Source organism: Primulina tabacum, chromosome 13, assembly GCF_025594145.1.
Source record: "Primulina tabacum isolate GXHZ01 chromosome 13, ASM2559414v2, whole genome shotgun sequence".
Lineage (NCBI taxonomy): Eukaryota > Viridiplantae > Streptophyta > Magnoliopsida > Lamiales > Gesneriaceae > Primulina > Primulina tabacum.
Window position 1 is genome coordinate 32064568 of NC_134562.1, and position 143049 is coordinate 32207616.

The 143049-nt window shown below is 33.8% G+C and overlaps 15 protein-coding genes and 1 long non-coding RNA gene across 31 annotated transcripts; 9 read left to right on the plus strand and 7 right to left on the minus strand.

The window, feature by feature from the left end:
- Nucleotides 1-8558: 8558 nt before the first annotated feature.
- Nucleotides 8559-15532, plus strand: LOC142522226 (putative LRR receptor-like serine/threonine-protein kinase At5g10290). Of its 9 annotated transcripts, none has more exons than XM_075625429.1 (12): nucleotides 8559-8941; nucleotides 9821-9907; nucleotides 11323-11452; nucleotides 11616-11687; nucleotides 12090-12233; nucleotides 12313-12384; nucleotides 12535-12600; nucleotides 12701-12765; nucleotides 12917-13063; nucleotides 13278-13619; nucleotides 14353-14747; nucleotides 14975-15532. In XM_075625429.1, exons 2-12 carry the CDS (start codon nucleotides 9841-9843, stop codon nucleotides 15287-15289), a joined length of 1815 nt encoding a protein of 604 aa, XP_075481544.1. In that variant the 5' UTR covers nucleotides 8559-8941; nucleotides 9821-9840; the 3' UTR covers nucleotides 15290-15532. The 9 variants fall into 9 exon arrangements, with proteins under 9 accessions (XP_075481544.1, XP_075481545.1, XP_075481543.1 ...); XM_075625430.1 differs by having other exon boundaries at nucleotides 8559-8934; XM_075625428.1 differs by having other exon boundaries at nucleotides 8559-8852.
- On the plus strand, nucleotides 9914-10809 carry LOC142522229 (uncharacterized). Its single transcript, XR_012814421.1, has 2 exons — nucleotides 9914-10020; nucleotides 10053-10809. It is a non-coding gene; the product is annotated as an uncharacterized LOC142522229 (long non-coding RNA).
- A 1160-nt stretch (nucleotides 15533-16692) lies between the features above and the next one.
- Nucleotides 16693-17977, minus strand: LOC142522228 (zinc finger protein STOP1 homolog). The gene has a single exon (XM_075625436.1). The coding sequence runs from the start codon at nucleotides 17844-17846 to the stop codon at nucleotides 16878-16880; it is 969 nt and encodes a 322-aa protein (XP_075481551.1). The 5' UTR covers nucleotides 17847-17977; the 3' UTR covers nucleotides 16693-16877.
- A 2733-nt stretch (nucleotides 17978-20710) lies between these two features.
- On the minus strand, nucleotides 20711-22039 carry LOC142522227 (tubulin-folding cofactor C). Its single transcript, XM_075625435.1, has one exon. It carries the CDS (start codon nucleotides 22009-22011, stop codon nucleotides 20929-20931), a length of 1083 nt encoding a protein of 360 aa, XP_075481550.1. The 5' UTR covers nucleotides 22012-22039; the 3' UTR covers nucleotides 20711-20928.
- A 440-nt stretch (nucleotides 22040-22479) lies between these two features.
- Nucleotides 22480-25366, minus strand: LOC142522945 (large ribosomal subunit protein uL29c). The gene is made up of 2 exons (XM_075626551.1): nucleotides 24977-25366; nucleotides 22480-22833 (listed from the first exon to the last, which is right to left on the minus strand). Exons 1-2 carry the CDS (start codon nucleotides 25298-25300, stop codon nucleotides 22660-22662), a joined length of 498 nt encoding a protein of 165 aa, XP_075482666.1. The 5' UTR covers nucleotides 25301-25366; the 3' UTR covers nucleotides 22480-22659.
- Nucleotides 25367-26173: 807 nt separating this feature from the next.
- On the minus strand, nucleotides 26174-31269 carry LOC142522643 (putative mitochondrial adenine nucleotide transporter BTL3). The gene is made up of 4 exons (XM_075626164.1): nucleotides 30515-31269; nucleotides 29089-29392; nucleotides 27663-28130; nucleotides 26174-26545 (listed from the first exon to the last, which is right to left on the minus strand). The coding sequence occupies exons 1-4, from the start codon at nucleotides 30949-30951 to the stop codon at nucleotides 26477-26479; spliced, it is 1278 nt and encodes a 425-aa protein (XP_075482279.1). The 5' UTR covers nucleotides 30952-31269; the 3' UTR covers nucleotides 26174-26476.
- Nucleotides 31270-43571: 12302 nt separating this feature from the next.
- LOC142523345 (uncharacterized) lies at nucleotides 43572-47416 on the plus strand. Of its 4 annotated transcripts, none has more exons than XM_075627116.1 (5): nucleotides 43572-43740; nucleotides 45273-45560; nucleotides 45661-45757; nucleotides 46366-46474; nucleotides 47160-47414. In XM_075627116.1, exons 1-5 carry the CDS (start codon nucleotides 43717-43719, stop codon nucleotides 47236-47238), a joined length of 597 nt encoding a protein of 198 aa, XP_075483231.1. In that variant the 5' UTR covers nucleotides 43572-43716; the 3' UTR covers nucleotides 47239-47414. The 4 variants fall into 4 exon arrangements, with proteins under 4 accessions (XP_075483231.1, XP_075483229.1, XP_075483228.1 ...); XM_075627114.1 differs by lacking the exon at nucleotides 43572-43740 and adding an exon at nucleotides 43791-44018 and having other exon boundaries at nucleotides 47160-47416; XM_075627113.1 differs by lacking the exon at nucleotides 43572-43740 and adding an exon at nucleotides 44050-44533 and having other exon boundaries at nucleotides 46381-46474; nucleotides 47160-47416.
- Nucleotides 47417-50181: 2765 nt separating this feature from the next.
- On the plus strand, nucleotides 50182-53714 carry LOC142523105 (BTB/POZ domain-containing protein DOT3). Its single transcript, XM_075626752.1, has 6 exons — nucleotides 50182-50649; nucleotides 50738-50807; nucleotides 51024-51922; nucleotides 52152-52416; nucleotides 52494-52622; nucleotides 52995-53714. The coding sequence occupies exons 1-6, from the start codon at nucleotides 50480-50482 to the stop codon at nucleotides 53370-53372; spliced, it is 1911 nt and encodes a 636-aa protein (XP_075482867.1). The 5' UTR covers nucleotides 50182-50479; the 3' UTR covers nucleotides 53373-53714.
- A 1397-nt stretch (nucleotides 53715-55111) lies between these two features.
- LOC142522742 (succinate dehydrogenase [ubiquinone] iron-sulfur subunit 3, mitochondrial) lies at nucleotides 55112-57349 on the plus strand. Its single transcript, XM_075626276.1, has 4 exons — nucleotides 55112-55418; nucleotides 56416-56654; nucleotides 56743-56952; nucleotides 57027-57349. The coding sequence occupies exons 1-4, from the start codon at nucleotides 55155-55157 to the stop codon at nucleotides 57196-57198; spliced, it is 885 nt and encodes a 294-aa protein (XP_075482391.1). The 5' UTR covers nucleotides 55112-55154; the 3' UTR covers nucleotides 57199-57349.
- Nucleotides 57350-58498: 1149 nt separating this feature from the next.
- LOC142522241 (uncharacterized) lies at nucleotides 58499-76892 on the plus strand. Of its 2 annotated transcripts, none has more exons than XM_075625468.1 (3): nucleotides 58499-59060; nucleotides 74015-74766; nucleotides 76061-76892. In XM_075625468.1, exons 1-3 carry the CDS (start codon nucleotides 58773-58775, stop codon nucleotides 76590-76592), a joined length of 1572 nt encoding a protein of 523 aa, XP_075481583.1. In that variant the 5' UTR covers nucleotides 58499-58772; the 3' UTR covers nucleotides 76593-76892. The 2 variants fall into 2 exon arrangements, with proteins under 2 accessions (XP_075481583.1, XP_075481584.1); XM_075625469.1 differs by lacking the exon at nucleotides 58499-59060 and adding an exon at nucleotides 72933-73333.
- A 996-nt stretch (nucleotides 76893-77888) lies between these two features.
- Nucleotides 77889-92676, minus strand: LOC142522234 (vacuolar fusion protein CCZ1 homolog B-like). The gene is given in 12 exon segments (XM_075625454.1): nucleotides 77889-78236; nucleotides 78645-78874; nucleotides 86664-86819; nucleotides 87813-88118; nucleotides 88120-88272; nucleotides 88471-88566; nucleotides 89732-89841; nucleotides 89940-89978; nucleotides 90079-90262; nucleotides 90986-91079; nucleotides 92133-92351; nucleotides 92500-92676. Coding segments are annotated over 11 exon segments (1581 nt in total). The 5' UTR covers nucleotides 92315-92351; nucleotides 92500-92676; the 3' UTR covers nucleotides 77889-78205.
- A 1179-nt stretch (nucleotides 92677-93855) lies between these two features.
- Nucleotides 93856-96592, minus strand: LOC142522819 (annexin Gh1-like). The gene is made up of 5 exons (XM_075626364.1): nucleotides 96386-96592; nucleotides 95592-95737; nucleotides 95034-95252; nucleotides 94700-94912; nucleotides 93856-94285 (listed from the first exon to the last, which is right to left on the minus strand). The coding sequence occupies exons 1-5, from the start codon at nucleotides 96459-96461 to the stop codon at nucleotides 93986-93988; spliced, it is 954 nt and encodes a 317-aa protein (XP_075482479.1). The 5' UTR covers nucleotides 96462-96592; the 3' UTR covers nucleotides 93856-93985.
- A 4108-nt stretch (nucleotides 96593-100700) lies between these two features.
- LOC142522642 (protein SCO1 homolog 2, mitochondrial) lies at nucleotides 100701-106212 on the plus strand. 3 transcript variants are annotated; one of them, XM_075626161.1, is made up of 8 exons: nucleotides 100701-100992; nucleotides 101757-101870; nucleotides 102281-102395; nucleotides 102484-102562; nucleotides 103813-104013; nucleotides 104098-104187; nucleotides 105569-105701; nucleotides 105816-106212. In XM_075626161.1, the coding sequence occupies exons 1-8, from the start codon at nucleotides 100922-100924 to the stop codon at nucleotides 105922-105924; spliced, it is 912 nt and encodes a 303-aa protein (XP_075482276.1). In that variant the 5' UTR covers nucleotides 100701-100921; the 3' UTR covers nucleotides 105925-106212. The 3 variants fall into 3 exon arrangements, with proteins under 3 accessions (XP_075482276.1, XP_075482277.1, XP_075482278.1); XM_075626162.1 differs by having other exon boundaries at nucleotides 101757-101840; XM_075626163.1 differs by lacking the exon at nucleotides 101757-101870.
- Nucleotides 106213-107475: 1263 nt separating this feature from the next.
- LOC142522724 (inactive TPR repeat-containing thioredoxin TTL3) lies at nucleotides 107476-110388 on the plus strand. Its single transcript, XM_075626260.1, has 5 exons — nucleotides 107476-108583; nucleotides 108798-108993; nucleotides 109410-109582; nucleotides 109779-110112; nucleotides 110203-110388. The coding sequence occupies exons 1-5, from the start codon at nucleotides 107697-107699 to the stop codon at nucleotides 110320-110322; spliced, it is 1710 nt and encodes a 569-aa protein (XP_075482375.1). The 5' UTR covers nucleotides 107476-107696; the 3' UTR covers nucleotides 110323-110388.
- Nucleotides 110389-111623: 1235 nt separating this feature from the next.
- Nucleotides 111624-112503, minus strand: LOC142522958 (PLAT domain-containing protein 3-like). Of its 2 annotated transcripts, none has more exons than XM_075626569.1 (2): nucleotides 112358-112503; nucleotides 111624-112281 (listed from the first exon to the last, which is right to left on the minus strand). In XM_075626569.1, the coding sequence occupies exons 1-2, from the start codon at nucleotides 112431-112433 to the stop codon at nucleotides 111824-111826; spliced, it is 534 nt and encodes a 177-aa protein (XP_075482684.1). In that variant the 5' UTR covers nucleotides 112434-112503; the 3' UTR covers nucleotides 111624-111823. The 2 variants fall into 2 exon arrangements, with proteins under 2 accessions (XP_075482684.1, XP_075482683.1); XM_075626568.1 differs by having other exon boundaries at nucleotides 111624-112291; nucleotides 112362-112501.
- A 25760-nt stretch (nucleotides 112504-138263) lies between these two features.
- LOC142522847 (putative trehalose-phosphate phosphatase J) lies at nucleotides 138264-142059 on the plus strand. The gene is made up of 11 exons (XM_075626407.1): nucleotides 138264-138926; nucleotides 139588-139728; nucleotides 139868-139939; nucleotides 140031-140123; nucleotides 140240-140296; nucleotides 140429-140530; nucleotides 140625-140702; nucleotides 140783-140852; nucleotides 140961-141031; nucleotides 141160-141252; nucleotides 141729-142059. The coding sequence occupies exons 1-11, from the start codon at nucleotides 138651-138653 to the stop codon at nucleotides 141837-141839; spliced, it is 1164 nt and encodes a 387-aa protein (XP_075482522.1). The 5' UTR covers nucleotides 138264-138650; the 3' UTR covers nucleotides 141840-142059.
- Nucleotides 142060-143049: the final 990 nt, after the last annotated feature.

Below are 143049 nucleotides of genomic sequence, written 5' to 3' on the forward strand. Positions count from 1 at the left end.
CTTGTGAGGGGCGGGCCCTGAGGCGGGTAGCCTATCTGGCCTCGCAGGAGGTACGGCCCTAAGTACGAGACATCAAGATATCACGAAATATGACATAGAAATGCAATGATTATATGCACAAATGCAAAGGATGAACATGTGCAAATATCATAATATCAGAAATCAAATTAATATGCTTGAACCGGTCCATACCTCAGTGGACCATTTATGAGTATATAGCTCAACTCTCGATGCCAACAACTATCTAAGTCAGACTTAATCGAGATGTCGAAAATCTCCGCAACATAATATACAATCATATAACAAATTTCAACCTAAATATAAATGGACATCAATGTCAAAGGCTCAATATAATATTTTCAGCTGTATCGATATGTCTAACTAAAATAAAATTTTGTATGAAAAAAAATTATTTTATTTTATTTTTAACATCAATTACCAACTGAATATGTGACTCAATATATAATATCACACAAATCAACAAAATCAGATAAATCATACAGATGATATTCACATATCTTTGTCAGACATCATGAAAATAACCGATATCTATGCACCTCAATCATGATAGTGTTCATATCAGAGGAATCGCAAAAAAGGACAAGTCCTCCATTGAATTGAATAGGGTGGATGAGAAAGGTTAGAAAATTACCGGATCAGACAGGAGAAGGGATAAAAAATCTTCTCTGTTTTTAGTTTGAGGGATCCCTCGTAACGAAGAGGCTCTTCCCGGACTCGTTAGGTCGCTCCTTCCTAGAGGCCACAGAGTCATTGGACCCGAGCCTCAAATTTTTTAAGATATTTCTTAAGGCCCATTTTTTAGGGTTTTTATATATATAGTAATAATAAGTACAACTCTACTTAATTTTTTGGTTGTGGAAAGGTCCACTTATTTTTAAAGATTAAACAATATTCTTTTATTTTGTAAACTTTGCTTCTGGTTTCCACTTAGGGGTTTAAACAAACTAAATTAAGATGAATATGACGAAAATTCGAAACCTCAAATTCGACTCGAATTAATTATATTTGACTTCGACCTCGATTCGAAATTCTAAAATTCTAAAAATTCTGGTTTGAATATGATTCGAATTAAAGCTCGAGTTCGAGTTCAATTTGAAAGATTCGAACATGTTCACGAACTATTCGAACGATTGCTCGAAAATAAGTACTCAAAAGTATCAAAATTCATTTATTCAATATATAATTATATATTCATTACATAAAAAAATTTGTGAAACATGGAGGAAATGATAGAAGATGACTATAATATTCAAATTCTTTGGACAAAATATATTGTTTTGTTGTAATTTGTTCAAAAAACAAAAAAAAAACAAAACAAAAACAAAAGAATAAGATTGGTACTCGGTTAGCTAATGAAGGATACAACGACTGACATGATTTGAGTAATTGTCTTCCAACCCATGAAGGGAGTAAGGAGCATATGGAGTGTACAACCGATTGTCTTGAATTGGAAAAAAACTTTGCAAATGAATCAGACAATTGATGCAACAGCACAAGTACAATTGAACAAAGAAAAAGTGCAAGGAAAAATGTGTTACACTGGGTAATTTCTATTGTGCGAAGATTAGCGAAAAATTAAGTTGGTTTTTGGGGAAAGTTTGAGAAATTTTATGTAAAAAATAATTGTCTCTTTATGAAAACGGTTGAAATGATTGCTGAGTTTGATCCAATAATGAAAGAGTATATTTGGCTTATTAAAGACCAAAAAACCTATACTACATATCTTGGTAGCAAAATTCAAAATGAATTGATACAAATGTTGACAGGTGAGGAAAGAAATAAATTATTTTCAAAATTCAAAAAGACAAACTATTTTTCAATCATCTTATATTTTATTCAAGATATCAGTCATAAAAAACAAATCTCTTGTCATACGATGTTTGGATGAGTCGGAAAATTCAACAAAAAATGAAGAATATTTTATAGAATTTTTAGAGATGGATGTCGCTTCTGTGCATCTTAAGGATTCTTTAATAAATCTTTGGCTTGATATTGATGATATACGAGGTCAACGGTATGGCAACGGCTCTAACATGAAAGTGAAGCACAAAGGACGTAATATGAACTTAACAAGTTTGAATTATTACTTGGTCCAGTAATTTGATATAAGTTGTTATTCGCAATCAACAATGTGAGTAAGTTTCTCTAATCCGAAAATATGGATAGTGATGTTGCTATCAAACTCTTGCAAAGAATTATTGTATTTCTTGGAGGGTATACATAATTTGATTTTGATCAGGCAATTGTTCAAGCTAAAGAAATGGAAAGTGAAATGGACATTGAATATGTATTTCGAGAAGAATGAGACATTCGTAGAAAAAAAACAGTTTGATGAAAGTAATATTACAGAAGTAACATTGTCAGCAGAAGAGTGTTTTAGAGTTAATTACTTTATCTTTATAGTTGATCAAGCTCGTTCATATATAGAGTCTTGATTTGCATGATTTAAAAAATATGAAGAAATATTTGGTTTTTAATTCAAGGTGGAGAGAATACAATGTTCTGATGATAAAAGCTTGTTAAGGTCTTGCAAGAGTCTTGAAAGTTCTCTTGTACATATGTTCTGATATTAATGGAGAATATTTGCTTTCAGAGTTAAAATTTTTGAAGTGCTCTTTATTGGGGGAATCAGAATCAGCTATTGATGAACTAGATTATTTGAAAAATATAGATGATTTTTTTTTCTAAATGCTCGTGTTACTTACAAAATCTTGCTGACAATACCTGATACAATAGCAAGTGTATAAAGAAGTTTCTAAAAGTTCAAGCTCATCAAAATTTTTCTCTGATCGACAATGTCACAAAAAAGATTGAACGGATTGATTATGTTATAAATTGAGAAAAAAAATTTATTGAACAACTTGATTATAATTAATATTTTTTCCACAGAAACTATAAGACAAGTTGTATTTAAATGACCTTTTTCAATATGTTCGGGATTAATATTTATCTATAATAGAAATATTTTGACTAACAACACATTGTATTGTAATGTGTTGTCTTTAGATTTGTTGATATAATAAGTGGTGGAGCCACATTATATAACATCCGAGCTTTAGTTCGGGTGGTCCAATTTTTTTTAAAAAAATTATATGTAAATTTTGGATTAATTTTATATTAGTCCGGTAGATCAATTTAAAATATTAAAAAAATTTTAAAATTATAATGCAAATACAATCATACTCGTGGCGGATATAATTCTAAAAATTGCTATGCAGTATTATGACTTATACAAGGGTCTTTTTTTTATTTTGTCCCACAAGCCGTACTATAAAGAAGTATTAAAGGTTTCAATTTGTTTGGCGAGGTGGGATCCACGCGTTTTTTCTACAAAACCTCACGGATTTTTTTTTTTTTTTTTGATGTTTGGATCTATATATGCTATCGATGTTGTGAGTGTATAATATATTAATACGATCATTTGTTTTTAGAATACATTTCTTGTAATATGATTTCAAATATTTTTATTCGTGAAACGAGTCATTTATGCTCATATTTATGATAAAAAGTAATATTTTTTGCATAAAAAATAATATCTTTTCATGAGTGACTCAAATAAAATATTTATCTAACAAAAATGACCCGTGAAATCGTCTCACATTAATTTTTGTGTTTTTTTATTAACTCGAAGTAGCAAGAATTAAATATGTGGAACTGTGGAAGAGTATTAAGCCTTAATTGTTTAGGAAGCTCATATTTGTCTTGTTTTCAAGCATTGAGATACGTAAAATGATTTACAATGCAAATGGTTTTGTCATTGATTGGATCAATCAATGAACAATATCAAGGACTACAACGTGGACATAGCGGATGGACTGAATATTAAAATATAAATATTCTTTAATATATTTTTTATTAGATTTTATATAAAATGAATACGATAAATTTTAAAAATCAGTATTAATAATAAACTTTTAAATAAATTCACAGAAGAGCAAGTCAAAAAATTGGAAATATATATGAAATTATTCTATTGGGGGTGCAATGATTTTCTCTGTTTGGTAGAGCGATCGAACCGTGATGCTTGATTTGTTATGCGGTTTAAAATATTATAGTTGCATCATTACCACCAGCTATAGTTTTTGATAAAGCAGTAAGCACTTGATCCTACATATTCATTCAAATAATTTAGTTATACAATTTTTTTTACTTTAATAATTATCAATTAATTTATTTATTATTTATATATTTTGGTCAAAATTTTAGTAATAATTAATTTACCTCATTTATACTATTTATCGCAAATAATACACAACTTTTCTTATCGACCACTTATCATTTTTAATATGATTTTCTTACATAAGTTGCCCTTCATTCAATGTTTGATCATCTCACAAGTTTGATTGTGATAGTTTGTTGTCTGCAAGTAACAAAATTTTGAAATAATTGTCGAACTAGGTGGTTATATTTTACGAACTTACATTATGTTATTCAGAATTATTTTCATTTTATAAACAATATTAATCTTATATTTTCTTTGAAAACGCGTATCTTGTCAGATTTTTCTCAAAATGACAATGACATATGTACAATACTCGATTGATTTGAAACAAATTCATCATTTTTCTCATATATAAAAGAATTGTAGCGACAATCATAACATGAATCATTGTACCATTGAACAGAGAACACAAGAAAAGTTAGTATTTTTTAAGTTAATACAAGTAGTAATCTCAATATGATAATTATATGTACATATTTGCATGTGAAGAGTGCTTCATAACAATTTTTTAGGAGATGCATGTCAAAGTAATTTCATTTGTATACTCGTTTCATAATTTTTTTCAAATGGATTCAATTCAAGCATTTATTTTGAAAAATGTTGTTTAGTCCATTTCCCACCGTTTCAAGCAATAAAGCTCATGTTTTGATTAAATATGTTATTAACCTTGCAATTACTAAGGCATATTGATAAATATAATTTCCATTTATACCCTAGCTAAATTTCAATTTTTTGATTAATGAAATAACAAACTTGTAAATTCAAAATTGTCAAATAATAGATTCAATCACACTTTTAGATAGGAAATACATTACTTAATTAATTAATAAATAATAATAATATAAATTGAATCCTATTTAATTTGGAATTGCTCCATTAATGTATTGGAATTTATCTATGTTTCTTGGTGTCAATTATCCTAATTTATATTTAAATGATTACTAATTGATCGATGTATTAAGCATAAATTTACAAATATTATGATCAAAATGCTTTTGTTCATATGAAAATAACAATATTTTAGAACTATTTCATGAAAACATACACCGAATGTGCAATCATAGCTTTTCTTCCTCGACTTAAAAACATGTGACGAGATGAGTGGAAAAGAAAATTTATTAAAACCATAATAATATACAAATGTGTATAAATGTGAACAAGTTACACACATGTTTTCGATAGTTAATTACTTTTAAATATTTTTTCAAGATCGACAAAGTAAATTAATCAGGAAAAGTATATATAATATGCAAAGGAAAATTTCATTTTACAACAAAAATGGTCTAGAATATAAATGCTTTAAGTTGAAGCCATAGAAACTTTTCATGGCAGCTGTTGAAAATTTCGAAAGTTTGCAGCTATGGCTTTCGAAAATTGCGGTGTGAGAAATGCTACGAGTGATGGGCTATTTATAGGTGAGGGGAGGAGGCTAAATTGAGTGCATAAATCATGTCCAAAATTGACCTAAACCCCACCATTTTGACTCCCAAATTCCATTCCATGATTGATTTATTTAGCTACCTAAATTGCGAGATTTATTATGGTGGCTGGGTCAAAGATATTTGTGCAGAAGTTTGATGGTTTATTTCCATTCTTTAATTTTGGTCTCAATATGCATGATTATTTAGCTGCTACTTAGATTTTTATGAATATCCATAGGGTAATTTATCTTTTTTTCCCACGCACCTTGTATAATATTCCAAATCTTGCAAATCTTCCTCCCAAAACGTCGAAAATATGGATGCTTATCCATAAACTAATACCACTTTAATACAATATTGTATTTCCAAAAATGTTCCAAAATACTTCCATCTAAAATATGTACACCAAAAATTTAATAATAATAATCCTAAAATTAGAGTTGCATAAGGGTTTTCACATTAAGCTCATGTTTTGCTGATAAATATATTATTTACCGTATTAATTAGTAAGACATAAGATAAATGTAATTTACATTTATGTCATAGCTAAAATAAAATAATGTTGAATAATAAAAGGATAAACTTGTAAGTTTACAATTTTAAACTATATATTTATTCACAAATTTAGAAAAGAAAAATATTAAGCCCATGTTTTGATGATAAGTATATTATTTACAGTGTAAGTAGTGAGACATAATGATAAGTATAATTTACATTTATATCCTAACTAAAATACAATAATGTTGAACAGTAAAAAGACAAACTTGTAAATTCGCAATTCTAAACTAATAAATTGATTCACACATTTAAATATAAAATAAATAAATAAATAGATAATGTACTTTTAAATATTTTTTTCAGTACAAAGTAAATTGCTCGAGAAAAGTATGTATAATATCAAAAGGCAAAGTTCATTTTGTGATGAAAATGGTCTAGAATATAAATGCTTTAAGTTGAAGGCGTAACAACTTTTCATGGCAGCCAGTCAGATCAATATCAGATATCGAAACTTAGCCAATTCAATTTTCTTACTTGGATTGGTATTAATATTTGTTAGGGCTCTCAAAATGCAACACGATCCGTCAACCCGACACGACTCAACACGAAAAAAATCAGGTTCGGGTTGGGTGGGTTCGGGTTAGTGTCAGGTTAGACGGGTTTCGGGTTGGGTCGCGGGTTGACCCGAAAACTTTTTTTTTTTGAAAATATTACCTATATTTTTATATATTGTATGTTTGAACAAAATTTATTGTTTATTTATATGATAAATTTTCATCATTTAATATTTATTTTCTAAATTTTTTATTTTTTTAATAATTGTTTATTTGATATAGTAAATATATTTTAATTTTTTACAATTAAAATTTCAAATTTAAATCGAAAATTTTGTTATTATGTGTTTAAATTAAAATATTATTATTATTTTTTATTTTTTTGAATTTTTTTCATTAATTTTTTTTAAAAAAATAAATAAAATTCGGGTTAGACGAGTTGAGTCGGGTTAGACGGGTTCGTGTTCGGGTTGGGGGTTTTCGGGTTGCTTCGGGTTCGGTTTGGGTTCGGGTTGAAAAAAAAATGAGAAAATTTTGCGTGTTGACTCGAAACCCGACCCGATTGACACCCCTAATATTTGTAAAAAGTGAGATACTCTTTTCTAAGTTAAAATATGAAAGCATATGTACATTCTTCTTCTACACTTGAAGGGGAAAAAAAGGATAAGAAGTAGATATATTAATCTCATGTTTTGATAATAAATATATCATTTAGCGTATAATTAGTAAGACATAATGATAAGTATAATTAGCATTTATATCATAACTAAATAACAATAATTTTGAATAATAAAATGACAAACTTGTAAATTCACAATTTTAAACTAATAGATTTATTCACATATTTAGATAGGAAATAGAAAATAGATAGATACATTTTACGACGAAAATGGTCTATAATATAAATGCTTTAAGTTGAAGTCATAACAACTTTTCATGGCGACCGATCATATCAATATCAGACATCAGAACTTGGCCAGTCCAATTTCCTCACTTTGATTGATATTAATAATGAACAAAACTTTCTAAGTTGAAATATGAAAGCATGGTAAAACATTTTACACTTGAAGGGAAAAAAGATAAGAAATAGATAGATTAAGCTCATGTTTTGATAACAAATATATTATTTACCTTATAATTAGTAAGACATAATGATGAGTGTAATTTGCATTTATGTCACAACTAAAATAAATAATATTCAATAATAAAAAGGACAAATTTGTAAATTCACAATTCTAAATTTTAAAATAATAGATTTATTTAAACATTTAGATTAGATAGAAAAATAGATATATTATTTATCGTATAATTAGTAAAGTATAATGATAAGTGTAATTTACATTTATGTCATAACTAAAATACAATAATATTGAATAATAAAAGGACAAATTTGTAAATTCACAATTCTTAACGGATAGATTTATTCACACATTTAAGAAAAAAAAAAGATTAAGCTCATGTTTTGATGATAAGTATATTATTTATTATGTAATTAGTGAGACATATTGATAAATGTAATTTATATTTATTATTTAACTAAACTATAATAATATTAATTATAAAAAGACAAAATTATATTGGCAAAAACTTGTATGAGACGATCTCACGTGTCGTATTTTGTGAGATGGATATATTATTTGGGTCATCCATGAAAAAAATATTATTTTCTATGTTAAGAGTATTATTTTTTATTGTGAATATCGGTATGGTTGATCCCATCTCACCGATAAAGATTCGTGAGATCGTCTCACAAGAAACCTACTCAATTATAAATTCATAATTTTAAACTAATTGAAAATAGTTGAAAAAACATGATATTAAAGTCTCAAGTTAGAACTCCGGGAAAGAGCGAAGGCAACGTTTGGATGCATCAACAAATTTTTTTTGGACTTTTGATCTTCTTGCCATAATCACGAGGAACGAAGCCTTATTTTCATCATCATCTTCTTCTTTGTTTTTTTTTCTCCATTAAATAATCCCAATATTCGCGAGGAAAATGCGAGTCTCAGGTCCCACCACATGTTTTCCTTTATCTTTATTGTTTTTTCTTTTGAGAAGGAAAGTGGTCTGGTGTCTGTCTTGGTACTGGTGTTTCACCCGCTAACTGGCATAAGAGGTGGGTCGTGGTCAAAAAAGGTAATACAAAAAGTATTACTTTGAGAAGTCTCAGATTTGATTCAAGTACATAGTAAAACTTATTTCCTTTCAATTCTCTGCGGTATGTGGTAAGACCCATTTCTGATCATTTGTTCAGTTACTCTTCTTGCTGCATATTTAGATTTTTTTTCCTTTTGCTGGGAATTTTTTATGTACGGATTGTTCACAAGCATGTATCTTTCTGCTTGGAAATCTTGGGATATTTTTCTCAAGTTTGTTTCTTGGGAGAATTTTTGTCTCTGTTGTGTTCTTGTATATGATTATTGTACATGATGAGGTGGGATCTGGGATTATTTCTTGTTCTCTACGATTACAATGAATTTTTCTGCTTTATGTGGGGAAAGAGTTGATTTTGCCGTTTGATAGTAATTGGTGTCACAAAAGGGTTGAGGCGAGTGCATAAATGATACATATAGCAATAAGATATTTAAATTATTAACTGAGGAAAGGGTTCGGAGTTCGATGTATTATTTATAAGTAGAGGAAGAAAATCTGGTAGTTGATTGTTTTATTTGTGGTCATCCAGCAGCTAATTATTGCAATTTTGCTAAGATGATGAAGTGACATGAAACAATTTTTTTACAATTATGTTTGTTTGATGGATGTTCAAGCAGGTATGTCATTATTATGATTTGCTAATATAAATGGACAAGTTAGTGCACTGCACAGACAAATCATTTTATTATCGGTAGTTTGTGAGATAATTAGCTTGAATATAGATTTGATTTTGAAATCTTCTAGTTGCAATGTAAAGGATCTTCCAGTAACACGGAACAAAATTTTTCCAGTTTTCAATTCCTTTCTGCTTTTCTTTGTTGGTGCCATTTGCCCCTTTGAATTTGATATTTTCTTGCATCTGTAACAGTCTTTTTCTGGATGCTCATACCTATATATGCAGCGATTATGTTTCAGAGAAAATTCAAATGTGGTTTGTTGTTATCTGTAAGTTGATAGGGTGATATCGGAGATGGACCTGATTATTGGAGTTTTAATGCTGGCAAGCTTGTTTTCTTTTGTCTCCCCTGATGCACAAGGTATTATTCTTATGACATATTCTAAGCTTTGGAGAATGGATTGTGTCAAGCTATCATGCTGAAATCCAGCATTTTGTTATTGTGGATTTCTAATTCTTTGTAGAAATTTTAAGGTGAGGCACTTTTCGTCACCGATTGCAGAGAGAGGACAAAAAACGGGCATTTTATCTCTGTTTATGCACATGCACATGCATTTCTACTTGGTTTTTTTTGGTTTTGGGTGTAGGGGATTTCGCGAAGGTTAACTAGGATACGTCATTCATTTTTTGTTTTCTGTAACTACATACTCTTCTTTAAATACAAGTTGTTTATTCATCACAAAGCAAGCTAACTTTTCAAACTGAGGGGCGAAAACTAATCTGATTATTTACTCAGGGTGAATTTATTTTTTGGTAAATGATTTGTTGTTTCTTTTAAATAGAGAAAAATCATTATTAGCATTAGAAGAGAAGTAATAAGTTACCATACATATAATGATCAGAACTGATGTGAAGAATGGTCTTATACATGGGTGTTTCTCATGTGAGAGATACGGTGGGATCATGTTTTTCCTTTCCACCAGCCTTAGCTGAGTACCAAATGAATCACCATTTACCTCATTCAAATGATGCTTGTTGAACCACCACAGTTGGAAAATCAAAATGTTTCATTGACCCACATGTCATGCTTTTTAACAGAGTATACCACTTTGGTCGTTCTTTGTGTTCATCTTGCTATTTATTTTGGGAGGATAGATAATTTATTCACAAATTTGTTACGTAAATTTCTTCCGTGTCTTTTTACATTCTAGAGGAAGTACAATTGTGAAGATGAGAATAGTAAGACATTGTATATCTGCAGCCTCTTTTATGTTTCAATGGGAATTTATTCAAAATTCTGACTAAATCTAACAGGCATTCATCCTGTAAAAACCGTTGGTTGTCATATCTGATGCCGAACAGAATTTGAATGAAATGGTTGACCAACTACTACCATGTATAACCATTGAATATCCCTTTTGAGCAATTGCTTTAATAGCACAATTTTGTGTTGTGGTTGATGGGGTTCTGAGGCAACTCTCGGCTTTAACCGATTGTGGGTCTTGGACAGATGGGTTCCATAATTTCAGTTCAAAATCACTTAGCAGTAATTGTTTAATGGTTTAGATTTGTCCTTTCCAAGATGTCTTTTCTCTGTTGGATATGAATAATTATCATTGCAATGATAGCAATAACAATAACAAGATGATGGAACGATGATCATGAAATTAAGATGTTTTCAATGAGAAACTTGTAAATTTTTATGAGGAATATTTGACATGATGTACCGAGTTTCTCCACACACTTCTTGTGAGCATGATGAGTTCAATATAACCATCTGGTTAACTGGTGCGTTACAGTTGAGGAAATAACTCAGGTTCTTGGGTACTTTCACAGGAGATGCTCTGATTGCTTTGAAAGATGGGCTTAATGCTTCCAGTGGTCAGCTCAAGGATTGGAATCCGAATCTAGTAAATCCTTGCACTTGGTCCAAAGTTATATGTGACGGTACCATTGTAACGACGGTGTAAGAAATGTTGTAACATCTATTTATGTTCTTTAAAACTTTATATTTGATTGTTGTTTGACTGATGTTTGAATAATATTTAGTTGATGCTTATATTTTAGAAGCATGTTTTCTTTAGAATTTTTATTAAGTTAGAAGTATCACTTGCTTTTATTTCTATCAGGACGTTATCAAACATGGGATTTACTGGAACCTTGTCACCAAAAATAGAGATTCTGAAAATGCTCACGACACTGTAAGTATTGCTACTTGCAGCTGTACAATCAGTGTTTGATTTATGTGTGAATGAACAGTTGTCTTTTTCGATAAACACAAATTATTAAATGCACAATGAAAGGATTTCAACGTCTGTTGTATTCGGTGGCCATTTCTGTCAACTCAACAACATACAAGATGTGGTGTACTATAGCGTATATAAAATCTGATACATAATCCTTTAGAACATTTGTAGCACACATTAGCAATTGTTGAAAGACATCATTGCTCATTAGTTCGCTCGATTGTTAATTTCATTTCTGAAATAGCTGTCTTAAGCTTCAACAAATATTTGGAAACTCGTGTTTTCCCTTGCACTTGGGATTCTGCGTTGCCACAGTATGAGAATTCAGTTGATGTGAATTATCACTCTTTGCTTCAGTCAACTGCAAGGAAATGGCATAACTGGAAAGATACCTGAGGAGTACGGAAATTTGACAAGCTTGACAATGTTGGATCTGGAAAATAATCGTTTAACAGGAGAAATACCATCTTCCTTGGGCAATCTGAAAAAACTTACATTTTTGTAAGCATGCCACTCTTTCAGCAATTCCATTTTATTTTTTTATGTTACTGAATTGAGATGTGCTTTTGTACCTAAACAGGGTTTTGAGTCAAAACAATCTCTCTGGAACAATTCCCGAATCACTTTCTGATCTTACAAACTTGGTTACCATGTAAGTATGCATCTTATGTGATACAGTCTGTTATGGATAAAATGATCTTGAGGTTTCATGTTTTAAGCTCCTCAGCTGGAGTTTAGCATAAGCAAATGTTTGAAAAAATAAATATTCAGGTTATTTGCACTGATGGACCTTCTTTTGCAGCCAGCTCGCATCAAATAATCTTAGTGGGAAAATTCCTGAAAATTTATTTCAGATTTCCCAGTACAAGTATGGATTCTCCTCCTACACACACACGACATTCCCCTATGCACGCTGACACACACCTCAATACCACTTTCATCAGTTAGACTAAAGTTTCTTTTTTCAGTTTTACGGGGAACAACTTGAATTGTGGCATTAATTCTGCCCATCTCTGTGCTCATGGAAGTGAAGGTACGTCAATTGTATATTCCACTTAATTTAGTAATACGGGGTTAGGTTGTTAATCTTTGTGCTCATGGAAGTGAAGGCTGAAATATCTCCCGTCGGTATTTAACATTTGAAGGGTCAAGTAGAAAATAATGTCTTTATTTCTGTCTGGCAGGTGGTACAAGTAAATCAAAGACTGGTATAATAGTGGGGATTATGGTTCCGCTCTTGGTGATTGTTATTCTTGGAGGTTTGCTCCTATTGTTTCTGTGGAAGAGTAGGCGTAAAGGCCATAGGCGAGAAGTTTTCGTTGATGTTGCAGGTTTGTTCTGATTATGGTTAAATACGAGCACTGCAAAACAGCGTTTTATATTTTTTCTTAACTAGTTTCCCTTGTACTTTTTGCTGTTGTCTTTTTAAAATTCATGAACAGCTGTATGCACCATCTTCCAACCCAATTGATTAGAATGCGGAAACTTTAAGATTGATTTTAGTTCTGTTGTTTAGTTCTTGATAATTTAAGATGTATGCATCAGGTGAAGTTGACCGAAGAATTGAATTTGGTCAATTGAAGAGATTTTCTTGGAGAGAATTGCAGCTTGCTACGGATAGTTTCAGTGAGAAAAATGTCCTAGGACAGGGAGGTTTTGGAAAGGTTTATAAAGGAGTGCTTGCCGACAACACCAAAGTTGCGGTTAAACGTTTGACTGATTTTGAGAGTCCTGGAGGAGATACAGCATTCCAGCGCGAAGTCGAGATGATAAGTGTGGCTGTTCACAGAAATCTTTTACGACTGATCGGCTTTTGCACCACCCCAACTGAGCGCCTTTTGGTCTACCCATTTATGCAAAACCTGAGTGTTGCCTCTCGTCTACGAGGTATTATTTTATTTGATTTGATACCCAGCTAAGAGTGATATTCATTGGTATAGATTGTACATCATCTAGTTTTCATAATCATCTGTAATTACGTGTGTAATCAAGAGACTCGACTTTGAAATTGATGACACAGTCTGCATCTTTGTTTTGTGTCAATGGCTCTAGACATGTTTTGAATGCTTTTTATTTTTTCTTTTAAAAAAGGTTTTGACACGCTGATAGTTGATCATAGAGGCGGTGCACAGTAAATAATCTGTATAAATCGTCATGGCAGTAAAAATAAGTGGAAAAAAGGGGTTGGGGGACAAAGTTAGCAAGGTTTGAGGTGTTTTATGAAGCGGGATTTTGTACCTGTAATTCAAATCAAACCTTGTGAAATGAAATATTTTTTGATACACTCCCTTATCCATCATATAATTTGATGGTAGAACTTTGATGATGTAGGAAAGAGAGGAGAAAACAATGGGGACGGGAACAACAGAGGAAACAAAAGGTAGAAGGGGGATAGGGGAGAAAAGGAAAGATGGAAGCAAGAAATTTATAATAAAATCGTAGTCAGATTCTATTATCTAAACGTGATACAAAAGCTACAATTTAGTCTTGTTACATCAATTGAAAAAAAAGATAACTTAATAGTAATATATTAGACGAGCCAACTTAACTTGCAGTCTTATGCTTATTTGTAGAACAGCAATATTCATAATATTGTAGTTTGTTTGGGATCTCGAAACAGATCTTAAACCTGGGGAGCCTGTCTTGGATTGGCCTACTCGAAAACGGGTGGCACTAGGAACTGCACGTGGATTAGAGTACCTCCACGAACACTGTAATCCTAAAATCATTCATAGGGATGTTAAAGCAGCCAATGTGTTGCTGGATGAAGATTTTGAAGCTGTTGTTGGTGATTTTGGCTTGGCAAAATTGGTCGATGTCAGAAAAACGAATGTTACAACTCAGGTTCGTGGCACAATGGGCCACATAGCTCCTGAATACTTGTCCACGGGGAAATCATCAGAAAAGACCGATGTTTTTGGCTACGGGATAATGCTTTTAGAGCTCGTCACTGGCCAACGAGCTATAGACTTCTCGCGCTTGGAAGAAGAAGATGATGTCTTACTGCTTGACCATGTAAGGCACCAACATATAAGTTTTATACTATATATAACCCATAAATTGTGCATGGTCTTGTTTTGAATTTCCAATCGTCACCATTAACACCTTTTAACTCAAAATATTTAACTTTTACACTTGTATGTTTTGCATTCCACCTGTTCAGAACATGCTAGATCTTTTCTTTCTGTATATTTATTACCAATCCCCTTTTAAACCACCGCCCATGTTAATTCCCCTCGTAGGTGAAGAAACTTCAGTTAGAAAGAAGACTGGATGGCATTGTCGACTGCAACTTGGACCAAAACCACAACATTCATGAAGTGGAGATGATGATTCAGGTGGCATTGCTATGTACTCAATCCTCACCAGAAGACCGGCCAGCAATGTCTGAGGTTGTTCGAATGCTTGAAGGAGAAGGGCTCGCGGAGAGGTGGGAAGAATGGCAGCACGTTGAAGTCTCTAGGAGGCAAGAATACGAGAGGTTGCACAGGAGATTTGACTGGGGAGAAGATTCCATTTACAACCAAGACGCAGTTGAATTGTCCGGTGGGCGATAAAGTGATGCGAACCCGCGTCGAAATTCTTGTGGTAAGCACATATATAGATATCATAGCTTTGTTACAATGGCTCCCTTATTTCTTCCAAATTGAAGGTGGGGGGAATGAATGGGTTTTGTCTAGTGTCCATCCTCAAGGTTTTCTTTTTATATATATAACCTTCATGTTGTACGAGGTTCTGCGTTCTGTTCGAAGTTACTGACATGTCACTATTTTCGCCCCAGGATTTTTGGCAATTGTGAATGACTTCTTCTCTTGGAATTTTAGAGATTAATCAGACGACTAGTTTATTTCAAGAATATAATATAAAATATTGATTGTTTGAACTAATTGACTTGAGAGATTAATTAGATGGCTAGTTTTATGCCTAATAATAATAATAATAATAATAATAATTGAAATTTTAACTGTGTAGGTTTTTGTGAGGCGAGTTTTATTCATGAGATATGTTAATTTTGTCTATATTTATATTAAAAAATAATATTTTTTTATGGATGTTCTTAATAAAATATATATGTTTAATAAATTTTAATTTTCACACTTGTGTAGTCCACTGATAAGACTCCACCAGCAGAGTCCCTCCCCATAATTTGATCAGTGATTTTATATAATTATGATACGACAAGACAATGGAAAATTATATTGGTTTTGACTATGTTAAGAGTATATTTTTCTTTTCAAAAACTAAAAAAATTACACAAGCGTGATGTTAAATAAAAAAAATTAAGGTGTGGTATTATGAATATTTGTTTGGCATAAATAACAAGAATTGTCGATAACTGATATGAAGATAATAATATAACTGTTTGTACATTTTTTTTCTGATGATTTCCTTAATTTATATAATAAAACAGATAAACTTATATATTTGTAATGAATAGACAGATCTCTATTAATTAATTTTTAAAAAATATATAATTATTTTTTTATTGGAATAAATAAAAATTAAATATAGCATGAAATTTGTTAGTGCATTTTTTTCCCTTGTATCCAAGAGTGTAGAGTAGATCTTTTGTAAGACGATCTCACGAATCTTTATCTGTGAGACAGATCAATTCTACCGATATTCACAATAAAAAGTAATACTTTTAACATAAAGAATAATATTTTTTCATGAATAACTCAAATAAGATATATGTCTCACAAAATACGATTCGTGAGACCGTCTCACACAAATTTTTGACAAATATGTAATATACGTGAAATATGGTTGTTGAGAAGCTAACATAAAGATAATATTTTGGCATTATACATGAGGTCCAACTTATTTATGAACCCTTTGTTGAGATAAAGGCTGAAAACTCCCAAGAAAATATTGGAAAGAAACTAATCCTTACTTTCAATAATTTGTGAAGCCTTTCTTGAGATCAACTGTGAAAACCATAACATATAATCCAAAAATCTAAATCAAGAAAAGGGCTCGAAGGACCTCAAATTTTATTGCGGTATCAAAACTATTTCTAGAATCAATCAGCAGATAACAAACTTACTATTAGTACAACAAAAAATGCAAGAAATTCATGTACATAAAATAAATTTCTAATAAAAGCCATGAATTCTAAGTACCAAGAAAGTTTTATCATCATCATCAAAAGTTAAAGAACCCCTCTATCCCAGAACCGGTAGTGTTCAAAGAATTAGGAGAATTCAGCACATCTTGAAAGCAATAATCGTCAATGGGATCCAATCCATCAAAAAGACCATTATTATCCTTGAATTCATCATCATCATCATCCACCAATGAGGCAGCTGCACTCTTCCCATTCTCCTGATCGTCCGCCATGGCAGGCATATGGCCCTCGAACAACACTATGTGCCCGAACAACTTATCCTTGCGCGAGAAACTAGTCCCGCAAGAACACCGCCACTTTCTCTCTCCGCAGTGCTTCAAATGGCTCTTCAAATCCGCCACGACCGAGAAACTCTTCTTATTGCACCGATTGCAGGAGTAAACCTTCGGGCAGTGGCTCCTCTTGAAGTGATTCTTCACACAAATGACACTTTTCAGGGGTTTAAACTTCTTGTGCTGCTTGTTTCTGTTACACTCCACGTAAGGGCATGAAAATCTCATCCTCCGCGGGGTCGAAACTCCACCTTTCTCGGGCTTCGACAAAGCTTCCGTGGTCTTGAACTGGTTCCCATGTGCCCTCATATGCATCCGCAGATTGGCGTCGCGCTTGAATCCTTTCCCACATATCTCACAGAAATGAACATGCTCCGCCAACAACTCCACGGCATCCAGCTCAACTATCTCGAAATCATCAAACCCATCGCCCACGTGGATCTGAGCCTCGGGATCTTTAATGGGATCTGGGTTCTCTGGAATTTCTTCCTTCATTTGGTCATGAATCGAGAAAAGTTGAGAGGAGGACAATAGGGCAGCGCCATTGACCATGATTTGTCGGATGGCGGAATTGATCTCGGAAGAAATCATGTTCATCTGGGGTTGACCCAGTAGAGTGCCGGAGTTGACTGAATGGGAGAGGAATTTATGGAGTGCGTCCATACGGGATTGAACTAGAGAAAGGTTGGTGATAGGATCGAGGGAGCTGTCCATCTGAGACTGAGCGGAGCGGGGGTGACGGTGGTGGCGGGCGTATGCGCTGTGGAAAAAAAAGAATGAAAAGATAGGGTTTTGGTACGCTGAACTTGTCCAAGTTTGAATGGGATTATGTTAGTAACCCCACACGTGTCCAACTGCGACACTTTCCCCGCCTGACAAAATGTATTCTCCTGTCACCATTTTTCTTTTTGGGATCGACTCATCCATCTTACAAATTTTGTGTCATCTATATATATACGGATACGGAGTCAAAAAATAAAGATTACAGAGATAAAATAAAATTTAAAAAGTTGAGAGGATACAAAAACAAATATTAAGAAGAAAAATATATTTCGAATCTTTCTTATGTGATTCGTCATGAACCTGTCCAGTGAACATCAAACTTGACTTTCGAGGATACGCCGGTTTAGATCCTTGACTGGTAAATTCGGAAGTTGAGGAAAAGATAAAAAAGAGAAATAAAGATGGTTAAAGTCCTTTGACGAAAACAAGTGGTGGAAAAAGCTACTTAGAAAATGATATGCGTATCCTTATCCCGGATTATTTGGTAAGTTAAATTTCGAGGACAAAATCATTTTAAAGAGAAGAGTGTTATGTTTTCACAGTACGGATATAATTCCGACAGACAAATAGAAACGAGACTAGCATGTAAGCAAGGTTTGAGAATTTTAAAGAATATATGTTTATTATGTGATTTTTTAAAAAACTAATGTATGCTATTTAATTTTTAAAAATATAAGGATGAGAAGTATTTTAAAATATTAAAATTTAAGATTTATGGACCACCTTCCGGTCCGTAGACTTTTCTATTTAATAATTAAGATCCAAGTCAAAATTTTCATTTACCTTAATTTTCAAGTTGTAGTCGCCTCTCCCCCTTTTACCCCTAGGCTTTCGAAAATTTCACCCCCTAGGTTAGGAAGATTATTTTATTGTGGTTCATTCGTTTGAAGGCTAGGATCTTGTTCCCGGAATGTGAATTATTTCATGTCGACGATCACATGCGAGTTTTATTCAATCATTTGAAAGAACTATCCAAGCAATTTTAAATATTTTGATATTGCTTTGTGTATATTAAAGTTAAAATGTTTTCTTGCGGAGAATCTCAATATTTTGAAGGAAACGAGGTATGATGATGTGTACACGTGAAGCGTAAGCCGTTCTCAACGATTTAGAAGCATGGGTTTGGGTTTATGGTTTGACTCTTGATAATAATTTGGCTTGACCAGTCATGTGTCTTATACATTCATTGTCTAAGTACGAAATTGAACTTTTAACATCAACAGTTGTGTTAATTTTCTGCATTCACAAATATGAGTAACTGACACCCAACCTATTTGGGTCCCAAGCAAATTAGTCTATTTGGAACCCACAGTTTTACTACCCTAATAGGTTGTGTCCAATGGGGTGTGCAAATCAGAAAATCTAAAATGATTTCTATTGAAATGCATTATATTATGTTGTTTCCACCTGTTTTACTCATAATTCAGTCTGTATCTCTTCTGAACAAGTCTGTTGTTCTGGTATCGATAGTGTCTGGTCTTCATAGAAACATGTTATCCTATAACTACTCCTCTACTGAATCCAGTTTTCGGGAGACTTGTTTTATCTGGGTGGATATAACCAAGTCCAAAATGCCTTTTTTATTTGAATTACATCCTTAATAACTTGGATTTCAGGTTCCTGATAATTTCAGGTTTGAGATTATCTCCGGGTTGCTTTTGTAACCCCTGCATCTTTTCTAGAAACAGAAGAATTATTCCATGCATTTACAGTAAAATCAATTTCTTATTTTCCATTCACTTTTTCATTCTCAGTGTTCAACTTACTCGAGCCTCAAGATTCTCACAACCACTCTGTTGTAAACAATAAAACATATTGTTTTGTTCAATCACCTTTACTTCTTCGAATGTTGAGAAAGTTTCTTGTAATCTTTTACCATTTCATGCAATGCATAAACAAGATAGTTTCTTGTAAACTCTTCGGAGTTAAAATCAAATACTTTGTCGTATGTTTCATTTTCGGCATTGGCCATCAGGCATGAATTTTTCACTGGATTGAGTATATGAATCAGAGGACTTGGAACTAGATTCAGTTACTCTAATTTTGACTTTAAGACTCTTGTGGAAACAATACACACCTAGCAACATGCGAGAATAATTGCCTATATCTCACTACTTTTGTAATGTGAAACGAATAAAGGTAAATCATATGTATCACACTTGTCACAGAAGGAGTAAATAATCAAAACCGAGAGCAAATACAAAAGGGAGTAATGACAAAGCAGTTCAAACTTACAACTATGGAACTAACCATCCAGTCTCTGGAGTGATAGAACAGAAGCACGCCCACACAATTTGGACCCCGTAATCAAAGTGAAGGAAACCAGCTTGTTAGATTAAAGGAAGTAATTGATCGGTTCAACACCAAGGACTTTGATTAGATGCTGCTGCCTTGTCCAACGGAAGGAGCTCACTCAATCAAAACTACAATCGTCAGTAAATAAGGAAAGCTTGTGGCACATATTTTGAACATTGATGGTCGATTACAGCTCCAAAACCCATTCAGACAGTCAAAGTCAGCAAACACAAAGCTTTATACCAAAAGCACAACATTTGTATGCTTTTGTCAATACAGCTTCATACGGATTCTACAGTTACAAATTTAGAAATAAAAGCAAATCCTTCCCGTTATCACAAATAATGTCTTATGTAAGAAGCTGATGCGGATTGCAAATAAAAGATATTAAAATGAAGAACATGTAGTAGTGCAATCTAATTTTCAAAAAGCTCAGAATTAATCAACAGTAGACACATTTGGTTGCAAATTAATCATAAAAATTTGACCAACAAAAAGAAGAAAGTGGAAAAAGCTAATTTCCATATCGAGATAAATCAACTGGTACAACATAAAAATCATGCAGATTCAAAACACAAACCAACTCCAAGAACGAAAGATTCGATTTTGAACCAAAAAATGAAACCTGAATACCTCCAATTTGGCATATGGTTACAAACTTACAATGAATTCAAACACAACTAAGGAACTTTCCCAAAAAGAGATCGCTACACTGAGCTTACTCCAAGTGTCCCAAATTCGAAACATCAACCACCCCAGTTCGCTCATTTTCTGGCAAGATTGACCAATTCGGAGATTGCACCGCCCTTAACCAGCGAAAATCGTCCACCTTCATCCAATTCCCTGTCTCCTCACCAAGATTAGCCTCCTTCAGATCAGCCTCAATTCCTTCATAATTCAAACAATAGGGTGCAAATCTAACCCCGTGGCTATCCTCAATTATAGGCCTACTCCTCACTCGAAGATAAAAATCACAATTTTTGGCATCATGAATCCGAATCTGGTGTGATGCCAATACAAATACACACCCCTCGACTCCCTCGATCAAAACGGATCCCATCACTGCCCCAACATAAACGTTGCAGTTCATCAGCTTATCAACGAACAAAGACCTTAAACACCCCATCAATCCAACCTTACATTCCCTCAAATCCGATAATGTGAACTCTTCGTTTTTACCCCGCGACTCCTCGGTGATGAATTTCTTCACCAATGTACCTTTTGCAATGCCCTTAAATCCCTGAGCAACCCAGGAATCCGAAAATCTTAACTTTTCCAAATCTATATTCTGCATTTTCTCGGTTTCACAGACGACAGGGCTGTCTACGGTTTTACTGGTGGGCTTATTCTTGAAGGAGAATTTCTTCCTGGGTAAGACGAGGGAGCTGACGTCATCGAGTGTTTGTTTGAGTTGATCGACGGTGTTGAGGCATGCGCGGAGTTCGTAGGGTGGCAGAAAGTAAGAACTCTCAGCAACGAGCTTTTCGAGGGTGGAGATTTCCAAGGAGATGGTGTCGAGGAGGGGTTTGAGAGCCGGGTCGGGTTCTTGACGGATCCGGGAGAGTTGGGAGTCGATGGAAAGCTTGGATTGGGAGAATTGAGTAAGGAAGGATTGAGTGGACTCAAAAGAGGCATTGGTAATGGAGTTCAGCTGCGATTTTTCGGCAAGGCGTGCCTGGTGGCGATTGGATAGGCGCTCCATCATTAACGCGTGCTTTCGATCGAGGGTTTCGGCAGGGGAGGCGGTTGCGACAACCGTCGCCTGTAAAGATGGATCGGAGGGAACTTTGCTTTCTTCCATTTCAGTGAATGACAACTTGTTTCAAAAAAAATTTACAAGGACGTAAAAATTTACCAAAATCATAAATAAATAAAAAAATTATAAAATTTAGTGTTTTTTTTTTTTTTTTACAATAAGTCTAAAATTTGGATTTTTGTACGTATGTATTAATGTTGTATTGATGTGTGATATTTCAGTTTTATATATTTATTTAAATCAATTATAATCATATAATTTTTATTTTTGATCAGTTTTAGTCTTTTTCTCAAAATAATGTAATTAAGTGATCAATATTGTTAATTTTTTGTAAGTGTTTATAAAAATTCCTCGAGATATGCATTGTCCACATGTGTTTGACAACATAATCATAAATTTGAAAAACGATATTAAATATTTAGTTTATATAGTTTGGTTTAGTCATTTGGGTTGATAAATTAAACTAAATTTTATAAAATCTATCGTCCGCATAATAATTCATAAACCAATATATGTTCTTATACCTTTTAATTTCACATAAGAGAGCCACACGGATGCTCTCTAAAGCTTTCACAAAAGAAAATTTTGATTTTTTTTTTGGATGACAAAAGCATGTGCAGCTTCATTGGAAAATTAAAGTAAAACTGGCTCTTAGTATAAAAAATTAATAATAATTTAGCATGAAAAGAATAATCATGCTGATTTCTTTGCTTCTGCAGCAGCTTCCTCCTCTTGTAGTTTCTTGAGAGATGGAGGCGGCCTAGGAACAATGCTTTTCTTCCATTTCCGGTCCAGTTTTCTTGACAACCTCTTGCCTATTCCTTCCTCGATTTCCCTCTCCCTCTTAACCGTCAGCATTCGAGCAACCTATTTTCAAAATGGACACCAGCATGATTTTTTACGTGGACCATAAAATCACAGACATCTAATGCAGAAATTTGTAGACCATATAAGATAACTCTTCTTAACCTGGTCCACATCTCCCAAACACCCAGAATAACTTGATGGTTAACGTTCAACCATGTTTCACTGATTCTGTTATTATGAGAAATTGAGAATGCTTCACATCTACAGTTTTGTTGGTCAACTGATGCACCAAGCAGCAATATAGTACAACTAACAAATCTATTAAAGTACATCTCTATCAGCTAAACTTACCAAAAGAAATTAATATTGAAAAAGGAGCAAATCGATTGAAGCTGAAAATTTATCCAAACAATATCAGGGATGGATAAAGATGCAAAAGGCAAACACTCGACCATAACAAAATCAGAGATGCTGTTGCTAAAACCAACCTTCAAACTTATTTTTCATCTTTACATAACATGCTATCCCCTTATTATAAATTGAATGAAATTGAAATTATCTTAGGATGCTTTAATATGGTATTTAAAAGGGGAAAAAAACTAATTTTGCTACCTAAATTCAAAATTGCAAAATAATCATCTTTTTTCTTTTAGTTTCCAATAACAACTCCATTTACTCAAAACCTCAGCATATGACATGATAGTGTTAGCTATCTGTAATGCAATGTGTTCAAAAGACTAGCATATCATTAAGGGAGTGTATAGTCCACATCTTATGATTCAAGTGATAATCTGATATATTATTCCATATATCCATGGGATTGATACATATATTTTAACATGCGCGAGCGATCCACGTGTATCAACCAATTGAATATATGGAATAACATAATGGAATAAATTTTGACGGAAGGGACCATTTGAAACAAGAGATATGTTAGAACAATTTAAATTTCATATTGCTATTTTTCTTCTTTATTCAAGATTTTGTTTATCATGTTCCCAAAGTACTCTTATATTTTCCTTCTGCCAAAGTACTCTTATATTTTCCTTCTGCCAAAGTAATCTTATATTTTCCTTCTATAGAACAGGCACATGTTTCTCTTACAGTCTTACTTATGATTTTTCTTCAAAACCATCATAAATATAGACTTTATCTCACAAGTGATTCTTTCTATTGAAGAATCTCGTCTCAAGTTAACAAATAATATATAATACGGAAAGAAAGTGATCATATATCCATACACCTTGTAGCTATCAAAATAATATCCTCCTACAGCAAAGAAAAACTCGAGAAAATATCGGAAGCCGAGTAATCAACCCTTTATACGGAGCATCAAATACCTAAAACTAAAAAAGTAGCTGCCTAGACTGATTCCGTAAGTTTCTTCAACATTTTAGATTAACTGCAGCCCCAATGCCCCTGCTGATTATCTTAATTTCCATTTTAAAATGCATTCATTTTTGTTACTGAACTAGAGTCAAGAATGCAATACAAAACACCAATTCATCATTCTAAATGTTAAGAACAACTACAGAATTACAACTTTAGAAATTATATGGACGTAACTTTTTCACTCATTGTGAAGAACAATTATATATTCTCTTGAGGCTCAAGCCGAACACCACAGTCCGACACAAAACACTAGTATATTAAATAGGAAACTCTCTAACATAAGAACCATTGCACATGAGCTCATGTAGTCAAAAGTGGAAGTCACAAAACATGAAAATCCGAATATCTAAGAACCCTAATCTGTAGGACTTTCATTCTTCTATAAAATTCAGTGTTTCAATAACACAACCTATAACATACACATTCATGACTCACCACATTAATCACTGACTTAAAAGGTACCCCGTTGTGATACCCAGTATATTGAAACAACTTGGGGTAATGATTTGTAACAAGTAGTTAATTCGAATTAATCGTTTTACCTGCCCATTTCACAGCAAGCTAGAAAAAATAACTAAATCATTTCTTCAGCCAACCGGACTAGACAATGCTAAAAAAAATCAGTACAATCAAATCAAATTCAGTGCAAGGCCATTTCAGTCCATCAAGACAATTAAATATCATAGCTTATGGTTCCACAATCCACAATAAATAATGATAAACAGAGCATATTTTCAGCAGGGAAAAGAAAAAGGGAAAATCAAAATTTCACTAAAAGTAAGAGGAATTTTGTTCAAAAAAATCTTACCCGTTTATGCATCCTGCGGAACTCACTGGGCTTGTACTCGTTACGAGCAGAGCGTTGAAGGCGCAGCATGAACAACTCCCCTTTGAGGTCTACAATTTCTTCATTCAATTGTTCAGTAGATTTGGTCCTTATTTCCTTCAATTCCTCCTCTCTTTTAGCCATCATCACGACGGTAGGAGAGGGGGAATAAGTAGCCCGGACATAGGATGCGCTGGGCTTGCGGTATGGGCACAAATGCGAAATCCGAATACCATGGAAGGCGGAGGTGGTGGAGGAGGGGACGCAGGTAAAGCTCGAAGAAGCGGCAATGGAGAGGTTAGCCATTTTTGTTGCCTGTCTGGTTTAGCTTCGTTCAAGGATAAGGTTGCTTCCAATATCATTTTAAAGTTATTTATTTACTGTTCTTGCAAGCAGAAAACTGAATACCCAGTAGGTCTCTATTTTTTTTTTTAGATGAGACAAAAGTTGTAATTTTATTAATATATATATTGTTTTGTTACATATTGAATATATATTTTATATATTTCATCGTATCGAATACATGAAAATAATATTCAATAATAATTTATAAAAACAATTATATTATATGTCACGTCAGCACTTTATTTTTTTTCAGATTTTTATAATTGTGGTGATGTTTATTTTACCGGATACTGTTAAGATTGAAACTTGGACCTAACTCAACCTCAAAAACTAGTTCAAGGAGAGAGGATTGTCCAAGACCATATATACAATTCTCGGGTGTTTTATCCAACCGATGTGGGACAATTAATACATCCCCTCACGCCCAAGAATGAACATCTGGAGCGTGAAATTTACAAATGATCCAATTATGGATAGAACGGGTGATCCAACAATAGGCATTCCAACAAATAACGGTGGAACATGAGCTCTAATACCATGTTAAGATTGGAACTTGGATCTAACTCAACCCCAAAAGCTAGCTCAAGGAGGAAGATTGTCCAAGACCATCTTTACAACTCTCGAATATTTTATCCAACCGATGTGAGACAACTAACAGACACCATTCATTTTAGATGTAATTTCTCATGGATCAAGGATTCAAAGTGTGAGAGACAGATTGTTCTAACAAATAATTTTATTTTACATAGTGTACCAAAAGAAATTTAAGATGGAAGAAGCTTTTAGACAAACTCAAGACAATTTATAATTCTGCTACAAACGGAGAGATTGAGAAAACCAAGTCAAATTTTGGTATTATTTTCCATTATTTGCTGTATCCCAACACAAATACACTATTTCAGGGCAATCATGCTAACTTCATTCCAGTTAGTGTTGCTCTAAAAATATGCCATCAACAGCATGAGATGCGTTATTCCAAAATGTCAACCATCACAAGTTTTAGGTTCCATCAAATTTCTATATTATTTAATCTAACTTTGTGTCAGACATTCCGAATAAGATTCATTTCGCAACTAGACCGACTGATGTGAAGCGACCGTGCGCTAGGAATATGCTGTCCAGGTAGAGCGTTCGCTTTTATTCCACTTTAAGAACTATCTTCATGAACTCGTACACCAGGTAACTAATGGCAGCCGATGGTAAAACCTGCAAGGAACAAATTTAAAACGACGACAATATTTTAGAGCACTGGCAGCGTTTATCTTAAATAAGTTTTTCCTAACGATAATGAAATACAAACGAGCCATCAACTATTTATTGATTTTATTCAACCACATTTACTTCACGAGTTATGTATATAACTTACTTAGCTCATCCTCTTCTACAAAAAATCTGTCTACCAAAAAGGTGCTTCCTTCATTCATCTAGGATGCCTTGTGGGTTTTTCATAGTTACATAGCTCCTCCATTGTGGCTGTAGAGGTCGTAATAGTTTTACTTCTAAATTGCCAGCCATAAATTTTCAACAATTTCATAATATTAATGCAAAGCCAGTGCCTTGTTTGGTTTAAATTTCGGTAACTAATTCCTTGTTCCTCAAAATAAAACAAAACACTATCATCGCATTTTCATTCCCTTTTCCAAAAATTTATTCGCCCTCATTCTAAAAACTCGTAAACTAACCATTACCCTTAATTTACCTTCGGATCAGTCACCAAATACAGTCTATTGTTATATTTTATTTTAACATAAACATCAATTCATATACAGTTTAATAATATTTAACAGAGGAATCTAATACATATCATTTGAACTATTCAATCAAAATTCCCATCAAAGATATCGCGTGCTATTTCATCCCACGACATCAATTCTCAACATCATTTCTCCAAAACCTTTTCCTATAATGGAAAAAAAAAGTATCCAAATAATATTTCAAAATTTTCGTTCAAACCAAAAGATAGAACAGATACCTAAAATCATGAAACTAGCTTAAAATCATATAAGATTCAAATTACAGGACTGCCATGCCCCCTGCACAGTGCACTGTCTTTTCACTAATCCTGTTATAATGTTGCTATGGTGATGGTACAAGATCATCTACGAATATATGAGCAAGGGTTCACCAATCTATAGCCATGTAAATCCCAAGAAATTGGTCACTACAATTTCATGTCAAAAGGACAGAGTGTTGCATATCTGCAGACTGCATATCTAGTTCTAGAAAATCCACCTATCCGATAACAACTATAACACTTTTATTATAACCTTTAAATACAAATAAAGGGAATTGTCAATTTAAATATTCCAGTTCGGAGATGTACCTGTAATAAACTTGGGATTAATCCAGCATAAAGTGCTGGAATGCCACCTTGCTCAACTATTTTCACACAAGTTTGCAACGCACTCATCTTTGTTGCCCGAACTTGCATCTGGAGCTGTCTTCTCACGACTTCAAATGGGTATGTAGCAGCTTCCGCACATGCACCAGCTATTGCTCCATATATTAAAGTTCTGGTAGGACCCAACTCAAGTTGTTCCAACGCATTTAATTCATCACCTTTCTGCTTCATATTTTGCAGCCTTCTTTTTCCTTCTGGTGATTGCAAATATGCTGCTTTTAAAATATCATAAACTCCATAAAAAACTGCACCAGAAGGCGCCATGCTAATGATTGAGGGTACTAGACCCTTGTACAGAGAAAAGAATCCTTCGGTTTGGATCATATGACGAAATGCACCCATCAATCCACCCAAGGCTTCTCCCCCTGGAGCTACCATAACAGTTCTGATCTGAAATATCATGTACGAAGAATGCTTCTCTAAGCAGAAGAAATATAACAAACAGGATGACAACGATCCCTTTCAAGTAAAATCCATTTCATATTTTTCTCACAAATGATCTCTAAAAACCAATAACAAACTCTATTAATTGATTCACAATGGACGGCATCAACTGAAAGGCCAGTAGAAAGTTATATTTACTCAAAAGGGTAGAAATTTATTAACTATCATTGAAATAAGCTAGCAGTAAAACACCATCAGAGGATGTACTATTTGGAATCTAGGAAATTATCATTTCAACGCTTGGTATTTAAGCGTTATAAAAGCCTTATAATCAGTAATAGTTATGAAAGACATTCTTACACTAGCTATTTGGTATTTTTTAGGGTTGAGCATCACAATAAAAATGTTCAAATTCAATTGAACCAAGTATGCTCCTCTAGATTTGAACCTAACAGTTACATGATAAAATAAAACTTAAAAGAGATTGAAGGCTGAAAGGAAATAAACAATCATCGAATGAAAAACTTTGTCAAGGTACCCACATCAAATTGAACTAATTGCAACTGAGATTATAAGCATGTGAATAGGATATAAGAGAAATTATAAAAAGTAGATAGCACCAGCTTCTTTCCAGGGGCTGGGGGTGTACAGTAACCTTTTCCTTTTTTTCTTAAAATTCCTGGCAACAACTCCTACTTCAATTAAGGATAAAATGTTGGAACCTCATGGCTAGGGATAAAATAATGGAATTGAAAATGTCGAGACTACGTCCATGAACACAGGAGGCGGAAGAGGGTATCATGAGGTTGCAACCAGGGACATGTAAGGGTAGAATTCAAGTAGTCCTACACTTAAGTTACCCAAAGAAGCCAAAGTGTTAATTAATTGAGTTGTTCTAAAAAATTAGTATGTCTAGTTCATGCGACCATAAAGAGTGTAAATAGAAAAATCAAACATCACTTACAGTGTCCATAGGTATACAGAGCACAGTAGCAGTAATTCCAGCTGCCGCACCAGCAAGAAACCTCTCAAAATTTGTTGTCTCTTTATTGCCAGACAATCTGAGCAATTGTTTACGATAAGTATCATATGCGTAAAAATTGATAGACTTAAATGGTGCTGTTCGCAAAATATTGACGAAGTTTCCTTTCCAAAATCCTCTGAGCCCTTGAGAAACTGCTATTGTCTTAATAAGTTCAAAAAGATTCTTCTGTTCACCACGAACTATATATTCGAGCTTTAATCTCTCCAATGGTGCAACAAAAGTTCTGAGGCAAAAAAGAATTAGGAGATGCAGAAAATTAAACAGATGCAATGTATGATTGCTGCAACAAAAAAAAATCCTATGACTAAATGATATTTCCACATTTGCAAAATATTCCAACTTTGTTCCAGATCCACTTAAAAAAGGCACACAGTAATATAGATATATGCAAGATATTCCAGACTCGCCCAACAAATTATATATTTTTCAGCCACCAATTGTACACTAAACTAGAAATAAACATGTAGCCAGAAGCAGTCAGCAGTGTTATTTGAAGTACATATTTGTTATAGTCCTCCAAGCAGCCTGTTTGATCGCTAATAGTCCTCCATATAAATCATCTGAGCCCGCTAGGTTCTCATGTGATATTCTGCTCCAAAGCTCCACAGATAACGTGAACTATAAACTGAAGAGTCTGCCAAATCTCACCCCATTGAGAAAAAATTTAGCAGACCAGCGTCATCAGGAAATAGAACAGAAAATTATTTCACTCTTAACATCTTTTTTCACGAGTTACCTCATTCAACTGAGTTTATGAAAAGCCTAGGCTTAAGCTCAAAGTGGCCCAAACTCTCGCTTTCTACCTCACATTCAACTTTTAGGCAGTCTGAGTTTTTTGTCAATAGCAAAAGAATATATGCCTAATGCATACCTTTTCAGCCAATGAAAGCGGAGTAGGGAAATGAAAAAACCACAACTGATTTGTAAAGTGATTATCAAATCACCTTCATAACTCAAAAAAAACTGAGAAGTTTCGGGGGTTTTATACAAAAACACTATGCAAGCACCTGCTTGGTCATTACAACCATTCTAATCTTCAAGGGGAAAACATGCTTTCTATCAGCTATGTAAAGCTAAACCATGGTAGCAATTTCGTAACATTCAAAAAGGTGGCACTTCCCTCACACTATAAAGAAAAACACCATAACTCTGTAAGGAATCAAATGCAACACATCGCTGTTGAAATTGAAGCACGCGTAAACTTTCAGTTCTTACTATAATGGAGAATACAGAAATTAATCGATTCACAAAATACTTGCGTATAAATTTATGCGAGACTATTGCGCGATGAGTAGAAAGAACGAATCCTACCAAAAGAAAAAGGGAAAAAGAAAGACTTTCTAACCTTGAAACCATGGCCGCAACAGCACCTGCCCAGAGATGCCTAGCAACGTTCAAAGTCCCCCCGCCACCACTTTTCAGCACCACATCACTCTTGTCTTCCTTAACAATCTCGCAAATCGACACGGCTTCATTCTCTCCCTCATTATTCTCAGTCTCCTCGCTCTTTTCACCAACACTTTCCAAAACACCACTCGCTGTCACCGACGACTCACCATGCTTAATCGACGACGCCGTCACAGACAAAAACTCTACCCGCCGCCTTCCAACGCAGTTCAAATTCCTTCCGCGGCTAATCTTAGAAGGGTGAGAAATCAAAGAAACAAACGAAGCAGGGGCAGATTCATGCAAAAATAATCCTCCCACCGAGTGTAAATTGCCGTATATCATATCATCATAAACTACTATCGATTTCCTCAGGTAATGCTCCAAATTAAGCATTTCAGATTTAAAAAATGCGAAAAAAACAATCGATCACAGAAGGAACGGTTGATGAAATGCGTGTGTGGAACTTATAGGGAATAAACGGGGGATCAAGATTGAAGGATAAGAAGGAATAAAGAACAAACAGGGAATTGATTCGAGAGAGAGAGAGTAATATTCACAGCATTGCTGCCATCGCCGCCGCGAACTAGGTATGATCGATCTCTCCAATGACGTGTGCACCAACCACTCTACCTACAGTTCGCCATTTGTTTAAATACTACATGTATGCGTCGTCCCATGGGTCCGTGTTCCCCAGCGGGCGATCACATCTAAGATCTTATGTTGTTCATCTTCGAGTTTCTTTAATAATTTTTTTTCGACTTTGTCCGATACAAGTCGACTGAAAAATATATCAATTTTTAAAAAAATACAAAAATTTACATAAAAACTTCTGTGAGACAGTCTCACACATCAATTTTATTGATTGAATCTCAAATTTGAGTCATCCATACAAAAATATTAATTTTTATGCTAAGAGTGTTATTTATTATTATGAATATCGGTAGAGTTGACTCATCTCGCAGATAAAGATTTATGACATCGTCTCACAAAAAACTTATTCACGTTATAATAGATGACCACCTAAAAAATCAAAAAGATTGACAATCTCTCAATGTCTATGCATTGCTAGATGAGTAAGTCTCTTGTGAGACTGTCTCACGAATCTTTATCTGCGAGACGGGTCAACCCTATCGATTTTCACAATAAAAAATAATACTCTTAGCATAAAAACTAATATTTTTTCATGGATGACCCAAATAAGATATCTGTATCACAAAATATGACTCGTGAGACCGTCTAACACAAGTTTTTGCCTTACTAGTGAGTGTTGGGTCTTTTAAAACACTAGTGATAATAAAATAAAGATAAAAGACAAATGGTATAGTTTTTTATGTAATTTTAGAATGGTTTATTGATTTTATGAATTAGACAAAAATGGCCCTATCAAATAATAATTAATAAAATGTTCTTAATATAATTAGATAAAAAATTAACTGTCTATAAAGTAATTTAAAATTCGTTTAATTTAATTATATTAAATAAATTTTGTAACAATATTATATTAAACGACAAATAAAAATATATTAGCACTTATAAACATATTTTGTTATAAAATTTTAGTTTCAAAAAAGATTTGCATTATATTTGTGAACAAAACATAAATTTCTGTCCGTATTGCTGTATTTTAAATATATAAATTCAAAAGTAAAAAAACTGACATTTAATTAATCAATCACTTGAAAAAAATTGATTTAAGAAATTAGTGCCTCTCCGTTATGACTTATGATGGAAGACCGCTGCAAAGCCATTTATTATTATTAATGGGCTTAGCCCAAAGCTTACCAGATGGGCCCAGAATACATTCTCAAAACTGAAACAACAAAGAAAAAAATAATCTAAATTAATTTTTTTTAAAAAAAAATTATTTTCATTTTTTTTACATGTTTGTGGTTGAGAATATATAAATGAAAGCAGTATTGGGATGAGCGACATTTTGGAAAATACTCGTATATCAAGCTGTTGACGTTACGTCGCTTGATCTGATTGACTAGGTTGTCGTAAAAAAGTGTCACCAGATCTTCATGAGTAATAGTATTTCTGCTGGGGACATGACGACGGTAAGGATAAGATAAAACTGATCTCTAAGAAATGTGACACAGCACCAGCAGATAGACACACACGTCTCCGAACTTATGGACATGACAGCCCGACTCATTCGCACTCAAGTATGTACACTCAGTGTTGCCACAAATATAAGGAAATAAAGTTGTGTCTTGACTAACCGTTATAGTTTTTTGTCTAGTGGTAAGCGCTCGATCCTAACAATTGGTATCAGAGTAAGGTCACGTGTTCAAGTCTCCCAAAAAGAATATTTATATATTTCTTGGGTGGAGAATGTTGGTTAAGCGTGCATGAGTTATAGTAGTACATGGATGAATGATCTCCAGGGAAGTTCTTGTACGTGAAACTACTGACGTTGTGTCGCTTGATCTGGTTGGCTAGATGGCCGTAAAATAGTGACACCGGATATTAACAAGTAATATTGTCTCTATTGGGGACAGGACCGACGGTAGGGAGATGGTAATTTTGATCTCTAAGGGATGTGAGACAACATCAACAGATAGACACGCATATCCCCGAACTAACGGGCCTAACAGTTCGATCCGTTAGCACCCAAGTAGGTGCACTCTGCACTGTCACACGTATAAAGAAATAAACTTTTGCCTTGACTAACAACTAATGATTTTAGTCTAGTAATAAACACTGGACACTAATACAATTCAAACACAGAAGTTGAACAAATAACTCAAAAAGCTTTCATTTTAATTACTTGCATTTTTTGAAGAGAGGTTGCTCCTTTCCACTGTCCTGTTCAAATGTAAAATCGTTTATGATTTGACATAATTATTAAATGTAGATGATTATCGAGAAATATTTTTGTTAAAGATAAATATCCAAATATATTTTGTTTCCATATTTTTATTTTGCAATCGTTCTCTAAATAAGAATTGTCAGTTATTAATAAAATCGTTTTGAGTTATTATTTGGGTAAATTTGTGAAAAATCTCTCTGGATATTTTTAAATTAAAATTCAGTATCCCACCATAATTTTTTAAGATTTAGTACTTAACAATGATATAATTTTAGTTTTAACTCCTCACAAACCCAAAGTTACAATTTTGTCCTTTTATTATTTAAAAATATATATAATTGTATCCACAAAAATTACACATGTCTTCTTCATCTAAAATATATTTTTTTAAAAAAATTATTTCTCAATTATCATGGAATAAGAGTAAATACTTATTTTGACATACATAGTATCTATTATGGGGTTTCGGATATTTGATTTCGCTCTTTGAATACTCCAAATATATAAGAAAATACTATATTTTCGAGTAATCACCAGAAATTCGGTCATTGTTTGTCTTTTCACGAAAAATGCATTATGATAACTTATTCATGTAATTTTTTTTTAACATAATTCACCTCTCATCATAAAATAAGATTAGATATTTATTTTGACATACAAAGTACATATTTTGGAGTTCCAAATGCTTAATTTGGCTATTTGAATACTCCAATGTGTAGGAAAATATTAGATCTTCAAGGAATCACAATAAATTATGTAATTGTTAGTTTTTGATTGTAACTGTGTTAGGATGACTTATTCATATCATATAATTTTTGAAAAAACACAGTTTCTCACTAATCGTGGAATTAGAAGACTTATTTTGACCGATAAAGTATTTATTTTGGGATCACTAATCGTGGAATTAGAAAAAAGACTTATTTTGACCGGTAAAGTATTTATTTTGGGATTCCAGATATTTGATTTGGCTATCTGAATACTTCAAATGGGTAAGAAAGTAATTGAGTTTAAATAATATTAAGTGACTTTTGATGGTGTCATTTGTGAAGTTAAATGTGATACTTAAATTGGTACAAATAGTATCTAATTAGAGTCTATAAATACATGATTTTACTCCCTAAATACTCATATTCGGTTATTTGTTTATGTCAAAATATATAATTTGAAGTTAATATTGAGTGACGATGATGATGACATTCATGAATTAAAAAATTTGATATCTAAATTAATACAAATAAAACATTTGAGTCCACAAATACTTGATTTTACCCTTTGAATATTCAAATTCTATTATTCGATGATGTCAAAATATATAGTTTAAAGTTAATATTGAGTGACATTTGATGATGAGATTTGTGAATTAAAGATGTGATACCTAAATTGGTATAAAGAGTACCTAATTCGATCATACATATACTTGATTTTACCATTTGAAGACTCAATTTTTGATTATTTTGGCATATAAAAAAATATTTCAAGTAATATTGAGTGATTTTAGATGTGTTATTTGTGAAGTTAAAATGTTATACATAAATTGGTACAGATAGTATCTAATTCGAGTGTACCAATACTTGATTTTACTCCTTCAATACTAAAATTCAATTAATTTTTTATGTCAAAATATATAATTTGAAGGTAATATTGAGTGGTCTTTGATAAATGATATTTGTGAAGTAAAAATGTGATACCTAAATTAATACAAATATTACATAATTCGAGTAACGAAATGCTTGGTTTTATCATTTAGAAACTCAAATTTGATTATTTGATGATGTCAAAAAATATAGTTTGAAGTTACTATTTTTTATGGTGTTGAAGTAAAAATGTGATACATAAATTGGTACAAGGAAAACTTAATTCGAGTTACAAATACTTGATTTTACCTCATAAATACTCATATCCGATTATTTAGGATGTCAAATTAAACATTTTTAACGTCACATTTTTATATATCACATTTATAATTCACGGATGTCATTATAAAATAAGTAATATGTCACATTTTTACTTCACGAATGTAAAAAGAATACAGTTTGAAGTTAATATCTTTTGTTGATGCCATTACCAAAGGTCACTCGATAATATCTATGGAGTCAAATTAGGTACTATTATTATTAAATTAAGTATAACATTTTTACTTCACGAATGTCATTATCAAATGTCACTCAATATTAACTTCAACTCTTCATTTTGAAATGCCCAAATAATTGGATATGCGTATTTAAGGGTAAAATCAAATATTTGTAACTCGAATTAGGTTTTCCGTGTACCAATTCAGATATCACATTTTTACTTCACGAATGACATCATAGAAAATATTAATTTCAAGCTATATTTTTTTGAGCATCATCAAATAATCAAATTTGAGTCTCTAAAGAGTACAATCAAGTATTTTGTGACTCGAATTAGGTATTATCTGTATTAATTTAGGTATCATATTTTTACTTCACGAATACCATCATCAAAGACCACTCAATATTACTTTCAAACTATATATTTTGACATAAAAAAATTAATTGAATTTTAGTATTTAGGGAGTAAAATCAAGTATTGGTACACTCGAATTAGATATTATATGTACCAATTTAGGTATCACATTTTAACTTCACAAATGACACATCAAAAGTCACTCAATATTACTCGAAACTATATTTTTTTATATGCTAAAATAATCAAAATTGAGTCTTAAAGGGTAAAATCAAGTATATGTAAGATCGAATTAGGTAGTATTTGTACCAATTTAGTTACTACATCATTAATTTATAAATCTCATTATCAAAAGACATTCAATATTAACTTCAAATTATATATTTTGACATCATCAAATAATCGAATTTGAGTATTTAAAGGATAAAATTAAGTATGTTGACTCGAATTATGTCTTATTGTGTTAATTTAGGTATCAAATTTTTACTTCATGAATGTCATTATCAAACTACATTTTGACATCCTCAAATAATTGAATATGAGTATTTAGGGAGTAAAATCATGTATTTGTAAATTAAATACTCTTTATACCAATTTAAGTATCATATTTTAACTTCACAAATGACGCCATCAAAAATCACTTAATATTACTTGAAACTCAAGTATTTTCTTACACATTTGAAATATTCAAATAGTAAAATCAAATATTTTGGAATACCAAAATAGGTATTTTACCGGTCAAAAATTAGATGATATGAATAAGTCATCCTAACGCAATTTCAATGAAAAGACTAACAATTATAGAATTTATGGTAATTGCTCGAAGATCCAGTATTTTCTAACACATTTGGATTATTCAATAACCAAATTAAGCATTTGAAACTCCAAAATAGGTACTTTTAGATCAAAATAAATATTTAATCTTATTTCATGATGAGTTGTGAACTATGTTTTTTTTTAAAAAATAAAATGATATGAATAGGTTATTATAATATATTTTTTCATGAAAAGATCAATAATGACCGAATTTACTATGATTCTTCGAAAATATTCTTATTTTATTTTTTACTTTTAGCTTGGTGCGGTCATTTACCAGACATCGTGGGAAACAATGAAGGCGACGCCCATGGAATTGGGCTGGAGGGGTTTTGTAACAGCTGGCACCCGTGACTAGTACTTGCCTTAATTCGACAATTTTTTTTTTAAGTCAACATAAGACTAGTCTGGTAAATGATAGTAACAATCTTTTAAGCTAATTATGTCATTTGTAGTTTGCATAAATATCTTGTGTCATGATACTACGGATGTAAATTGATATGATTCGTACGTGAAGTTAAAAGTGATGTTTTTGACATAAAATATATATATTTAATGGTTTGATTCAGATAGGATATATGTCTCATAAAATTGACTAATTAAACGATATCATGTGATCTAGTCAAGCTTACAAATTTGACATCTCCTTTTCTGGAACACAACTCGTTGTTCTTGTGATCCCTGTGTTGCGATTCACATGTCACAACCAGACAATTCTCCTTTTAGCTCACGAATCCGTTCGACAGACCTAGGCACCTGTAAAGAAAAAGCTTGCATCATGTAGGAGGCAAAGCTTGGATTATATATATGTGTGTTATATATGTATGTGATAATATAAATCGGGAGACAATCATTGAGTTACAATAGCTCGTTTATTGAAATATTGAATATCGATAAATTAAATCGAATTTGGTTTTCAAACCAAGTGGAAGACACTAAAAAATAATCCTTCGTATAAATCGATTAAACATTTTGATAAAATATTTAAAAGATATGTAAGTTGGATGTGTATAAATGTTTTTTGTTAAAGTATTTATCAAACGCTCGATATGCAATATATTGGTATTTGAAATACATACAAAATGCTTTAACAATGTATCTTAATTGAAACTCATAGCACGATTACAAACCACAACCTCACAATCCGCACAATCTTCTCAAATGTGTCAAATCTTTTCAAAATAATATATCCACTTAAATATTGCATTATTTTTATTTTTTTCAAATTAAAAGATGTTTCCTGCTTGTTTTAATTATTTATCACTTATTTTATTATGTTTTCATAAGGGATAAAACTTAATTTATTTCCATTAATCTTAATATTCAATAAAATGCCCAATTAAAAAATAAGGAGCTTATAAATATTAGTATCTTCAGATATAACTTTATTTATCACTCTTATCATTTAAATATATTCATTTAAAAAGGAACTTACATTAAATAACTTTTAAAAATCTGGTGTATATCAACATAAAATAAATAGAATCAAATAATACATTTAATTTACAAAAAAAATATGAATTTAATCACTATATGGTATATTGTATCTTTTGTAGAAATAATATAAAATAATATAAGACCATAATTTTAATTTCAACTTTAAACGTTTAATTCTTACATTTTTCAATCATAAGATTTGATATCTCGTAATTATTAAATATTTTGAATTTAAAAAATTGACCAATAACTTTTATACTCTTGTATTTTTTCGAAATAGTTTAATTATATAGTATGTCTTTTATTATACGATCTCACGTGTTAATATCTTTGATAGACGGATAGATTCGGTTTCTACCTACAATTAAAATGAATAATTTTTTTATGAATCGGTTTGAGTTTGAGATCTTTCTTATAAATCGAATTTTTTTTTTTGTTAATTAACATTTTATAATAAAGGAAAGTAATGGATATTATGATTAAAAAAAAAAAGAAAGTAATTGATGATGGTAATATTGTCAAAAAAATAAATAGAAAAGTCAAGTTAACTACATTTTAACAAAATGTAGAGTGTAAATATTATTCTAGTACATATATACACACAACATACACACAAACTCCAATGACATCGTCGCACAACTCAATTTTATGAGAAAACTATAATATGTGACCCAATCTATGCAAAAATCATGATTTTTTATGCAAAATTATTATTATTTACTTCGAGTATAGATATGATCGACTCATATCACATATACAGAATCGTGAAATTATATTATATCAAACCTACTAATATATATTTATATTATATATTAAAATTAAACCCCTCAGTGACGTATTAATAAAACCTACTATTTGTATTCTCCATAACTTTTTTATTTTCAAATCTCTTTTTCTCTATCTAATTTTCCAATCAATCAACTAATACAAACTATTTAATGCTTAACATAGTTAATAAATATTTTTATATTTACATTTTTTTCTCACTCAAATTAAATTAATTATATATGATTTAAAAAATATAATAAAAGACTTATATATATATAAACATATGCTTACCAACATGTATGTGTGGAAAGCTAGTTATTTATTAAAGTTAAAAATCATTTACTAACTAACTTGTTAACTTTTTTTTATAATTCCTAAGACATCATCTAACCATCCAAATATGTATAAAATAATTTTTTACATATAATTTTTTCTCAATTTCAATTTTAAAAATCAATAACTTTCATATTAAATTTTAAAAAATATTTAATCTTCTAATTTTTCTACTGAACATACACACTGATGTTTTCATGATTCGCTAGTATATATTAAACCCGAGTCTAAAAGATGCAAAATAATGTCATAGTCTGTTTTTTAGCCGTAAAATACCCCTATTCTTATAATAATACCCCAAAAACTCAATATTTATACGATATAATCATCGTAATCATATGCTCATTGTTGAATCAGATAAAATTATCTTTAGAATAAAAACAAAATTCATGATATATGTATAATATTTTCAAAACAAAAAAAAATTTTGGTATAATTTTTTTTATCGATTTAGGTCAGATTGAAGATTCATGATATCATAAAATTCATATATAGACGATCTCACATGTATTTTTATATTAAATTTATTTATACATATATGTTGATTGGACGTTGGATTCTCCGTGATGAATATTGATATATATATTTTGAAGTGCTATTTTCTCCAACAAATTTTTGTTTGAGTTTTATTTTATTATTATACGAAAATGGCAGTTTTAAAAAATACGGGTATATTTAAATTTAAAAAATCAAATATATGAGTATATAATTCTTTTAGTTAATGCCATATTATTAACTATATATAAAATTATTAAAAACTGTAGGGCCGAGTGCTTACCGCTTTACCAAAAGCTATAGCTAGTGGTAATGGTGCAACTCAAATATTTTAAACCGCACAGCAACTCAAGCACCACGGTTCGATCGCTCTACTAAGTAGGGACAATTATTGCACCCAACAATCTCCCTCCCAATAATTGCACTCATTGCAATCAATGGGAATCGAACCCGTGACCTTGGCTCTGATACCAATTGTAGGATCGAGTGCTTATCGCTTTACCAAAAGCTATAGTTAGTGGTAATGGTGCAACTCAAATCTTTTAAACCGCACAGCAGTTCAAGCACCACGGTTCGATCGCTCTATCAAGCAGGGACAATTATTGCACCCAACAGAAACTTTATTAATCAATATAATATTAATAGATATAGTGATATACAGCCGATAAAATTTAAAAAGATTGATTGCTCATCTCGATTTAATATTTTATTAATGGTTCCAGTACATGAAACGACGAGCGTGTCGTACATGCACGTGTTTCCTCATAAATTGTCGAATACATTACCAATATCTTATTTAATACTAGTTATTCTTCTTCGATTATATATATATATATATATATATATAATGGAAGAAAAATATGGTTATGTCCGAGCTAGAATTTTAAACTCTGAAATTTTTTAATATTTTAAATTTATTTACTCGAGTTAATATCATATTATTCTAAATTTATACAAAATTTACCTATACATTTTTTTTTAAAAAAAATTGGTCCAGCCCAAGTAAACAACCATGTGGCTCCACCTATATATACTTGTTTTAAAAAAACTTTTCTGATTATTAATAATTTTATTTTACATAGATTTATTTTTTCAAGGATAAAAAATTAAGTTGGGGGATAAAAAAAAGTGTTTTTGGGATTCTAAAATTTATACCACGACACTGTTTTGTCTCTGTTACATGCCAAATATTAAATAAAATATAAGATGTATACATATGTTCAATTTAAATATTTTTTATTAAAATAAAGTGTGATATTATTTTATAAATACCGTGTGCGTGCAATGGAAGCATAATTTAGTAATTTCACATCTCGAAGTTAAATGAGATTAAGGGTTGTGTTTGTAAAAGAAGATTTCAATCTTTCAAAGCATTTATATATAATAGACCTTGTTTACAAAAATTTATTTTAAGTTCTTTTAAAAGTTTATATAGAAGTCGAGAAAACGTAAAACTATAGCCGATAATAATGATACAGAAACTTGAGTATTTCAAAATGTACAAAATCTCAAATATGATGGTTACTCACCAAAGTTAAAAGTCTTTATTTCAACTACATTCGTCAAATAAAAACATTTAATAACGATAAGGACACTTTAACAAGACTCACCTGCTTCTCTCCGTACATATCCAAAATCATTAACGTGGTGGGTGTAACTTTGTTATGCTTTTAATATTTTTGTTTAGCGCGAATTCTTCAAGTCATGCTGGATCTGAATCATTATCGAGTCGAGTCTGTGAGATGGTCTTGTAGGTTTTTATCCGTGAGACTCGTGTTTACAATAAAAAGTAATAATTTTGACATAAAAGTAATATATTTAGCATGAGTGATCCAAACAGAATATATGTCTTGCAAAATTGAACTGTGAGACTGTTTCATATGATTTTCTGTGATAATTAAATGCTAGAGTTTGCTTAGAGATTTATCCATTAATCATCGAGTAGAACTGTTGTTAGAAGATCTTACGAATCTTTATCTGTGAGACGATTCAACCATTTCGATATTCACAATAAAAAGTAATACTTTTAGTATAAAAAAGTAAAAAAAAATTCATGGATGACCCAAATAAGAGATATGTCTCACAAAATACGACCCGTGAGACCGTCTCACACAAGTTTTTACCTTAATTATCTTTATTATTGCTAGAGTTTCTCTGTCTCACCATTTCAACGGATTTTGAATTCTTCCGGATTGAAATTATTTGAAAATTCATATACCAATTACACCCAGTAAACGCAAAAATTATGTAACTGGAAATTTGAAATATCTAGTTTTGTTAAAATAATTTAAAATTAAAATTGATCGCACTTTTAGTTTATACCAATAACTTCTAATTCAAGTTCCAAAAATTAGATTTATTTAGGAAAAGTATATTAAATTTTTTCCCCATAAATCATTTAATTCGAATGCAGCTATTTAAGTCCAAGGACTGCGCTGTGAGGCTCAAAATAGCTGTCCGAATTTTAAAACACGGGAATATGAAAGTTCGACAAACTTGACCAAGTTGATAAACGAATCCTTTAGTTCATTACTTTGATCCGACTTTTTTTGATAAATAAATAAAAATATTCTTAATTTTTAAATGAAAAGAATATTGGAAATTGTCATTAGTATTCAATATAAATCTCAAAAGAGAAAATAATAATAATAATAAATATAGAAAATGTTGGGTGCAATAATTGTCCCTACTTGGTAGAGCGATCGAACCATGGTACTTGAGCTGCTATGCGGTTTAAAAGATTTGAGTTACACCATTACTACTAACTATAGTTTTTGGTAAAACGGTAAGCGCTCGGTCTTACAATTGGTATCAGAGTCAAGGCCGTGAGTTCGATTCTCATTGATTGCAAGAAGTACAATTATTGGGAGGGAGATTGTTGGATGCAATAATTGTCCCTGTTTGGTAGAGCGATCGAACCATGATGTTTGAGCTGCTGTGCGTTTTAAAAGATTTGAGTTGCACCTTTACTATTAGCTATAGCTTTTGGTAAAGGATACGCGCTCGGTCCTACAGAAAAGTGTGGAATCAGATAATTTTCATATACAAATCAATTTTTAATTCATGGAAACTTGCACATATGCAATAATTTTAAAACAATTAGCAAACTCTCGAATTTAAAACATGCTCGTTTGATGCCAATATATTTTTCAAGTCATGATATTCAAAAATAATAATTATCTTGTGAGACAGATCTTTATCCGTGAAACGAGTCAACTATGTCAATATTTACACTAATAAGTAATATTCTTGACATAAAACGTAATATTTTTTTATGAGTTACCTAAATAGGATATCGATCAACAAAATTGACTCGTGAGATCATTTAACAAAAATGTTGTGATTCTATATTAAAGATATTGATATAAGAGTTTACTGAAATTGTCATATATATTATATTTATTATTCGGAATAAGCCATTTGTAAGTAGGAAAAAAGTTATAAAAATTAAAATATTTTGATTATATTTGGTTGAATTTAATTTTATATCTCTCATTTCACTCTTTCAACAAATAATATAATGTTTTTATATTATGTATAACACGAACGTAATATATTCATATTTTTAAAATATAAAAATACAAATATATCAAAACATTATATATATTTTTTAAATTATTTGATAATCCCTAATCAAAATATTAATTTCATTCGTAAAAAAATATTATTTTTATAATCAATCATATTAATTATATTAAAAAATATTAAATAAATCCGAAATTATATCATGATTTCCAACCGATTATTTTAAGGTGTCGAACTATTAAAAAAATTTATAAAAAAACAAACATTTAAAAAATCATACGAATAAAACAAAAAAAAGAAAAAGCAAAAGTATCTCGAGGCAAGGCATTGGAACGGCATTCCCGAAGGGCATAAATGTCATTATATACCGCTTTCTGGCAATTTGTGCCTCTTTTCTTTACTACTAAATCCCAACCGCTCCATTTCCTAGACTGATACCAATACATCTCAATCGCATTGCGGTTTATGTGATTCCTCAGAGAATGCGGTGGAGAAATTTCGAAACGGAACTCTGACTCGAGAAATCTCTCTTTCTTTTCTATACAATGGCGGTCGATCCAGTTGAAGAGGTCAGGATTCTTTCTGTTTTCATCGTTTGCATTGCCGCTTTTTGTCAAATTTGAGATACATTTTTGTTTTTCTTAAATTATATGGCATCTGCTTAAGTTTTTCAGCTTTCTGATTGTAACGGTTAGCTGATTTACTTGAAGATTTGGCATTAATAATATTTTTTTGTATATGTTGGTACTCAACCGTGGATTACACTGCAGTTGCTCGGTAGGTACTGATGGAATTCGTCTTTTTGATAAATTGCATTTTATTTCGGAGTGCGACAGAACATTTCGTGGTAATTATGTTGGGTGGTAATTTTTTGCTTTGGTGAAATGTGGAATGAGGTACTGGACGAAAAACCTTACTGTATCATATTTGGTTTTTGGCCGGAGTTTAATAAGTCATTGAGATAGTTGATTGGCTAGATTTTTAAGAATCTTTGATGGAGTGCTTAATTTATGGTTACCTAATTGGTTCGGTTACATAATACGTCCGTGACTGGTGCAATTCGTGGCATAGTTTTCTGTCTTGTAGTTTTGGAATCTGGGTCTTTTACGCAGATTACATGTGAGAATCTATCCAACTGCTACTCTGGCGCAACTTGATGTGTCATTTTCTTCTTCGTTGGCAATACAATAATTAACTTGCTTTCCTGTTATGATAATTTGTAAGGTAGAAAATTATATATGGAGAACTACTTTTCCACCTGCAAGACTCCACTTAATTGTAGGATTTGAATTCAGAAATGGATGTTATCCAGGGAAACAGGCCTTCAATTGTAGCGTAATATTATTGAATGCGATCTGTCAAGTAAATGTTTTTGAAAATCTCTTTTGACAAATTGTTTATAGCTCAATTTGAGGTTTCAGTGCTTGAGTTTTCTGCAAGTCTTGTGTTCAATGACCTATAGACTCGTGGCTTAAGATGCGAGAATATATGTTCCTAAAATACAAGCTAACTAATATTGATTTGCTATTTAAAATATAAATGAGGAGTTTTTCCGGCTGAGATATCTAGAAAACTAAATTTTCACACTTGAGACTGGGATACTTTTTCCTGCGATAGGCTTGACAGTAATTGTTAGGTTGTAGCCTTTGTTTGTGCTCTAGTAGTTGAAAGTCTCTACGAGCAGTAATAATTATCTCTAGGTATTCCCCTAACTTCTGTCGTGCGTTTATGTTGCATTGAGCAACAGTAGGTGATTCTCAGAGTAATACGGTGTTATTGAACGTAAAAGTTAATTCAAAACTGCAATTTGTTACACACGACTATTTTCGTTTGTCCCGTCTTCCTTTAGAGTTTCACATGCAAGCTTACAAGGATTTGGTTGCCGACGTAATTATCAAGTATGAGGTTATTTATGGATTAATAATGGGAAAACGATTCCTTTGATACTAACCTGATTTAAGCTTTCATGTCAGTCTAATTAATACTGTAATTTTGATTCTTAATTTTTTTTTCATCTATAGATTTATTACTGTTGTTTTTCCTGCCTTGTACTTTTGATTAACTTTACCACTTTCAAGGATTTGAGCTTGTTTTTTTCCAGTGCCGAAACATCCACAATGTTGTCGTGTTGCCTGATGAAAGAATCAGTAACCTGCATCAGTATCAACCGACACCAAATATCCCAGACTTGGAAACTCTTAACATGATAAAAGGCGAAACATGCTTGAATTCTGAACCTAATTTGCTTAGCCACAGCAGAATAAAGAAGGATAAAGTGAATAACTATTCACCTGGCTCTTTGGATGCTGATATCGAGAAAGGAACAACAGAGATTCCCAACTCCAACGAAGAATCTGTTGGCAATATGAAATCAGATGATCCCTTAGCAGTATGGTTTCTACTATTATGTTCCTTAAAGTCAAGGTCCTTGGAATATTGTCATCTTTTCACCAGTATGAGATAGGAATTGACAATGAATTGTTATGCAGAGGATACTGCCAACAGAAATTTGCTTACAAATAGGAGGGAAATTCATGCAGTTCTTAGTGAATCATGGGCCCGAACTACCAAAGTTTACTTCAAGAGGTAGTTAAGCAAGCATAACCTCTGTGACTTATTTTTGCTCTGTGGATAATTATGTTCCGGTTTTGGTTCCTTTTCGATTCTCAAGTTTATTTGGATAAACACTTTTCAAATAGCTATGGAAGCGATGGCTATAAATTGCTTTACTTCACTTCATTGCGTCCTTAAGTATCACATTGTTTCACATTCAAGTTACATGTCATGCGTCCACCTTGTATTTATGTTGTTGTGTTCTATGTCTTTCTCAAGAGGGCTGTTGACGTTGGTAATGGTGAGAAAATTGAAAGAAATCCTGTTTGAAAATTAAGAATGTTTTAATCCAGAACTTAATTGCACTCTTGTAGTGATAGTGGAATGATGTCACAATCAAGGAAAGCTGTGAAACTTGGAATGGTAAAATTGAGTTATTTAGTTTTTTTTTAATATCCAGAGGTCCCAAATGAAAACTTACATAAATGATCTGCCTCTGTTTGAGGTCTTTCGTAACCAGTATGAACCAACACTATTAGATAAAAGTCATGTTTCACTGTGACGTATTTGTCCATTTCTTTTATTGTCTTCCCTTTTCATGAAATCACTAGATTACAGACATTTTATGCATTGTGTAACAGCTAAATTTCTGACAGAGAGAGTCCATGATACACCTAGTAATAGAGCAAGGAAATACAAGCGATCTGCCTCTTTCAACTCAAGAAGAGTTCTTCTCCTGTTCTCAGTCCTGTAAGATCAATTACATCCTGCAGTTCGGTTATTTATAGTCTTGGTTTTGACACTGCACTTGAAACGAGAATTACAAGAAAAATTTGATTGATACAGCTAAAATATTTTTATTTTTATTTTTATTTTTTAAGAAGTCTTGTAAGTCTCATATTTGAAATTTTTGTGTATATATAATTGAATTCTGCCAATATTAGAGATCTTTCAAATTAATTGTTCACTTTAAATAAGAAATTTAGTGTTCTCTCTAGTGAATTTCTTTCAGAGAAACTGGTCTTAAATAACCTGAAACAAATTACTTGTGCCAGCTTATTCTAAAACTTATTCTGAATGACCACAACAAATTGAATTACGTACTATTCAAGAGTATTGCCATTTAAAGTTGTTCATATTATTTAGCATTGGTTTGATTTTTCTCGGTAATTTTGTATCACAAAAAGAGGCATATGGTACTTCTCTCATTAAGCCTGTGTCTGATCTACCTTGTCTCTATTGTCATATCTTCCATTAACGAAAAAGGGGTCTCTGTTAAACATTTTTATAATACAAGAGGGAGGTGTATGATGTCAAACTTTTATATCTGCCCTTGAGATAAGAGACATATGCTGTGCTAACTACGTCTTCTCTGTGTTTCGAATTACTTCCTTCGAGTGAAACTCAACAACTAAATGATGGATTCTTTTATCAGGTCCAGCATGGGAACAATTATTCTCATATACCTGACACTGAGAGTGAGGCAGGTCGGCGATCGGTCTGGTAATGTTTGAAATTTTAAACCAGCTTTGTCTCATTGTCTTCAGAAAATATCTTTAGGAATAGTCACTTCTCTTCCTCTTCTCTTCTGGCTTTCAATTTTTTCCTCGTTTGTACTGTTTTCCGTGAATGTATATATATATTGAAACTCTGGAAGTGCATGTAAGACGTGTACATTTCTCCGGGTAGGATCTGAGGTTGGAGATCCTATAATGAAGATATTTTTGTGAGAAAAGTAATCTTGGCATTATTTATATGTTCATTTCTACATTACACTGATGAAATCCCTTGACGTTATGGTTTATAAAATAACTCAATTGTCAAGCGTGCTGGCATATGTGTGACCACGATGAATCACAAAAAAATCAAAATCATTTGATATGAAGTTGGATCGTGTCATTGATCTTCAAGTTTATTTGGGGGCAATCCCGGAGCCCACACATTTCGTTAGGACCCATACCAATCCAAGCCGTCTGTATTTCACCCCAAAAGTATATCACAAAGGGCTGTGATAGATTTGAAAATGCTCCTAGTAACCCGTAAAATGCCAATAAATTGTATCAGCCGTTGTATAAATCGACGGTAGAAGACAAATATCAATATTTCATGGGTATGATTTGTGGTCCAGTTGGCCAACGGAAAAACTATCTAGTTGGCCCTAATAAAAACCCATCCCACTCGCCTTGCCCGTCGATTAAGTGGATCAAGAACATAATATATGTCAATTTTCATAAAAATGTGAAAAATTAACATGAGGAGAAACACTCCATGTGCATAGACTGACCCCATTATAAATCACATTAACATAAGTGTACTCTATCATTTATTAATTACATTCCAACTTAATTTTTTTCTAATTAATTAATTGACAAGATCATCTTCCTAAATGTTAGTTAATTTTCAAAACTCATCGTACATTTTTTTTAGCATCCAACCACTATAATATTTATATTGTAAGATGTAATCATAATTATAATAATGACTTCATTCTTTAATTATTATAATTTAAAATAATCTTAAATTTTGATATAGGTTATGAATTTGATTCAATTTCAATAGTTGATTGAATCAGTTTAAATCTGTATTTTGGTTGTTAATTTCATGTATTGATCACTAAGACTTTTAAATATATTTGTTATTTTTAGCATTTATTTATGTAAAAATTTAAATATGCCATTTTAAAATAAAATTTATGCTGTATATATTTTAAATCTTTATTTTTGTTATTTTGATTACTGGAATTAAACTTTTGTAGAATAATCAATTAATTCTACATTGTTTTTGTAAATCTGAATATATATTATTTAGTACCAAACCACTGATTTAATTTATTCTATATTTAGACAGGTTAAAATAATAATATAATTTAATTTAAATTTAAAATTATGAAATTTATATATAATATATTTACATTTTCGGGAAAACATATTATGAAGATTTAAAATAATATATATGTATTATTGTGTATGATAAATAAAGTTTTGGTAAATCAAATTTTGTACATCCAATATTTTTATATATTTTGTAAAAAAAGGGTTAACCAAAATTTATATCTACTAAAACTTGGGATAGAATTTTTGGTTATATTATATTTTATTTTTATATTATAAAACATTAGATTTTTAGTTGTTTTAATTTTTTTGTTGTTGTTGATGCACATAAGTTTTGCATTTATGATTTTTTAAAGATAAATCAATATTTTTTAATATAAGGAAACTAAATATAAGAGCAAATTTGTCTAGCAACTGAACTAATTAAAGTGATAAGCGCTCGATCCTATAATTAATATCAGAGCTAATGTCACGGGTTCGATTCCAATTGATTGCAAGGAGTGCAATTATTGGGAGAGAGATTATTGAGTGCAATAATTATCCCTGCTTGTTAGAGCGATCGAATCGTGATGTTTGAGCTGTTGTGCGATTTAAAAGATTTGAGTTGCACCATTACCACCAGCTATAGCTTTTGGTAAAGCGGCATGCGCTCGGTCCTACATTAACCATTTTAAGAAAATTATTTCGCCCACTTAAGTGAGTTTTCTGGCCCATCCCTATACTAATTATTATTACTATTATATTCATGAGTAGGTCTTTTGTGAGACGGTCTCACGAATCCTTATTTGTGAGACAGGTCAACCATACTGATATTCACAATAAAAAGTAATACTCTTAGCATAAAAAGTAAGAGTAGGTCTCCTGTGAGACGGTCTCACGAATCTTTATCTGCGAGACCGGTCCAATCTTACCGATATTCACAATAAAAAGTAATACTTTTAGTATAGAAAATAATACTTTTTAATAGATGACCCAAATAAGAGATCCGTCTCACTAAATACGACCCGTGAGACCGTCTTACACAAGTTTTTGTCAAAAAGTAATATTTTTTCATGGATCACCTGAATAAGATATCCATCATCACAAAATACGACCCGTGAGACCGTAACACACAAGTTTTTTTCTATATTCATGATATATTATAGATTTGACACAAGATAAAATCAATAAGAATATTTTGGCCTTCGAAATTTATTCAAATAAGACTTTTTCAAAAGAAGTTGAGCTACTCCAAATTTTTTTAAGATAACATATTTTGATCGGTTATAAGATTTTTATATAAAAAAAAATTACCAAATTAATTTTAAGAATTTATAATTTTAGCCAACTCGTCTCAAAATTTAAAGATTGCCTCGTTTGTAGATATCCCCCCCTACGACTTGTACTAGTGACTTAAATACCAAAAAATATGGTCACACCACACCATTAAAGCAAAGCAAACTTTGGGTCTGCTACTATTACACTTACCTACGTCTCTTTTTTGCCTCTTACATTGAAAGTCTTCTCTTTGGAAAGTCTTGTTTTTCTTTTCTTTTTTTTTTCCTGCTGTATTTTATCTCTACAGATTGCTTAGGATGAAGCCCTGTCTGTGCAATTTGCTGTAAGCATCGCATTCAGCAAGCCACAAAATCATCCACTGGTCTTGTTTGAACATACGTGGTGCGATTCGAATGAAGGGAACAAGACTTGGGAAACATTCTGAATGCCATTCATTCCAATTGTCTCTCAAATTTTCTACCGATTACACTAAACTTGAAAATGATGTTCAAGAAACCACTCAACAACCCTCCTTAATGGCATTCATTCTCTCGGCTTTACTTCGGCCACAAACACACCTCTCAATGCAATTACTCAATCCATGCCCCACTCATTTTCTTCTTCGATTAAAGAAAATGAGAAATGAAAAGTTGGCTGCGGATACTTCATGGACCAAGCATCGGAGACTAACTCCATGAAGTTCTCTCTTCAGCTGGATCAGCCCATGAGTCCCGCAAGTGATTCGGATGGCCGGTATATGATCGAGAACCAAAGTATAGTCGTCCCAGCAAGGATCGCCGCCGCTGTGGATGGTTTTGAGAAGAAAGAGCAATCATGGTAAGCAGCACTATGTGTATGTTGTGGTTTCTTGTCCATTTTTGCTCTCTCTTTTCCATGGACCAACACGTCCGCCAATGTTGTGCAGGTTTGCGATGTCTCAGATACCTACAGATCTGTCAATCCATGTTCAAGAAATCACCTTTCATGTTCACCAGGTAATTAAGAATTCAATAAAAAACAATTAGGTAACTAGTCAATCTCAAGGAAATTCCTTCTTTGATATTTCAAGAATACATGATTCATTCTTGTACCATTATACTAAAGTCCGACTCCTGACAACAATAACTCTCTGCCAAGTTAGCTCGAGTATAATCTATTAACATTTGCTCAGTACGAGTGCAAATTATCTGACCAGTGTTCTCCTGAAGCAGTTTCCGCTGGTCTCCAGATGTTCCTACTTCAGCCGGATCGAGTTTCAGCCCTCGAGTTCTGGTCTATGCTACGACATCAAGCTCGAAAACTTTCCAGGCGGATCAGAAACATTCGAGACAATATTGAAATTCTGTTATGGTCTCCCAATAAACTTGAACCCAAACAACGTAGCGACACTGAGATGTGCAGCAGAATATCTAGAAATGACCGAAGCACTGGAAGATGGTAACCTCATTGCCAAGACTGAAGCTTTCTTCACTTTTGTAGTTCTCTCCTCGTGGAGAGACTCCATAACCGTCCTCAAATCATGTGAAACTCTATCACCATGGGCCGAGAATCTTCAAATTGTACGGAGATGTTGCGATTCCATAGCTTGGAAGATTTCTAGAGAAACATCAGAGACAGAGGAGGTGGTAAACGAACAGAAGTGGTGGTTCGAGGAAATGGCCACTCTTAGGATTGGCCATTTCACGAGGATCATAACCGCGATAAGATCAAAAGGAATGGAACCGAAGACTATAGGTTCGTGTATCATGAGATATGGAGACAAATGGTTACCTACCATGGAATCAGAGAAGGAAGGATTAGGGAGATTTACTTATGGAAGAAACGAGTTGCAATGGAGTATTACAAGTGGCAAGAGGCAAGAAGGAGATATGGGGAATGTAAAAGAGCACCGTATGATAGTCGAGAGCTTAGTGAATGTGGTGCCTCCACAGAAAGAAGCAGTTTCTTGTAAATTCCTTCTGAAAATGTTGAAAATGGCGATGCTTTACTCCGCATCGCCGGCTATAGTTTCTGAACTAGAACAAAGAGTTGGGCTGGTGCTGGAGAACGCTAGTGTAGATGATCTTCTCATTCCCAATTGTCCTGTAGGGGATCAAGGGAAGCTAGTCAAGTAAGTTCTTTGAACCTAGCGTAATACGCAAATTTGGAAGTCTAAACATAAGAAAACTTGTAAAGTAGATAAATAATAATCAGTATACTAAAATTTGAATTTTACTTGCAACTTACAAGGACTAAAGTTATCTATCATATGCTTAAAGTTGTTGGGTACTAAAAATTACGTGTTGCCAAGATATATATGTTCTGTTACAAAGATAACACTGCCTAATGTCATCCTCCAGTTCAAATGAAGGACAAACCATGCACAATGTAGATGTCGTGCAAAGAATTTTGGAATATTTCTTACTATACGAACAACAGCAGCAGCAACAACAACAAAAACCTGCACTATTGACCATCAGTAAACTTTTAGACAGCTACCTAGCAGAAATTGCAAGGGACCCTAAGCTCTCAGTAACCAAGTTTCAATTTATAGCTCAATGCTTGCCTGAAAATGCTCGAACATGTGATGATGGCCTGTACAGAGCCATTGACACCTATCTCAAGGTTACTACTTCTAATATTGGCTTTAAAGAGCTTGGATTTTATTTCTTTTGCCAATTTGTCGCAACTCCTTTTTGTAGGCTCATCCCACACTATCCGAACACGAACAGAGGAGGCTGTGTAGAGTCATGGATTGTGGGAAGCTTTCAATAGATGCATGCGCACATTCTGCACAAAATGACCGGCTGCCACTCAGAACCATGATTCAGGTAATTTACAACAAGCAATGAAGGGGGGACTTCAGCCAAAGCTTTAGATTGAAATAAAATTATTTTCCCTCGCGAGTTACTTACCTTACCGCACACCACGGGAAACATGAAAATGCATCATCCTCAGCTCAGGAGTGCCACTTTCTACGCTTAGTGAAATAGTTTCGATTTCTTAAAATTTTAGTTAATCATATAGATTTTAATCCATTCCCTCACATAAATATTAGTCTGAAATCAAAATGTATGTAAGTAGACATTCAGTTCGCACAGGTTTTGAACTGTCGTTCTGATTATGACACCAAGCTGAAAGTAATTTTTTTTGTTAATTAATTGCTTACATATGTTCTGAAACAAAAGACATGATCCTCGCAGGTTCTATTCTCAGAACAAGTGAAAATAAGAAAGACAATGCAAGGAATAGGCCAAAGAGAAACTGGTGATAATTCAGAAGGGGAAAGTAATAATTGGTCATCAACAGACAAAGAAGTCAAAGCCCTCAAAGTAGAACTGGAACGACTAAAGATGCAAATGGCTGATATGCAAAGGGATTACTCAGAGCTCCAACATGAACACGAAAGGCTAAACCTCAAAAAGGAGAGACATTCATCAAGTTGGGCATTAGGATGGAGGAAGATAAGAAAGTCTGCTCTTTTCAATCGAAAAATCGATGGGGACGAAACTGATGAAAGCCAAAACAGGATGAATCCTAGCCGTAGAGGCAGCTTTCGAAGAAGGCAGTCTATTTCCTGAAAAAGAATTCAAAAAACTAATGCAAATCACATAGTCTGAGTGGTTTCATACTTGTTACAGAAGTAGCCAATGGATCATCTGCTCCATGGCCTAGAAGCCATTTGAGATTGGGTTGGTGTTCAGGTGTACCAACACACAAGACAAAGGAAGGAATTCAATTAGGGAGTTGCAATGATGTTCCAAAAAGATGTGGTAGTTTACACGATGTCCTGTATTTTTTCATACTTTGCTTCATTCTTCATATGTATGTATTTACAAAGGTGCATGTTGCAAACAAGTATAGCTTTATGATTCTTTTTAATGCAATAATGTATGCATAAGCAGCTCAAAATTTATTTTGATGGCTGAAGATTCATACTTTTAAATTATATTCGAATTTGGAGAATTTCAAAGTAAAAAATTTTAAATATGATTATTATTTTATAAATTCCATGAGCTTAAAATAGAATTCATCCTTGGCCACAAATTTCTAGAAGCAATGAAATGAATCGTAGTATTTATGAAATCTAATTTATTTAGAGATGGCAGTCGGAAATTTGGAAAAAAATTTGAAAAGATATTATTGCCATCTTACACATTTAAGAAATCATTCAAAGAACATGAATGATGTTTTCATTATTCCCAAAATAATAAAACCTTGACATTTTTTTTTTCAATCATAAGAAAAAGATAAAACAAAACTTTATTTTAATCGGGATAATTAGAAAAGTGATAAAAACAACCAATGATTGAACATGTTTTGGGATTACCGAAAACAACAAAATGTCGTTGATCACTTGAAAATTTTAATTAACAATAAGTCAAATTCCACGAAGAAGACAATCAAGTCTAGAAATAGAAAGACTCATGGGAATTATCAACGCCATTACTGGTGGGTACCAATAATAACAAGGCAACAACTTGTCCGAGACGGTCTCACGGATCGTATTTTGTGAGACAGATATCTTATTTGGGTCATGCATGAAAAAATATTACTTTTTATTGTAAATATCGGTAGGGTTAACATGTCTCACAGATAAAGATTCGTGAGACCGTCTCACAAAAGACCTACTCTAATAATAATTCTATATTTGGCAAAAAAATTTGTGAGACAGTACCACATGTCATATTTTGTGAGACATATATCTTATTTGGGTCATTCATTAAAAAATATTACTTTTTATGCTAAGAGTATTACTTTTTATTGTGAATATCGGTAGGATTGACCGTCTCACAAATAAAAATTCGTGAGACCGTCTCACAAGAGACCTATTCTCAATATTTTATGATTTTGGAACTTGACTGAGAAATAAATTAATTAGAAAATAAGGACAATGAGAATAATTGGAATACAAGAACATAGAACAGAGAAAAGATAATTGATTTTTCTTTTATATTTCTCAGTACAATTTTTTTGATCTTGTTGCCTTATATTGGCAATTGTAATGAATTAATTCAAACGAAGAAGTAGTGTAACAAAGTAAATGATTATTAGAATTTAGAAGGGACAAACATTAATTAATTTAACCGCTATGCTTTATATATAGGAAGATTAGAAAGAACATTCTAATTAATAAGATATCATATATTTTATTATTAAAGTAAATCGGTTTTCATAAAATATTAATATTTATCTACCTCTTCCTTTTAATCGTGTCTCTAAAACCTTCTAACCCGACACGTTTCAGCCATGCAACCACGTATATATCCCTCATTATAAGACACAATAATTAATGTCTAACAATATATGCACGCAGGAAACTGAGGAGGTGATCTGGGGACAGTGAATCAAAGAAACGTTCGATGTCGAGGAATTTGTACAGAAGAGTGGGTGATATTTTCAGCAAAATAAACCCAAAGAACAGAGATTTCCCGACTCTGAGAGGGCGTCCTGCGGCACAGCAACAGGCAGAGGAAGTTCTTGACTCACATCACACGCTCAAACGAGGCACCGGAAATGATCTGAAGATCAAGGAGTTCAAAATTTACCGGTGGAGCCCAGATCACCCTAATCAGAAGCCTTTCCTTCAATCCTTTTTCGTTGATCTCTCCAAATGCGGGCCAATGGTATATATGCACACTGCTAAGTTGTTCAAATTTTGAACTTCTTTCAGGTTAATTATAATTAATTTTGATCGTAAAAAGGTAATTTCTCGCATATATATATGTTATGCAGTGTTTATCATATGTTCGATATGTTGCTTTTTATGTTGCTTCTGTTGAGCTAGTACAAGGGGCAAATCAAGGCACTTGCCGACAGACTATTTTGCCAACCAGTCAAAATGACTGTAGACTATAAATATTAATTTGTTTTTGAGGTAAATTTTGGAACTAATTTGTCAGAAATGTAGTTAAAACAGTGTTCAATGATATCACAAAAGAAAATGGAAGTTTGGGAAAAATAATTAAACATCGATTTTAGTGTCAGATTAGAGTTGGGTCTCTGTACTTTGGTAACGGATGCAACTAATATTCAGAGCACTGAATATCTTGTAAGCAGCTAAATTAATTCACCTGAATAATTTCTCTGTCTGCTTTAGTTCCGAGCTAGCTACTAGGTTGGATGATGTCAATATCTGGTTTTGAAGTAGCATTTACCCAACAAAATGCAAGATGCATCTTTCGAGGAAATAACAATGGGATTTCTAAACATAGCTGGGGCTAGGAATGGGGTGTTAAGTTCCATTGGCATGACAATTTGAAGTTTAATTCTGTGGGTAAATATTTCGTGTAATGTAAATTTCAATCCTAATCCTAAAACAATAAAGCAATCCCTCAAATACTTGGTCCGACGGTGCATGCTATGCGAGCCAATCATGATCAGAGTGGTTTGAAATTCGTTTGAATTTTACAGGTATAAAAAAATATCATTTAAACGACAAGAACCGAGTATGCATTGGTTTATACACGAGTTCATGGCATGGATCGACCAGGAACTGGTTGCCTTAATTAACTTTATTATCAGGGATTGATAAAATTTATTATAATTTGGAAGAGCATTTTGAATATAATGTATCCTCTTTTTAGTACCAAGGGAGAAGTACTATAGTAGTTTTTTTTTCAGGTTCTGGATGTGTTGCAAAAGATAAAAGCCGAGGAAGACTCAAGTTTGAGCTATAGACGATCGTGTAGAGAAGGGATATGTGGTTCGTGTGCGATGAATATTGACGGGACTAACACAGTCGCATGCCTTAAGCCGATTGATGCAGATGCACGTACGGCTACGATAATCACTCCTCTGCCCCATATGTATGTGATCAAAGATTTAGTGGTAGATCTCACCAATTTCTACCAGCAGTACAAGTAAGACCATTTGTTTCCAAAGGGATTAAAGGTCATAACAAAACAAAAATGCATAAACTAAACGACGTATGTTGATGATTTACGATAGGTCGATCGAGCCATGGCTTAAGACCAAAAGGCCCCCACCGAGTGGGAGAGAGTATATGCAAAGTATTGCTGAAAGGAAAAGACTAGATGGACTATATGAGTGCATACTATGTGCTTGCTGCACCACATCATGCCCATCCTATTGGTGGAATCCCGAGGAGTTCCTTGGACCGGCCGCATTGCTTCATGCCTATCGCTGGATTGCCGATAGGTTAGTGGAATCAACTCCTATCTGTCATCCATTTATGATGCTTCTGATCATGTGCTATACTTTGCTGTTGACAGTCGTGACGATTTTACCGAGGAACGTCTTCAAGCATTGACAGAGGACCATACAAAATTGTATCGTTGTAGGACTATAAAGAACTGCACGGTTACGTGCCCTAAAAGCTTGGATCCTGCTAACGCCATTCACAAGATGAAGACCAGACATCTACTGTCACGACCAATGGAGTAGACAGAAGAACAATATGCAAAGGCGTTCGGTTAATTAGGCCTTAACCCATAATGCTCTTTATATATGCATTTTGAGCCACTAAAAGCAATGCTAAATATTAGTTATGTATAGATAAAGCCAAACTACTTATGATGGATTATCGATAAGACAAGTGACGGAGTCAGGAATATGGTTATATTCAGACTATGGTTCTATTAAGACTTAGAATTTTAAACTTTAGAATTTTTTAATATTTTAAATTGATTTATCTGAGCTAATATCATATTAATTTAAAATTATATAAAATTTATATATAATTTTTTGTAAAAAAAAATTGGGCCATTCAGGTTATTGCTCGGATGGCAATGACTGGCTCTGTCGTTGGATGAGACGACGATTAAAATATTAAATGAGAACATAAATACAACACATCAGATTCTATAATTGTCTTCAAGGTATTTCTTCAATGTACCTATATGAAGTTATTTTCTCACTAATATGATTCAGATTCTACAACTGTCCTCGAGACTGCATCATACTGAGTTATTTTTTCAATGATACGTTCCTTGAGAAACATTTCAGGGTCACCAATTTCAATATTATGTCGAGTTAAGTAGCTAGGTTTAACTTCAAGGTTTTATGGCAAGAGCTCCTAAAAAGAACATAAATAATCTCTCTCGTTCTGGTATAAGATAATATTCAATTATGTTATTTACTAAAAAAATCTTAGTGGATGAGTTATGGACAAAACAGTGTTTTGTTAAATCAATTACACGATGTTCAATAAGTTTAATTCGAAAGAATTTATGCTTTGTATATTTACCGATAAAATCATCGATCAGATCATTATGTTATTCCATTTGAAACTAAAAAAATTAAACAATAATTCAATTAAATATTTAGTTTTGGACAATTGCATCATAACTTTATTAAATGAGCAGTAGATGTTTTGGTCTGATATGCTAATCAGTGGGATAGAAACTATTTACTAGTATTTTTTGGGACAATTGTGAGATATATCTCTAATCTGATTTGATTCATGAAAAATATTATTTTTGATGTTATATAAGTATGAATTGAGTTGACTCGTCTAATTTGTGAGACTGTCTCATAAGAAATTTACTTATTTTCTGGATAGGATTCGAGTGGAGTGAGGTTTTCCTTTTAGTAATTTTCTTTTCTAGGTATCAAACTACGTTAGCTTAATTTTATTTTAATGTTTTTTTGTCTATATATATATATATCAATTTAATAAAATTTTAAATTTTCCGAACATGTAAGTAATATGAGATGATCGCGCACGTTTACTTCCGACAGCATTTACGGAATTAATTCCTAAAAAGCTGGAGCAAGAAATATATATTTACATAGATTTATGTCTCCGATATTGCCATGATACGTAAATCTTGAATTTGTTTGACCACTCGCCAAATCAAGATTCTCTCGGAAAATACGAGAGAGAAAAGTCTCCCCCCGGAAATCTCGTAATTATCCAATTCAGAGTTCAGATGCACCACCGAAAAAACTTCGCCTACTGTCAGCTCCGCCGCTGATGCGTAGCCACCGCGAAGATTTCGTTGAATAAGCTGAAAGCGATGAAATCAGAAGCAGTGACCCTGATTCTTGTGAATCTAGCTGGTATAATGGAAAGGGCAGATGAATCCTTGCTGCCGGGGGTTTACAAAGAAGTTGGTGCTGCGCTGCACGCAGATCCCACGCGCCTCGGCTCGTTGACTCTCTTCAGATCAATCGTTCAGTCGTCTTGCTACCCGCTTGCCGCCTACTTGTCGGTGCGTCACAACCGCACGCAGGTTATTGCTCTCGGCGCAATCCTTTGGGCCGCAGCTACTTTCCTCGTCGCCATTTCTTCTACCTTTGCCGAGGTTGGTCGCCTCGCAAACCCATAAAAAAAATATTTTTTTTTCTATTTTGGAGTGGCATGCGCATTAAGATTCTTTCGTGATTTGGAATTTTTCTGCTGAGATTAACGAGGGAAATATCAAAGAAATCATTTTGATTCTAAGGAAATGCACCAGAGGAAATCATGTTTTTAGCTTTTATATTTCACCGCAATTTATCTGCGTTAAAATACTGAAAACTCAGAGATTTGATCATCTAATATAGAAATTAAAATTATTTTTGGGTTTATAATTTTCTTGTCCTTTTCTTTTTCGAGTATTTATGGCCTTCTTTGCGCAAAGTTCAACTAGCAGGACTGGATTTTATTTTGAGCTTATGCAACGTGATGTCCTGCTGCTATATAACCAATAGTTAAAATATAAAGCTCTTATAAGTTTTATTAAACTAATTTCGTGGAGAAAGTGATATTATGACAACAATTGAGAAGCATACTTATATAAAGTGTTTGATTTTCATGTTGGGTGAGGGAAAGCCCGACGGCTAGTTCTTTGTTCATCCTGGGCGAGCAAGGGTACTCAGTTTTACGTTTAAGCTCTATTCATAGAATAAGTTGCATCTTCTTCTCTGGTCTTTTTTGCTTTATCATTTACTTTTCTTTCATCCCTTTTTAGTGTGCGGAACTCGTATTTTATGTGATTGTCAGCTCCAAAAAAGTGATTTAATTTGCTAGAATTGTCAAAATGAAATTGGTGCAAACATAGTTATTAAAATCTTACTAAGCGTGTGGATAGGCTCAAGGTGCAATGAGTCCGAGTTTTTGTGCTTAGATGAATGCCAATCCATATCCCTTTAATTAGGTACACACCATGGACATCAAGCTAGCGCCTTGGTGTGTGCCTTAAAGGCCTAGGCTCCATTTGAAACGTGATTCGGATGTAGGGATTGTGTAGTTTGAGTGAAAAGTTTGTTGTCATTCACACGTGCTTACTCTTAAAGTAGATTTGGCTTTTTTTTTGTTCGTGGTTTTGTAGAATAAATTTATTAATGTATCTAATTTTTTAAAAAATCATTGTTCAGTAGGCTACATTTCAATAAGACTTGTCACTCAAATTGAGATTTGAGCTTTGGGGCCTAGCCTCTGGGGCGGATATGGACCTTTGTGCCTTTAATAAATGTTGTATATTTTGGAAGGAAAAGCAAAAGAATAACGAGAAAACGAAATTGTGAGTGAAAGAATATATGAAACATGTAGAATTTATCGGGAACTCTGAATTTATTTTATTTCTTATTTATTTTTCATGTGTCCTTTCTACATTATAATGACTCATCTATTCGCTATTTATGTAGACTCAAACTAATTCATGCAAGTACTCTGGAACTAGAATCATATTACAACCAGAGAATCCTAATACTAATACAACTAGGTTCCTATAATTTACCCGGTTAACGTGGTTTGCAGTTGATGCGATCCGGGTGAATCGGGTGAGCGAAGTCGGGGCAATCCACCGGATATGATTTGTGTTTTGTTTAAGGAAATGAGCGAGGAGATGAATCTGTGAGCTATAGCTTCCACTGTGACCTGTAGACAAGGAGATGAACTCGTGAATGGGTGTCAGATTTGTGTCCGGCGTGATCACTCCGATGCTTAAGTCAGCAGGTTGAAGACGAAGAACACAAATGATATATGTGAGGATAACAGTATTGTGTTATTCTGAGGGTTTATTGTGCACACATCGAAAGACAACGGCTGTGTGTTCAAACGTCATAAAAAAAACTACGTTATTCTAATATATAAAATATAAAAATTTCGATAATCCTAAAATATAGTAGTACATAAAACTGAATCAGCTTCATGAGTCATGTAAATCATCACTTCTCCCAGACTCCGAAGCTTCAACTCCAAGATTTTTCCTGGAAGAATTCATCCTCTTTCCCAATGTTGAAACCATCAAAGAACGCAAAAACTTGCTTTGTTCATGCACGGTGTATTGATGATGTCAGAAGGTTTGTTTTTGTTGGCTACAAATAGCTTTGTACCCTTCACGGCTTCACATATATGTGAATTCTTTTTGCTAATTGAAGATGAATTTTACTAGCACAGTGCATATACTTGGTTGTCTCCATAATTGTCAGTTTTTTCCTCCCCACAACTCCATTTTGTCAAGGAGTGTATGGTGCTGTCGAATGATGTTCATTGCCTGCATTGCTATTTATTGATGGTTTTTCCTTTTGTCCTTTTTCATCTGCGTGGTTTAACTGTAGCCTCCGTGTAGCCCTCCAGGCCATGTTTTGTTGACAATGAAGCCTTATTTGTTTCCTATACTGACAAGCAAAACATTTAGGAAGCTCCTCCAATTCAGGTAAACCCATTGTTCTTAATGGCGGTCGAGGTTGCCGCCTAAGCGAGATGTGGCCGTCGACTGTGCATCGCCTTTGCCTTAGGCGGTTCTGTAGGCGGTAGAAGATGAACAGAGGTGGGCGAGGTGGACATGGCTGGTGAGTCAAAGTCAGCAAACTTAAAAAACCAACTAATTATTAATACACTTATACAATTTCTCTTTCAAAACATAATAGTACCATTAGCCCACTATTTATTTGCACTTATAAATTGTATTGAATTATATAAAGCTTATCTATATATAAACATTATTTAATTAGATAGGTTACATAAAGAATGATTATTTGTTATTGAATTGCTTGATTATATATAATTATGTGTTAATAATAATAAAAAAATCAACTGCCTAGGGGCCGAGGGGTTAGGCGGTCACTGACCACCTCTCCACCTCCTACCGCCATTTACAACACTGTGTAAAACTTTCACCAAATTGTTTTATTCATAAAGGTACAACATAATGCTCTTCATTCTTCATTAATTAAATCAAAAGCAAAACTTTTATCTTGCATTTTGAATTTGAATACATCTTGGCCTTTTGCATATTTGATCACACAGTTTTTATTTCAAACATTATCTTATAGCCTTTTTCCAACTGAGAAACACTCAAAAGTCAGAAGGTTTTGATTAAGCTAATAAAAACATTAGAAATTAATTTCAACCCTTAGTGTCCTTCAGTTGCTACAATTCATTTACTTTTTACAACAATGTATGCTCCTTTTCCAACTCTTAACTTTAGAAATCATGGTCTCATCATGCTCTTTGAAGAGCTCTCAATATAAGTCATGTGGTTTGTACAACCACTATCTATGAGCTAACTTTCTGTAGATTTATTGGTGGCAAAGCATGATGCTGCAAACAACTACTCCTCTTGAGGTTGATCTTCAATAACTTTTTGTTAAGTCTTGCATATATCATCTCCACGTGCCCTAACTAACCACACTTATGGTATCTTGCTTTTGGACTCCACCAACACTTGTTTGGGTTTTTGCAGTAAGGGCGAGGTGGAAAGACTCAAGTGTTGTCATGTCTTTTCTCGTTCTTTCCTTAAAATTTGTTATGTGATTTGGCTTGGAAATCACCCTCCCCTTAGGTTTTTGCCTCAGAAGTTTCATTTGTTCTTGTGTCTGCATGCATTCAATAACTCTACCAAGGTACATGACAGATCTTTTGAGTTTTGCAATGATGAAATCGTGGCTTCAATTTTTTTCCAGAATACTAAGATCTTTTGAACAGTTTTAGTATTAGAAAAACTTGTAGCAAGGAATCTTATTTTGTTGATAATTCCGAGAAGTTTGTCAGAATATTCTCGATTATTTCTTATTCTTTCATCTTTTGCATCTCAAATTCTCGAATCAAATTCAACCCTTGCATCTCTTTGATCCTTCTTCGCTTCAAGAAATCCTAAAATTTCCTCGGTTGTTTTTAGTGTCATTATTCTGGTAAAAACAGAGGTTGAGACCATAGTTTGTCAACCGCACGTAGCAAGGGTATTTGAAAGTAAAGCGCCATAAATATATCAATATATAATATATAGCATATAGTAACATCAGTTCAACAGTTCATGCTTAAATAACAAATATATAAGTTCAAAGCATACAAAACATCAATTCTAAAACTAGAAAAACATAATCTAAAATTCATCTTCATCTTCATCTTCATCTTCATCATGATCGAGAACATCTTCATTTGAAATTGCACAATGCTCGGCATCATTCTTTTCTTCATTTTCTTCATCAAAGTCGAATTCATCCTCTTCGTATGCAAGATTAAGTATAGTAGATGTTCCTATTGGCTTTTTACTTCTAGACTTAGATGTGGCCGCCTTCGAGTTCCTATAGGTGTAGATGTGGTTGCCTTCGAGGCCCGCGTAGTGTAGGGGTTGCCTTCGAGGCCCTTTTGGATTTCCTCAATGTACAAGGAGCTTCATATACTCCAACAACATCTGCAACATCTTGCCAAGTCAAATCATCACCATCATGAACAAAGTCAGGCTCTTCATCCTTCGGTCTCCCTACGAACCATTCATTGTCATCATCTACTTTACTCAATATGATAGGATCGATGGTATCAGGACTATCGTATCTATGTTTTAGAGCTCTGTTGTACTTAATGAACACCAAATCATTCAGGTGTTTTTGCTTCAATCTATTCTTTTTCTTGAAATGAAGCTGCATTTATTTATATATGTTTACACATGAACGAATTCTTAAAACTTCACAGAAATATTAAATAAAAATTGTAATATTATAAAGGCTTACATGGTCAAACACATTACAATTGCGCTCACAACCAGAAGAGCTACAAGTGAAATTGAGTATCTTCTGGGCAAATTGCAACTTTGGTGTCGAATCTCCATATGAGTTCCACAATGCAGCTAGTTAATGCCGATAGTTATATTAATATTTCTCGTTGAATTTATTTCAAAAAATAGGAAAAACTTGTCCTTGAGACATACTTTCATACCCGGTGATACAACATTTCTCATTTCGATTGCAACTTCCTTCCCAAAATGTCTTTCGGCTTGTTTGTATTTTAACAACTCAGTATGTATTTTTCTCTCTTGTCTCAGGATCATGAGTCAACCTACTGATTGCATCGTACAACACCGTAACTACTTCCTCATCTTATTATATCTTAGAATTTGAGTAAAGAACGCAGGGTTCAAGAAATAACCCGCTGCATGCAAGTCTTGATGTAGCTGCGGCTGCCACCTATTGTCAATTATCTTAAAAACATCTTTGTACCTATCTTTATTATTACCAAAGGCTTTTGCTATTTTCTCCTTAGCCCTATCTATTGCGCGTATATATAACCCATGGCAGGCTTCTTCTCCCCATCCACCAACCGAAGTACCTCGAATAATGGGCCACCAACTTTCATAGCATAAATGATAGAATTCCAAAATGAAGGCATCAATATAATTTTATGTGCTTGCTTACCAGAGCGTTCCTTAACGAATTTGCTTTCTCCAATTTTCTGAAGTAAACATATTTCTGAATTTTGCTTATGCTGCTGAAAGCTTCTTTAGTCAAAAATGCATTGGCAAAAGATAAGGTTTCTTTGGCCTGTGAACTCTCTCATCATGTTCAATAGTATAGTTTGGTTGTAAATATATCCGTAACATCGATTGCCCGCTCAACTGCCCTCTTCAAATCCTCAAACATCAAATCCAAACAATGTGCCGCACACGGGCCCGCTATAATTTTGTATATTTCTCCATCTAACTTCTTTCCAGTAAAGAACAAGAGCATGATACGTTAGTTAATCAAACCTAATTAATGAAAGTTAAAATATGTTGTAACTTAATATGTTAGATTTTCTCACAATCTTAAAAATTATTTGATGCACTGTCGGTGACCACTTTAACAATATTATTCGCCCTGAAGTTTTGCACAGACTTGTCAAGAAACTCAAACATCTTCTCGCCAGTGTGAGAATAGCTAGATGCATCAACTGATTCAATAAACATGTTACCTTTTGGGGTATTCACCAAGAAATTGATAAGTGATTTCCTCTCTCTATTTATCCACCCATCAGCCATTAAAGTACAACCATTTTTCGTCATCTCCTCCTCATATTGTTTCAAAATCAGCTTTGAATGGTTGATCTCCTCCTTTAAAAGAGGTTCTCTCACCTCATGGTAACTATGTGGTTTCATCCCCGGACCATACCGTCCAATTGCTTCGATCATTGGTTTGAAGTTTTCATGTTTGACCGCATTGAATGCAATCCTTGCATCATTCATTGTACGATGTCAAGTTTAGTACTGGTATGAGTACAGATATCAATCCCACGAGGAGTAATTATTTAAAACTGTATATTAAGTATCATAATTGACATAGTTCAACTTTATTTAGAAAATTCAATTAGATAGTTGATAATCAATTCAAAAGTCAAAACAAATAACGAATCCTATTAATTCTTAGCACGCAGTTGAAATTCAATGAGTAGATCAATCTAGATATATGATTTCGTCTGGTCTCCCCTATGCTAAATTAAAATTGACTAACATGTTATTAAATTGTATCATGTTTACTAACCAATAACTCGCAATTTTCCTATTCCCTTTTTCAAGTGATAAATAGAACTGTATTATCTATTACCGATTTTAATATGTCTATTCAAAATCACGTAACACGTAATAAATGCAAACAAGGTTCTCTTTATGGATTCGTCAGAGTTATACGTCTTTTGCACGTTATAAACATCTGACGATGTGATTTTCCCTGTCCTAATTTCGATCACCTCTCTCGAGTGTTAGATCTTAATTATTTGATCAATCGAATTATGACAAGTAATCCAAAAGTATTAAGAACAAGAAATCACAAATAAACACGATGAATTAATTCAATGAAAATTCAAAACGTCAATAACATAGGTTCAACCAAGACTACGTCAATCTCTAGAAAATAAGATTAGTTCATACTCGAATCTAAATCAATACAAAACCTGTTTGTAATCATTAAAAACGTAAAAGTAAAGAACCGAATTAGAAACGTGTTGAAGAGAGATGAAAGGGCGTCTCCGTGTCTGGATTCGACGTTTTGTATCTCCGTTTTTCGCGTTCCGTCTTCCGTGCGCTCTGACTTTTTTCTCTCCTATATGAATTATAAGGATAATTTAAGTGCACAAAATGCACTTATCAAATCCCCCAAACTTGAACTTTTGCTAGTCCCGAGCAAAAATAACAAAAAAAATACGCTTCACGGAAGAAATAACGCTAACAACTAAAGTCATTGATATGCAAAAGTGATATTGGCCTCCGACTCATCTATTTTCATGTAATTCATGATTACTCAAAAGTCACGTGCGTGTGTGCTATGTCAATGCTCATTTTCCCAATCAACTGCTCAAATAGATTCACAACACTTACTAGCCTTATAAACTCAAGAGATTTTCAATTCAGTTTAACCCACACTTCATTAACATACAGATTCACTTACACAGATCACAAAGGACTTTATTGGTGATTATTTGGTTCATAAGATATTCAACACAAGTATACCAAAGATGAAGTCACACAATGAGATGCTTGCTTGCAAATGATTAAAGTCTATACTCGTTGACCATGTTTATCAGGTATCCATAAGCTTGACTTGAACAACTTTTCTCCACTAGTATATTGGATAAATGTGACAAGGTTAATAGGTCTTGTAGGCTTGTAACGTTAGGCTACGGCTCATGACTACAATAAAGGTACGGAGATCAAAATTTGAGAGAAATATTTGAACTTCATCAATTTCACTCATTTTCATTCTCTTTTCATTCATCATCCACTTATTGTTTTCTTCTCAATCATATCCTCTATTTCCCATATATATATTTTTTCTTTTCACCACTTTTTGATTCCTTCTTTTTGTCTCTTTTTGAACTCCTTTTTGCACGTTCAGTTTTTCTTTTTCTTTTCAAGGAGTATTTGAATCATTACAACACCAATGAACTTATTTCTCTCAAAATTTAGGTAGGACAATAAGTGTATAAGCTTTCTTAGGTAGTTGTTGTGGGATGTAGAATAGATACAAGTGAGGGCTAATTGTATGTCATCGACACACACCACTTGATTTTTTAGCAGGCTCAAAATGGGACATTAGGGATATTTCATGTTGATTTGGTAGGCTCAAAGTCTCAACGGTTCCAGAGATTGCCTAAATCATTCCTATGTCACATATTATCCGTATTTCGCCTCGAAAAGTGTTCAAGCAAGTTCTAGATTTCCGTCAATCCATTAGTCAACTCGTATAAACCAATCACATTCATTTTTCAATAAAACGGATATATGAGATAGGTGCACAAAGAAAAATCAAACATCTCAATCTACTCAAGGCTCAATGAGGTAACAAACGATAATAACAATGAAAACAGGTCCCAAGACATCGAGAAAGATTGCCTAGGTCATTTCTGTGTTTGCAAATGTGTCAGTTAACGTCATGTGAGAAATACTAAAATTCAGATCTCTATTGTCTATTTAGCATCACAAGTATGTAAATTGTCTCTAAGCATTGATAATAAATATGACCGTGCAAAGATATTTGTGACTCCCAAGTTATCGTGAATACATATATGCATTAAAACCACGATTTCATTTTCATCATTGGCCACACAACGACGTATCCATGACTTTTCCTGACAATTCTAGCATGCAATAAAAAAATAAAGCTATTGTGCAGAAAATAACTAACAATGAAATAAAAACTCAAAACAATTAAGCAAATTGACTCCCCCAAACTTACAGTATGCATTGTCCTCAATGTATAAGCAGGAAAGAATGGAACAATCATACCGTCCACGACAAGCGTCAGTGCTCGCCGTCACCATCGTCGTCATCCTCATCCATGTGCTCGGGTGGGGCCTGTGGAGCAGGTCCGGGGTACTGGGGTGGCCATACCGGTGGCTGGGGAAACATCGGATCCTCTGGACCGATAGGTGGAAACCGCTGAGCAAGCACGGAAGTGAAGTCCATCATATATCCCATAAAATGGTCGTTGCGGAACTGAAGTGAATCCAGCACCTGGCGCTGCTCAACCAGTAACCTCCTCTGGTCCGGCAACTCGTTTTCTAGCCGCCGAAATCTGTCTCCCCTACGCTGTCTGGCTGCAGCAGGTGGCGGTGGCGGTGGTGGAAGATGTGGTTGTGGGATCTCCTATTCGTCCGGAAACTCACGGGGAACATAGGAGGCGGCTCCAAAGAAAGCAACAATGGGGGCCTTCGGCTTTAGCACTGGTTTATCAGGGGCCCATGATACGCCGGCCTGTCGGCATAGCTCGGTAACGATATGAGGACAAGGAAGAGCAACCGTGGCTAACCCTGCACCTGCTTTCATAATCGATCCATAGTTGATTTTCCCCAAATCAACCGATTTTCCCATCAGAATAGCATAGACCAATGCACCTTTGTCTTTTGTCACATCGTAATACTGCTAGGACGGGAGGATCCGGGCTAATACAAAGGATGTTCAAGCACTTGCGTTAGGGCCCATGTCGGATTTCTTTAAAGAAATAGGCCCGCTCGAGCTCTTTTTCCAGGCAGCGCCGGCTTCACATATGGTCCGGATGACCTCTGTATAATCAACACCCGCTTCGAGTAATTCATTGTACTCGTCATGGTCGAGGCTGGGCATCTGATATATCATATTGATCATTCGAGAGTCGAACGACACCAATTGACCTCGCACCAAGACTTTAGACTCGTCATGACGAATCCGGAGATTTGCATAGAATTCTCGCACAATCGAGATTACGGCATCCAAAGGGTGTTGTGCAAATTCAACCCATCCTCGGCGTTCCAGTTCCTCTATTTTAACACCACGTGAAATTGACAAATTGAATCCCCGTTCCGGGATGATGGGCCTTGTCATAGAGCTATCATATACTTGTTGGGCCTCCTCATTCCAAAATCTGTGAGCATCAAAGCTTGAGGAGGAAAAGACACCCTTTTTCGATTTCTTTTTCGGCGCCATGGAATCAATAATCCAATACTCACACCCACACACTAAATTCAAATAATCGAGTAGCTGAGCAAATATAATCTCACCACACCAACAAATCCGGTTAGCAACGCAACGTACAGCCCAGTCACAAAATGATTTAGAATAATTCGAAGTACCAAACTCACGATATCAAAAGTTCCCCAAATAAATTGAACCAAATTCTAACAATTCCAAAGATTCGAACAAAATCTGTATAAAATCTTTACTTGTACTAGAGAGTGATCATAAATCGGAGTGTGGTCGGAACTTTGGCGGGAGGTGGTGGTCGGCGTTCCACGTTGTGCAGCGGCAGCGGCTGTGCTGAAGAGGGAGAGGGGCGGCTGTTTTTCTGAAGGGAGGGTTGTGTATTTCTGAAGAATAGTTCTCGCCCCTTTTTTTTCTTAAACTAGGTCGCGCGCATATGCGCGCCCTAACCCGCGCATATGCGCCGAGGTTATTGTCATGCCTTCTTGTCATATCGCGCATATGCGCGCCCATGAGTGGCGCATATGCGCGAAGGTCTCAGTCTTCCGAGTGTTTGCGCCTTGTCTTCTCGCGCATATGCGCGACCTGAGTGGCGCATATGCGCGGCCTCCCCTGCCTTCCGAGTTGGGCGTCGCGCATCGTGCGCGACCACCGCCTCCCACCAAAGTTCCGACCACACTCCGATTTATGATCACTCTCTAGTGCAAGTAAGGATTTTATACAGATTTTGTTCGAATCTTTGGAATAGTTAGAATTTGGTTCAATCTATTTGGGGAACCTTTGGTATTGTGAGTTTGGTACTTCGAATTATTCTAAATCATTTCGTGACTGGGTTGTACGTTGCGTTGCTAACTGGATTTGTTGGTGTGGTGAGATTATATTTGCTCTGCTACTCGATTATTTGAATTTAGTGTGTGGGTGTGAGTATTGGATTATTGATTCCATGGCGCCGAAAAAGAAATCGAAAAAGGGTGTCTTTTCCTCCTCAAGCTTTGATGCTATCAGATTTTGGAATGAGGAGGCCCAACAAGTATATGATAGCTCTATGACAAGGCCCATCATCCCGGAACGGGGATTCAATTTGTCAAATTCACGTGGTGTTATAATAGAGGAACTGGAACGCCGAGGATGGGTTGAATTTGCACAACACCCTTTGGATGCCGTAATCTCGGTTGTGCGAGAATTTTATGCAAATCTCCGGATTCGTCATGACGAGTCTAAAGGCTTGGTGCGAGGTCAATTGGTGTCGTTCGACTCTCGAATGATCAATATGATATATCAGATGCCCAGCCTCGACCATGACGAGTACAATGAATTTCTCGAAGCGGGTGTTGATTATACAGAGGTCATCCGGACCATATGTGAAGCCGGCGCTGCCTGGAAAATGAGCTCGAGCGGGCCTATTTCTTTAAAGAAATCCGACATGGGCCCTAACGCAAGTGCTTGAACATCCTTTGTATTAGCCGGATCCTCCCGTCCTAGCAGTATTACGATGTGACAAAAGACAAAGCTGCATTGGTCTATGCTATTCTGATGGGAAAATCGGTTGATTTGGGGAAAATCATCTATGGATCGATTATGAAAGCAGGTGCAGGGTTAGCCACGGTTGCTCTTCCTTGTCCTCATATCGTTACCGAGCTATGCCGACAGGCCGGCGTATCATGGGCCCCTGATAACCAGTGCTAAAGCCGAAGGCCCCCATTGTTGCTTTCTTTGGAGCCGCCTCCTATGTTCCCCATGAGTTTCCGGACGAAGAGGAGATCCTACAGCCACAGCTTCCTCCACCGCCACCTGCTGCAGCTAGACAGCGCAGGGGAGACAGATTTCGGCGGCTAGAAAACGAGTTGCAGGACCAGAGGTGGTTACTGGTTGAGCAGCGCTAGGTGCTGGATTCACTTCAGTTCCGCAACGACCATTTTATGGGATATATGATGGACTTCACTTCCGTGCTTGCTCAGCGGTTTCCACCTATCTGTCCAGAGGATCCGATGTTTCCCCAGCCACCGTTATGGCCACCCCAATACCCCGGACCTGCTCCACAGGCCCCACCCCAGCACATGGATGAGGATGACGACGATGGTGACGGCGAACACTGACGTTCGTCGTGGACGGCGCCAAAAACTTGTTGCGTATTTTCACTACCGCAAGTATACGGTGTCAAGTTTTAGTACTGGTATGAGTACATATATCGATCCCACGAGGAGTAATTATTTAAAACTGTATATTAAGTACCATAATGGACATAGTTCAACTTTATTTAGAAAATTCAATTAGATAGTTGATAATCAATTCAAAACAAATAACGAATCCTATTAATTCTTAGCACGCAGTTGAAATTCAATGAGTAGATCAATCTAGATATATGATTTCGTCTGGTCTCCCCTATGCTAAATTAAAATTGACTAACATGTTATTAAATTGCATCATGTTTACTAACCAAGAACTCGCAATTTTCCTATTACTTTTTTCAATTGATAAATATAACTATATTACCTATTACTGATTTTAATATGTCTATTCAAAATCACGTAACACGTAATAAATGCAAACAAGGTTCTCTTTATGGATTCGTTAGAGTTATACGTCTTTTGCACGTTATAAACATCTGACGATGTGATTTCCCCTGTCCTAATTTTGATCTTCTCTCTCGAGTGTTAGATCTTAATTATTTGATCAATCGAATTATGGCAAGTAATCCAAAAGCATTAAGAACAAGAAATCACAAATAAACACGATGAATTAATTCAATGAAAATTCAAAATGTCAATAACATAGGTTCAACCAAGACTACGTCAATCTCTAGAAATAATATTAGTTCATACTCGAATCTAAATCAATACAAAACCTGTTTGTATTCATTAAAAACGTAAAAGTAAAGAACCGAATTAGAAACGTGTTGAAGAGAGATGAAAGGGCGTCTCCGTGTCCGGATTCGACGTCTTCTATCTACGTTCTTCGCGTTCCGTCTTCCGTGCGCTCTGACTTTTTGCTCTCCTTTTTTCTAGTGTGTCGGCTGTGTTTTTAATTTTTTTCTCTCTCTCTTTTTAAGGCTCATGACTTAACCTAAGGAATCTGGAATTCGCGTTGCGCGCATATGCGCGCCTCTTTCTGTGCTGGGATTCTTCTCGCGCGCATGTGCGCGCGCGCGGAGTCTTTTGTTTTGCTTCGCTGGAGTTCCTTCGCTCGCGCATATGCGCGCCTCTTTTGGCGCATATGCGCGAGTCTTTCTGCTTTGCTGCCTTCGATATGTCTCGCGCGCATATGCGTGCCTCTGACTCGCGCATATGCACGCGACTCGCTGCCTTCATGGCTCATCATTTTTCTCCAACCGCCTTTTCCGCTCCTATTTACGCCCATGTAGTATCCTCACCTAGATTCCTGCGAGCACATAGAAAACAATAGAAGACGCATAATTCCGTCAAGAAACTAACAATCTATACGAATTACAAGGATAATTTAAGTGCACAAAATGCACTTATCATTCATCCGCTAAGGTTTTTATATTTTTAAATCCTCCAACAAGATGTTTTTTGAGCCTTATTATCCCACCCTTCATAACTTTTTGGCAAAAGTTGCATAATATTCAAGCAACATTCTTGTCTGAGTTGACTATCCTCCCACAGTTCCATCCAATATCGTTTTTCTTATAACTTCTTGCAAGTTTTACATCTTTTAAACTCTGAAAAGTAAGGAAAAAACTTTTCGTTGTAAGTATTGAATATCTTTAAATTAAGAAAAGTAAAATCTTGAATTAAGAAAAGTTTTAACATCTGAAAATTAAGAAAAGTAAAGTCGAAAATTATTGAAAAACCTTTAATAGAATAATTAAAATCTGAAAATTATTGTAAATGCAGAAAAATGAAATTATTGTAAAATCTGAAAATTATTTTAAGTTTATTCATTGAAATATCATACAAGACACAAAAAGCAAGAAATGCCGAAATATATAATTTCCAGCAAAACCTAAGACCATGCCAAAAAAACTAAAATCAGGAAAAAAAAAAGAGAGAGAAAAAGAACCGAGAGCATAATATATCCGCGGCGACATGAAGTAAGTCCTGCGGCCGACAACCCGAAGTCCGGCCAGCCACTAGCAATAAAAGAGGAGAAGCAGTGGAAAATTGTAGGGTTTATGTTAGGGTTGATTGAGAGAAACGGAGAAGATTGAAATAGAAGAGGAGAGACAATGTTGAATTGAAATAGAACTGGGCTTTAAAATGATGCAAAAGGGGCTTACAAAGTATGCGTTACTTTAAAAAAATGTTTTGTAGCTTTGCTTTTATGATAGTCACGCCATCGCGAGGATAGTGGCGATAGCGCTCGCTACTTGAAAGTGCAGTGTGCGTAGCGCCCCGTAGCCACGGAACTTTGCTTCGGGTCCCTACACGCAATAGCGAGAGCTACGCTCGCTATTGACAACTATGGCACTTGAGAATACTGCAAACAAGGTGGCTCTTTCTTTTGATGTTCTTTGCTTCTTTTTTTTTATTTTTTATTTGTGCAATAGTTGGATAGTTTGACAGGTCTGGAATTTCTTATTCTTCTTCAACAGCTTCCCACAAATCATTAGAATTCAGATATGTGTCCTTTCCTACAGCCCACAATTGATAATATGTTACATCAAACATTGGACGTGCAATCGCAACGGAAAAACTTTATGAACTCATTCTGAAAATTTTTAAATCTCACATATCTCTCAAGAATGTGGCTCTTGATACCATTTTATTGTATATTTTGGAAGGAAAAATAAAAGAATGATGAGAAAAACAAATTCTAGACTTCAAAAAATAAATGAAACATTTAGAATTTATTGGGGAATTCCTGAAATTATTTTATTTCTTATTTGTTTCATGTGTTCTCTCTATTCTATGATGACTCGCCTGGTCACTATTTATAGAGACTCAAACTTATTCCTACTAAAACTATAAAATTAGGATTGAGAGAATCCTTATACCTATATAACTAGGTTCTTATAATATAATATAGTAGTAAACTAAACTGAATCAGCTCCATGAGTCATGCAAATCAACAATAACTGTAGTTGCAGGATGAAGTATAATTCACTATATTTTCTTCCATACCCTAACTTGCCTTATAGGATGTTTTAGCTGATTTTTCTTGTTTAATAGGTTGCAATTTCAAGAGGTCTGAACGGGATTGGACTTGCCATCGTTACCCCTGCAATCCAGTCCCTTGTTGCTGACTCAACCGACGAAAGCAATCGTGGCACCGCTTTTGGTTGGTTACAGTTGACTGGAAACCTAGGTTCCATCATTGGTGGACTTCTTTCCGTACTTATAGCATCTTCGTCATTCATGGGTATCCCTGGTTGGAGAATTGCTTTTCACCTAGTTGGAATCTTAAGTGTTCTTATTGGCATTTTAGTGGGCCTCTTTGCCAATGATCCTCGGTTTGTTGATGCCGATGGTAAAATGAAGGATCAACCTCCACACAAACCATTCCAAGTAGAAGTTAAGGACCTGATTAAAGAAGCAAAAGCCATTATAAAAGTTCCCTCCTTCCAAATACTAATCGCTCAAGGTGTATCAGGATCGTTCCCTTGGTCGGCTCTGTCCTTTGCTCCGATGTGGTTGGAACTTATTGGCTTCTCCCATAAAACAACAGCAGTAATCTTGACTCTTTTTAATATTTCTGGATCTCTCGGGGGATTGTTTGGAGGAATGATGGGTGATGTTCTTGCTAAACGTCTACCAAATTCTGGTAGAATTATTCTATCACAGATAAGCTCTGGTTCTGCTATTCCTTTAGCTGCAATTCTGATATTGGGTTTGCCTGACAATCCATCCACCGCGGCAATGCATGGTTTAGTGGTTGTTATCATGGGTTTGTTAATCAGTTGGAATGCTCCAGCAACTAACAAGTAGGTAGCTTGAAACTATGTTTCGTTTTGTTGGATAAAATTTTCCTCTTTCCTAAATAAATGGAACTAACTAATTTTGAAGTGCATGTAAAAGAGATGGTGGGAACAATGTCCATTTTGAAGTCCTATGCCAGCAAATTGAACATTTAGTCTTATTTACTTGGTTTTCCAAGATAGAAGTGGATGGTTTTTTGGTAGTTTATGATTTGGCCTTTTGCTCCCAAAGCATTGTTGGTCAAAAATATATATTAAAAACTGAAACTTTTGGGCCAACTGATATAATGTTCGTTTGGCTTATAAGAATTTAATCCTACATGAACTAAATAATTAACTTACCAAATTGCAAATACACACGCCTACAGATGTGTGAATTTATACACAAGATGTGTAGATTTGGATTGGAGATACTGATCCAACGACTATAAAATTTTAGGGCATGTAGAATGTTTACTTACTAATTTACGGAACAGAAATCATACCAAGTTTCAGTCTGTTTTCCTCTGATCGTGGTTGTTTAAGCAAACTGAGTTTACTTAATTAGTATTTAATTGTTGACTCAAGCAACAGAAGAAATCCTTAAGGCCCTTGCATTACTGAGTTTACTTAATTAGTATTTGATTGTTGACTCAAGCAACAGAAGAAATCCTTAAGGCCCTTGCATTCATTCACAGGGTTACATATATCTCAGGTTTGCAGTAATTACAAAAACATCCAGTTAATTTCGAAAATTACGTCTCCCCTTATATTTACACTCGTTAAGTTTAAAAATTACATATACCTCGCTCGAGGTATATGACTATCTTACAATAATGCCCTTGAAATGGCGGTTGTAAGGTAGATAAAACCCTCAGGAGATATGCATGTAATTTTTAAACTTAGCAGTACAACATCGGGTGAGGTAAATGTAATTTTAAAGTTAGCCGGGCTTTTTGCAATTATTGTAAACCTGAGGAGAGATGTATGTAATTAACCATTCGTTCACAGGCTGCATTGATATGACTAATTATTTGATGATTGGTTCCTCTAATGTTTTTAGTAGAGTTTGTGCTCAAATAAATTTCAAGTCGAAGTCAACAGATCCGCTTTTGCTTAGAAAGCTTGTCTGATGCCGCATCATTCCACTCCTTTTTTCTTAACAAAATGAGGCATACTTCGAACATATCTTTTATTGTGACAACTATGCCTATTTGAGATGTGGTAATTTGCTGTTTATTCGAGCATCAAATCGTATGATTTAAAACAATTCGAATATTTTGCTTATTTCCACTGATTTTCTGTCATGGCTATTTTGCAGTCCTATATTTGCAGAAATAGTTCCTGAGAGAGCTCGGACAAGCATCTATGCTCTGGATAGATCTTTTGAGTCTATATTATCTTCATTTGCTCCACCAGTTGTCGGGATTTTAGCTCAGCAAGTTTATGGCTATAAACCTCTTCCAGAAGGATCAGCAGACTCGAAAATTATTGAAACTGATAGAGAAAATGCCGCTTCACTTGGCAAAGCACTTTACACTGCAATAGGAATCCCAATGGCAATATGCTGTGTCATCTATTCATTTCTCTACTGCACATATCCAAGGGACAGGGATAGGGCGAAAATGGATGCTTTAATCGAGTCAGAGCTGCAGCAGATTGACACAGATGATTCTGCTTTGATTCAAGAATATGATCAGCTTCATGTCTCTGAATCTGGTCAATCAAACGGGAAGGAGAGAACCGTGATAGACGTTGAATACGAAGCAGACGGAAGTGTTGATTTAAGCGAGAATGATGAGCAGAGGTTGTTGTCTCGTGATCTGGCTTTCTCAGATGCACACAAATTGTAAAGGTATTCTCCACTTCCTATATTCTGACCGATTTGTTGCCCCGTCCAATGATCTTGGTCTTGATAATTTTACGTTAAATCACACATGTCATACACGTGAATCTTTTTAGATGACATCGATCCATATCTAACGATGTAGAGTTCGAAGTTTTGTCGTTGTACTTACATATGGGGAACACCACTTACTTCATGAAAGAAACATTCTTGTTCTCTTCGAGTTGTGATTTTACATTTTTGAAAATGTGGTTACTTTATTGGAGGACTTAAATCGGTTTCATTTGAATATATTTTTTATTTGTGAGATATGTTTATATAGGTTTGGATTTGATGGAACTCACTTGGAATATCACGAGACAATATAAAATATGGCACATCCAAATCAATCTCAAGTGGAGAGCTCATGTCAACAACAGAATGAAATATTATTTAATAGTGAAATAGTGTTATAAAAGACGTCGTATAGGATCGTCCACGTCAATTTTTATAAAGACGGATGCCTCTGGACACGGTTAGAAAAATCGGACGTTTAGACTGTCTAGTTGTTGTCTAATTTAGTATATAGAATTTTTATTTTTTCAAAAATAATTGTTCGATATATTTTTCAATCAAATTGTATCGAATAAAAATGATAAATATAATTGATTTTCAATCTGATATCCAAAAATTATTGGAAAAATATGAAGATGAACAAAAAAATTTAAAATTCACGTAAAAGAAAAATCCTAGGTGGCCGCCTCAACTACTAGGCGGTGGGTGATCGTCCACATACCATTTTTTAGAACATTGTGAAAGAGTAAGTATTTTGTGAGACGATATCATATGTCTATCTATATCAGTGAGACGAGTCGATCCGATATATATATATATCATGAAAATTAATATTTTTGGCACGAAAAATAATATTTTTTCATGAGTTGAATATGTTCGAAAATTCATCTCATAAAATTAACTCGAGAGACGATCTTATTATAGTTTTTGTGATAGTGGAAATGTCATGTCAGGCACCCCTATCAAAATCTGAATCAGTGAAGGCAACTAACTCACTAAGAATTTTCTAGAGAACCAAATTGAATAAAGCGCTGGCCATTGACATTACTAGATGGATCAACATTTGCACTTTCCCTTTCGTGGGCCAATAATCGCGAGTGTAGATGACGATCTGAAGTTCTTTTACTCAATTCAAAAAATATTTTCCCTTTTTTTTTTCCAATTGTTCATCTCTTGAAGAGGCAGACGGCAACTCGTAAGTCGTAGGTGACAAAAAAACTTTACTTGGAAAGTTTGATCAGACTATAAATAATTGAAAATCCATTTATTCGTAGCTACTTCTCATTTGTATTTATTATACACAAATGCTCGCTAGTATACATAAATTAATTTGATTGCGAGCATGACAGTTAATCCGAACCCAATTAGACAAGGTAAAAATCGTACGTAAAGACCAACAATATCGGATTTGTTATGAAATACATCTGCAACGGCACACATGTTTTCTTCTGGCATAGCGACATTTACAGCAGCCTGAATCTTCTTCTCTCTTTTTTTCAATAGATAACATACAAGAGAAACAAGGGAGTAATAAACAGCCGAGTATGCATCCAACGTACCATGTTCTTAGTCCAAGGAAAAAGCACCATCACAGTACCTGATTAAATAACCAAAGATTGTTAGATCTTAGCCCACAAATAACTCACACACAATACGAACGTAACAGACTCGCTCTCCAGCTCAACCAAATAAATTTAGCTAATTTATTGCTGGCATTGTTCGAGTCGTGTCATGTATCATTCAGAAAAAATGGATCCTTTAATTGATTTTTGAATTATTCTAACATTCGGCTACATTTTAAATATTTAAGTAAAAAATTACAGGAAAACACAAGTGAGCTAATGAGCTTTTGAGTGATGATGTATAAGCTCAAGTTCAAAAACATTAGTGCTCTGAGTGTAAGTCAAGCACAAAAACTACATTAATCGATTCATTCCTCAGAAACGAAATTTCTAACTGGCAGTGTTTACGAGTTTTCTATGAGCTGGCCGGAAGAGAATGTTACCTCTCGCTGAACTTTTCGACAGCTCCAGAGGCATAGAGAAGGGTTTCATTTGCTTTCTCCAGGACCATATAAAGCTCCTTTCCCTGAGTAAGTCGAGCGATAAGCCAAGCGTTGTTTTTTGCTCTAATGCATACTTCAAAATCCTTCTCCAAGCCTGGCATATCCCATTTAGTTTTATTCTTTTCTAAATCAACCTCCTCTCGAAGCTTACTCAGTGCAATTAAGGATTCCTGTAGCATGTTATTACACAAACGTATTCACTTACATGGACATGATCGATATAATATCACTGATTAACCAAAAAAATATAAACATGCCTCTCTCCTGTTAGCAACTAAATAAAATCAAAAAATAAAAACTGCAGTCAAAAACACGGGAAAAATAATAGTTATAACCAAGTCATAATAACGCATGGTCGAATCATTTAATTTCTTTGTTATGCTTCTTTTTGCTTTTACTCTCTTCTCAAAATTCAAAGTTGAATTTTTTATTTCCTGCAAACTAGAATTTAGATAAACTAATCCACGCAAGTTTTACCAGCATTCTTGCTAGTCATTAACTGATGCGAAAATTGTCACCACCACTTGAGTAAAGTGGCATAAACCTCTTCCCCTTTGAGGGATAGAAAACCCATGTCAAGAAGCAAAAAAATCCTCCACCCCCTCCCCAATGTTGTAATAAAAAAAATAATAGATGCAAAAATTTGGATACTGATCTTTGGGTCACACATATACTGAAAAAAAGAATCAAATACCAAGTCTAAACATCACTCCTCACTCGTCTTCGATTCGAATCAATATACAAAACAAAATTAAAGGGGCGATTACAATAACAGTTTAAGCATCTTAGCTTCAATCAATACACATTAATTTTCTTTATCCTGAAATAAGAACAAGAAGCTACAACTATCCCTTCTCTTTTATCTTTCATCAGTTTTTTTTTTGATAGAAAACTAGATATATTATATTAATTTAATGTTACATCATTTGCACGGATAAGTAATCCGTAGCAAAGTTACAATAGGAGTAACTTAACCCAAACTCTACAACATCATTACAATAACCTCAATAGACACAAATCTTATGACACAAGCGCACTCAATTCACAAGAAAACAAATTTTCAGTCCCTAATTAAATCCGAGATGCTTAAATGATTGAACTCTTTCAAGTTTGTTGTCCAAGATGCGATTCTGATTTTTATTTTATCCCATACTTGATCGACGGACTCCGAGACATCATCAAATATTCTTCTGTTCCTTTCCAACCAGATGGACCAAAATATGTAGTGAATTATCAAATACCAGAAGTTGCTGAAATTGTTGTGTATGTGAGACACAGAATCCTGATAAAAAAGATCTCTTGCTTGCCTCGGAGCGACCCATTGATATCCCAGCTCTTGTAAAACTCTCGACCAAATACCACTAGAGAATGAGCAATGCATAAGTATATGATCCTGATTCTCCTCATTATTCCGGCATAAGCAATACCATTGCGGGCTTAAAGCACAGTTCTTCCACCTTCTTTGCACTGAGTCGGTCGTAGGAAGCTTTCCCAAGGCCACGATCCACGAGAAAATCTTAATCTTTTGCGGGACATTAACTTTCCAGATATTATCATAAAAGCCGAATGAATGGAAATTTGAAAGAGGGAAGAACGAGTTATAAAAGGAACTAACAGAAAACGACCCTGAAGGATCCCCCAACCAGACTCTAAGATCCTCACTCTCAATCTGCAATCTGACACTCTCTAAGACACCCAACAAATCAGTGAAATCCCCCAACTCACCCTCAGTAAGATCTCTCCTAAACCTGACATCCCAAATGATAGAAGAACTACCCCCACTATTGATGACTGCTATGAAGTGACTGATAGGTTTATTGGTAGAAATGCAAATACGAAACAAAGACGAAAATCTAATCTTGAATGAGACCCCACCCTCCCAAATATCCTCCCAAAAACGAATGAGATTACCCTGCTTAGGCACCACCCTAGTAAGCTAATGAAAAGCCAAGTAAGACCGAGAGATGAACTTCCAAGGACTTCTGAATGTCGCTCTGTCCGCCAACCCCAAATCCCACCCGTTTTCCTGAATCCCGTAGATGCTCTTAATAACTTTCTTCCACAGCGCCCCCCTTTCCACCGAACCTCTCCACCACCATTTCCCAAGAAGAGCCTTATTCTTGAGACGTATATCCCCCAATCCTAAACCGCCTTTATCCTTTGGCTTACACACCTGCTTCCAACCTACCACATGGCAATGTTTGTCCCCGTCGTCACCATCCCACAGAAAATCCCTCATCATTTTTTCCATCATTGTAGTCACCCTATTCGGAACTTTGAAAAGTGATATGAAATAAGATGGCATCGCACAAATCACGGCCTTTATCAAGATTAGGCGCCCCCCCTCGAGAGGAATGATTTTTTCCAACTTGCTAATTTCTTGGACATTTTCGAGAGTACAGGTTCCCAGAATTCCAATTTTGTGGGGTTACCTCCCAACGGTACCCCAAGATACTTAATAGGCCAACTGTCTTTTTTGCACCCAATGGATACCGCCAAATCATCAACTGCCCTCTTCCGTACAATTCAATCCCAACACCACACTTTTTCCAAAATTAATTTTCAATCCTGAAATGTCGCCAAACTGTTTGATTATGTCCACCAATGCCAACACATCGTTTTTAGATTTTGCGAAGAAGAGAGTATCATCCGCAAATTGTAAATGCTAGATTTCCAATTTTTCTTTTCCTACTTCAAGCCCCCTTACTTCATTATCTATCTTTGCCTTGTCAACCATCCTTCCCAACACGTCGACAACTATATCGAATAGAAACGGTGATAAGGGATCTCCTTGTCTTAATCCTCTCTCCTCCTTTTATTTTTCCACACGGTCTTCCATTAATTAATATTGAGAAAGATACATTAGAAACACATCCCCTGATCCACCTCCTTCATCTCTCCCCAAAGCCTTTCTTTCGAAGCACATAGTCTAGAAATCGCCAGTCACCGTTGTCATATGCCTTTTCCAAATCGATTTTAAGCACCCAACCTTCCTTTTTTTCCGTCGGTATTTCTCCACAATCTCATTCGCGAGGAGTCAACAGTCCAGTATTTGTCTTATTTTTATAAAAGCGCATTGGTTTTCCGCAATAATGTTACACAAGACTTTTTTCAATCTATTAGTCAACACCTTAGCCATTATTTTATACAAACTCGTAGTCAAACTAATTGGTTTAAAGTCGTTGATCTTTCTCGCATCAGTTTTCTTTGGGATAAGACAGATGTAAGTCTCATTCGTAATGCCATTAACAATCCCATTTTCAAAAAATTCAGCAAACACTTTTAACATCTCCACTCTCACTGTATCCCAATTACTCTGAAAGAAAGCCAATGTGAACCCATCCGGCCCTGGAGCTTTTGTACCATCGCTATCAAAAACCGCCTTTTTAATCTCCTCCTCGACGAATGGTTTTTCCAATTCCTCTGCTTCAACTCTCTGTATAGGACACCACCCCAAACCGTAAATTCCCCTCCCTACATCATCAAAATTTCCTCCATCACCATCCGATTTCCTAGACAAGTTTCCATAAAACTTTGTAATTTCTTTTTCGATTAGTTTTTCATCAGTGACCACACTTCCGTCATCTAATTCCACTTTGTCTATCAATGCTCTGTTCCTTCTGTTATTAAGTAAAGAATGAAAGAATTTTGAGTTTTGGTCCCCTTCTTTGAGCCATTTTACTTTTGCTTTTTGACTCATAATCTGAAAATTTCTGAAAGATACGGATTCCAGCTCACACCTACAATCCTTCTTTGTTGATTTAGCGCTTCCGACCATACGCCTCCTGCCTCAATCCCATCCAACTGCTTAATCCTGTTGCTCAACTCTTTGAGTCTGACACCCACATCTCCAAACACTTCTTTGTTCCATATAGAAACTTTTTTTTTGGTCTCTTTCAATTTTTGCATGAATTTGTACCCTTCCCACCCCTGGAATTCCCCTTCGGTCCACCATGTCCGCATTTGGTCTTTGAAATTTCGATGTGACAACCAAGCATTTTCAAATCTGAAAGGACTGGGACCCTATTTCAACTTTGTGGTATCGAGCAATATAGGGCAATGATCCGATGTAATTCTTGGTAACACCGTTTGTCTAAAATTTGGAAACAAATTACTCCAAACCCCCGAGAAGAAGAATCTGTCGAGTCGACAACAAATAGGCACCGATCTAAAATTTGACCATGTGAACTTGGCATTCAGAAGTGGGGGGTCATGAAGCTCCAAATCTTCTACCAAACCATCGAAACAGGACATGCTTGTAGTTAAAGAGTGACTATTCAATTTTTCTCCCAAATTCCTTACAATATTAAAGTCACCTCCCAGACACCAATTATTCCCACAAATCGATTTCAATCTCGCTAATTCGTCCCAAAACAATTCTCTCAGTCTCGGCTTAACCTGTCCGTAAATGGCTGAGAACCACCAAGTTATCTCTTCATTCCAACTAATTTCAATTGACACCGAGAATTCCCCAATCAGGTTATTGGTGACTATGACCACCCGTGGATCCCACATGATAAGGATTCCCCCTGAACTTCCAACCGATGGCAGACACACCCAATCAACAAATCTTGACTTCCACACACTTGCCACAAAATTTTTATCCACTTTTTCTCGTTTTGTTTCCAATAGAACCACAAATCTGGTTTTTCATGACGTATGACTGTCTTAACCAATTGTCTTCTTCTCACCGCCCCCTCCTCCTCTAATATTCCAAGAGCAAATTTTCATTTGAACACGCCTGATCCCTTCGAAGTGGAACCTCTCTCATAATTTATGCCACTCTGTAATCTAAACAATTCCTCTTTACAAGGTCATTCGGCTGCTGGTCACCTTCCGAATGATTACCCTCTCTTCCATTTACCGCCACCTCTCCATCAACCCATCCTAACACCCCTCCTAATAGACCACTAGACAAACCCAAAACTGAAAAGGATGATGGAAGAATGGAATTTAACGAGAAAGAATAGAAGATTGAATACCATTAAGTACCTGTCCCACAAATGAATTTTCTGGTAGAGGAGGACTTGAGTTGCTGTTTGTTTCCTTCGTTGTTGAGAACAGACTGTCCAAGGCTACTGGTTCATCTTCAGCAGTATCAGAATCTTCGTAACTTATAGAACCGGAGCTTTCGGAATTGGAGGAATCAAACTCCGTATCTAACAAATCATCTTGCGAATCGTCTCTCTCCAAGTCCTCTAAATCTTCCACGTCACCAGCCTTGCTAATCCTGTCTAACCCCCTGAAATGGATTTTTTTTGTTGAATTTTCCTTTAGAACTTGGGCTACCTTTCCAGTGTCACCCACTCTTATACTTCTTCTGCAATAAGTTTTCCAAAATTTATTAACCTTTTTGCCTTTCCAATCAATTTCCACCGAGCCTTCTGGGGTTTTTCCTGCTTGTTACTCATGGAATCAATAGAAGATGTTCTGAATTCTGTTGCATCTTTTGGATCGATTCTCGACAATATATTGATCACCTTCCCCCCCTGTGACTGATTCGAAGACTCTTTGTTATTTTCTGAATTTTTTGGTTGATCATTCGATTTTACGGGCCCGCTATTCTGTACCATCTTTTCGGCAGAGCTCTCTGATCCACCTCGGCCCTTGAACTCTTTCGTAGTTGTATCTTGGGCAGATAATACCTCATGTATAGAATTTTCTTTAACATGCCTATTTATGGGATCATCCTTCACTGATAGTTTCCTCCTGTCTATGGGATCATCCTTCGCTAATAGAGTCCTATAAATGTTGTTGTTTCCCCACCCCGCCAATATTTTCTTCCCATTCACTACAACTTGAGCATATGTCAGCCGTTCGTACTGCTCATAGCCATTAGGATCAAAAGATTCGACCCTAATCCTAATCTATGTAGACCTCCCTTCAAGTGGAATTTGCATCTTTGTTTGTATAAAGCCTCCTTCAGTTCCCTTCACCTTAATCTTCGCTGCTCCGAGCACTCGGAAATGTAGAGTGTCAGCGCTAATGGCCAACAGGCCTCCGCAATGCTCGCCAATAATTCTAAATGTAGCCGGCGACCATAGTTCCCAAGGGAGTCCACTAATCTATATCCAACTATTACAACAGTTTTCTACCGACTCCATCGTATTTATTTGTTGTGACCACCCTTCAAATTCCAGAGACACGCCGAGATCAAAGAACCCTCTTTTCAAATTCACGTAGAAGGAAAATTCAGCCGCATTAGAGAGCCACCATAAGGCTTTATTGGCTTGAAACGGGAATAATACAGTTTTCCGGTTTGTTGCTTTCCCAAGCACTCGTTCGATTATCTCCCATGAAGGGTTAACTCTACTCCTGGTGACAATGATTGCTTCATTCCATTCTCTTCTTCAGCCTCACTTTATCACGGTCTTCCGAAGATCTTATCATTCCACCGTGACAATTCTGCACCAAAACGCTCTCGTCCCGCTTATCTATCTTGGGCTTCAACTGGGCTACTCCTTGAACACGATTGTGAAGTGTATTCCACCTCTGGTAATTCCCTGTCATCAGCTTATCCATTGCATTTAATATGTTAATCCATCCCACTGACTTGAAGCCACTAGGTACAATTATAGTCTGTCTTCTGCCTTGCTTATTAAATTTGGACAACTCTAAGAATCTTCCACGTTTGTTGTCGAAAACCTGGGTGGTAAAGACTGCATTCCTTCCTCTATATCTATGAAAATCCGAGCCTGAATTGTTCGAGTCAATGTAGTCTTTAAACCTAAGGCTGATCCATCTCGCCTCCTCGCAATCGAAGTCCAACATGTAGCTTGATTTCCTGGTTCTTTCCGACCACCATATCAACCGACCCCCATTCCCCAACCTCAAAGTGAATATTTTATACTAAATCTTAATCGATTCTTCCAAGAATACAGACTTGGAGCCAGGTAAACCATACCTCCGGTTCCTATTGAAGTTCGGATTCATATTAGTACCGAAACTAAGAATTTATAGTGCCTGAAAACAAGAAGCGCGACGGATCCGGAGCGACTAGGAGATTCAGTTGAACATTGTTAAATAGCGAACCGAGGAGGAAAAAGAGAGAGATGAGAATAAAAATAATGGCTGGCGTCCGGCCGATGGAGCCGATCGATAATTATAAGCGGTCGCCGGAGAAGGAAAGACTGATCGGAGTTGAATGGAAAATGGGTGAGAACGAACAAACGGTAAGCAAACAAGGAAGAGAGCATTTTCAAAAAAAATTCTCTCTCTAGGGCATTTTTTTGGATGAGTTGTTACAATATTATCTTTCATCAGTTTAAATCAGGCTTGAGATTTCAATTTAATTGTATAACTATAAATTGATGATGCTGATATATATATTAACTTCTTATCATTCTATTATATATCCTTGATCATCCCATCCACCAAATCAACGGTAATAATAGAAATAATCGCATCAACAGATGCAAAGTACATTGTTTTCCAATCGTGCACATTTAAGATATCCTTGCACTTTTTACTCACCTTCCTCTGACCCCTTGATAAAGTAACTGGGAACACGACTTTCAAGAACCATGGAACAGTTACATGATCCAGTTCAACAGCTGGAACATGAGACAGAATAGGCTAAAAACTACATCCAAGATTTCACTGTCTTGTCAGTATCCATGCAATAATATCATGAAGCCCACAACCAACCATAGAGATGAGCAGTCGGTCTGCACTGTAGCATCTCTAAGCATTGAGATTCTAGCTATTTTATCAAGTCAAAATCACCCAGAAATCTCAGTAGGCATCGTGATCATCTATATAGAGATTTTGAACCGTTCATAGATAAGAATAATACCGACTAACCAGATATTATCAAAGATATGAACAAAACATCGATACGACTATCATCAACATAGGGGAGCATAGCAAAGTACAATAGTAACCGGTTAAGCTCTATACCAATCTAGTGGTTCAGATTTCACGATATGGAATACTTACTACTCATAAAACAAAACTAACCTTTGTCAGAGTTGTTACTTTTCCAGGAGGAGAAGCCCTAGATACACATCTATCACCATCCACCAGCAAATACCGATATCCACTCACATGATATGCGTTCTCGCCTCCCCACCCTCTAGATAGTTTCTCTTCAACTTTGGACATCTTCAGTGATACCTGAGACAACCAAAACAAAATGCAATTTATTGAAGCAACTGCACAAAAACACTATTCACTCATTTATATAGTTCTAAAGTTTAGTGTAGAGAAAAAACACCATCAGAAATCATAAAAATATACCATGTAAAATCCAAAGTTAAATTTCCAAAGATTCGTGACTCATGAAAATGGGCATGCAGGATTAGCAACACCATAAAATGACCACTAAGAAATATTCCATTAACAAGACCCGTGAAAACAGGCATACTGAATTAGCAACACCATAAAGATTATCACCAATAAATATTCTTTTAACAAGCTGCAAGACCCAATTTCATGGAGTAAAGGTTAAGAACAACCAATATATGGAGTATATTAATTGATCGGCCTCATCAATCGTATAAAGGAGCCTCACCACCCCAACCCATGGTTTGAAATCTATGATGTGTTCCGGGTTTCTTATTATATTACACATTCGCATCAAAAGAAAAATAGGAAGACATATACATATTATGATAGACCAAAACTTAAAGATTACGGTTCGTTTAATTTTGTGCACGTCATTCGTCATTCCGGAAAATGAAACTAAACGTTACTCTAGCATTTCATTTCTTTCCCCAAAACTCATTCCCACTCATTTCTTATCTTCCAATATAATCATTACATTTTATTAAGTATTCAACACTTCTCAGAAATACTCTTTTATTATATTCTATTTTCAGGCAATATCATATATGCTAAAATTTTAAAATACCTACTTACTGCTAATATGTGCGCGCGTGCGTGTTATTATCATTAGTTGTAATATTGATACATTATTGCATGATGTGATTTTTAAGGTAAAAATATCTCATTCAGAAAACAATACCAAACAAGCATCACATTCTTCAGAAATTTCCAACTGAAAGCCAAAATAGAAGTATATAGCTGCTAATGGGAAAAATCACACAGTTAATTACTGATGCCGATAAAGCTGTCCATATCGAAAATCAAAATCATAGAATAACTCACAGTTTCAACAATTTGTTGCTTCACCAGAGCAACTCCTTGTTCCCCATTGACTACAGATGAGACAGGAATAAGAAGAATTATGGTTAGGCCACGATGCTGATAAGGAATAAGATACATCTTCTCCTCTGTTTGACGAAGCCAAACTGTTGGGCTCTTAGACACCAAACTACCAGCCTCTACACCCCAAATATCAGTGACAAGAAAACCATCCTTCCCTTTTGACCATTTGGCATGCTGCAAGGGCCTCACGACATGATAACCACGATTTCCAGCTGGAGATATATCATGGGAATTATAATATTGATCCGACAACACGACCAGAATCCGCTAAAACAGCTCCAGCAGAAGTATTGCATGCGGTGTTTCCTTTATGTGAATAGGACCATGATCTTGCTCCAGATGATAGAGCAAGAGCAGTTAACCTTGATACGGAATAAGTAAACATGCTAACTGTGTCGATCTGAAAAAGAAAAGACTGCATAATGATCACTGAAAGGTAGACGCTAGAGCTTTAAAATTAAATAAAATCTGTGTATATCATAACATTGGCAAAATCAGTGAATTATGAGGAGCAAAAACTCCTTTGCTACTCTCATTTTTTAATAAACCCCAGTGGTGTGAAGCAAGAGGTGCAAAACAGAAAACAATCAAACCGTACAGGAGAAAGAGTTGTGGAGACCATCAGATCATGGAACATCGTCATCGAGTAGCATCGTGCATTCCCCGCACATGATTCTAACACTTGAACGAGAGACTGCAAAAAAGGATATGTAAAGAAGCAATTTTAACATCTACGGGAGAGATGAATTAAAATTTGGTAAGTAGTCATAGAAGACAGTATGCATTTCTGATCAGTGCACATTCATATCTGTCCATCCTTGATATTAAACGATGTTTTGTTGAATATCAAGTTACTGCTTTACTCCTGATACCAAAAAGTTCCCATAAACTCCAAGTCTCCAAATTTCCTAAAGTTCATATTTCTCCATAACTTCACCATCCAAAAAGTCCAACCGTGACCAAAAACATAATATACCACTTTCTGAAACCACTCTAAAATTCAAAATTTAAAACAAAAATACAAACTAAAGATTACTAGTATGAGTATCTATATTTTAAAATGATTACCCAGATAAACGAGGACCTGCAAGTTGCTTAAACCAGTGCTGCATCAGGTGCGTGTATGTGTAATGGTGTAAGCATTAGGTTTATAAAAACTTCACAATTTGGACAGATGGACAAGGAAAACTGATGCTACTTTGAAACTTCTTATTTGTGGATTAATGGTGTCTAATAAAACCAAGACAGTTAGAAATGAAAACTGATTCCAATTTAAAATGGCAAAATAAACATATACGTTATACTTTATAATTGACGATCATTGCGAAATAGGTGGGCAGTTGTCCATAGATGTTCAGTAGGAATTTATGTGCATTAAATGGAAATTTAGAGGTCATATCCTTCATCTCAAATCTCAAGTTTCTCTCTAAATAAGTTGACAGATAATTAATACATTTCATACTCATATAACTACACAAATGATATGGACAATACGACAGCAGTTATAGCATTCCTGACAATGACTTACCCAAGAAGAAAATATCATAAAATTACAGAGCAGCGTGTTTCCAACCCACTTAATATTTCATATCAAACATCAATTGAAGGTCCAGTAGGTCTCCTTTAACTTTTGAAAGATCGGTTGGAGCTCAATAAAGTCTCACGGTAAGCTTAACCAGATAACTAATCATTGAATACCCACTACAACTAAAAGCTTTTGCAGTTAACATTCTGAGACAGTTGATATTTGCAGTTTCTAGAACTAAAATAAGCACAAAAATTGTCCATGGCATATTTTACAATCTAATGGATGAGAAACTGTTGAATTTCGATACCTGAGTGAATACCTAGAAACTAACCTGAACTTCCATAGCAGCTTCACGCCCCACAGTTAACATTTTTACTGTTCCAATTTCTTTTAGAGAGTCGCGAAAATTTGGCAACTGAAGTTTCTTCCCAACCAAAAAATCTGGCCCAAAAAGAAAACGCGGGTCAAAATGGCAGCATCGGATTGCTCCAAAAGACACATGAAATCGGAATCATTTGATACAGCAACTGCAGCATTACCCCAGCAGCAATAATCCAATGGAGACCGCTTTTCATATGCTGACAATTAGTCACTCAAGTTGAAAAATTGTAAACAAAAGAAACTATAAGGGGAAAAATCAAGTATATGTAATACAAAACTAATATGAAGACCACTCACCGCTCAGAAAGTCCATGATGAAATAATACAAATGGGTCCGGACAAGCCCACCAGATGGTTCTTTATCAACCAATGCTCTAACAGATCCATGAAAGAACATAAAAAGGGAATGTACTTCTTTGAGAATGCTTCGTAAAGCATCAATTCGCCATATGGCTTCTGACTCCTTACTTTTTTCAACTACCTAATGAAAAAAAAAGATAATTAGTGGGAAACTATGTCAGGAACCGATGCAAAGTTATGGCCTATACACTGACCTAACTTAACATCGATGAAAAAAATTCTGTGGTTGCACAGAATGCATACAAAAATAAAGTTTTCATAGGTAGAATATGCTTTGATATTCTTATGGATACAAGAAACTCATCTTCGTCCGAAATCACTTATACGGATTTAATTTCATAAAATAAAGCAAATTTCAATATATTAAAAACATTTTGTTGTAGTATAGAGCTCTTGTTTCGCACTCTCACAGAGGTCGAATCATCGAAATAAATCACATCCAAATTTTCTTCAACCTTATATGCAGATTGCAGATCATCTTACTTCATTTACTGCAAGGTCTGACAATCAATTAAAGCAGAAGGAAAGAGTAAAGAAGCTTTTTTATACTAAACCAATCATCTTTTAGAAATTGAACATGATACGAAATGAAGATATGTGGTGGGCAATGCTATTAAAGAACGTCAAACATTAAATAAGATCAAATTCCAATCATGATAACATGTGAAAATATTTATTCCATAGAAATGTGACTAATGCCAAAACCATAACTGATTAGCATATTGTGAAACGGTGGAAAATCAAGTAATATCACTGCTTGATCATCGTTACAGTAGCCAAAGATATAATCTTTCCAATCGAAGAACATAAGACACTGTCTTCTTTAAAAAAAAGGTCATCGCACCATCACCATCCATATATCTGGCTCTGGTTCATAAAAAACATGAGAATGCATCTCAGCTTCGATGACCTCACACGCTGCCTCTGGAGAGAAAATCCTGCAGAAAACCCATGTGATGAACCAATTATCATAAAGACACAAGAAATCATCATGGTTATCACAAACTGGAGATAAAACTTTCCAGAATGTTCTTTTCGTGGTTATAGTTCTAAAACAAATGAATCTACAGCTTGAAGTAGGTAATAGGTAACCCTTGTCATAAATATCATCAAAAACAGTGAAGAGGAAATATCACACAGAGAAACCCATATAATATCTTTAAAACTTCCAATACATTTACAACATACACGGATAAGCCATAGGTAGACATGTAATGAGAAATTCAGAGCATGGAAACATATCATTCTTAAAAGTTTAAACTGGCCAAAGATAGCTGTAGGCAGGGAAACCGTAGGACTTATTCAATTGCAATCAGTAAGATAATTAAATGGAGTCCAGTGAACGGTGCAATATGAGGTCCAATGAAGTCCAATGAATGGTGTAATAAGACTCCTTAATTCTATTTTGAAAGATCTTCAACCGATCAATTCTTTGTGTTAGTCCCTTTGCTTTCCATTGCTTTCATTGGCCAAAATGTAGAATATTTAGTTATATTATCTCATTCAAGGGAAATTGAAGATATTAAACATTATATCCTCAAAATATCTTTCAAACTCCATACAGAATAAAATCTTACACAACAAGCCATAATCATCAAGACCATTTTCTCCAAGTGAAATCGGACGTAGAAAATTTAAATATATTGGAACTATCAATTTCAAATTAATTGATTTCACAAATAGTGTTTGCCTGATGTTAACGATAATTCCAATAAAAAGAAACGAAAACAAAGACAGAGTTAGCTTAACAAAATCAATGAACCAGTATTACTAAATGAAATGAAATTAGACGTTAGGCCCTGAGCGGAACAAAATAAATGGGATAACCAGATAACCAAATAAGGGTCTGCATCGCCATTGCCCTTCTGATAGCATATAGCTTGATATCATTCTTACAATGTAACACATGCGTCTTTCAAAAACAACTTTAAAAGAGAAAGCTTATGTTAAAGTAAAGTCAAACTGTACATGCGACTTTCACAATAGCAAACCTAGTAAAACTGATGAGTCCTTCACTGAGACCAATGACAGAGAGCTGAGTCGAAAAGGGTAAATCCGAGGGATAAAAGAAGAGAATCTTCTCCAACTCCTGCCCTTCATTTTGGCCCCTTCTCAAATCAAAAACACACAATTTAACTGATTCACTAGCATTACTTCCAGATGTCACTCCCATTAAAGATTCCGATTCCCCCGCAACACTCACAAGTAACCTAACAAAAAAAAATCATAAACACATTCAGTAGATCTAGTGATATTAATATCTGAATTTATAGACACTGTCTAATGTAACTGTCGATGTCCGCCGCCGAAAAGAATAATCAACGCGGTAAAATCGAAGAAACGAGACGAAATGCAAACCTATGTTCGAGATTTGAAGAATGACCAGGAAATTGGTGAAGTTCGAGAATCGACGATGTAGTAGGAAGAGCCTGTTGGAGTAAGAAGAGGAACCAAAAATGGCGAGAAGGATGATCAGCTGCTTCTTCCTTTTAGTGGAAATACGACGCGTATTCGTATAATTGTTTTTTTTTTTTCAGGATTTGTGTTTTTTTATATATATAATATAATTTTTAATTATTATTGACGTAATTATTTTAAATATGTAAAATAAATTGTTTATTTGAAAATTTGAAAGTTCGTAAGGTCTCGTCAGTACCAAACCGAGCAAAACAACATTATGTGTCGAGCTATGTAGACAGCTAGGACAACATTTTAGGGGATTGGCCAACCGGGTTCTTTGAGTTTATGTGGCGATATTGGTGGGAGTATGGGGAAGCCTGAAGTTCGAGGGAGAGTTCAGAGTAGAGAAGACGGGAGGCTCATCGGTCATACTATTCAGAGATCTCAGGACCGAGCTGGCATGGATAGCAAAATAATTGAAGATGATACCATTAGCTCGTACCTTGTCCGGAAATTATGGGAGTTAGAAACGGTAACATGATATGGGCGACCCCGATTAAGCAATCTGACAAATGATAGTGTGCTCACGCCCCTGCATCATGTGGATAAGGGTAAAAAATCTGAGGGTAATCAATGTTATCCAAGTGTGGAATTCATAGATGTCGAATCAATTCAATTTGTTAGAGCTCGGATTCCGAGGTCGTCATTAATTTATCACTTATAAATACTTTCGGTTCAAAAATTCATTTAATTCATATCATATTTCTTACTTTTGCGTTTAAATTATCTAGAGTTTTCACTCTTTTATGAGCTCATTAGGTGTAGGAGTGGCTACGTCATAAGAACTTTCTATCACCTATTCAGTGATGTCTGTTGTTTGTTTGTGTGTAAGAGCTCGACTACGTACAGTGGATCTCGAGTACCGATCTACGAAAGAGGAGTAGCTCTGAGCTCGGGATTGAGCATCTTTTCTACCTCCCATTTTCCCTAGTCATATCACAAAATTATAACTCATCACTTAATCATAATTTCAATCACAAAATTGATCAATCAAAGTAAACATGTTATTGCTTATTCATCATTATTCTATATCCTATAAAATTATTTAAATAATCACAATATGATTTATCTACGAAAATCAATACTTTTGACCAAAAATAAAACTTTCTCATGTGTCGGGTCAAAAAAATCGTATCACAAAATTGATTCATGAGACCGTCCATAAATTTTTTTTATATATATGGTTTATTTTTTTAATTTTGCAATCAACTTGCTATTTTGTAATCTAACCACAAACAAAATACACAAGTAAAATAACTCAGAAACACACTACTTTCAAATAACAACATACCACATCAATTGTAAAGTCACCAATTATTAGAAGCAGAAGTCCACAAAACATTAGGCCAGACAGAACAGAACACACCGCAAGATGTCTGGATTACTAAACATCCCCATGCCCCCCTATTAAGGCCAGAAGCATTTTCTCATAGTCACCTGCAGTGTCCCCCCCAATTGCACGTTCAAGGGTGACACTGTTTCGTTTATGGTATTCTTCTTTGATCCGCGCCATGTTTGTCTCCGCCTGTGTCACAACAACACGAGTGAGAGCCCATTCGTCCGTGCCAAGCCTGTTGATAGCCAAACGAAGGGTTTTCTCATAGTACTTCTCAGGACATGTCAAACATTTAATGGTCGCTCTGAGGAGTTTGAGATATTCGTCGTTTGGGTCCGTCTTCAAGTCCTACACAAATGAAAATTTGTAATTATTGCAACTGTTGAACTACTAATGAACAAGTTATATGTGTTAGCCTGAATGCGAGACTAGAACCCAGATATTAGTGTTTCTGTATCGTCCATTATATACTTGCGGATTCAATCTGGTACATGTACCACCACCTTCCGACTAAACAGCTAACACCAACGGCTGACTACAATGGATGAGTGTCACTCACTTGTTAAGTATGTAATATATGCATGCAGCTTAATACAATTTATGATCTAGACAGTGATCATATATACTACTGATGCTGATCTGATGCAATCCATTCGCAAATCATAACACGAAACAATTGCGTCTATATACACATAGATATATGTATTTTGTTCGATATTTACAAACATAGTCGCAATTATTATAGTGTGACATATGATGTACCTTGTTGATAGCATTTCCAAACTGATCATTGTAGTGGTTAAGTGTTGCATTAAGTTGTGCTTTGCTTCTCGTCGTCAGGATTCTGACGAGCTCTTCGTCATTGTAAGCCTTGTCATGTATCTTCTCATGAAGTACCTTAGCCTCTGATTTCGCCAAAGCCACGTGCACCTCATCTCCTTCATATCGAAAGGCACTCACCAGAGGAACCAAAAGCTGTTGAAAAAACCATAAAATCATCGGTTGATAAAAATGTTTGAGGTAAGAACAGTTGAAGACCGTACCTAATCATTTTTGTTTTCTTAAATTTTTTATAAAAGTTTGATGACAAGTTTACCTTCCGAATATCTCCAGTTGTGTGATGTGCAACATCTTCTTCAAGGGATTTCTTGTAACGATTATGATAGGCCTCTCTCGCCTTAAAAAGATCGGATGACGATCTGGTGCAAGCAATTTCCATTATAACCCAATTGCTAGCGGTCAATTTCTTTGTAGCCTCGTTAGCCAGATACGCATCTCGTTCGGATGGATCCAGTGTCCAAAGCAGCACCACACGCTGAAACAAACAGATATCAAATAAGAAACAAGCTTTTCTCCACAATTATTTCAGTTAAAACAGTAAGAATAAACTCAAATTTTGATCCATAAATGACAACTCATGAAGGAGAACTAGGAAGGGCAATCTAAATTATCGGACATTATCTCATGCTAGTCATTGAACGTGATAACCAGGGATCATCCAAAAAATGGGCAAGCTCAAAGGGTGCTGCAAACAAATACATATTTTTGCAATATCTTCACTAACTTTCCCGATTTGCCGCGAGGAAAATCATTAAATCTCTAGTAACTATTGGTATGAGAAGATCAAAATAACAAGCATTATCTTTAAATTAACCTGAAAATCACTTGAAAGTTCTTTGTCCAAGTCCTTGAGAAGATCCTCCCCGTAAGTTGCAGCATAGGATTCACGAATCAATTTGCGTTGTGATGCATTCCTATGTGGAAGGATCTGGATAATCACTGCCTCATTTGTTCCCCATCCTGCAAAAACTTGTGTTCAGAAAAATCTGCCTCTTCACATGCAGTATCATAACAAGATTGAAAGTTTAGTTTCTAATGCCTTTTTTCTTACAAGATCACAGGCTAGTTTATGCCACGAATACCCTATCCAGTACAACCACTCACTGTATATATAAAACCATGGAAAATGGCAAGTAACAATAGCAGCCAATATAAGACCTTAAACCGAAACTTGCTGTCAAACATTGTCCGACTAATCTTTCGAATAGAATGTATTCCACCTGCGACACTATCAAATGTGAAAGACGCATCCACAATCCCATTTATTTTCAGACGTACGTCCCATTACATTTTCTGTCGATCAGCATGAAATGGAAACCAGAATCAACACCAAAAATTAAAACATCCAAAAGAAAATCAAGAGAAGTACAATTCTCCACATATTCTCACTCCCAGTCACATGTAGCCGGATGCCTGATCCGAGATCGAGAGATCTCCCTAAGATATCCATTAAGAGTACTCAAAATTGGAACAGACCATACAGAATCAAATCCCGGAATCCAGTAAGACATTGAAATGCTTTTTCCCGAGGAGAAAGACATTCCATACATATCTGATCCGATCGAGGAAAAAGGAAACAAAACCAACATAAAAGATATATAAAAAAACCTGCGAAAGCTTTCCTGAGTTGCTCAGAATCCTCGGCCGGGGAAGGGACACTTGAAGGGATTATGATGGTCGCCATAGCTGAACTCGATCAGTCTCCAAGAGTAGTACACGTAATTCTGGTGGATGAATGAATAAATGCACGTAAATGTAGGGTGGTTGTCGTGTCATGTCTTGACGTGAAGACGTTTATAGACAAGTTTATCACGCGGATGGAAAAAGTCCAAGACAAGGAAGGCATCGGGATCAACGTTTACAGTGTGAAATTAAATGGGAGGATTTCTTTCTTTTAACGGATTACTGTAATAATAACGCAGCATGAAACGTAATATTCATGTGAGACGATATACACAATATGACACGCGATAATGTAGGTGATCTTACCAGAAATCAAATGGAGAGTGATTTATCGAAAATTAGTGTAACGTTCTAAAGACAACTGGAGAGTTGAAAGCTATCCAATATCTAATCATTCTAACTTTTAAAATAAACATATGTGAAATTGTTATATACATTTTATCATACATATATATATATATATATATATATATATATATTAGTAGGTACGACCTTACGAATCTTTATTTGTAAAACAGATCAATCATGTTAATATTTACAGTAATAACAAAAACTTTTGTGAGACGGCCTCATGAGTCAATTTTGTGAGACAAATATTATATTTATGTCACACATAAAAAAATATTAATTTTTATGTAAAAATATTATTTATTATTGTAAATATGAGCATGGTTGACCCGTCTCAGTGGATAAAGATCTGTCTCATAAAGATCTGTGAGACCGTCTCACAAGTGACCTGCAAAAATTAATATTTTTTATGTGTGACCTAAATAGGATATTTGTCAAAATAGAAAATTTTGAAATCTATATGTATTTGGTGTGTTTGATTTGCATATGTTTTATTTATTCTTGCAATCAATAATAAAGATTTACAAGGCATATGCAAGGATTTCTTTTTAGTTTGGAGAATTCTTTTTAGTTTGGAGAATGAGATTGCTATAATTGAGTTTCAAATTCGAAACATCGTGTAAAACTTAAAACTTTGAAGCATGGACAAACCTAGGATTTCGCTGCTAGGGAGGCTAATTTTTTTCGATAAAAATCGATGAGTCAGAATACCCAGATATCACATTAATACATTATTCTCTTAACCTGTATATCTTTTTAATTCATTAATTTTTTTTAATACAAATCTTGCTAATAATTGTACAGAATGTTAAATTTTAATTTATTAATATAATAAATTTGATAATATAAATATTCTCTAAATCTAATTAAAAAAATTGATTATTAATATATTTTGTTTTGACACATTTGCAAGAAAAATTGGATGTTTCTTGAAGAGCTAACTTATTTATATTATCTTCATAATATAGAGTTTAATTCTTTAAATTTAACTATGTTATGAAAAACAGATGCCTCATCACTTTGTCCACTTTTTCGATTTAAATATCAATCAATATGGATGACAAGAAAATAAGTAATTCACTGTGTTTGGTAGCCATGATAAGGGAATGCTTATTAAATAATCATCTCTTATCTCGCGTTTGGTTCATTTTTTATTTAGTCTGCAGATCCTTGATTATGATTGAAAGCTCGCACTATTCATATTATTTGTGTGATTAAATATCACTCCTCAACAGGTGTGATAATGTATAATTTTTTAACAGTGATCATGATAAGATTGTATATTGACCACAATACCTTTGAATTGTCTTTTTCAATATAATATGAAAATTAAAATTAGCAAAAATGTAATAATTAATATAATATTTAAATTTTTATTATATTTTTTTATAAATTAATTTCATATATTTTTATTATTTTCAATAATTTTAAAGAAAATAAATTGTAATACAAATCTATCTTAAATTAAATTTTTAATTTTGTTAATTAATTCTTTTACAAAAATAATATTTATTAAATTCTAATTTATTTTGTTTATTGATTTAAATTAATTTTAATAAATGTAAATTATAATTATAAATATTTTAATTATATATAAAATTATTTTAAGAATATTTATAATTATTTAAAAAAAAACAATAATAATGTAATTATTACTAAATTTTATTTAACATTAACATTCAAAATATTATTGTTATTTTAATTATTAAAGTAAATGCATATTTACAAATTTATTTCTAATAACTATATTAAAATTAATTTTAATAAATGTAAATTATAATTATAAATATTTAATTATCTATCCAATTATTTTAAAAATATATATTTAATTAGCACTTGCAGCATTTTGGTCATTACAATAAAATTTACAAAATTAATCCATCATTTTAAAATCATATCAAACACCATGTTATTTATCCCACGATACTATTAATCAATATCTCTCATTTTTTAATCACTTTAACTATTAATCATTTACTTATCACATCGCACATACCAAACGGAGAGTATATAATTAAATGATCTTATTTTTATTTATCTCAAAACACACAACTCTAGATTTTGTATATATTTAAAATTATGATTTTTTGCAACTTTTAAAAATAAATAACATCTTACCCACCACAATATATAACATGAAACCTTAAGTAATTCATAAAAAAAAATAAAAATAAATAAATAAATAAAAGCCCGAATATATTATAATATGACCAATACCAATAAATATACAAACTTATAGGGCTGGGGTAGGCTTGGGGTTATATATATATATATATATATATATATATATATATATATATATATATCGTGGTTTTACGTGTAAAATTAGATTTACGATTTTTAACAATTTCGGATGATTTACTTTTTTTATTTTTATTTTTTTATAAATGATCAAGTAGAATGCAAAATATTAGAATATATATTAAATTTATTCGAAAACAATAATAATAAAGTATCTTTCGAATATAAAAAATAGTTCAAATCATACAAAATAAAACTAAATAAAACAATAATAAATATTCAAATCCGAGCCAATAATTTCTAATATACTTGAGTGCACAATAAGACAATCATAACAAAATGACCTTTGCACTTTATATTTTATATTTCTAAACTTCAGACAAAATATTTGTAATATAAAGAATTAAATATTCTATCAAATACAAGACTAATTCGAAGAATATTTAAGAAGAATATATATATATTTTTTTTTTTTGGAAAATGAATTTTGAACTAGAGCTGAAAGAGAGTGAATGACAATTTCATTAATCGTGTCGTGTGTGTTGTTTACAAATTATAATAACCCTAGATCAAAAACTGTCAAGTGGTTTAGGTGGGTGATTTGGTGTTCTTGATGAAAAACTAAATAATCGCACTTTATTATTATTTTTTATCGCGTTTTTAGAAAATGTGAAGAAAAACGGTCGGTTCAATTTGGTTCAGGCGATTAATAAAAAAAATTGATCATTCCTACCACTAGCTAAGGTCTGTCGCTCCTTTGGCCATATGAATTATAAATCATCGACCATACTGTTAGAATTTCAGATATAATTATCTTTCATTTGGTAAGTATGTTTAGTTGCCACATTCTTAAAATACCACGATAAATTCTCATATATTCAAGTAAATATAATCGGTCTTTTATTTTTTTACCGATGAAAATCATAGTCATTACTTTTTAATGAGCATTGGATAAATTATTAGGCTACACAGTACCCAACAAATTAGACTAGGCAAACAAATCATACTAGACAAACCCTGTATGATACGAGTATCGAAAAAATATTGGTAGAGAGAATCGAACTGACTGATATTAATCAAAACACTTGTATACTTTACCAACTCAAAAAAATCGACTTCTACCCATTTAATAAATCATATTAGGTATTAGATGGTTTGTATAGGTTTCTAGGCGAAGTTAGTCAACCGTTCGGATTATTTCATCCAATCCAATAAGACCAACAAATGTAGATGAAAAATTCTCTTGTTTTTTTTTCCCCACCACTATAATCACTATGTTCAATTTAATTTTTCAATATATATATTTTCAAGTACAACGTAGTCTAAAATTCTAAATATTTTTTACGCTATTTAAATTTATAATACGTGTGTGAAAAAAAAAAATAAGTCTATCATATTTTTTATGATTAATTACTAGCAGCGGTCTTACGTATCTTTATTTGTGAGACGAATCAACTCTGTTTATATTTACAATAATATATAATAATTTTGGCATAAAATATAATAATTTTTTATATGTGACTCAAATAAAAGATCTGTCTCACAAAATGATTCGCAAAACTTTATCACAACATTTTTTTGTGTTAATTAAATGTATATTTTTAGAAGATAAAACCAACTTTTGCAGTTAATTTTTTTTTTCCCCATAAAAAAATGTTTCTTTCGAGTCGAGAGAACCCGCCCACAGTGCCCGAGATCCGCCTAGACTAAATTCTTGGGGAAAAAGAAAACGCAGACGACCAATTTTACCATCAGGAGGCAGAAGAATTGAGAACAGTAATTGTAATCTTTTCGTTTTCCTGAGTCAGTTGCTTAATTTTCATCCAACAACTACTTTATATATTCAAAGAAAATATTAATGAAAATTTGAAAATGCCATTGTCGAAATTTGTCTTCTCCTCGTTGAGAAATTGTTCGAGAGCATCACTTCCGAATTTCAGGAGGTAATAATTTCATTTCTTTTGATATTTAAATTTGAATTAATTGTTAAATTCTGTTTTAGCTTTTGCAATTATACAGATGGAGTGTGTGTTCAGTGTCATCTGTGTTAGATTAGTGTGAACGAATTTAGTGGGCTCTGTATGTGATAGTGGAGCTGCATTTGCAAGGAGGGAGCTAATGTATTTTGGGGGTTAGAGGGTGTTTTTTCCTGAGGACATTATCTAGTGTCTAGTTGTGGATTGATAGTAGTTGACTGGAAATGAATTGTTTAAAGAAGTATGAGATTTGTAATCAGAGAGAAGTGGTGAAATGTAATTTTTACAGCAATTGATATAATGCTTTTTCTGTGAAAAAACATTCAAGAAAAGAAAAGAAAATATGATCTCATTTCAGCTCCCCTCTCAAGTCTCAAGAAAATGGTTTGGTTTTTTTATCTGGTGTTTTGGCTCTATTTGATACGCTTGGACTGAATCTGTAGTTGAAACGACCTTTCGCGAATCAACTGGAGTTATGTCTGATTTGGGTTGGGTTGATGGGTGGCTAAGCATATGTTGATTAGAGATGACATGAGGAAAAATTTGGCAATGTGCTGCTTTCTAAAAAAAATTGTTTATGCGTGTAATCTCTTTATGTAATTTCAGTTCGAAAAAGTGTTTGACGGAGTATTTCTCAATGAAATCTCTCCCTCTTTTGCTTTTTAATGATTCATATGTTCATTTTGTGGTTTTGGAGCATCTAAGTGTTTCTCTTCTTGATTCTGTTCAAGGTTTGGACAGAGCAATTTATCTCTTCATTCATTGACCAAGCAGACAATAACCAGGGATTCTGAGATTCTGGGTTGCTTCAAGAAGTATTTTTCATTGTCTCAAATTTTCATCAAGTATGGGATATGTAAATTACATTTTTATAGTGGGTGGTATCCGGTGGCACAGTGCACTGTGATCAATAAAATGTTATGCAGAACGATTTACCATTAGTAAATATCTGTTGAGTGAGTAAAATTTGTTAGACAAAGTTGCAAGGTTTCTGTCTGCTGAATAGGAATGGGAAATTGGTTATACCTGTTTTGTCAAATGCAGCTGGATACATATAAGACAACTTATATGGTGTAGTTAGAATTTGAGCGAACTTCATTGATCTTGGTTACTATCTGTTTTCTTTCTATAGGCAATGAACACTGTAACCTATACTCATCTCATCAGAAGCCCAATTTTATTGTTCATATTATTTTGAGTGAATCTTAATGTCTTGCGACTACAACATAGATACATTTTTGTACCATTTGCATAGGTTTGATCCATCTAGAAGACATTGCTCTTCCAGCACAAGGTCCACAAGCAGGACTAATTCTCCTCTTCCATTACCTGAACAGACTGTCTCCCCCACCTCTCGGACACCTTTTGTTGTATGCAATCATAAATGCTTCGAAATTCCATGCTGTATGCAATTTCTTTGGTCAGTTAATTTGTCTCATCTTACATTTATTCCTGCAGTTTGTTACTGTTCTGGCTGGAATTGGTGGGTTAGTTTTCCTCATTCACAATAACGATGAAAAGAGAGCAGTACCAAAAGGTGATCTCACAGTTACTTATATTGATTGATCTGGCTTTTGAAAGCATACGTTGTTAACGAATTTAAAAATTTTGTGGTTAAAGCGGCATATAAAGATTTAGAATTGCTGTTAATTCATGTTCTATGTGCTGTATTGTACATAAATTATTAACAGGTATGACTCTGGCACTCGAAGGAGAAGTTGACCCTCAAGCTCATTTAACTTGTCCGCATGCTCTATGTATTTTAATTGTTAGTCCTCGAATCTCCTCTGTTCAGAAGAAATTCATTAGGATTCGCCTAAAACTTGCGGATGTTTGCAGTCTGGAGGCAACATAATTAGTATATCCTCAATTGATTTGGTCAGATCTTTGCGGAATTTCTGTTGGCAAAATTCTATTATAGATGAAACACTTAAATTCATGGAAGGCCTTAAAGGGATGCAGCCACATATTTTTTTTTTCAGTAATATAATTTTTGTTAAAACCCATGGAAGGATGTGCGTAGGGGTTACATTGTATACACTAACCAAAGACAAAGCTGAGAAACTCAATTCAATGCATAAATAAAGAAACCAGCGTCCAAAATTCATTTATCTGAAGAAAGTGACATCCATGCATGTGTTTATACACCTCTTATTATTTTTCTTGCCAAACATAGTAAACTACATCACTGACTATGACCTTGAGGCTCAGGCTAGGTGTCTTACATCTTTACCATGCGCCATTGATGAAATGTGTTTAGTGGATGATTCATTAGCAGTATCTTGTTCACTCTTTATCAGTAATTTCTGACATCCATAAAAAATTGAATGAATAATCTAGGAGATTGCCCAGAATATTCTACTTTTTGGATATGAGTTGCTCTATTTTAGGATTTGTTTAAGGTGACTACAAAACAAGTTTTTGACCTATCGTTCTCACCTAAAAGTCTAGGTGTAAAATTCTCATCCCAGTATAGTCGTTTGTACGTCAGACAGCAGGGTGCACAATGATGAAAATGGATTAGGGGGAGATCCAATAATACTGTAAAAAGCTGTAACATCTGTGGTACCTTGAATTCAAATGACAGAGCTCTGAATTTCTCGAGTTAAATGCACTGAATTTTGTTGCAATTACCACATTTACTGTTGTAGCTCTTAATTGTTCCCCTTTACTTCTTGTGTTTTACATTAATAAAGTGTTTGGACTGAAGCCATATTCTTTATATCTTGTCATCTATGTCATTGATTTGACAACTTGTTAATAACGAATCATTCTCTGCAAGAATAGGCAAAGGTGAAAAGTTTGAAAGAAGTGCCATCAGTGGGCCCATTATTGGTGGCCCTTTCAGTCTAATCAATACAGAACGTCAGCTTGTCACTGAGCAGAATCTTTTGGGTAATTGGGTTCTTCTATACTTTGGTTATACTTCATCTCCTGATGTTGGACCAGCTGAAGTTCAGAAGATGGCAAAGTCGATTGATATATTAGGTTATACTATTATCTTTAGATTGTTTCATCTATTTTTTCATATTCAGTCAGATTATTGACATTTTGTTATTTGATGGAAATAAGAGTCCGAACAGAATCTTAAGGTCTTGCCTATATTTGTAACCATCGATCCTCGACGGGACACCCCGTCACAACTTCGCGCTTATATCAGAGGTGAGTTGTTCATGACTAACGTTTTGTTATCTTCATCAAATTAGTTGAACTATGAATTTGATTAAAGGCTGATAGAGCACATTTATCCTTAGATGTTCAATGTTAGCATTGAGGGTGCTAAGATGTGATTCATTAGTCTGACCTTACAAAAGTATTTACAACACGTGCTTTTAAATTATGGAATATGGCCATTGTTTGCTCCAAATTTTGTAAATGCGTGCGTGCCAGGTGCAAATGCACCAAATTTAGTGAACAACGTAAAAAAATCCTAACTCTTAGAAAAGCAAACGACGTAGGAACAAAATTTGGTCATAAGTTATGGTCTCCTAAGCCAATATACAGAATAAAACAAAGGATTTAAGTTGATAACAATGCTGGAGAGAGAAGAACAGACTCCTACTATGATACTGTATTTGCAAACATCACAAGGAGTCTACAAAACATAAAATTACAATGAAATTGATTGCAACTGGACAGAAAATCTGGAAAATGCTTGAAACTAAGAACTAAAGCGACGATTTTTTTGCAGAGTTGTTGCAAGCGTTTTGAGCTGACGAGTTGTCTGTTTTCTGTTAATTTCTTTCTGTTTTTGTTCAACGCTTGGACGGTTTCTCCCTGTTCTGCTCAACTCCCCACTGTCATTAATGAATCCTGCCTTGCTCTTGTCGTATCCGAATCAATTCAAATTAATTTGAATATTTAGTGGGTCTTTCCATCATTTCCTAGGCTTGACTTTGTAAAGTACTAATTTTATCTTATTGGCCTGGGCCAAATTTAATTTTAGCCCAAACAACCATATATTCGACTCTTATTGGATAAAGGAGCTCAGATTGTCCCATGTTACTTTGGCTTATATATTTGTGTATGCACATAAGTTGAGTCTGTAATATTTGTATTTTTTATGTTAAAGCCCTTAAATGTTGAGATTATTCTTCTTCGGGAAATGACTTGGCTTCCATGGTGTGTCACGTATCTGATTGTGTTTTTGGGTCATTTTTGTTCCTGATTCATACATACGATTTACGGTTAATTTTAATGCTGTCTCACTAGCATGCTGATTTTTATCTCTTTTCTTCAAATGTAACAACATTGAATTTCAAATTGTGAGTTATAGGTTGAAGATACAACACAAACAAGCACATGTCTTTGTACTTATAGTATTGGCATTCTGAAATCTTCCTAAACAGATTGAATCTGTGTATCTTCCATATTTGGTTTTGCCCCTGAATTTTATGTTAGAAGCGTATCTATCAACAGTAGAAAGGTGTTTTCTGCAATATCAAATTGATAAATCTGATGTTTACCGCTATCAACATGATGTAAGGATTTCCTCATCTTAAAGTAAAACTCTAATTCCACTGCTTTTCTTTTATGAACACAGAATTTGACTCGAGAATAGTGGGATTAACAGGACCAGTGGCTTCTATAAGGCAGATGGCACAAGAATACAGAGTATTCTTTAGAAAAGTTGACGACGAAGGAGATGATTACCTCGTTGAATCTTCTCATAACATGTAACTCGCTAGTTCTCTCCCTACATCCCTTTGTTATGATGCTTCCCTTTTCCAGTCAATGGAGTTTTACCCAATCGAAACAAATGTCCTGATCGTATAACTATTACAAAACAGGTATTTGGTGAACCAGAGCATGCTAGTCGTGAGGTCCTTCGGGGTTGAGTATAGCCCAGATGAGCTGGTGAAAGCTATTGCCGACGAGATGAAGAGAACTCCAAAATAATCTGAAAAAAGTGCCAAAACTGTGGGGATGTCTTGATTTGGACAATTCTCAACTACCCTCTCTTCGGCATTATGATGACCATTATTATATTTGAAGATTGAGGCACAATCCCTTTCTTCAATTAATCAGGTGGAATTTGGCGCTAGTTGTTTGCTTAAATATTTGTTTCTTTTCTTTCAAAAAACAGAACAGAAAAATTCAAGAATGTTATTTTTGCTTGGTTTCGATTCTTTTATAGTTCAAGAGGATGATGTAGGAAATGCTAGCACGTTGAACTTTCATTTTTTACTTTTTGCTGGTACTTGATATTTTTTTGGTGAATCCAATTGTGATTTAAGAAATGACAGGCCTCGTTCATATGTGGCAGGCTGCCTGCTGTAATTGTATCTCGAAACGAGGACACAATGTCTATGCTTTCAGACTGGTGATGGTGAAATTTATTTAATTTTTTATGTAAGAAAAATGTCTCAAACTAAATTTTAATTTTAAAATAATTTTTTTAATATCAAATAAGATAATACTCCTTTAAATGATTGCTCCACAACATGTGAAATAAGCGAAGGTGTTAAACATAGGAAAAATAATGTAAATAGTTAAAATTTCAATAAATGAACTATCTTGTGACTTGTCGATTTCTTAAGGACTAACATACAATGATATATTTGCAAAATCAAACAAATTTTTGTTATTTTATATATTTTTGAATAATGAATACGACAGCACCACCAATTCTTTCCTCTTTAATTCAACCAAACAAGGAGGGAGCATGTATTTTCCTTTTCCATGTCTCAAAATTTTGAGAACCTCATTTTTTACATGACCGAGTCTCAAGGAGCAGTCTTTCCAACGCACAAACCAACAAGAAAGTAGTGATTTATATATAATTCGTGAGCTGATACACTCCATATATATATACACACACACACACATATACATAGAATAATGTGTAATAATCCCACAAAGGCTGTCTATGTTATGGACAGAACGTTCCCTTTTCTCTGAAGTATTCGGATGCTTTGACAGTTGAGATAAAGTGAGATACATACATCATTCGATAAAAGGTGAAAAACAAAAAGTTTGATGAATGAAACAAACATGAAAAAAAGTAATTTTGGTTTCATAATTTTGTCGCTTCGTGATTCAATTGACAATTTTAATTATTTTTTCATCAAGAACATTGATGTGACACTATATACGTCATTGTCATATCAGCACTGCATTGGTTTCACGTCAACTTCAAGTCGAAAAATAACTAAAATTGTCAAAAAAAAAATAAATATAACGGACTAAACTAATACACGATAACATAAATAACTAAAATTACAAAGAAACAACCACACACTACAAAAAACTATTTTCCAGAACAATATCCCAAAATCAACAGGATGATTACTATTTTTTTTCTCTATTTTCTCTTCGACATACCCTTACGGGAAACCTATAAAGGAAGAAAAGAGAGAATTTGAGCGAACTAATTATTTAATAAACTTTCTTTTTCATATATATATATATATATATGTTCCCAAACAAGCGTCTTCTACAAATGAATACATATTGTTTCTTCAATTCATTGGCCTCAAATATTCCAACTTGAATGAATTATTGACAGAAATTTTAGCGTTCTCTTTTCTCCGTGCATGAAAACTTCCTGATCAAAAAAATTAATCTTCACCATGCCTAGCATGTAATATTCATCCTTTGAATCAAATATTATGTCTGGACTTTTATTCAAAATTTCTAATACCAGTAAGGAAAGATTTTAGATTTTGAAAATGGGAGACATTTCTCCAGAGAAAAGATCAGGTTGTGGGATATTGAATGCGGTTTTTGGACGTAGGAGCATATGGCCAAGAAGATCAACATCAACAGGCTCTGTTCAATCATCAAGTCCGAACAATATTACCCGAATTCCAAGCTCTCCGATATCCAAAAGGCATAGGGGTGGCTCGAATGATGCATTCTTGGACTCATCCGACAATCATAAACAAGTCGATAGGATCATTGCCCGGCCCCTCCCAAACCATTTGAAATCTCCACCCGTTCATCAGCAACATCAGGCCTCACAAGCCTCATATCAGGAAACCGCGGTATCAAGAAACCAACATGGCTATGTACAAAAGAAGAAAGTACCCCAGGAATCTCTTGGAATCTCGGGCGAGCTTGATAGCATGATCACAGATCATCAGAGATCGAAAGGCTCGAGCACGTTAGTGAGGGCATCTTCGAGTAACGTAATGTTGATGGGTGATCTAGGGAATTTAAGGCAACCAGGAGGAAATGTAGACATGAATCCTTCCAATGTGTTTTACCCGGTCAATGAGAAATGCTCCACAAGTATTAATGTCGTTAAGAAGAAGGAAGGATCTGAAAAACCAAGTTCTTCTCCTCTTTGTCGGGCTCTGTCGACTAGGATGGATCCAGAAGAGTTGAAGATTATGGGCAATGAAGATTACAAGAATGGGAGGTTTGCAGAAGCTTTGGCTCTGTATGAGGCAGCAATCTCCATTGATCCCAATAAGGCGTCGTACCGAAGCAACAAAAGTGCGGCGCTTACTGCCTTGGGAAGACTTCTTGATGCAGCATTTGAATGCAGAGAAGCTATTAAAATCGATCCGTTTTATCAGCGAGCTCATAATAGATTGGCCACTCTTTATGTCAGGTAATGAATTTACTTCTAAATTTCTTCACATTGTTCGTCGAGACGTGGACAACACCGATGCAATCAAATGATGAGAGAAGGTTAAGTTCTGTTTTTTTGGCGCAACGAGCATTTACGTAAAAATGTATAGAACAACCGCAATAGTTCTGTTGCCTTTCCCGTGACATTGCAATATAAATGTGATGATTTACCGACTATCACAACAATTTGACAGATTAGGAGAAACAGAGAAGGCTGCGCATCATTTCAAGCAATCAGGATCAGAGGCTGATCCTGATTATATGACCAAAGCTAGAAGAGTACAAATTCATCTGAACAAGTGCTCCGAGGCGAAGAAATTACGAGATTGGAACACCCTTTTAAAAGAAGCCGGATTTGCCATCGCTGCCGGGGCTGATTCCGCACCATTGGTACGTCGTATGCCGCCATTGCTTGTACATTTCGAGCAATTTATTTACTATCGAAGTAGTTGTGAATTGTCAGTTACTTTCCTAACGGAAGACAGCGGTCAAAACGAGAAATCTAAATCAAGAAAATGATTCACAACACAAGAATTTATCCATGTTCAAATCTCGATGAGAGATTTTATCCTTGCCTCCGTCTACTATGAATGATTACAAGTTTCGTGGAAATAATGATACAATACCGCTATTTTTAACAGTATTGTTTATTTATTCTCGATCATGATCAAACTCTAGTTTCTTATCATCATTAAAACTTCTATATCTTAATTAGTCTTGCACTCCTGATAAGACATGAAACTTAATAACATTCTTCGAGAAGCAAATTATCAGATTCTGATTTATGGTTGGTTTTGTGATTGAAGATATTCGGTTTGAAAGCTGAGGCCTTGCTGAAGATGAATAGGCATCAAGAAGCCATGGAAACAATGGGAAAAGGCCCGGACTTTGACATTGGAGAATGTGTAAAATTCTTCGGCCCGATTGGAAGCGCAAGCCTCCTACTATTTCGTGCTCAAGTTGACATGGCTGCTGGCAGGTTAGTCTATATTCAAATGGTGAATATAAAACACACAAAAAGTAGAGAGAAATATAAATAGACGGATTCAAAATAATGTCGTTCCACCCTGATCGGAAATGGTGATCTTCCTAGTTCCTACTTGCCCACTTTTAGCTCTATTTCATCCAACAGACATATTCCATGTTTATCATGTCCGAATCTGTGGTACTATTAGGTTCGATGACGCTTTGGCAGCCGTCGAACGGGCATCAACTCTGGACACAAACAACAAAGAAGCAAACATGATACTTAGGCGGGCAAGGGCAGTCACGATCGCCAGGTCAAACGGGAACGAGTTGTTTAAGTCGGGGCGATATTCGGAAGCATGTGTGGCATATGGAGAAGGGCTTGGTCACGACCCTTACAATGCAGTGTTGTTGTGCAATAGAGCGGCCTGCAGATCTAAACTTGGCCAATTCGAAAAGGCTATAGAGGACTGCAGTTCAGCACTCGAGGTCCGCGCAGGGTACGCCAAGGCCAGGTTAAGAAGAGCCGACTTGTATGCCAAGGTCGGATGGATGCTTAGTTTTTAAGAATATTGATTGGCATACGAAATGAATAATTTTACATATATCATGTTTTTGCAACTGTGATTACAGATGCAAAACTGGGCAGCGTGCGTGCAAGATTGTGAGGTATTAATGAAAGAAAATCCCGACGACGAGGCGGCGACTATATGGAAGGAAGCCAAGGCACAACTAGGAAAGCCTAGAGATTAAAAATTTGAGGTACTTTTTAGATACTAATCCATAAAACATTTTTATAAAATGTTTTAAAAGTTAGTTTGAAAACAAATATAGGATTGGACTACTATTCTATAAGAAAAAAATTATTGTTAAAAATTAATATTTCGATTTTCATAATTATCTTCGTTTCTAAAAATATCAAAAAACGCATCTCAATTGTTCATTAAAAACTATAATAGGAGAACTTTTTAAAAATATTTTTTATAAAAATCTTATCTAAATACATATATTAAGTTTTTCCACTTATAAAACACTAAAATCTTATCAATTATATAATTTTTTAATGAATATTTGTCTATATTTATTCTTTGTTTTTTGACGGTTATATTTATTTATTGACAAAAACTTGTGTGAGACGGTCTCACGGAGCGTATTTTGTGAGACATATCTCTTATTTGTGTCATCCTTGAAAAGTATTACTTTTTGTATTAAAATTATTACTTTTTATTGTGAATATCGGTTAGGTTGATCCGTCTCACAGATAAAGATTCATAAGATCGTCTCACAAGAGATCTACTCTTATTTATTTATTATTTGTTTGACCTGCATTTTTAGGTTCGAGGCTGGAGGGAAAAATGGACTCCGTCTTTCGAGGAATGAAGATAATAGGATATTCATTTTAGAGGTAAAAAATAAATCAATAGTAATAATATATATATATATATATATATTTGAATGAGTTGTCACTTCTTAATTAAAAGTAGTCGATATTGTATGTCATGTTTGAAATGTGGACACCTTGATTAATTGGAGATGTATATATCAAATAGATTGCAGTAAATATCTTCCTATATATATTATTGGAATTTTACAGTAAATCGAATGATGCAATCACACAAAAAGGTATAAAATACTGAATAATAAATAAATCCTAAAAATACATGGGATTAATCATTGGTTGGAAATTTATTTTGCACGAAATATCGACTTAAATCCAATTTTAGGCCAAAGTAGTAAAAGTTGTTGACATAAAATTTATTTTTATTATGAGTAGGTCTCTTGTGAGACGGTCTCACGAATCTTTAAAAAATAATATTTTTTCATGTATGACCCAAATAAAAGATCGATATCACAAAATACGACCAATAACACCATCTCATATAAATTTTTGTCTTTCATTAAATGTTACAGCTGCTTTCTTTTAAAATCTCAGCTAACTTGGTCCTCATAAATTATTTCAATTTATTGATATTTTATCAATCTATCCACTGGCACAAATAATAATAATAAATATTATTATTATATATGACAAAATCTTCAAAAAGGGGGCAGAATCAAAGAAAAATGGGGGCCTAAAAGGCAATTTTATTTCCACAACATGACTACAATGCCCTCAACGAGCAGGGTGTTTCGGGCCGGGCCCCAACATTATACGAAAGCGCCACACGACAAGTAGTAGTACAAAGAAAAAGAACTCAATCACACTACGGTGTGACGAACTCAAAGCCCGCAACAAAACGGGCTGGTGCCCCAGTCACGAAATAGAAATGACGGGCAAATCGGCATTGTAGATCAGGGGACTATTTCTTGCATCGTACGAACAATAATCTCTGATGGCGGTGAGATTATACGGCTTTGTATCCAGCGCCAGCCATTGCTCCACAGTGAACTGTGTCTGCGCGCAGCTTTTGTGAACCCCGGTAGTCGTCACCTCCACATAGTTCACATACCAACCATGCCCGGATCCGGATCCATCCGAGGTCAGGTTCATCGCACATACCGGCCCGTTTAAACAGGGCACTCTCCCGCTGAAGATGTCCAGATTCCCTCTCTCGAAATAGTTGTATCCCTCGCCCATAAGCCCGCCCCACGTCTCCAGGTTGTTGATCAGGTACCCGTAGCCGCCGGAATCGTACAGGGTTAAACTTATGATCGAGTCGGTACCTCCTTTAATGATCGATCCGGTCCGCACGTACACTGTTAACACGCAATCTGGATCGTCCTGCGCATGCCGTAAGCATTAAACATTGAGTGAAGAAACAGTTTGAAGAAGATCGAGAGAAGAAACTTACGCATCTGATGATGATGATGGTGGAGATGGAGAGGAAGATGAGCAGAAGGAAGCTCAGGCGGTTGACTTCCATGGTTGCCTAGCTTGGATCTTGGACAATGAAGTGGAGTTTGTTCTTATAAATACCAAATTAAATAGAATGAACGATTGGTCGAAATTTTTTACTGTAAAGTTTAGATTAAATTTTTATTCTGTAGCCACGTGGTTTATCGGCCATCCTCATTTTTTTGTTAAAAATATCATTTAATTGACAATATTTAAAATCATAAATTAATAATTTCCTCATTTAAAAAGAATTTTTTATTCAACCGACATAATTTTTTTAAACGTATATACTTGCGTTATATTCTTTGAATTAATAAATAAAAAAATTAATTATGTATATATTTATTAAAATAAAAATATAAAATGTTTATTTTCAGTATTTAAATTGTAGGATTGAGCGCTTGCCGCTTTAACAAAAGCTATAGCTAGTAGTAATAGGTGCAACTCAAATCTTTTAAACCGCACAACAGCTCAAGCATCACTGTTCGATCGCTCTACCAAGCAAGGACAATTATTGCACCCAACATAAATAATGAGTAGGTCTCTTATGAGATGGTCTCACGAATCTTTATCTGTGAGACGGGTGAACCCTACTGTTATTCACAATAAAAAGCAATACTTTTAGCATAAAAAGTAATACTTTTTCATGGACGACTCAAATAAGATATATGTCTCACAAAATACGATCCGTGAGACCGTCTCACACAAGTTTTTGTCGAATAAAAAATAATATAATTAAATTTCATGAAAACAACAATCATATTTTACAAATTGTCATATTTATTTTCGTAATTTTAGTAAATTATTAATTTATAATGTTAAGGAGATTATAGTTTTACACAAGATTCTTCTGACAAATAATTATTTAATTAATGTATCAAAAATATTAATTTAATAAGTTAATCCAAATCATGAGAAAAATATATTATTTTAAAATTTTATTACTCTATAGAATATTAAATTACAGAGGATTTACTTATGTTACTTATTGGATATTATTTTATAAGTATTCTCAAATTTATTCATTACACATGGATTTTAATCATCCGATGGAATATACCATTATTGTACAAAGAAAAATCAAATTCCAAAATTGTTTAAAATCCTTAATAGAACTCCACGTGTAACCTGATTATTAGTCAAGAAAAATCCATTTGAAAAAATAATCCACGTGTAGTCTCCACCGTACGTGACAGAGATAAAGATAAAAATAAAGATAAATTAGTAGATCTCACGTTATGTATAGATGATATCAACCATCAGTAAACAAACAATTTAATATTAATATTTATAATATTAAATAATATTTTTTTAATAAAAATAATATTTTTTTGTGTGGTTTAAATAGAAGTTCTGTCTAATATAATTGATCGATGAAATTATCTCATAAATTTTTATGTGAAGAGAAATACAATGGAATTCCAACTATACAAATATCCATGCCATTATTCAGATAGATTAATATTAATGAAAAAATAATAATAATAAGACACACATTTCTCACATCTTATTATTATAAATGTTAATGATTACAATCAAATTTTTCTTACAATAATTATCTTAAATATAGTTTATTTCGTGGTAAATATGTAATAATCATGAGCATATGTTTTAAAATTATATAATTATCTTAAATATAGTGATACGGTATCTTTAAATTCCTGAGTCCTTCTATAATTTTTTTTTATATAATCGTGTACTAGAAAAATTTGAAATTCATTATACTTTGTACGACTAATTTATAAATGAATAAGATGTGAATTTAATATTTCATTTATTTTTTTTATTAACAGTAAAAATATAATCGAAAATTATAGATTTCAAATCCGTCCACCGAAATGAAGCTAAAACTTTCTTGTTGGGCTAAAAATTGCCTGGAATTTTAATACGATTGAAGATAAGTGTATTTGGCCAAAATGCCAAAAATACATAGTTCTCTTAACCGTACTGGACTTCGTATGCACTCCAGTAACCAAATTAAATTCGCAAACTCTAGTTGGGACTTAGACGTAGGGGTGAGCAAAATTTCGGTTAAATTGAATTAACCGACCGAACCGAACTAATTCGGAAATTCGATTTCCAAATTAAAAAAATTCGGTTATATCGATTAATTCGGTCCGGTTACGGTTTTCAAAATTTTGAAATCGGTTAACCAAATTAACCGATATAATAAATATTATTATTTAATAAAATTTTATTATTTATCAAATTTTATATATTTTTTAATTTTAAATTTTAAAAACGATATAATATGTATTAATTGTGTTCAAACAAAACTTATATATTTGTGATGTTTGTGATTTTATGTTTTTATGCACTTGTATAGATTGTAATGTTTAAAAAAAATTACATATATAATTAAAGTTAAATCATATTTTTTTTAAAACTAATCGGTTAATTTGATCGACCGAATTAACCGATTTTAATTCGGCTCGGTTTTTTTCGATTATGAAAATTAATTCGGTAGGTTCGGTTATGGCTAAATATTTCGGTTCGGTTCGGTTATGGTTAATTTGATTCGATCGGTAACCAAACCGACCGAATACTCACCCCTACTTAGGCGTTCAAAAATAATTTATGTATAGTATAATTTTTGCATATGGATTTGATAATCTTGAGTGGGACATCCATGTAATGATACTAAGGCAACATTTCGTGTCGAAGATAAAAAATTGATTAATTATTCATTTTTTTTAATTAAATATCGGTTCAAGTTTTATAAAAAATTAGTGTCGTGCACAATTATCTTATCAAGTATATTGATTTATCATCATTATCTTATACATATTTCATAATCACATCCACTGGTCAAAGGATGTCTTAGTTTTGTTTTTCGCTCAGCCTCAAGCATATAACACTAAAATTTATACTATTTATCAAGGGGGTTCTTATGATAATTATTATGGGACATCTTTGATTTTTTAAAAAAATTAATTTAACTAATTTTTTTTTTTCAATTTCAATTATTGCCTTTAATCTTGTCTTTAATGTATCTATTTTCATCTACGTTTCTATACTACATTATTAACTATGAGACCCTTAGAGTAACTACTTTAAAGACACTAAAATATTTAATTTCATAATTACACTTCTTACTCTACTAAAAACCTCATTTAGTCGGTGTATATTTTCTAAATTGAAATAATTTTTGTATTAATTATTTAATATTATTTGAGCAAATTAAAAATCATAATTACACATGCAATGCTTGTGTATCTTTTCTTAGTTGTAATTAATGTTTTGTAATTTAGTTTAACTAAATATTTATTTAAAGTTCTATGTTATCAAAGGAAAGATCATTAGGTGCTCGTCAGTTTTTGCTGGGCCGAAATGGGTTTTGTTTGGGCTTGAATTAAGGGTTTGTTAATTGGTCTGTATAGATAATTTCCACAAGAGTAAAATAATCAGGCAATGTTGGGCTTCGACTAAGCCCAATAATACTGCAGGCTGACATAATAGCCATGTATTTGATTTATGGTATAGATGATCCATGATGTGTTGTAATAATCGTAGCTATAGAAAAAAGGTACCTACGCCGTAGGTGAACGGCTACCCACCGGCCGTTCAAAATCAATGTTATATCCATTTTTTTTATCTAATATAAATTGATTGAAAAATATGTCGAACAAATTTTTTTATATATATATTTTAAAAAAATCTATATATTACATTAGATGGCCGTCTAGGCGGTTGATTTTTTTTAAGAACACTAAGAGACATCATCTTTCTAAAAATGGAGACGGTGGACGCCGCCTTTAAAACACTGGTAATAAGAAGTGCAAACGAATTCAGCTGACTCAAAATTATTCAATTTATATTCGAAATTATTGAATTTGAGTCAAACTAGAACATATTTGAACTTTTTTCGAGATGAAATCAATCCCAAATTATTTTATTCAGCAGTTTTCAATCGACTAGCAAGCTTTAATATTTATTTCGAGTGAGAGTTCGAATAACTCGATAATAAATGATCATGATAAGGGCTTCAAACCTAAATTTTAAGCCCGTAAAAATGAAAATCATTTTCAATCGGGCTCGGGTTTGGGCTGGCAACGTTTATTTTTATATTTATTACTATTTTTAATAAATAAAATAATATAAAATATTAACAACTAGAAATTTACTCATAAACAATATATTCAAATAAACGTTCTTATTTTCAAATACGAAAAATTATAACTAGCTTATAATACTAAAATAGTTGAATTTCAAATTAATAGCAGGTAACATGGCTTATAAGTCTGGTTATTTAATTAAAGAAAAACTTCCCTAAGCCATAAATTAGGCCGAGGAGATTTTTTTTCTATAAAAAAAAAATCCAACGACCCAACTGGATTTCATTTAGAAACATCTAATATGGCATGATTATCGGATTTCGCTTTAAATTTTATAATATTGCATTTGGATGAAAGAATTTTGATTTAGAGTGAGACATTCGAATTCGAAGAAATGATTTCAAATCTATCACAATTGTCATTATATCTACATAGATAAAAAAATAGTGGATTTTTAAAATTTAGATAATATAAATTCATCCAAATGATTAGATCGTACGTACACACGGACTCCGTAGTTGGGTTTATTTCATCCTACCCATGTGAGCATTGCCCCCATGATAGGATGAACGGTCAAGATTTGCCCATGCATATATAGGACTCACTTTATTTTTTTTTGAAATTGTATGTGTGGCAAGATCTTATCCGTTGAAATGAAGTGAGAGTAGTGCCCACATTGGTAGGATTTCATTAACCCCTGCCCGTAGTTGCAGTATTATTAGTCATGCAAGCTAGGGGCCATGTAGTTCCTTCAACTCTCAACATTATGCTGAAATGTTCTTACAAGATTCAAACCATTCCTTTTGGCCTCGTCAGGGTGCAGTGGCTGCATTATTCCAAAAAAATTATTAACTAAAATACAAAATTGCATACTGTTTTAGATAGCAAATTGGCCTAAGAACATGCAACTATCCAACAAGCTAAGGGAAGATGCCAATCAGAAGACGTAAACTTATGACTGCATTATATTAGAGATGTGTATCCTCTCATCCCACGAAAATACTACCCACGAGATTAAAAGTAAGCGTAATTTGGTGAAGCAGGCGAGGCTCGCACAGTTTAGTTAATCACGCGGTTTACTTGTTTAACGTGGTTTGCAGGTTACTGCATTAGTCAGTTGGTTTAATTACTCAATCCGCATTGAAAATTTCATGGTCACGCGAAATTTATTATAAGACCTATGTAGTAAATTAGTGTGACAGTCCCAACTGTAATAATACATGGGATATACTGTAATATACATTTGTTGTAGGATAGCTTTAATTAAAAGCACAAAGGAGTTAAGTTTAATATTGTATTACCCACTAATTACTATGTATTAAGTAGTGTCGAGATCAAAAGCGTGGGGATCGAATCAGAGATTTTTTTTACTTTACAACCCCCACCATTGAGCCTAGTACTTCCAATAAATTGATTGAATAAAAGTTGAAAAAGCAGATATATTAGCAGTAATTAACATGCATATGTTGATGTTGATGCCACCAACGTGGAAGACCATTATTCCGATCTGGAGCCTTGTAAAGAAGGCCCCCCTAATGCTTCAATCAACTGTTTCAGTTGGAATTTGATTGTAACACTTCTTTTTCGATCGAGTCTGAGGGATTAATCGGTCAAGACGACTCTATTCATGAAGAAAATGAAGTATATAATCAGAATATGTATATATAAAACTTGAATTTTCTTTTTATACGGGTGAAATAATTGCTCTTGTTGGGAGAATTGTGGGTTCGTGGTTATTGGATTGTTGTACGGTTTAAAAGATTGATGTTGTATTGTTACCGTCAACTATAATTTTTACTAGTAAAATTGACAGACAATTGATTCTATAATTGGTAGAACAGAGAATATCACGTATTTGATTCTCATAGATTATTTCAAGAAATACAATTATTGAGAAGGACATTGTTGGAATGCAATAATTTTTTTTGCTGGAAGACTGGTCGACAATACATGACGTTTGGGTTGTTGTAGTATTTAAAATATTATAATTATATCGTTACCACGTGTTATAACTTTTGGTAGAACTGCAAGAGCTCGAAACCTACGAATACTCACATTCACGAGATGAAATTTCATGTTTTCAATAATTGTTTTAAATCTACTTACAAGGATATTAATGTTTCATTAAATTAAGACGGATACAGAATGTTGAGATGTCTCACATCAGTTGGATAGAGTACATCAGAGTTGCATATATGGACTTAGATAATCATCCGAGAACATTCGAGAGGATCGATGATATTCAATCGCTACTAACTAACCATGTCGTTAGAAGTTAAAAAAATGCTACTTTTTGAGGATATTAATCATAATAAATCCTCTGGAAAACTAGAAGATAAAAAAGGGATAGCACTCGGAGTATAATTGAAGAGGCTAATCAAGATGTGACAAAGAAAACCCTAATTGGGCAATAGCTTTTTAAGAAAGATATCCTCTCCTCTTTCTACTATGCTCGACTGTAGGGTTATATATATATATATATATATATATATACATACATATTGGTGGATTTGCCGACCTCAAAGGGCACTGTAAGGATAAGGGGATAAACCAAACCCATAGCAAATTACATGTGCATGGCTGCTCGATGAGGCTAATGTTAAAAAGATGATCACTCGATTGTTTATCACATTTGTCTTTCTTTGTGCTTAATAAAATATATAATATTATCGATGGCGATCGCCATGGTGCATCCTAATTCCTTTTATCATGTTTTCGACGGACTTTGATAAGATTATTATGCAATATTCTAATTTATTTGGATTTTACTTTTAAATACATTATCTTTACGACGAAAACAATCGAGATCTTGTATCTAACGTACAATAGTGCCACATATGATATTGTTGGTCATGTTAGAAGAAAATTACGTTTTAGGTTATGTGAGTTGTCAATTTATGGTTTCACAATACTGATTTTGTAGGTTAGGGGGTCGAAAAATGATAATGTGACATTGGGAATTGATAACTTAGCTCCAGACATCAAACACGTCAGTAATCGATTGAAAAGGGACTAAAATTAATGGACTGAAACTATGAATTCATCTATAACATGACGGAAAAAAATAATTCTTATATTTTGATATCTTTCTTCATATCATAATAAATTTATCAAAACATAAACTTATTAAATATTGGATCAAGAAAGTAGGGTATAACAAAATCTCAATTTCTTTATATTATTTAATAAATGAAACATTATTTTGGAATGTTATAAAACCAAAATGTCATGAATATTAAATTTGCATCGAACAAAGCCGTAGATATTTTTTCTCGTTTGATATATACCTTTAGCTCTAGCACGATCACTAATTTTATTCCTAAAAATTACGAATTTAAATAATTTTGTATCCCGTGGATTCGAATTTAAATGTCTCCGCAAAAGCATCTAACATCCCTTTTGAGATGACTCACAATTCCAAAACCTTTCTAAAGGTACTACTTTTAGTAACTTTCAGAATAAATAAATATACATATACATATATATATATGTATATATATATATATATAGACACACACACACACACACATATATGTTCAGTCGAATATTGACTATTCATGATTAATGTATATAACTGAAATGGATTTTCTTGGCTTCTATAAATTTTGGACACGACAGAGGTAATAATAAAATATAATATGATCATCAAAGTTCTGTTAAATCCATGCTAAATTATCATATTTTACTTTTTTTCCTTTTCACTTTTCTATATTTTTTTCCCCATAATTTTTAAATCATACGAATATTCAAACTTTTATTGTTGTAAAGAATAATTCTTTTTTATAATTTGATAGGACTACATTTATCATCAAATCGTGAAGAAATACCTTTATGCTAAGATTCAAAACCAAATAAAGAACACATTCGATCTACGATTGATTTGATCGCGCCACAATATAAGTCCAAATTAATTCTAATCGATCATATATACGAGATCATGAACATGTAATTAACAGAAAATTAGATCCGATGTATAATTATTAAAATAGATTTCTCGCTGTAGAACAATCACTACTCTTGCCACGACTAGTTGAAGTTGGCATCATTACCACGAGCTGTAGTTTTTTGATAAAGCAACAAATATTCGGTCATATAATTTATATAAGATTCAAGATCACCAGTATAATTCACATTGATTGCAATGAGTGAAATTATTGGAAGAAATATTGTAGGGCGCGATTATTATACTTGCTGAGATAGAGATCGAACCGTGGCGCTTGAACTTTTATACAGTTCAAATGATTGAGTTGTATATATCATTACCACCAACTATAACTTTTGATAAAACAACCGTTCGGTCCTACAGTATATATACGGAATGGGGACCAGGCATGCCATTGGTGTCAACTTGTGCATGCATCATGCCATGTATATATATCCATGCCGAAAGTTTCAAGGCAGTTATGTTGCTTAGCATATATGCGCGGACGCGCTCACACGCAGTATTCAGGAATCAAGCACTATTTTCTGCTTACTTGGAGGTGGTGCCCCCACATTCCAACTACATCTTCTTCTTCTTTTTTTCCTACGAAAGATGCTGGGCTGAGTACTAATGATTTATGTATTTTATTATTAGGAAAAGAAAAGTTAGACTAAGCTTGTTCGTTCTGTTTGTGCCCGAAAATGAAATAACAAGAATTTTTGACATTCCTATCTTATTCGAGAGTGACAAAATTAAATTTTCATTTGTATATGTCGACCCTTTGTGGAAAAGTACGTGCTTCAAACGTATCACTTAGACACACACACACTAACTATGATCTATACTCATCTGACCCGTTAAAACTCAAATGCTATCCTACCGATCCATAACCGAAGTTTAATGGGTTGGACTGATAACATTGTTCACAGAACTAACTGAAATGAATATACCAAACTGAACTGGAACGTTCATGTGATGCCCTTGTCCCACGTCTTGAAAATTAAAGATTTAAAATGATTTATAATAGGCTTACAATGGACTTCTATAGCAATTGAGTTAATCATTTTCGTAAAACGAGGACGAATACGAAGTAGTTGCTATAGATGTCCATTGTGCAGTTACGCAGCCGCGGGCCTGATCTCGGGGTGAGACCGTTCAAACTGAAAGAACATTTAAATCAAGTAGGTAAGATTCCTGAGAAATCATCCCATGCTATGGTTGAAGATATAGGAATTCGAGAATACTTAAGATGGTTGAAAGAAATGCAAATTGTGATCTGAGAATCCGGTTGAATTATTACCTTACTAATTGAACAATGATATAAAATTTGTTAAATAATATAGCTTTCTATATTATTATAAAATAAATTTAAAACATATTTACCATTTTCATTATTCCAAAAGGCAACAATAATAATCTAAAAGTGTCGGGTCTTATGACACTCATTGTCCAACCCAATACCAATTTTAACATACTATTCGACTTAAAAATATTGGATACTAGTTGGAAACTCGTTTAACTCAGATTTATTGTCATCTCTAGTCAAACCGAACTTATGTGTTTAATAGTTTGTAGATTAACTTTTATTTTTTTGTTCATACAATTTGTTTGGTGCAATAATTGTTCCTGCTTGGTAGAGCGATCGAACCGTGGTGCTTGAGCTGTTGTGCGGTTTAAAAAAATTGAGTTGCACCATTACCACTAGCTATAGCTTTTGGCAAAGCGGTAAACACTCGGTCCTAGAATTGGTATCAAAGCCAAGGTCACAGATTCGATTCTCATTGATTGCAAGGAGTGCAATTATTGGGAGAGAGATTGTTGGGTGCAATAATTGTCTTTGCTTGGTAGAGCGATCGAACCGTGATGCTTGTGCTGCTGTGCGATTTAAAAGATTTGAGTTGCATCCATTACCACTAGCTATAGCTTTTGGTAAAACGGTAAACACTCGGTCCTACATAATTAGTCAATAAACTTGGTTAAATTTAAAACTCGAGTATATTTTAAATTTTGATTAGACTAGTAGACATATATGTCTAAGATTGAATAATTGGTGACCGATAAAACGACGTGGCATGACGCAAATATGCAATGCCAACCCTTGAAAGACATGGGAATGAAAATGCAACACGTACACAAAAAAGTCAAAATTAAAAGATTATTATATTTTTTTTACTTTTTGAAATTTGATGGCCTCAATAATTGGTCCCACTAAAGCATGATAAATTCATAATGAATGAATAAATCCAAAAATACCTGAAAAATACTTTACATCGAGGCATGCAGCAGGTACTAGTCAATTCCTAGTATAAACTAATCATTAATACCATCACATCCACAAATTCGGTTAAAAATTTGGTCTGCGTTACATCGAGAGTGTTACTTATTATGTATTTTTGTATAAGATGATCGTCTAGATTTAAAAAGAAAATATATGAAATCGAATTATGATCATGTTATAAAAATACACAGAGAGTAACACTTTATGACTCTATAAATCGATTTGATCAATTGAGTACAATAATATTGCCCATTGTCAAGTGGGTTGTGTCCCGTTTTTAAACTGTGGGCCGATGCCAAAGAGTTATGTGGTAGCCATTTGGATCTCAGGACTCAACTTTTTTAGTTGCCGACTCTATAAAAAAGTAGCAACTTTTTCGAGGAAAAAAGATTATTTGTATGTGGATAAATTTGTGAGATATGTCGATTTGATATATATCTAGAGTGTAATATTTTTTTTACATAAAGATAATTTTTTTTATGGGTCGAGTCTGGTAGGAAATCCGTCTCACAAAATTAACTTGTGAGACTGTATCATAGAAGTTTTCGTGTATTTATATATTTCAATTTAGTTTAAAAATTAATTACGTTGATATTCCTTGAGGTTCACCAATCACAATTACAAAACCCTCAAAATAAATGTGAAAATAACAACTATCTCATTAACATTTTTATATGTCTAACACATTACCTCCTCCTTTGAAAAATTAATAAAAATTGTTTTAAAAATTTTAAAATCTTTACAACATTCAAAATTGATTATTTATTAATATCATTTTACAAATTATAATTTTTAATGTTCTTATAATTATTTTCTTGAGAATTTTCACAATTTTTTAGATTCAACAGAACTTTTAGTATTTGAATTTTTTTTTTGTAATTTTGATAAAACTTAAGAGAGTACAACATAATCAACCCTGACATTTTTCAAAATGATACATTCTGTAATGTTTCAAGCCAAAATAAAAAATAAAAAAATCAAGTTTGTTAAGATAAATTTTGAATTTAAAATTTGATGATAACAAAACCGAAATGATCGGAATGGACGAAGATCGACTTGTATATATACACGGTAAGAGATTCATTTTAAACTCAAAAAATCTGGACCAATCAAATTGAATATAATGGAAGCAGTGCGCATGTATCGAGCTGATACATTGAATTAGTTGAGACAGTCCAACCAAGCTGAGCATCAATCGATCTGAAAACATTATCTGCACAATCGATCAGTTGTCTCCGAGTTATCTTCGAGAATGTTTTTACATATGACAAAAAGTTTCGAATGTCATTTTCTCTCCTCTAACATGTTTTAAGAATAAGTCGGTTTCTTTTTTGAGCTAGTATCTAAAAGAATTTATTGATCAAGTAATATAATTGGATAGATGACAAAGACATGTGTCATTCTCCTCATAAACGTTGGCTATAAAATTGTATGCACGGGCTATATTTATTATCGTTGGAGCCAAAACCTATAAAAAAGACCAAAGGTTCGTCAACTTTTTTGACTACCAAAAATCATAGGATCCTTGTGTGAGGCCCGGGGTCGAAGAGGGCGGGAGGTGATCTCCGATGCCATGAGGTTACACGGACAATGAGCGGCTCCTGGCAGACTTCTAGGTAGAGGGACATGAATGAACCGATCCCACACCGGAATGAGAGGGATTCCGAGACTGTTCAATGTAATGGACTGTACAGTTGAAAAGGGCTTAAAAGATTTGATATGTATTACTCATATCACGAATGTGCATCTTCTTTTCGATAGCTCATCACATAAGAACTCCAAAGTTAAGCGTGCTTGACTTGGGGAAATTTTGGGATGGGTGACCTCCTAGGAAGTTTCCCACGGTGCATGTGAGTGAGGAAATAAGCACGCTGGAAAGATCCGTCTTAATACAGTGAGGACAGTCGTCGAATCTGGGGCGTTAACGTTGGTATCAGAGCTGACCTCTCTTAGTATGGTGTGGTTCGGGGACGAACCAAGCGGAAGCTGGTGGGCATGTGAGGCCCGGGGCCGAAGAGGGCGGGGGGTGATCGTCGGTACCATGAGGTTGCACGGACAATGAGCTGCTCCTGGAAGGCTTCTTGTGATATCCTTGTCCCACATCTTAAAAATGAAAGATTTAAAATGAGTTTATAATGGCTTACAATTGACTTCTATAGCAACTTGGGTTAATCATTTTCGTAAAGCGAGGACGACTACGAAGTAGTTGCTGTATGGGTCCATTGTGCAGTCACGCAGGCGTAGGCCTGGGCTCGGGGCGTGACAGAATGATATCAGAAACCGGTCATCGGCATGGAACACCGAGAAATAAGTGCTATGCGAGGCAAAGTGTTACGTGCATGGGAGCCACCTCTTGAACCTGCGGGGCAAAGTGCTACATGACAGGAGCCACCTCTTGAACCTGTAGGAGCCACCATTAGATTCTCGGCGCTGGTGGATCGAGGGGTCAGGCCGCGACAAGGACGTCGCGTTCTGAAGGAGGGGTGATTGTGATATCCTTGTCCAACATCTTAAAAATAAAAGATTTAAAATGAGTTTATAATGGCTTACAATTGACTTCTATAGCAACTTGAGTTAATCATTTTCGTAAAGCAAGGACGAATACGAAGTAGCTGCTGTAGGAGTTTATTGTGCAGTCACGCAGGCACGGGCCTGGGCTCGGGGCGTGACACTTCTAGGTGGAGGGAACATGAATGAACCGATCCCACACTGGAATGAGAGGGATTCTGAGACTGTTCAATGTAATGGACTGTACAGTTGAAGAGGGCTTAAAAGATATGTACTACTCATATCACGAAGATGCATCTTCTTTTCGGTAGCTCATTACATAAGAACTCCAAAGTTAAGCGTGCTTGACTTGGGGAAATTTTGGGATAGGTGACCTCCTGGGAAGTTTCCCAGGATGCGTGTGAGTGAGGACATAAGCATGCTGGAAAGATCCGTCTTGATACAGTGAGGACAGTCGTCGAATTTGGGACGTTAAACCTTGAAAAATTGTTTGGAGTATCAAATCAATAAGATCGTTCAACCAAGCTAAAGTGATTTTGTACACGACGTCGTACAAATCAAATCTTCTAGTAGAAGTTTTATGAAAACAGAAGAAAGAGATACATAAAAACTTTGTATTCGAACTTCCATAAACAAATTTTCGAATTTTTTTATATGTCTTTACCTTATATTACAACTTGAGCATATCAGTTCACTTTGTATTGGAAAACTTTTTCCACGCTTTTAAATATTTTTAGTGGCCTGTAATATCTTATTTGATTGAGAATATAACTCGAGATGTTAATCCAACTTTACTCTAAAAGTTATTTCAAAATATTTTAAAATGTTTATTCATCCTCTCTAAACACGTATTGGATTCTAACAAAGTTCTAATAAATATCTTCCCAAACATGCTTTGGATGAGCCGCTAAGAAAAGAAATATGATATTATTATAAGGATAATGTGATACATAACTATGTATTTTTGTAGTAATTTACTTAATTTGTATACAATATTCTCCTAAAAAAATAAATTATATCGTATCATTTATTCTTTCATTAAGAGATATGATACTTTCTTTACTAGTCATTCAATAAAAATACGTATTGAAATTAAATAAAGACATGATATACTTGAGTTGTATCAACTAATTCTATTTAATTGTCAAAATTGAATTTCATCCATATATTCTAAATGAAATTATAATTATCATTTCTTGATAAACTATAAATATGTCAAAATCTACCATTCGGGTTTTCCTATATGATTCATTTTAATAATGGGTGTTTTGAAGAAAAAAGAAAAAGAAAGAAGGTAAAAACTTGTGTGAGACGGTCTTTGGGTCATATTTTGTGAGACGGATATCTTATTTAGGTCATTCATGAAAAATTATTACTTTTTTATGCTAACAGTATTACCTTTTATTGTGAAGAGACCTACTCAAGAAAGAATTAGTTGATATGGGTTTAGACTTTTAGAAGTTTATTATTTCTTATTCGGGATTTTGTATTATTAAAAAAAAATGTTCTGGTTTTATCATCGACTAGTGTCCCTCATACATATTAAATTTTTTATCTGTTAATTTTTTTTTTTGAATTTCGTGATATCATATTACAATTTAAAACTTTAAAAACATTTTATATAATAATTTTTTTATGTTATGAGTGGCATGATTATTTAATTTAAAAATTCAAAACTATAAATAAATATTTTATTTTGATATGATATATATAGATAAGATACAAATCTACTAAAATATGTTTCATTACATTTCTTATTTAATAAAAATAATTTTTTAAAAAAAATTGAGAAAAAGATATTTTTTATTAATAAAAAAATATATCATGACATCATGTTTTAGTAAAACCACTTCCTCTCTTATTAAATATTTGAGTGCCCACAGAAAATTAATCTTTTCACAAATTGTTTTTAGCAGTTGTCAAAACAAATCTCATGGCCATAAACATTGATTAAGTAAATTAAATAATCAGTTGATTCAAATCCATTTTTTTCTTCATTGTAAATGCACTTTAAAATTTTCCCTTGTTAATGTAGTCTGCTAATATTCTTCAACAAAACAAAACTACGCACTTTTGTTATTGATATGATTTCACAGAAGCTCATATGAGACCGTATCACAGTCTGATTTTATAAGATAGATATCTTATCCGATCAATGAAAAAATATAACTTTTGACTTCATATATAGACCAGATGGATCAATCTTATCCATATGACCGTCTCACAAAAGATCTATTGATTCAATTTTATACTATATCAAATTGAGTGTTATTTTTAGTTCATGTAAAAAAAATGTTTCTTTCTTTCCTAAAACACCCTCTCCATTAAAGGTGGCCTACCCAACAGGGACAGTGTGTGTATATTCAAATGAAAATTTTAGAATCTTATATTTATATGGCAAAAATTTGTGTGAGATGGTCTCACGGGTCATATTTTGTGAGACTGATATCTCATTTAGGTCATCCATGAAAAAGTATTACTTTTTATGCTAATAGTATTATTTTTTATTGTGAATATCGGTAAAGTTGATCCGTCTCACAAGAGACCTACTCTATTTATAAATAAAAATCAGCCATCATCTTAATAATATGAGTTAGAATAAAGTAATTGAGTAACATTGTCAAAGGAATAATTAGGTTGAACAAAATAAAATTATAAAAATATTGGAACCTACTTCGTGCATGTATCACACTCTATTACTTTAATGAATTGTCAAATTTAATATGTCAAAGTTTAAGCAAATGTATTGCATGCATGCCAGAAAATTATGATAACTCCAGAGGTAGAAAAAGTTTTTAAAAAATAAAAAATAAAAAAAAAATGGCAGAAATAAATTCGGAAGTTGTATTTATTATCTTAAATAAATTTCTTCAAATTATACTCATGGTTTGCTAAAAATTTTCAGTAATTTTTTTAATTAATTATAATTTTGATATGTTGTTTACCCACCGTGTCTACCGGTAAATTAAAATTCATATATTAAATGTGATGAAACATGAACATCCAATACACGAGTCACAAGTTTGGGCACAATCTGTGGTCGCCGTTGTATTTGTAATCATAATTAGTCTCCTGTTTCATTTTATTTTGAAATCTTTTTTTTTTTGGGTTCACTTTGAAGTGGCCATTTGTAGTCTATTCAAACATGAAATTAATTAAGTTTTAATTCAACAACGTTCCAATTCTTTTTCGAAATGGATTTATTAATCAGCAACATTACCACAATTTAAGCTTGGACACATTACTATAATATTGCATTTGTTAATTAATATCTATTTTGAGCATAGTTAATTACTACGGACAATGCAATAAAAATATGTAATTCTTTTTTATTCTAGGATTGTGTTTTGCCTTCAAATCATGCCTTTCTTCTCAGTTTTCCCAAGTTAATTTTCAAACAATGTAAGATTTTTACAGAAATTGTGAAATCTATCTTCCAAATATTAGAATCATTCATTTATTTCAGCTCGACTGAGATCAACATGTCCCCAAAAAAAATTTTATCTCGAGCTGAAGCTCAACCGAGCAAATCACATGTCGCAATTTTTCGTTGGTACAGACTAAGGAAGCCTTTTTTTTTTTGCCCCCCGATCATCGATCAAATTCGAATTCGAGTCTTTCCGGCTTTGTGTAATCATATACATTTCAGATTTTCATTTCATTAATTTCGACTTAATATGTTTTCCTAATTTAATTTAAATTTGATTGTGAAAGATTAAAAATAATTGAGAGGTCGTTTTCGGGGAAAGACTGCGTATACATTTTAGTTATAAATAAGTGGCCATTTGTAGTACATATATTAATCGCATACGTGGATGTAGATTTCGTAAATCTAATATTTATTATTTTAGAACCTTATATTCTCTACGGCATACCAAATTGATTTGAAGAATTATTCTCATCATATTTGTATATAAATAAATGCATTACTCTTTCTTATTATTCGTCCGACAAATTGACTGAACTTGAAAGAGTGGCTCCCCATGTATTCATTAATGTATACTAGTTAGGCCGATTCTTTGACCCGACAAGAGCCAAGTGAGCAAGAATTTTGGCGGATTGAACATTAACTCGATTTTTGATATGTTGTCCATCAATCATACCTCACATTTATATCAACTGCTAATGTGACATTCACCTATTGGATATGACGAAACATATCGAAATTGCACATCTATTAAATGATTGTCACGTCAACGGTTAGCACAGAAATAGGAACGGTTGATGTGAATCATATCAAAATCGCTCGACATATATACGCGATGAAAAATTATAACTTGTATTTGTACAAATGAAAAAGTATTTAGAGATTTTTTCTTTCTCGCTTATATATGTGTGTGTGGAGCAAAGGGAGATGCACCCAAAGATCTTAGAATGGTTTATTTTTATAAAAGGAAGATCTTCATAGTTGAAAAAATGTAATTTTTTGATATTCTTGATTTAAAAAAAAAACACTTTTTTTTCAAATGTAATTTCATGATGTTTGGACGTACTGTATATGATAATTGGTAGCAAAAGTTTAAACATAAAAATAATTAAAACAACACCAGAATTTGTTAATATGCGTAATTATATCATGTTTACATAAACAGAGGTTAAATTAAAAAGAAATATTATATATATTCAGTGGCGGAGCCAAGAATATGGCTCCGTTCGGACTAAAATTTTAAACTCTAGATTCTGTTAATATTTTAAATTGATCTACACGGGCTAATATCATTTTAATCCAAAATTATACAAAATTTACATATAATTTTTTTCAAAAAAAATTGTGCTACCCAGGCAGCCCGGGTATTTACACATGTGGCTCCGCCACTATATATATTGTCAAGTAAACCTCAGGCTAATACAATAGCTTACAAACCACGCTAGTATGTGTTGGTAGAAGGAATCGAACTCATTACCATTATTCAAACACTCACCCATACAACCAACTCGAACACACACACTCACCTATATATATATGTATATGTGTATATATATATATATATATATATATATATGTATGTATGTATGTATAAAATAGAGGTTCGTTCATGCATGCTTCTGTGTTATTTCGGTGAACATGCTAATGTTCTTTAGGAATCTTGAAACAAGTTGATTATTTAAAGCAGAATCAAGAATGAAATCAGAGGCATGACGTTTGAAAATCTTCTTTCACTACACGCCTAAACCAAACAAATAATAAAGACAAGATATGCAATTTGTACAAACCCTTCATTCTTTTGTATTATAGCTATAAAGCTTAAATATTTATGCCCATAAGTGCCTTGAAAAAATGTCAGCGTAGTGTGTATATTTATGTTTGTCATTCCTATCAAAATTAATCTTTGATTATGTGTACGTACTCGAGAAATCGAAATCTGAAAATTTATATGCAAACCAAGTAATTAAAAACGGTGGACCGGAGGAAGGCCTTGGTCCAAGGCCTAGTGATATTGAGTTTAATTATCATCGGTTGCGTGAGATGTTGGGTAAGAGTTAAATCCTCATTATATATAAAGATGGATCGGAGGAGAAGTTGAATTAATTGTTGTTAGGATTATAATATTAACGAGACGCCTTTTTATTGAATATCATATATATTGGGTCTTTGGTAAATATTTCAATTATATATTGGAAATTTTTTAAAAATGAGTAGAAAAAATTACAATTTTAGTCCAGTTTTGGGTTTTAGTCATATAATATGTCAAAATTTGGTTTATATATAAGTGAGCTTATGTATAAATATCTTGAAATCAGTTTGATAATGTCTGATTTGAAGCAAAGTATATGTATTTTTGATTTCGGATCTCTGATTTTTGAAGCACTGAAACATAGTGAACTAATGGTAGGAATATATATTCTGAAATATTCTTGATACCTGATTACTGATTACTGACCTCACCCCTTAGAGGAGAGAACATATAGGAGACTGATATCAGTTTAGCCATGAAATTCACAAACGTGCTCAGTGCTTGCTTGCTAAATTTTAATCTGTTCTAAAACATGTTATTCCTGAATACTGATTCCTGTTCTGAAAGTAAAAGGTTCTGTATATTATTTGTATTACTGTTTCTATTGAAAATGGTTTCGAAAACTTGGAGTTATTGACACCCCCCGCTTATCGAGTAACGACCATATCACTCACTCATCAATCTCATCTTAGATAAGAACGAGGAAGAAACGTTAGAAGAAGAAGAGTATAATCAGTTCTGGGGCTGGTGAAGAAGACTGTTATCTCTCAGTTCTGATTTATATTTTTTTATATTCCGCTGCATCTGTTAAGACATTGTTATGTCTGGTTTTACATTTCCACTGTAAAACATTAGTTATGTGAGCTTGTATCAAACAATGAATTATTCAACATTAAGAATAAAAGACTGGTTTCTGAATTTTGTATTTCTGAGACTTGTTGTTTTTCGAATTTAAATTTGAGAGCAACGTCGATGTCGATTAACCTCGTCCCTGGGACGTGACATAAAAAATAAATTTCTTATATATCTAATTGAATTGAATATATATGTCACAAGATTCATTAATCACATCAGTTAATAAAATTTTCTTGATATTTTAATAACAAATGAAACTGAAATGTGAGTGGACATGGGAGTGTCAAATCGATCTGTACCTAAAACCAAAATAATTGCAAAATAATATATAAAGAAAAGTTCTTTCCCGATGAATATAATATAGAAAAGTCTGAAACCGATGATTCAGGCGTGGATATAGGAAGCACTTGGGGATTAACAAATGTTTCTTCTAGTTAAATGTTTGCTTCCTATCAATTTCTTTTTTCTTTATTAAAATATTTGATTCTTGATAAATTTTTTGCTTCTTTGTAAGTAGCGCATCTTGGCATGGAGAGCATGTATTTATTTAATATTTGTTAGCAATTTTTTGAAAATTTTGAGATTGTATTAAAATTAAAAACCATACATTTATTTTTTTAAAAAATTATGGTGTTTTGTAATAACTTTTAAATAAGAAGCGAGATTGTAGTTTAAAATTTAATGAGATTTTAATTTTATGTTAGTAAATTTATGACAATAGAACTTTTTTTAAATATATAGCAATTTTCAAAAATAAGAGTATTCGATACTAAATAAAGATAACACACAAAAACACTAAAACCAATTAGTAAAAAGTGCTTTATTTTAATAATATAGTAAACATATATAATCTACCTTCAAACTAAAATATTTTATAATATTATTGGGATCATCTATATTTTAATTAGTGCACATATACAACGTGTGTAATATAATATATGAATATTATATATACATGTATATGAATATGAGATTTCTAAAGGGTGTTCGAGTCTGTATAGTAAGTAAATGCTTGACTAATGATTATGAGTTTTATTCCTTTATCAACTTCTTTTCGGTCTCATGCCATAAAAAAGAAGAAATTTGAGGATGTAGGGGATATAAATAAAAAAAATGGTTTAATGGACCAAAATAAAAGTAGTTAGTCTAAAATTCTCATGTTTTATAATTTAAATATAGTTTAAATATTTCAAATGTTCAAACCATTTGGTTTTTTCTATAGGTCTCACTTTATATATACTAGCGGCTTGACACACAAATTATACGTGTAATATAATACAATTATATTGAACAAGGATCTTCCAAAGAGCAAAGCACGGTTTTGTGCGTTGTAGAGTCGTCGGAATATGTAGATCTCACACGAGGTTCACTTGATCCAACGGTGGTGTCGTGCAATGTTATGTACAACATCATATCAGAAACCAAGAATATTATGTATTAATCATATTTTGTAAAATTTTTAAAAAATAAAATATGACATGAGATTTAGTAAGATGATTTTCTAAAATTATGAAATATACTAATTTAAACACACACTATCATACTAAATAAAAATAAAAAATAATTTAATAAAAACACAATATTTTTTGTTTGTTTGAAAGAGTCAAATTTAAGAACGCACATAAAGTATATAATCAGAGCCAAACGTGTGGGGGTAATCTTAGAATTAAAAAAAAAAAAAAACACACACACTTCACCAAAAGTTAATTAGGTATCGGAGTTTCTCTTTTGATTAATGAAATAGTTAAAAATGGACAACGTTATGCTATAAATATAAACATTATTTTATTTTATCAAAAAAATTATAAAAATAAAATAAACTTTGTACTACACGAAACAAATAATTTTTAAACCTTGCCCACGAATATTAATATATACTAGCGAACGATACACACACCATGCACATATATTAAATTTAAAATATTTTAGTGAAAAATTAGTTGTTAGCACAAACTCGCACCATTGAAAATCTCAACCGTATATATTATATATATATATATATACACAGTATGAATACGAAAAGTTTGGTCAAAAAATTACAGGGACGCATGTGATGAATACTGAATTCGATGAGTCAACATTAATAAAGAAGAATCTCATACTTTGTTTGGCAACGAATAATGAACAATAATCAAGGCTTTGTATTTATTATTCTCAATCTCGTACCTCGATCTTTCGGTTCACTCTAGAAACCTTTAACGAAATATACATTAACCACCGAGGTTTTCATTTGTATGGTTTCCATATGTTCCGTGGCGGAGCCAGAAATATGGCTATGTTCAGGTTAGAATTTTAAACTCTAGAATATTTTAAATTAATCTATCCGGGCTAATATCATATTATTTCAAAATTATACAAAATTTACTATAAATTTTTTTTTAAAAAAATTGTGCCAGCCCGGGTACATATATACGTGCCTCCGCCTCTGCATATGTTTATATCAATCTTTATGGAAAATCGAGAAAAACTCACGAAATAACCCGTTAACGAGATGTTATTCTTACGATTTCGATATTTTCAACATATGAATTATCAACATATGAATAATATTAATGTTGATAGTATCGATGAATCCGAGAAAACATAAGTCATCGTATCAACGGATTTTTTTGATAATACTTTTAGTATAGTTTATATCTCAACCGACAAAATCTTTTAAACTGCGTGTGTGTATCGGGCATATTCATGTTAAGATCTTGGTTCACATAGACAAGTGAGACTTAAAAAGAGTACATTTAATGCAATATATCTATATATATATATATAAACTATATTTATGTTGATAATAAACAAATAAGTTTTATTTAGTGTAATTTACTAATATTTTAATGTACGTAGTGACGTCTACAATGTGATGCACATATGATGTGGTATGCATGAATATATATGATCATGTGAATATTAATTTGAGGAAAAGATTAAAAAAAAAAAACTTTCACGATATTTATTGCACTAAAAATGTCGAGTTTTGTTGTCCTAACTTTCCTATTATTATTGGTACAATCAGTTATTGATATATATGTTTTGAAAGCAAGACCGATTGTTACTAGGAACCATCGTTCGAGAAGAAAAGAGATCTAGAAAAAGGAATGTTTTTAGTTGGAAAATATTAGATTATAAAAAATTTAAATTGCCATTTCGCAACTAAATGAAACATAATAAATAAATTAAATTCAGCACAAGTAAGAATTCGTAAGCTCAAATACGAATTAAAAAATTTCCAATCTGCTTGAAAAGTACACGAACCGGCTCGATTCTTTTACACCTCTAGTTGAGCCAACTAATGGTCAGGAGTTCGATTTTTTTCCTGTCATAACTTTCTCGGACGAGTATGTCGCATAAGATTTTTATCAAATGCGATTTACATAATCATCGTGATGATTTATATTTACCTAATGCGTACGAAATAATAATGATTACATGTTATATCAACATGAAAAATGTAATATCATGGTTATAGATAGCATAGTAGCTGGTAAGTGATTTGGTTGTCCAATTTTTTCTATTTAATCGAACAAAAATTTGTGTGAGACGGTCTCACAGGTCGTATTTTGTGATACGGATATCTTATTTGGGTCTTTAATGAAAAAATATTACTTTTTATTCTAAGTGTAGGACCGAGTGCTTACCGCTTTACCAAAAGCTATAGCTAGTAGTAATGGTGCAACTCAAATCTTTTAAACTGCACAGCAGCTCAAGCACCACGGTTTGATCGCTCTACCAAGCAGGGGCAATTATTGAACCCAACAATCTCTCTCCCAATAATTGCACTCTTTGCAATCAATGGGAATCGAACCCGTGACCTTGGCTCTGATACCAATTGTAGGACCGAGTGCTTACCACTTTACCAAAACTATAGGTAGCAGTAATGGTGCAACTCAAATCTTTTAAATCGCACAGCAGTTCAAGCACCACGGTTCGATCGCTCTACCAAGCAAGGACAATTATTGCACCAACACTAAGAGTATTACGTTTTGTTTTAAATATCAATAGGGTTGATCCATCTCATAAATAAATATTCGTGAGACCGTATCACAAGATACCTACTCATTAGACTATTGTTCCATTTTACCACATAGGCCGTGGCTATTTTGTTGTCCAATTTTTACATAATTTTTTGGATCTTGAAACCATGTTCTCCTTCGAATTGGAAAAAAAACCTAATTTTTATTTTTTTAAAAAGAAACCTATCAGAAACATCCGTGTGGCCACAAGCCACGTCAATCTTACGGGGACAGCTCCTGCTTTTCCATCTGTCATTTGCGAAGGCATCGAATTCGCCGTCGTAGTGGAGTTGGCACGGCGGCGAAGATACGGCGCCACTCGAACATTCTCTCTCCAATATCGGTGGACATAATTAAAATTTTTAATTGTCCTCTAATTACCATTAATTAGCGTGTAAACCTGTTAATCTGGACGCCATAGCACAAATAATACATTTGACGACGTGAATTCGTTTTTATTATATTTTTGTGGTATATTCTGAAAGGTAATCAAGGCCTAGAAAAACTTAGGCTCGACTCCTTGGAAAACTATACATATTGCCTAAAATGGATAATCATCTCTCTTCTATACTTCATAGGCTTAGACAAAGGCGATAAAACAAGGTGGTTAGACACCAATAATGTTCTCCTCTCGCTCATCGGGAATGTCCGAGTTTGTGGAATTAATGATCGTTTAGTAGGTGATCATAATTTCGATTTTTCCTACCAACATTTTCTCCGACGAGCATGACGCATAAAGTTCGCATAATGTAATATGGTTTGTAAACTAATATATCAGATTGGATATTTATATAATGCGAACCGAATAGTAACGATTATATGTCCTATGATCATAACAAAACTATAAAATGAAAGGGAAAATTACATTTTAACCATATTCCCATGCAAACGAGTGTGTATGGATCTCATCTCGTATAAGAAGAAGAATAATTGTAATGTCTGAAGTAAGTTGTCACGCCCCGAGCCCGGACCCGCGGCCACGTGACTGCACAATGGGCCCCTATAGCAACTATTTCGTATTCGTCTTTGCTTTACGAAAATGATTAATCCAAGTTGTTATAGAAGTCCATTGTAAGCCATTATAAACTCATTTTTAAGATGTGGGACAAGGGTATCACAATCACCCATCCTTCAGAACGCGACGTCCTCGTCGTGGCCTGGCCCCTCGATCCACCAGCGCCGATAATCTGGAGGTGGCTCCTACAGGTTCAAGAGGTGGCTCCCGTCATGTAGCACTTTGCCCCGCAGGTTCAAGAGGTGGCTCCCATGCACGTAGCACTTTGCCCCGCATAGCACTTATTTCCCGGTGTTCCTTGCCGGTGACCGGCTCTGATACCATTCTGTCACGCCTCGAGCCCTAGCCCGCGGCTACGTGACTGCACAATAGGCCCCTATAGCAACTCTTTCGTATTCGTCCTCGCTTTACGAAAATGATTAATCCAAGTTGCTATAGAAGTCCATTGTAAGCCATTATAAACTCATTTTTAAGATGTAGGACAAGGGTATCACGTAAGTATCACGATTTATTGATTTAGTAATGTGAGATTACTACTTAATTAACAATTTTTAAAGAATGAAATATGACATATTTTGGTTATATGAAGTTCAAATGATTTGAAATTAGATATAACGTAGAAAACTCGAATATATAGAAGTTTCATATTTTGAGTTTTGAAAAATTTGACTGTTTGATAGGTCCAAAGGGATATATCGTTGTTAAAAAAAGAAAGATAAATTTGATCTGATATATATATATATATATATATATATATATATATAATTTGATCTGATAATATATATATAAAAAAATTGATATGATAATATATATATATTAGAAAAAGATAAATTTGAAAGTGCCGTACATGACTTCTACGTAATTCAATTTACAGAGAGGAACGAGAGAGGTGAGAGAATTAAAAAAAATTCGATTTTTTTTATCTTGAGACTTATCGATTTATCCAATCGACGAACCGACTTCAGTTCTGAAAGCGTTGACACAAAATCTTCGATTTGAGATATACATTTTATATTTTTGGTGATGATCGAAATCCGTCGATTTCAGGAATAAATTCGATAAATTGTTAAATCATACGGAAATCGAAGATTGTTGAGTAGTGTATGATTTTAACGAAGTAGAGAATGTTATAGTGATGCTGTTTTGAATTATTCCTAATATATTATAACTAGGGATTTTAATCGTTGAATTGAAAATGGATGTAGGGGTGCGACATATCGTGAATGTTGTTGTCCAGAAACGATTACTAAATACGTCGCACCCCTGCTCCTGGATTTTAGTCGTTGAATTATCCAGAAACAGCAAACGAGTTATTTCTGTTAAGATTTCAGTTATATTTTATGTTGTTGTTAGTATAACTGTTATTTATTACGATGATAATTGTTGTGTATGCTCACTTTTCAGGGGCTGTTTCTGTTGGACATGTTACAAGACTATGTCGTGAGACATGATAGAGGTGAAATACTAGGTATATTTAGTCAAACAGTTCTGTAATTGATAGTATATAAAAATAATATAATTTATTGTCTTATTTGAATTATTTGTGTATTTATTATATTGTTTCTGTTCGTTAATTTTGTTAATGCATGTAATATCACATATTATATGATTATATAATGAAATTTGGAGCGCCACAATAATAAAAAACGGTCACCCCACGTCATTTCTGAGTATTGAATTTGGGGTCCCACCAAAGGGGGCAATGTTTTCGTCCATTAGTATGTGGGTGCACCTATAAAAATAACCCAACTCCCTCCAAGTTTTCTCGCACAGCTCAAGCTTCTCTCTCTCCCCCACCCATCAAGCCAAATCTTTGTCTTTTGCCTGCGCCTCATTCGAGTTCCTCGGTTTAGCGCTGCTTTATGTTTTGTCTCCAGTTTCACCAGATTTGAGTCTCCATTCTCTCCACATTTATCAAGAAACAGGGACCTCTGTTTCTTCAAGAATAGTAGCTGCATCAACTAACAACCACAATTATTTCCAACTTTTCGATAATTTAACTAGGTAGCCCTACCTTCTATTTTTCGTCTTTTTCTGTAAGGGAAAACCCACTATTAAAAGTCTTCAAGAAAAAAGGACTTTGTTTCGACATTTTGTTTTTCATACTGATCTCACTCTTTTGTGTGTGTGTTTGTGGTATAAACGAGCGAAAATGACTAAGCAAAATGTGGTGGTATCCGAGGCCAACTCAGGGATCAACGTGGCCATCACGGTGGCGGTTTCTGGCTCAGCCCTTTACACCACGGCGGCGCAGAAGCCGCCCGTGGTGCCGCGCAGTGCTTACATCACTATTACGAAGAAGAAACTCCTGCAGAATCTTGAAATTACTAGCGGTGCTAGAATCCATTCTTGGGTTGACTCCATGAGAGCTTCATCTCCCACAAACATGAACCCTTCTAGTTCTTCCGATGACCACCACTCTTGGATTGTAAGCCTCGTTCTTTTTAATATATATAATATAATATAATATATATGATTCATAAACGTGGGTCGAGGTGTCGCAACCTCGTAAGCTTAAAATAAGTTTCAAGATAACATGAATCCGAGATGCATATTTTAAAAAGAATTATCAAGAAATCCTTAAGAAATGTATAGCTGTAAAGTTATATTTTCTAATCGATTAATCTAAATAGGGACTTAATCATATTGGCATACCAGGATCACTCAGTAAAATTTTAAATTTGTTATGCATACAGTAATGTTCTTTCGGAATCTTTAAAATCAAAATTGTGATTTTTATGAGGTTTATGATCTAAAAGATTCACATACAGACTCAGTCAGTAAAATTTTAAATATGTTAAAAGTAATGTCGCCTGGATCAGTTCCTATATTAAAATAAAACCTGAAGCTAATGTGACTGTAAACTAGCCTCATCAAATTTGCGTGATCTTAGCCGTAATAATATAATAATAATAAAATTGCAAATGTCTGAAAGTTCACCGCCTCAGTGAGTTTGGGATATGCATGGCCGGCAACTATTGCCATGTGAACATGTGTTATGTGTTGTCATGCATACACGTGTGAGTATTTGCTTCATTCTATACATATATTAATGTTAATTTCCGCTGTTCAAAAAAAAAAAACTGCAGTTGAAGCATCCATCGGCTCTCGACATGTTCGACCAGATAACAAAAGCTTCCAAGGGAAAGCAAATAGTGATGTTTTTGGACTATGATGGTACCCTTTCTCCCATTGTCAACGACCCCGAGCAAGCCTTCATGTCTGAGGCGGTCAGTATTCAAATTTTACATACATATTCCATCTGCTGCCTGTTCTTGCTTCTAAATAGCTCCCAGTATATATTTTTACGATTCCGTTTTTGAACTTCTATAATATTTCGTTTTATTGAATGGCTACTTTTGGTTGCAGATGAGAACAACAGTGAGGAAACTTGCTAGGTATTTCCCTACAGCCATAGTGAGTGGGAGGTGCAGAGACAAAGTACTATTATTTTACATTTTTGGTTGCCTTTGGTGATAAAAGTTGATATGTATAATTATGCAACAATATATATACGTGTGTGTGTGTGTAGGTGTATAATTTTGTGCGTTTGGGGGAGCTGTATTATGCTGGAAGCCATGGCATGGACATAAAAGGCCCATCAAAAGGTTCCAAACATAAGAAAGTGAGCCTTTTTTTAGCTTTTCTTGTTTTATTCACTCATGGAGCCAGAATAAGATATGCGTGAGTGTTTGTGTGTGTGTGTATATATAATGTGTATACATTTGAAATATATTTCAGGGAACGCAAGCTGTTTTATTCCAGCCAGCTAGTGAGTTCCTGCCCATGATAGATGAGGTGAAATAATTATATATATATATATATATATATATATTTATAATGTGCATGACTCTTATCTTCGATGTCTTTTTTTTTGGGTTTATTTTAATTTAATAATGTCTCGAAAATATATTTAAAATATACATTCAGGTTTATCAACAACTTTTGGAGATAATAAAATCCACCCCAGGAGCTATGGTGGAGAACAACAAGTTCTGTGTGTCGGTACATTTTCGCTGTGTTGACGAGAAGGTATACATATTCTTCACACACACACATACAACAGTTATGCAATTCTTCACAAATAAACCAATTATCGGTGTTGAAATTTTGGATGGAACCGCAGAAATGGACCGAACTAGCGAAGCAAGTCGGGTCGGTTTTAGAAGGGTACCCGAGTCTTCGATTGACTCAAGGAAGAAAGGTGCGGATTGATTGTATGTTATATATGTTATTCTTAACTAAGGGTCAATTTTTAAGTTTTAAATTTGATGGTGCACGTAGGTGTTGGAAATTCGTCCTACTATTAAATGGGACAAAGGGAAGGCTCTTGAATTTCTTTTAGAATCACTTGGTAAGTTTTCCAATATATACTAGCATGGAAGTAATCAAGCCCGCCCCGCCTCGCGCCGCCCCGTCCCGTCCCGTGCTAGCTACTGATGAGTTGAATGTCATTGGACAGGGTACGCCAATTGTAGTGATGTGTTTCCTGTTTACATCGGAGACGATAGAACGGATGAAGATGCATTTAAGGTATCCAAAGTGACTTTTTTTTTTTAAAAAAAAAAGATTTCTTTTTTTGGGGATACAATTATGATTTTTCTTACAATTTGACTTCTGTTGTTTGATACTTTCTTATTTATTTTGTATCTTGAAATAAGGTGCTAAGACAGAGAGGACAAGGATTTGGGATTCTTGTTTCCAAAGCACCGAAAGACACGAATGCATCATATTCTTTGCAAGAACCATCCGAGGTATGATTCCCCGAGATGTCGAGATCCCATATTCCGGTGTTTATTATTATTATTATTCTCTAGACATTTATTTATTTTTATCATGAAATATTCTTTTATTTTTGTAATTTGACATCACGATCAATTCATGAAATGTAAAAATATATGCTCCATTTTTAAATTCGTTGGGAATATATACAATGAAAAAGCAGTGTACGTCAAAATTTTAATTCAACTTGACACGACCATTTGTGCTCTGGAAAAATAGATCAGAAGCCATAAAAATCAGCTTTGTCTCGTATATGTTTTTGACGTGAAGTTGCATGATGTAAGAGACGTGTTTTCCAAGAAATATCCAATTACATAAACAATCATGCAAATGATCATGAATTTGCCCTTAAAAAATGATATTGAAAACGGGTTTTTTACATATTAAATAATTTATTGATGAATAAATTTTGTTAAATATTTAACGTGTATTAATTTATAAATAATAGGTAATGGCATTTCTCCGTCGCTTAGTTGAGTGGAAAAGGCTCTCCTTAAGACGAGAGTTTAGAATGAGAAGACGTCTAGTTGAAGATATCAGCGTGGCTCTACCAAATTGACGAGTTTAGCTTGTGTATTATTATTATTATTATTGATTACTATATTTTCTAGGAGAAAATATTTAGTTTTATATTTTATATGATTAAAAGAAAATTAGGAAGAGAACAAGGAAAAAAATATTATTCTCTCTTGTTCTCGATTCTCATGCACAACTGTATTTTACGACTTACTAAATACAAGTTATATATTAATTAATTTCCTTTGTTTTTGTCTTTTTAATGGATTATTATTTATTTTTTGGATATCAATTAGTTGCATGATTATTATCTTAATATTGTTAATCATGTTGTAAACTTACGTTTTCAAAATGGTCGTGGTTGTTTCCATGGCGTGTACTTAGTTGCCATCTTCCACAACCTACTCAAAATTAATTGAAAACTAAAAAACCCGAACTAGGATCGGCCCCGAGTCCGTATCTAACGGGTACTCGACCTGGATCCGATTCTTTTGAGGCATGTATGTGTACACGTATTAAATTTTGGATCTTAACGAGTTCGGATAACAAATACTTGTACCCGCAAAGGTTTTAATACAGTTATACGAATAATTTATTTAGGTAATGTATTTGTATGTTTTATATTTGTATGACCTAGAATTAAGATGTCTGGAGAGCTCAAAGCCCAAAGGTAATCTATATGTTTTCATATATGTGTGTATAATTTATTTAGAAAAATGTATCGATGTGTGTTTATTCTTGGTCGATCTGTTTTTCTCTTTATCTTACATGCATGTTTGTTTAAATTTTTGCAATATTTCTCTTCATCAGACATCAAATGCATGATCATCACCTTAACTTGAAAATTAGTGATGAACAATTAATGTTTTGGTGGGCTTACGAAATTAGAGGAAATTAAAGCAAGAAATCCGGCATGACTTCTACAAATCAAGCTAAACTAGCTAGGCTTCAAAGGATATTAAACAAAGCACTGCCAAAGTTCAGACTGAGTTTTCAATTCTTATAATATCGAAGATATAATTTTCAGTTAGGTTTAGTTGATAGAGTATGTTTTCTGAGAAGGAACAAATCTTGAATGTTGTTTAAATATCAGAATCCCCGTGCACTACCTATTTGTATTATTTTGAGCAAGGAAGAAGACATGGAAACGGCTGCAATTTTTGGCAACGGTACACTAACACGATCCAAAAAGAGCCGTTCAAATTTGAACGTTGCATCTCATCTATAAATAGATTGTGCCTCAAAACTCTCTT

What these genes read in the sequence shown, in the direction of transcription:
- LOC142522226 (XM_075625425.1), top strand. An exon ending in CTGAAAAAACTTACATTTTT is followed by an intron (nt 12,234 to 12,312) that starts GTAAGCATGCCA and finishes GTACCTAAACAG; the next exon opens with GGTTTTGAGTCAAAACAATC. An exon ending in CTGTGCTCATGGAAGTGAAG is followed by an intron (nt 12,766 to 12,916) that starts GTACGTCAATTG and finishes TCTGTCTGGCAG; the next exon opens with GTGGTACAAGTAAATCAAAG.
- LOC142522228 (XM_075625436.1), bottom strand. Translation starts at nt 17,846, where the DNA reads ATGGACAGCTCCCTCGATCCTATCACCAACCTTTCTCTAGTTCAATCC.
- LOC142522227 (XM_075625435.1), bottom strand. Translation starts at nt 22,011, where the DNA reads ATGGAAGAAAGCAAAGTTCCCTCCGATCCATCTTTACAGGCGACGGTT.
- LOC142522945 (XM_075626551.1), bottom strand. Translation starts at nt 25,300, where the DNA reads ATGGCTAACCTCTCCATTGCCGCTTCTTCGAGCTTTACCTGCGTCCCC. An exon ending in TCCGCAGGATGCATAAACGG is followed by an intron (nt 22,834 to 24,976) that starts GTAAGATTTTTT and finishes TTTTGAAAATAG; the next exon opens with GTTGCTCGAATGCTGACGGT.
- LOC142522643 (XM_075626164.1), bottom strand. Translation starts at nt 30,951, where the DNA reads ATGCTTAATTTGGAGCATTACCTGAGGAAATCGATAGTAGTTTATGAT. An exon ending in GTTGCGGCCATGGTTTCAAG is followed by an intron (nt 29,393 to 30,514) that starts GTTAGAAAGTCT and finishes TTTTTGCCTCAG; the next exon opens with AACTTTTGTTGCACCATTGG. An exon ending in TAATCCCAAGTTTATTACAG is followed by an intron (nt 26,546 to 27,662) that starts GTACATCTCCGA and finishes TGTTCCTTGCAG; the next exon opens with GTTTTACCATCGGCTGCCAT.
- LOC142523345 (XM_075627112.1), top strand. Translation starts at nt 44,381, where the DNA reads ATGATAATTTGTAAGGTAGAAAATTATATATGGAGAACTACTTTTCCA. An exon ending in AATCAGATGATCCCTTAGCA is followed by an intron (nt 45,561 to 45,660) that starts GTATGGTTTCTA and finishes ATTGTTATGCAG; the next exon opens with AGGATACTGCCAACAGAAAT. An exon ending in CTTCTCCTGTTCTCAGTCCT is followed by an intron (nt 46,475 to 47,159) that starts GTAAGATCAATT and finishes TTCTTTTATCAG; the next exon opens with GTCCAGCATGGGAACAATTA.
- LOC142523105 (XM_075626752.1), top strand. Translation starts at nt 50,480, where the DNA reads ATGGACCAAGCATCGGAGACTAACTCCATGAAGTTCTCTCTTCAGCTG. An exon ending in TCACCTTTCATGTTCACCAG is followed by an intron (nt 50,808 to 51,023) that starts GTAATTAAGAAT and finishes CTCCTGAAGCAG; the next exon opens with TTTCCGCTGGTCTCCAGATG. An exon ending in GATCAAGGGAAGCTAGTCAA is followed by an intron (nt 51,923 to 52,151) that starts GTAAGTTCTTTG and finishes GTCATCCTCCAG; the next exon opens with TTCAAATGAAGGACAAACCA.
- LOC142522742 (XM_075626276.1), top strand. Translation starts at nt 55,155, where the DNA reads ATGTCGAGGAATTTGTACAGAAGAGTGGGTGATATTTTCAGCAAAATA. An exon ending in TCTCCAAATGCGGGCCAATG is followed by an intron (nt 55,419 to 56,415) that starts GTATATATGCAC and finishes TTTTTTTTTCAG; the next exon opens with GTTCTGGATGTGTTGCAAAA. An exon ending in AATTTCTACCAGCAGTACAA is followed by an intron (nt 56,655 to 56,742) that starts GTAAGACCATTT and finishes GATTTACGATAG; the next exon opens with GTCGATCGAGCCATGGCTTA.
- LOC142522241 (XM_075625468.1), top strand. Translation starts at nt 58,773, where the DNA reads ATGAAATCAGAAGCAGTGACCCTGATTCTTGTGAATCTAGCTGGTATA. An exon ending in TTTCTTCTACCTTTGCCGAG is followed by an intron (nt 59,061 to 74,014) that starts GTTGGTCGCCTC and finishes CTTGTTTAATAG; the next exon opens with GTTGCAATTTCAAGAGGTCT. An exon ending in AATGCTCCAGCAACTAACAA is followed by an intron (nt 74,767 to 76,060) that starts GTAGGTAGCTTG and finishes GCTATTTTGCAG; the next exon opens with TCCTATATTTGCAGAAATAG.
- LOC142522819 (XM_075626364.1), bottom strand. Translation starts at nt 96,461, where the DNA reads ATGGCGACCATCATAATCCCTTCAAGTGTCCCTTCCCCGGCCGAGGAT. An exon ending in ACTCAGGAAAGCTTTCGCAG is followed by an intron (nt 95,738 to 96,385) that starts GTTTTTTTATAT and finishes AAGTTTTTGCAG; the next exon opens with GATGGGGAACAAATGAGGCA. An exon ending in TTGGAAATGCTATCAACAAG is followed by an intron (nt 94,286 to 94,699) that starts GTACATCATATG and finishes TCATTTGTGTAG; the next exon opens with GACTTGAAGACGGACCCAAA.
- LOC142522642 (XM_075626161.1), top strand. Translation starts at nt 100,922, where the DNA reads ATGCCATTGTCGAAATTTGTCTTCTCCTCGTTGAGAAATTGTTCGAGA. An exon ending in TTGTCTCAAATTTTCATCAA is followed by an intron (nt 101,871 to 102,280) that starts GTATGGGATATG and finishes CCATTTGCATAG; the next exon opens with GTTTGATCCATCTAGAAGAC. An exon ending in AAAGAGAGCAGTACCAAAAG is followed by an intron (nt 102,563 to 103,812) that starts GTGATCTCACAG and finishes CTGCAAGAATAG; the next exon opens with GCAAAGGTGAAAAGTTTGAA.
- LOC142522724 (XM_075626260.1), top strand. Translation starts at nt 107,697, where the DNA reads ATGGGAGACATTTCTCCAGAGAAAAGATCAGGTTGTGGGATATTGAAT. An exon ending in GGGCTGATTCCGCACCATTG is followed by an intron (nt 108,994 to 109,409) that starts GTACGTCGTATG and finishes TTGTGATTGAAG; the next exon opens with ATATTCGGTTTGAAAGCTGA. An exon ending in GTTGACATGGCTGCTGGCAG is followed by an intron (nt 109,583 to 109,778) that starts GTTAGTCTATAT and finishes TGGTACTATTAG; the next exon opens with GTTCGATGACGCTTTGGCAG.
- LOC142522958 (XM_075626568.1), bottom strand. Translation starts at nt 112,433, where the DNA reads ATGGAAGTCAACCGCCTGAGCTTCCTTCTGCTCATCTTCCTCTCCATC. An exon ending in CCATCATCATCATCAGATGC is followed by an intron (nt 112,292 to 112,361) that starts GTAAGTTTCTTC and finishes CGGCATGCGCAG; the next exon opens with GACGATCCAGATTGCGTGTT.
- LOC142522847 (XM_075626407.1), top strand. Translation starts at nt 138,651, where the DNA reads ATGACTAAGCAAAATGTGGTGGTATCCGAGGCCAACTCAGGGATCAAC. An exon ending in GATTGACTCAAGGAAGAAAG is followed by an intron (nt 140,703 to 140,782) that starts GTGCGGATTGAT and finishes TGGTGCACGTAG; the next exon opens with GTGTTGGAAATTCGTCCTAC. An exon ending in CTTTGCAAGAACCATCCGAG is followed by an intron (nt 141,253 to 141,728) that starts GTATGATTCCCC and finishes TATAAATAATAG; the next exon opens with GTAATGGCATTTCTCCGTCG.